We start from the raw sequence: 107,875 nt of genomic DNA, 5'->3' as shown, positions 1-107,875 counted from the left end.
CTAAATAATTTATGGAATTGAATTTCTTTTGACTGCTCAGTAAATTGTCTGCAACAGTGAATTTGTTATATTACCACCCCACTTTATTGCCCAAATTTGTCTTGAACAAAAGTTGGCAATAAATCAAGGGAGAACTTACAGCTAGTGCTCTTTGTATGTCCAACTTTAAAAATAAAGATTATTTTTGAAATTTATTTATTATGCACAAGTTGTTTACGGAGGAATAAAGAAATCTTGACAATTTCATGTACCTGCAGTGTTCGAAATTAACAAAAGATCAATTCTACGTCAAATAGCATTGATCTATAGCAGTTGTAATTGAGATAGACAAAGCATGCCCATGTTCATGCAGAAAAAAAATTAATAGATGTAAAAAAAAAAATATGACAAAATTTTGGGTGCATAGAATCACCGAAATTATTAAAGAAATGACCAAAATTACCTATTTTTGTTTAATCATGGTGTAAAAATTGCAGCATGCTCGGAGAAACCTGCCCAATGTTCCATGTTGTACTTTCCAAGTACTTTAGAAGTAAACACCATTGTGTTATTTTTGCAATTTGATGAGGTCTATGTAATATTGTTTTGGCATAGACCCGAGGTCTTTACCAAGTTTTCAGCCAATCTTGATCACTGTGTCTGGTCCTATTATCGCGATAAATCGCGCGATGTAAATTAAAAATGATTTAATAGGCCCAATTCGCTTGCTGTTGCTATGACGCGAAAATTAATGGGACGATAGTTATATTTTAGGGAGGTCATACTCGATATATCTTTTACTGTTAAGTTTGAGGTAGATCTAGGTCTATTTCTTATCCAGGTATCAAGTCGCTGCAATATATTCAGCAAATGTAACAACTCATTGATACATGCAATTCAAATGAAAAAAACAAAGATGGTAAATTTTACCGTATATGTTTTGAATCTCGCATCTCTCAAAGTTCGCTTTTATTTACCCGACTTCTCTTATTTTCGAATTCGCCGGCATTTACGTACAGCGCATGCGCTGGAAAACCGATTTAAAAACGGTCGTACGTGAATGAACTCGTTCACAGAAGATGAGGAGTAAATAAGAAATCTGACGACGGCCGAAGTGTCTACGTCTCTGCTAAATTTCAATATTTTGTATTAATGTATCTGACATGCCAGGTATACATTAATTACATAATATGAAGAAATATAATATGTTACAATATTGATAGAAATACTTTAAAACTGACCTTGGACCTGCTATATATTCACGGGCACTGGAAGTTAAAGTAAATATATAGTATGTGCATGTATATTTTCTATACATCAGGGCCGTAAATTACATGGAGGCGGAGGAGGCAGCTGCCTCCTCCAACTTTTGAGACAAAAAAAATTAAAATTTAAAGTTCATTAGAATTTATGTTGTTTCCAATAACTAAGAACATGATACCTCCCTTAAAAAGCATTCCAAATCTTTCTTTTAGAATGAGTTAGTCAAGTAACATCTTAGAAGGCCCTAGAATCAAGGATTTTGCACGAAACGTGTTCAGTGTGCACAAAATGTGCTCAGCGTCTGGGGGCCTGGGCGCCCAGGCCCCCCGCCTAATTTCCTGCCTCCTCCAAATTGAAGGTTAATTTACGGCCCTGTACATGCACATACTATATATTTACATTAACTTCCAGTGTCCGTGGCTATATTCGACAGTCTTCTGAATACATCACAAAATTATCGAACATACATCACAAGATATTGAACGTACATCACAAGATATTGAACATATATTACAAGATATTGAACATACATCACTTGTAAGATATTGAATATACATCATAAGATTATCGAATATAACAACGTTTTACACACCATTCCCGAGCTAGATCAGCGACATACATGTATATATCATATGTACATGTAACATCATTTTTGTGAAAGATGGGGGGGGGGGGGGGGGGGGGGGTCAAGCACTTGATCTTTTGGGTATTTTTCACAATCTCCACCCACCCCATTTACACCTTTTGCTTGAGTTTTTATACATGACAATGCTTATTATTTATTACTTGTCCCCGAAGTTCTAGTCATTGTTATCACTAGCTGCAGATCTGTAGCCCTCTAGAATATTTTGTTCAAAGAGCTACAGTTCTGCAGCTATGTTATCACTATATACTCAAATCTGATTTTAAATACTAAAAAAGTTGAGTTAAAGGTTTTTCCCAATAGGCCAGAAGCTCTGCGGTAAATGGTGCAAACTCCTGCATTCTGAGCATTTCCTAGCACTTATTTTTCACGTTTAAATTGTCTGCTTCTTAAACAAATCTTTCATGTTACTTAAACTTTTTAAGAATTCTAAGTCATACAATTTTGTGTCTGACGAAAGGATCGTAAATATATATCAGTGTTTCGTCTTATTTATCCTAGAATTAAATGATACTGGTGTTAATGAATTTGAATGATGCAATAAGATGTAAGTACCCAACTTTTATATCATTTTGACTCAAAGTATCCCTATTCATTAAAATTGATATCTTGATTTTTTTGTTCCGCAAAAAAATGGGGCGGGGGGGGGGGGGGCTGGACCCCCTGCCCCCTCTGGATCCGCTCTTGAACATATATATGTCTCTATCTAGATTCAGAACCCTGTGGTTGCAAATTCATAATTTTGATACATCCCTTTCTATCTTAATTTCAAGTTCTTGTTATAGTATCACCATGGCCAATGTGGCCACACCATGGTACCAAAATCCTTACCAAGACCTGAGATAAAATAATGACGACGAACGCAGAACAACAGTAACAGGGCACCTGCGTGATTCAGATGACCTAAAAGAAAAGGTTTTTTCTAGTACAGTAGATTTAAGTACTCTCTCGCTTCTAGGAGTATTCTAAGATAAGTATTTGTCTATACAGATCATTTCTGAACATTAAAAAATAATCATGTATATGATAAACCCACTTCCGCCAGAAACACCATAGAACGTCACCCTTGACTAGCGAAGATCCTTCCGTCCCAGCCCGAGGTTGAACTCACGACCTCTACAAACAATCCCCCAACTTAATCGTCATTAAAATTTGTTATGAATTGATTAGTAATTGAACTTTCGCATAAAGTAAACGGGAAAAAAATGTTTTCAGCAAATCTGAAAGCAGGGCTTAATTTTCTTCACGGAGGGAATCATTGCATTCACAAAAAGTTGTCAGTCTCTCCACAAATTTTCACAATATATATGTATATATTTGAATTCCATTTCACAACATTGAAATCATTATTCAGCATTCTAGCCGTACCACGGCCATTCCAAAGATCAAAGGAATGCCGCAGTCATTATTCTACGATATACCTCTTATTCTCAAAATGTTAAGTACATGCAAGAAAACTCTGGCTGATATTGTGCGCGCGCTCTACATTGAATATGTTTCTCCAAGCAATATTCACCATATGTTGACAAATTTTCAACATTATAATTTCTGAATTCGCCATTTATTTGTTGATTTTTTTGGTTGTTCATCACATTCCATGCAGAGATGATACGAGTTGTAAGTCAAGAGCTTCACGTTTTGTCGCTCAAAGACGTGACAGTGGGAGGTCCTTATCGCCTAACAAAACACGGGACGTCAATTTTTTAGCTCACCTGAGCTGAAAATTCAAGTGAGTTTTGTCGGTTGTCTGTCCGCCTGTTTGTGAACTTTTCATATCTTCATTTTCTTCGCCAGAACCACAGGGCCAGGCTCAGGTTGGGGATAGGGTTATAAATTTTAATCAAACTTAATACAAATCATCCTTGGGAGAAGGTTTTATTAAAAATTGTTGTTGGTTTTTTTTTTCAAATAAGGGGCCATGTACCCTTCATAAAGGAGATGATAACGAAAAGACAAAAGCATATTTTAACCGATGCAGGACACACAAAGATGTGGCCGTCGGATGACATGAGATCTTCGTTTTCAAGAGGTCTTGTCTAGGAATATGTTTCATTGCATTTACTAAAAGGAGGTTTGATCCTACGTCAAACATTTCATCTTTTATTTTAAAAATGCCTGATTTATCATTTATACATATCATATCATGCACACTGAAACCAAAATACTTATTTTTAACAAGACTGGTAGATTTATTCAGGAAAACGTTCTGTTCAATGTGTTCAACATTATGTACAAATGTTTGGGAATTCCTTTCACCGCTTCTAGTTCGACTGCACAAGATGAACAAACACTGTTTATTTCACAGAACTTCGAGCACACAATTAACCAGTCATTTTATATGGTAGTGGAACTTGGCGACATTTTAGTCCATTCTCATCAAAGTTTAGAAAAGAAAAGACTGTAATTGATATCCTGAAAATTTTGAAATGTGAAAAATTGCATACTAAGTTCTGAAGACAAGTATGAGATGTGGTGTTAATAAGAAGGCATCGACTTATACAGATTTTTTTTCAGATCTTGATAGGTTTTCTCTCCTACAACTTGTTAAACAGAATGCTGAATTACTGGTACCGATTAAAAAAAACATGGCACCTTTTAACAATATAATATCAATTGCTTAATACAACATCTGAGGAGGAACTTCACAAAAACAATATTCCTTCCTGGTTTAGTACTATAAATGCCATTCTTGCATATTTCCCGAATATAAATTCTACAAAAACAAAGACTGTATCTGCGAACACTTGTAAGAAACAAGTACATACTGCTCTCAGATCATTGTACTTGACTCACTGGATTGATACTAGACAGGAATATTCTAAATTCAAAGCTTAAAACATATACTAAGTTCAAGTGTTCTTTTTATCAAAAATTATGATTACAGAAGAAGTTTCAGCAAGTTTAAAATTTCATGTCATAAATCAATCACCAGAAACAGAAACACACTCGCACATCATTGAATATGCCCACATTATAATTCCGGTGCTTTGGGTGGTGGAATGCATTTTATATTAGGTTTTGAGAAGTTTGGTGTTGAAATATTAGAAATGTTAAAAGTAATATATGAAGAATTGTCTAATTTCATTTGCCTACTATAGACTTTGACAAATTTATATGGTTAATAAATAATGAAAATATAAGTATTCTAATGTCTGTTTCCAAATTCATAAACTTGTATTGTTCATGTATATGGAGGTTTACATGTTATGTGTAGGTGTATTTATTATAAAGGCTAAACATTAAGGTTTCCCTTTTTTTTTTTTTTTAAATTGGGTGATTATAATTGTATGAATATTCTTGAACTAATATTCTTCAGTCGTGTTTATTTTTGATATAGAAATAAATAATATAGACTATATGTTCCCTGGGTACCTTTAGTAATGCTGATCAACTATATGTTGAAATTTTTTTGCAATGTTTATACATGTATATGCCCCTAGGGATCCTTTATTTGGCAATAAACTATCTGTACATGCGAAATGACAGCATTGATATCTTCTCTGAAATGTATCGATTTATTTCCTATCCTGATTGTACCACAAAAGCTCATAGAAAAGGTTCCATTGAACAAGAAGCTGCAATCTATCTTTATTGAGCTCATTATCATTAAATATTTATTGGCTTGATGAAATTATGACGATTTTAATTGGTTATTTTTAAAAAAATTCGTTAGATAATAAAATTCTATATATAGTTACAGAGGACCAGTCACGCGATCACGTGTTATCACGTTTCGCTTTACCCAATTAAAAAGAACCTATAACATTTATTATTTAGGTGTGATTGAAGTTCTCGGGGAAGATGCATCATTTGTCACTAATTACACAAGTTTTTGTGCATAATGAATAAAAAATAAGCTTCATGATATATATTCACATTGCAAATATTCATGCAATTTATTTATTTTCATTGGAGTAAAATATGTCATCCATATTTCATACTCCTATTAGAATTGTTTACTTTCAGCATTCATGATAGTTTGATCCAACGAATTAATTTGTATACATGTGTTTAATGCGGGTTGGTTACGGTAAGTTTTACAACTAAGAACGCAGAGCTTAGTGATGTCAAATTATAGGAGCATGAAATATAAAAATAACCAAACATACAAACCAGAATCGTTTTAACGAGATAAATAGTCGTTATTACGATTTAAGAAGGTCATAATCTAGCGAGATAAAAAAAGAATCAGAGTCGTCATATGGAGATAAAACGCCGATATACGACTTAAAAGAAAGTTAAAAGCAGAATGTAAATAGTAAATATTAAAAAAGTTCTATATTAAGGGGGCATGGACACGATTTCATCTGAAAATTATCATATCTTTTTTAATTTTTAGCTCACCTGAGCTAAAAGCTCAAGTGAGCTTTTCTGATCACCTGTATTCCGGCGTCCGTCCGTCTGTAAACTTTTAACATTTTTTACTTCTTCTCAAAAACCACTGCTCCAATTTCAACCAAAGTTGGCACAAAGCATCCTTAGGTAAAGGGAATTCTAAATTGTTAAAATAAAGGGCCAGGCCACCTTCCAAGGGGAGATAATCAAGAAAAGGTAAAAATAGAGTAGGGTCATTAAAAAATCTTCTTCTCAAGAACCACTAAGCCAGAAAAGATAAAATTTATAGATAAACTTTATTAGGTAGTGCAGATTCTAAATTTTTAAAATCATGGCCCCCGGGGGTTGGATGGGGTCACAATAGGGGATCAAAGTTTTACATACAAATATATAGGAAAAATCTTTAAAAATCTTCTTCTCAAGAACCACTGAGCCAGAAAAGCTGATATTTATTTGAAAGCTTCCTGATATAGTGCAGATTCAAGTTTGTTAAAATCATGGCCCCCGAGGGTCGGATGGGGCCACAATAGGGGATCAAAGTTTTACATACAAATATATAAGGACAATCTTTAAAAATCTTCTTCTCAAGAATCACTGAGCCAGAAAAGCTGAGATTTACATGAAAGCTTTTTGACATTGTGCAGATTCAAGTTTGTTAAAATTCTGGACCCCGGGGATCGGATGGGGCCACAAGGGGGGATCAAAGTTTTACATACAAATATATAGGGAAAATCTTTAAAAATCTTCCTCTCAAGAACCACTGAGCCAGGAAAGCTTATATTTATATGAAAGCTTCCTGATATAATACAGATTCAAGTTTGTTAAAATCATGGCCCCCGGGGGTAGGATGGGGCCACAAAGGGGATCAAAGTTTTACATACAAATATATAGGATTTTTTAAAAAAAAAATCTTCTTCTCAAGAACCACTGAGCCAGAAAAACTGAGATTTATTTGAAAGCTTTCTGATATAGTGCAGATTCAGGTTTGTTAAAATCATGGTCCCCGGGGATCGGATGGGGCCACAAGGGGGGATCAAAGTTTTACATACAAATATATAGGGAAAATCTTTAAAAATCTTCTTCTCAAGAACCACTAAGCCAGAAAAGCTGATATTTACATGAAAGCTTTCTGATATAGTGCAGATTCAGGTTTGTTAAAATCATGGTCCCCGGGAGTCGGATGGGGCCACAATAGGGGATCAAAGTTTTACATACAAATATATAGAAAAAATCTTTAAAAATCTTCTTCTCAAGAACCACTGAGCCAGAAACGCTGATATTTACATGAAAGCTTTCTGACATAATGCAGATTCAAGTTTGTTAAAATCCTAGCCCCCGGGAGTCGGATGGGGCCACAATAGGGATCAAAGTTTTACATACAAATATATGGGGACAATCTTTAAAAATCTTCTCAAGAACCACTGAGCCAGAAAAGCTGATATTTACATGAAAGCTTCCTAACATAGTGCAGAGTTAAGTTTGTTCAAATCATGGCCCCCCTGGGGTAGGATGGGGCCACAATAGGGGATCAAAGTTTAACATACAAATATATAGGGACAATCTTTAAAAATCATCTTCTCAAGAACCAATAAGCCAGAAAAGTTGATATTTACATGAAAGCTTTCTGACATAGTGCAGATTCAAGTTTTTTCAAATCATGGCCTATGGGGGTAGGATGGGGCCACAATAGGGGATCAAATTTTTCATACAAATATATAGGAAAAATCTTTAAAAATCTTCTTCTCCAGAACCATTGGTCCAAAGAAGTTCACATTTACACGAAAGCTTTCTGACATAGTGTAGATTCTAGTTTGCAAAAACCATGGCCTCCAGGGGTAGGTGGGGCCTTAATAGGGACTACGCTTTTACATGCAAATATATATGTAAAGTCTTCTGATATGGACTAAGGTGACTCAAGTGAGCGATGTGGCCCATGGGCCTCTTGTTAATGTTTACAATGCTTAACTAAGGTACTTCTCATTGTCAGCAAAAAATTGTCGAGATACATGGGAGATACAGAACTCACACTTCTTTGTTACATAAATAAGGCTCGTGTCATGTTTTTGATTACATCGGTTAAGTATACTAATAAAGTTTCCTTTGAAACATTTTTTTTTCTTCAATTGACAAGTTAATTCTTAACATAATTAAACAGTTTCTAGTGTTTGACACATCTCATTTTGTTTTAAACATGCTTTATTGTATTAAGGCAATCTACATGTAAAGAGCCTTGTTTACATAACAAAGAATTGTGAGTGTTGTATTTCACTTGTAACTCAACAACTGATGTTCAAATTTTGGTTGACCATTAGAAGTACTTTAGCATTGTAAACATTAAAAATCGAAAAATAGAATTTGAAATTTTCACTTCAGACCTTGCCCATGCCCCTTTAATGCTTTACAAAGAGGGCGAAATATAGGGAATACCTGTTATCCAAACCTCATGAACCGTGTTGTTTACACGATAAGATATTTAAAAACTACTAAAATACCCCTTTTTAAAGAATTTCATGTTTGAACATTGTGCTTTCACTTTTACTAAGTCACGCATCCACACACGCAACTCATAATCTTAAACAAAACCATAAAGATAAAGTTATGGATCAGAAAATATGCGGACATGCTATTCGTAAGGGATCTTCTATTCGTAAGAGATCTTACTTGCAATACTGAGAAAACTAATGAATATCAAAGCATAAAAGCATTCCATCACATTTTAAATACTAATGAATTAAAAGGTTACGGGGATGGAAAACCGACACCCCAATGACGTGCAGGGACAGGGATGGTAGCTTAATGAACAGTAGAAAATAAGTGTGCATTTTGTATGCCAAATTAAAACTATAATTCTTCCAGAGACCCACAGCACACACCCAGAGAGAACGGAATGTCCAATTATGAATTTCTGAAAATTACCTGGATATTCAAATTAAAAAAACAAAACAATGTTTTTGTAATAGAATGAAAACAAATCATGATGAAAGATATTTGATTAAAAAAATTGGACGCTTTGAAAATTAAGATGAAAGAAATTCATTTGCAGAAAGCAACAAGATCGACAGATAGTGGAGAGTTAAGCTAACTAGAAAATTGAAATGCAAATGAGACACACAGACCTCATTATTTTTTATGGAATGAAATATTAATAATAAAAGGAATTCCGGTTTGGTATGAATGTCAACTGTGGTTCTTCTATTAAAGTGACTAAAATACAACCTCAACCATTTTTCTATTCTTATACACTGATACATAAAGACAGAAACTCGGAATAGCGATTTCTTATCTCGTTATTGCGAATAATCATCTTACAACTTTTTATAGTGTTATTACAATTTAAATCATCTTTAAGATTTTATTCACCCTCCTAATTTTACCTCAATAGATTTTCGTAGATAAATGAACTATGCTTAACAAATGACACAAGTCAAATTATTAGTATACCAATATTTTGAAAATGAAAACAAAAAATGAAATTTAAAAAAAAAAAATTGAAAAAAGGGAGAAAATTGTCATTTTCAGAAGTCATGAACGTAGTGTTGAATAGAAGAATATGAAAGTCCGGTACTTCTCCCATAGTGAAACTCCCTCTCCCCCCGGAACACTGGCCATATAGTATATAGTGAAACTCCCCCTTCCTCCGGAAGACTGGCCATATAGTATATAGTGAAACTCCCTCTCCCCCCGGAAGACTGGCCATATAGTATATAGTGAAACTCCCCCTCCCCCGGAAGATTGGTCATATAGTATATAGTGACCCCCCCCCCCCCCGGAGGACTGGCTATATAGTGAGATTTTCTACGGAAGACTGGCTATATAGTGAAACTCCCCCTCCCCTCCCGGAAGACTGGCTATATAGTGAGACTTCCCCCGGAAGACTGGCTATATAGTGAGACCCCCTCTCCCCGGAAGTCTGTCTATATAGTGAGATTTCTCCTGGAGGAAGTCTGGATTATTAAATGAGACTCCCCCCCCCCCCCCCCCCCCAACTATCAGTACTGAGGCTTCCTCCCTACGAACTTGGTCTAGATTTCCACCGAAAGACTGGCTATGGCATTTAGTGAGTCATTCCCCTTAAAAGGGTGGCTATATCCTCTAACCACTAGTAAAGAAACATCCTCACAATACACATAAGTAGTTAATTGCAATTTTATCAATGTCTTTGATATATTGATTGCACCGGTAACTTCTTTTACCAGTCATTCAACTACTGAGTTGAATGCTTATTGCGCATTTGTTCAAGGGATAAAATGCATCTTCAAAGGAATGTAAACAAATGTGAACTAATTATATCATCTATTATTCAAAATAAAGATTATTCCTCGCCATTAATGGAATAATTATACCATACACTGAATTGAAGATACTTTTTGAAATAATTCAGAGTTCTACTTGTGTTTTAAGTGATGTCATCATTGATTCAATAAATTCACGCTATATACTAGTATATGTAAACGTACAATCGAATGTAGGATATCTTTAAATCAGTTACTACATGTAATATCTTAATGTATGAAATAAATACGAAAGCCTATTGGTGTCATGTAAAAAAAAATCACATTCCATTATCTCGTAATTATGAGAAAAGATCTCGAAATTACGAGAAAAGATCTCGTAATTACGAGAAAATGTTCTCGCAATTATGAGAAAATATATGTATATAAAGCCGAGTTTAGAACTTATGGATTGTCTTGGAAGCGTTGGATTTGGTAAACGGGAAAATGTGCGATTTGAACATATGATTTTATCGAAACGTTATTTTGTCATACTGTACGAAAACTACGAAAGCCTATTAGTATCATGTAAAAAATAAATTCATATTCCTTTGTCTCGTAATTACCAGAAAAGATTTCGTTATTACGAGATTATCATTTCGAAATTACGAGAAAATATATGTATAAAAAGCCGAGTTGCACAACTTATGTATAGTCATGGAAGTGTTTGATATGGTAAACGGGAAAATGTGCGATGTGAATAATTCTATCGAAACGTTGTTTTGCCATCTTGAGATAATCTTTTAATGCTCAAATGTTGGAAATAAAAAAGATACTCAACAAGTTACTATTTCCCACTATGTTGCTTGGTTAGCAAATCGAAATGATCTTATTCAAAGTTTAGTTACGGATAGTTTAGCATTCCCGCAGGAACGCTAAACATCTATAGTTTTAGTTCAGGGTTAAAATTTACGTTCCGGTCCGCGTAAGTTTAGTTCCGGTCATAATTTTTGTTTCGGGAACACACTTTTAGAAATGTAAAATGCATATGTTTACTCACATTTCTTATGGGTTTTGGTTCTTTCATCGGGTTAATATACAATAATATCAAAGACTAATATCATCAGAGTCGGATTATTTAGTTTCGTTTATTTTTGTGTTTTCAAAAACCAAAAATTGTGAGATCACCAGGTGTCTAGTCTTGTTTTATTACGGATGTTTATCTCCAATTCAAAGGATTGTAAACTGGAGGTGTGAAACCTGTATGGATAGAGTTGTAATGTGACTCCTTCTGCAAAATGTACCGACACAAACCCTCACCATTATCAAATGTACACGTAGCATCAGATACTGATACTCATATCTCGCGTAGGAATGGGACTTATTGAAATAAGTTTGGATTTTTATTTATCTATTCATTTTTTTTTTAACAAACCTAGACTATATACACAAATGTATGCAATATTTTTGTTATGTTATTGATTAATGCTCTTTAATGATCATTTCATTTCATTTACATTCTATGATATTGCATCTACATGTAGATGTTTTTAAAGGGGGGAGGGTTACAAATAACGTTGTGCACAATAAGTTTTTTCTTTTGTTTTTTAATTGTTCTTTTTTCAAAAAGGCATTTTTCAATTAAATATATATCTAGCTAAACACATTATAATCTGAATCTGATCAATCTCATACTAGTAAATCCCATTAACAAATACAAACGTGAGAGTCAATCTAGTTAAATACGCTCACAATCGCTACAATAGAGTATACGGCGAGTATCTGATTTTGATTAGTCTAGTTTGTGTAAAATACAAAGGTTATCTTTTGATAGAACATTTTTTCCAATATCATTCCCAATTTTCTATGGACTGGCCGGTAAATAATTTCTAACTGAGATTCCTATATGAGATATTTGTCGAATACAGACATATTACAATCGGATGGTTTCGAAACGGGTGGAGGTACAAACATAAAGGTTGAATCCCTAAACTCAAGTGTATAGATCTACGGTATTTCACCGTCACTATCCACGGTGTTGCTAAACTGGCAATTTCTCACAGAAATTAAAACGATGATATACAGGCGTAAACAACTACAATGTACAATTGTCTCAGATGACGTCATAAGAAAGGGCGGCAATTCCTTCATTCGTTTCTATAAACAACGATTTTGGAATAGGTATTTTGCGCATTTACCTGGATTTAAAAAAAATATAAACACATCAATAAGCTTTTCAAAACGGGTTTTAATGAATTATAAACTTTATTTTCAAATTTATTTTTACTACACTGTAGTAACTTACTACAGTAATTAATTGGTTATACGTGTATTTGAATATTCTGTGGAACAAATTGTTATCTATGCATATTTTTGTATACATTATATTTTCCTGGTATTGTAAATAAAATCCATGAAGACTGATTGTGAGGTTCCTCAAATTATACAAAGTGCTACTCTCCCATTGCCTATTTTGAAATAAACATGGATTGAACTCATGAAGACTGCGTGACTTTCCGGTGCTTTGTGAGATAGGGGATATCCCGATGGTTTGCACTTGCTGAAAAGATTCTAAACGTCATTTTGTAAGGACGTTGTCATAGTCGTAATCTTATTATTAAACCATGTTATATACATATTACGGAAAGCTATTACTTTTGGTAGTTTGTAAGTACCTTAAAATGTTCAAATCGACATATTTGATGTTATCCGGAATAAGTTTTCAATCACTATTCTATTTTTACATTTTGATCAGGTTCACAAGGTGATGCGTTTATATTTGCAACACGTCCCGCACAGAGCATCACCACTCGTTTACCAAAGCACTGCAACATACGTGGTATTTATATTTAAAAATCCACCTATGACGTCATTCTTTTGTTCGAACACTCCATTATTTTTCAGGAATGGAGTGTTCGGAAAGTAGGTCAACCTTTATACAAGTAGATATAAATGCATGCAACAAAAGAATGAAAAACGTAAGACATGATTAAAATGCACAAAGTTTAGTTTTTATTAATGTTTACATTACATTACAGTAGCTGCAAAGGTGGATTTTAAGTGGGTCAATGTACTTGTATCACTCCATTCCTTAAAAGCAACAGACCTCGGCCACTTCGGGGCCTCGGTCCATTACTTTTAAGGAATGGAGCAATACTCGTACATTAACCCTTACATGATATGAAATATAACAAGTGATAGCACGTCATTGTATGTAATAGAGATAATGGAATGAATACTTCGTGGTGTTTAGTGCACTTTATATACTAGCGGAAAAAGAAACTGTGCATTATAAAATTTAGTATAGTTTTTCTATATTTATTGTTTATATTTATAAAATCTAAACAATCGATAAAGGTGATGTTTTTGAACAATATCGGATAGTACCCGACTCAGATGCACATACTTTTTCATGGTTACTGAACACGTTGTTTCTGGAAGTGTTCGTACGCACGAGTTTTACTGGCCAATACTGTTTGGAGTAAAAAGGTTTGTTTGGACACTATTCGTTAAGGAAAACACTTAAGTTTTGACCAAATTTACCCTTCTGTTACGCCACGACTCAGCGAAAACCAACGTAATCGTGCTGTTGGGATGCTTCAAGCTGGAATGGCATAAAATTAATCGTAGCAAGACACTTTGGAGTTAATCGGAATACCATCCAGTCATTATGGAGACGTTTCCAATAATCTGGTAACACTCAGGATCGACCACGTTCTGGGCGTTCTCGTGTGACGTCGCGTCGACAGGACAACCACATTAGACTTGTGCACATGAGAATCGTTTCCAGACAGCGAGTTTGACTGCTCGTATAATTCCTGGACTTCGACCAATCAGTCCAAGAACTGTGCATAAACGACTGCGCGAGCATAACATCAGACCAAGACGTCCAGCGGTGCGCCTAATACTGTTTCAACGTCATCGTATCGCTAGACTAGCGTGGTGCAATCTGATTAAAATTAGATCCTAGAATACGCTCACAATCGCTACACTAGGTAGTGTAGCGATCTAAGTGAGCGGATGTCAGGATCTGGTTTTAATCAGATTGGGCGTGGTGCAGACGACATCTGCGATTCAGAATACAGGACTGGGCCAATATTTTGTTCACTGATGATTTCACTTTAATAGAAATGACGGTCGTTGTAGAATGTATCGTCGCGTTGGGGAGCGGTACCAAGACGCTTGTGTTGTGCAACGTCGACAATTCGGTGGAGGTAGCGTTATGGTGTGGGGTGTAAAAACAGCACATGGAAGGACCCCTCTAAAAATTGTCAATGGAAATCTCACCGGCGTACGCTATCGAGACGAAATTATTCAGCGCCATGTGATACCTTTCATACAGAGACAGCAAAATCACACCACTCTGCAGCAAGACAACACAAGGCCACATGTTGCACGTGTAGTCAGGAACTTTTTTGTTCAACAGAATGTAGATGTCTTACCTTGGCCAGCTGTTTCCCCCGATTTATTGCCGATCGAGCACATCTGGGATGAAATGGAACGACGTCTACGCCGTTTACCAAATCAGCCAGTGACATTGGCTGATTTAGGCCAGGCTTTAACCAACTTCTGGAACAATATCCCTAAAGCATTTTTTAACACTTTAGTGGCATCAATGAGGTGCCGTTGTCAAGCATGCGTGAATGCAAATGGTGGTCACACACGTTATTAACTTTGTTAATTCAAGTTCGAATATCAGTGTCTTTCGAGTGTGCTGAAATTGACGTTATTCGACGTTAACATTAATGGATTATGAAATGTTGTAACGAATACATTTGTTAACAGTATTACAAAAGATAAAATTTGTTCATTGTTATTTTTTAAATTATTTTTTCATATATTAAATAATGCACAGTTTCTTTTTTCCACTAATAGTGGAGTTTTACGAAGAGGTTTACTTTTACAATCGACGGCTGACTTTTACAATTTAAAGGGATCAGCTCCAACTACAGAAATTGGACCGAAATGAATATACAGACTACCTCAGTAAAAACACCAAAACCGACAATTATGTTTATTACAAGAGTATTGTAAACTCTTTAGCAACTCATTCTTTCTACATTTGTTCGACACTCTCACAATGCACTACTCGTTTTAATATTTCATTAAGTGAAATTTATCGATATTCAAATGTATGTATGCGATTTATTAACTGCGAATGACGAGCTGAGAAATGCATGAAGAGATCCAGAAAATTGCCATAAAAAGTGTTTTTAAGCTTTTCTGTATATCATAAGTGTATCACAGCGCATTCATTGTAAGCAGACGACCTCAAGTTATCCTGCCATTTCTAAATAATGTGTCATCAGCCCTGAAAGCTTAAAAGTTCTCTATACTTCACATCTTTTGACACACTGTTTTTTCCTATAATAGCTCTAAAACTTCATTGTTATTTCGGATTTCAAACATTTCGGTTGAGCATCACTGAAGAGACATTATTTGTCGAAATGCGCATCTGGTGCATCAAAATTGGTACCGTATAAGTTTTACATTTTTATCTTATGATTCTAGCTTCCCAAGGAACAAAGCAACCCTTACCTACCCACCCACACAAATACTTTTGGACGGCAGCTCTATACTAGACCAGAAGTTGAGGGATAGGCTTGTTAAGAAGTATTTTTTCATAGCCCCTCCCCCTCAAATGCTACGTCTTTGTTTCCATCTCTTTCGTGTTGAATATCTAGGTTTAAATGTAAATACAACCAATAAGTGATGTGTAATTGTATACATGTATACGTATATATGTACATACATATATCAATATACATAGTAGAATCAACAATGTTTGTGGTAATGACTCATGAAAATTTGGTCCCCATGAAAATCGACTACACCCTAGTATACTTTATACATTATCGATATAAACATTTGACATCTTGTTTGTTCCTTAGAAATGCCGTACCTTGTGGATATCCGGGTTAGAATAGGTCCTCTGCAATACCCCTTGCTTGTCGTAAGAGGCGACTAAATAAGACGATCCTTCGGATAAGACAGGGAAACCCGAGGTCCCGTGTCACAACAGATGTGGCATAATAAAGATCCATCCCTGCTCAAAGGCCGTAAGCACCGAGCATATGCGTACATTTAGCAGCCCTTTGCCGGCGATAGTGGCGTCCCCATATGATTGATCGGTTGCTTTTACGTCTCTTCCTGGATTGTTTCACTCATATTGAGAGGTCACCGTCTGTAGGTGAAGTACCACAAATGTAGACCCGGCCTATGTTTAGCGCTCAGCGCAGTAGTAGAGTTCTTTATCGTGCCAACGCATGCCGCGGCACGGGACCTCCGTTTTTAAGGTCATACCTGAACGACCCGTGATTCTCACTTCTAAATGTCGAGCGTTTGGCGAAGGAGCAATTACTACTTATTCTAACGCCTTAGGTTTGCCATATGAGTGAAAAATTCTTGAGAGGGACGTTAAACAATGGCCATGGCACGAGCGGGGCTCGAACTCACGACCTCCTGGTTACGAAACGAACATTCTACTACTGAACTACCGCGACCCCATATGAGTGAAAAATTATCGAGTGGGACATTAAACAATATATACAACAACTGAATGTGGTAAAGTCTTTGAATTTTGCAAATACCACTTCCAATTTTTTCATATTTGGAGTTGGTCCCTTTAAACTGTAAAAGTCAGCCGTCAATTGTAAAAGTAAGCCTCTTCGTAAAACTCCAATATTTTTTTTTTTTTTTTTTTATATTTTTTTTTTAAACATACACACAGTATATATATACATACATTCTGCAAAGAAACTTGTACAAAATGTTTATAAGAACTATCAAAGGTATATGTATATATTATTTTCTGAGAGAGAGAGAGAGAGAGAGAGAGAGAGAGAGAGAGAGAGAGAGATGAGTTCAGTCATTATTTAATATATTTTAAAAGGGTACATATATATTGAAATTTATAAAAAAGATAATTTTTAAACAAACAAAAAAACAAAACAAAAAAAAAAACAAAAAAAATAAAAATAAACAACAACAGCAAACAAACACTCAATGAAATAATTGATTCCAGCGGTTCCAGCAGGTGTCAAACAAATCTTTTTCACCATTTTTATATGCAATATGTCTTTGAGTTTCATAAAATGTGTTCATTAGCGATATCGCAACATTTACATTCAGTGTCTTCCCTTTACACCTCATAGTATAGATATAATATTTCAGCCAAAGAACAAGATTATTTTGTATAGTTTTCTTTTCATCCAAAAATAAAATTATTTTTTGTTATTGATATTTGAAGATTGGTCTTATGTTCAAAACAAACTTCAAATTCTCTTAAGAATTGCTGAACACTATCACATTCCCAAAACAAATGTTCAATTGTTTCTTCTTCTATCTGACAGAATGTACAATTCTTATCATCTCTAATTTTGATTTTGAATAAGTATGAGTTTGAAGCTAAAATTTTGTTCAGAATTCTGTATTGAAACCACTGCAGTTTACAATTACTTGTATCTTTAAAGAGCAGTCTGAAGATCATTTTCCATTCTGTGTCATTTAATTCAAATATTTCATTCCACTTTCTTTTACCAGTAGGTTCTGTGCAGTTTTGATTGAGAAGAGTATAAAATTGTCTTGATTTTTTGCATCGTAGAAGAGTGTAAAACTCCAATATGAAAGGTGAAGATAACGAATCGTGCTTAGAGCTGCCATGGTCGTGTCCGCTATATTTTATTGTATATGTTTTTAGCGCTCATATAACTCTTCCCAAAGCACCAAACTGTATACAATATCATTACTATAACACATGTGCTACCTTTTATTTCATCTTTAGGAGTAGGGCTAACGGTACCCTATTTTGTTATTTATCATATATTGTGATCATCTGATCAGACACAAGCTGTTTATCTTACCGTTGCTTTCTGTATCATTATGCACTTTTTGAAAATTACTAGTATGTTGCATTTACTTTAGAAAATATTTTTTGTATTGAGTCAAATGCTGTCTGACGTTTTTCGTGTCGATTGTTAGGCCATTCTTCACACACTGATTTTGATTACGGATTACTCCGTTACATGATCAAGATATAGGGTTCAAGGTGGGTGTGACCGCTCCACAGGAGATGCTTACTCCTCCTAGGTATCTGATCACACCTCTGGTATAACCAGGGGTCTGTGTTTGCCCAACTCTCTATTTTGTATTACTTACAGGAGTTATGGGATTGATCACTGTTCTTTCATGCTTTCTTGTGAAATGAATAGCTATTCAGCGAGTGTTTTACATTGTGTAGAGGGAGTGAAAGGCATACGGGAGCTTATTCATATATAAGATTATCTCTATACAAGGATTTTTATTGAAGTATATGGAGCTAGTTGGTCGAGTAATCAATGCCCGTTTGATCACGTACGAACCAAACTCAAACTCCAGCAAACGTTTTACATTGTTCTCTGTTCCTTATATTCACACCGATATTTAAAAAAAAACAAAAAAACACCATCCACCATCCTTCAAAATTACAATTCTAAGTAATACACTGTGTGATTAGGTCATGGGTGACGTCTTGAAAAATTAGAAAGTTCACTCAGAAATGAATTAGTATGATATTTACGAAGTGCATCTTTGGAAATCATCGCAAATGTAATCAAATGGTAGAAATATATAATATATTCGCATTTACTTGCTTCGTTATAGCTTAATAAACAAATTTCGTGAAATTTTATGTTTACCTAAGATTTTACAACAAAGAAGTCAAATTCTATAGTATATCATGAGTACTGAACAGATTTACCTGTAAATGCCAATCTTGGACTATTTCGTCTGTAAAGAGATTTAAGATATTTGTAATGTGATAAGAAACATGCTTTTTTTTAATTTTATTTTTTTAATCTTTCCCTCTTTCGTCATGTTTATTTAGCCTTTGTGCGTCACATCACTGTCAGAATCGGGTGTGATGACTATTACATCGATCATATTCCCTTGTTCATTTTGGTTACATTGTTTCTATTCTATTACAAATCTGTTTGAATTTTAACAGGTTTTGGTTTTAAGATTTCACTTTTTCATGGTATTATTTTCATGTAAGGAGGAGGGTGGTGGTTTTAATCATTTCCAAATGATTTCCAAAGATGCACTTCGTAAATATCATACTAATTCATTTCTGAGTGAACATTCTACTTTTTCAAGACGTCACCCATGACCTGAACATCATCAGTGATATCATCCCTGTCATTAGTGACGTCATCCCTGTCATTCTTTCCTGAGGTGATTCCTATGGATTTGTTGTCCTTTTATGCTCTCGGTAGCAGTCACAATACATCTTGTATTTGGCACTAGTTCCGGATTTTTCACCGATATCTGATAAATTTCTTTATATGCATCCTCTTTCGAAAGGTCGTTGGTCTCTTCCCAGGTACATTGTATCTGGGTTCTCTCTTCCACCAATAAAAACTGGGCGCCACCAGATAACTAAGAAATTGTTGAGTGTGGCGGAAAACATCAATCAATCAACCTGTTGCTGGACTCTTTCCGTTTCTTATCATTATTTCATCAGAGGAAATTTCGTCCTATTAATTCGAAATTTTCACCGCCAGTCACTACATTACATGGTCTCTGCTTGTCATAAATCAAACCGTGAAGCATTTTAAAATCAGAACAAATCCTTTTCATTCAGGAATTGATGAAATGCAATTTAAAATTTCAGACTTTTCTTGTACTTTCTACGTAGACTATTTTCCAAAGCACAGTAATCCATTCTAGTAATTGCACCTCCAAATGCAGTCTGATTAAAACCACCCCCTCCTCCTTACACTACAAATGTAAGGAGGAGGGAGTTGTTTTAATCAGACTGTTCCAAATGTAAAAACAAAAATAATTAAAATAAGTAAGAAAAGGTTATCGGAATTAGTTTTTATTGTTATAAAATTTAGATGAATTTTTCATTAACCTACATTAGTTACTTTTATAAATGCAAAACTAGAACGTTCGGAAACTATCGGAATCGTACTTATCCTTAAGTAATGCTTCATTAATCCACGGTCGATGGATTCTTTCTTACTTTTCTGCAAAAACAAAAATCTCACTACGAACAATTGAAGCTTTACATGTATGCATAATATGAGAAATGATATTTTATTGCCAGAGTCGATATGCTTGAAATGTGAAAGACCCGGCTTCTATCCCTTGATGTACTGTAATGATATCATCAAGGGCGACTACTGCTACACAAGCATTATTCGTAATGCCTCGGGGATATTTACTGCAAAAGGGTATGTATAAACGTTGTCACTCTTAATGATAACAGGGACTGAATGACTTGTAACAGGATTGGGCAAGTTAACCCAGAAGCTCAACTGGTAGAACACCCGCACGATTAACCGGGGAGGGGGTGTTCCAGGGGTCAAGTGCCAACCCCTCCGATACTTTTTCCTTCCTGTTACAAACGATTTTTCACTCACATGAAGACGTCACCAGCTTTAAGAGAAGTGCCACATATTTGTTTACCTATACGGTGTGCTCAGGGTCATAGCATTGAGGGTTCTTTTACTTGCAAAACACCTACAACACAATATCTGTTTTCAAGGTCTTACAGAAAAACTTTTTTTTACTTATAATCGCTACCTATGTCAATACAGTCACTGTTTTTGTCGATACAATTACTACTTATGTCGATACAGTCACTACCTATGTCGATACAGTCTCTACCTATGTCGATACAATCTCTACCTGTCTGTACAATCACTAGCTTTATCGATATAGTCACTACCTATGTCGATACAATCACTATGTATGTCGATACAGCACTACTTATGTCGATACAGCACTACTTATGTCGATACAGTCACTACCTATGTCGATACAATCACTACCTATGTCGATACAATCACTATGTATGTCGATACAGCACTACTTATGTCGATACAGTCACTACCTATGTCGATACAGCACTACTTATGTCTATATAGTCACTAGTTATGTCGATACAGTCACTACCTATGTCGATACAGTCACTACCTATGTCGATACAGTCACTAGTTATGTCGATACAGTCACTAGTTATGTCGATACAGCACTACTTATGTCTATATAGTCACTACCTATGTCGATACAGTCACTACCTATGTCGATACAGTCACTACTTATGTCGATACAGTCACTAGTTATGTCGATACATTCACTACTTATGTCGATACAGTCACTAGTTATGTCGATACAGCACTATGTATGTCGCTACAGTCACTACTTATGTCGATACAGCACTACTTATGTCGATACATTCACTACTTATGTCGATACAGTCACTTCCTATGTCTATATAGTCACTACCTATGTCGATACATTCACTATGTATGTCGCTACAGTCACTACTTATGTCGATACAGCACTACTTATGTCGATACAGTCACTACTTATGTCGATACAGCACTACTTATGTCGATACAGTCACTAGTTATGTCAATACAGTCACTACTTATGTCGATACAGTCACTACTTATGTCGATACAGTCACTACTTATGTCGATACAGCACTACTTATGTCGATACATTCACTACTTATGTCGATACAGTCACTACCTATGTCGATACATTCACTATGTATGTCGCTACAGTCACTACTTATGTCGATACAGTCACTACTTATGTCGATACAGTCACTACCTATGTCAATATGCTTCCCAAAAGACTTTAATGATGGTCAATATCATTGGATTTTTCGTGAAAAATCAACTAAATTCATACAATTAAAATATCTGAAAAATAAAATACATTACAAGATATAGAATATGCTTCACAAGATTATCGAACATACATCACAAGATATAGAATATACATCATAAGATATTGAACATACATCATAAGATATTGAACATACATCACAAGATATTGAATATATATCACAAGATATTGAATATATATCACAAGATATTGAACATAAACACAAGATATTGAAATGCATCACAAGATATTGAATATGCATAACAAGATATTGAACATACATCACAATATATTGAACATATATCACAAGATATAGAACATATATCACAAGATATTGAACATATATCACAAGATATTGAACATACATCACAATATATTGAACATATATCACAAGATATAGAACATATATCACAAGATATTGAACATATATCACAAGATATTGAACATATATCACAAGATATTGAACATACATCACAAGATATAGAACATATATCACAAGATATTGAACATACATCACAAGATATTGAACATACATCACAATATATAGAACATATATCACAAGATATTGAACATACATCACAAGATATTGTACATACATCACAAGATATTGTACATACATCACAAGATATTGAACATACATCACAAGATATTGAACATACATCACAAGATATTGAATATGCATCACAATTATATAGAACATATATCACAAGATATAGAACATATATCACAAGATATAGAACATATATCACAAGATATTGTACATATATCACAAGATATAGAACATATATCACAAGATATTGAACATACATCACAAGGTATTGAATATGCATCACAAGATATTGAACATACATCACAAGATATTGAACATACATCACAAGATATTGAATATGCATCACAAGATATTGAACATACATCACAAGATATTAAACATACATCTCAAGATATTGAATATGCATCACAAGATATTGAATATACATCACAAGATATTGAACATACATCACAAGATATTGAACATACATCACAAGATTATCGAATATAACAACGTTTTACACGCCATAGTCCTTGATAACTTCGAAAAGTATTATGCGATTTTCCCTTTATTTCTGTTAGACCAGCCACGTCCTCGTTTTGCGATGCCAACAAGTACAAGAGCAGTCTTGCGAACCCCTCCTGCAGGACCGGGAACATACCGGAAGGGACAGAATGCATCGACTGTTGTAAACAGTACAACTGTGACCCTAATGACCTTTACTGCAACAAGCATATCATACAGAGCGTCCACATGCCGTGTAAGCTATCACAGCCCCATATGTACAAACTAAAATACAAGTTATATCAATAATAAAATGCTTTCTTTGTTGTTTCATCGGGTGATGAAGGTAGGTAGCATTGCAGAAAAATGCATAACCCGCGTAAGCGGGTCTTGCAATTTTTTTTTCACCCGATGAAACATCAAAGAAAGACATTTTATTGTTTATATTTATATTTTTATGCATTATTTAAAAAACATAAACTAGAATTAAGATCTTAAATATCATATGGTTGACCCATTTGTTACGTCAAATTGAACAGCCAATGCAATCTTTGACCTTGAGAACACTCCATATTTGGTAATGATTTTGCAGACAGGTGGTACTAGAAAACCGAATCGAACTAGTATGCAACAAACACGGATTTATTGCATGATGAAAGCAATGCAAATTTCAAAAGACATATAAAAGAAAAGATTCAGTGAATGTAAATATGATGCAGTGTAATTGTATTTCCAGGGGCTCAATTTTCATATTCCACGAATTTCAAACCACAATAATATGCACAATCTATGCAATTCGTTGATGTACAAAAATCATATCTACGAAATTACATCCCAAAGAATCAGTAAAATCTCCATAACCCACGAAAATTGGCCACGCCGAATGTTGATAGGGAAGTCGAAATTTAAAAATAAAATGATAGCGTGAATCCGATTTATTGGCAGGGATGGGGGTTACATGTTTTATTCTCTGTCGTAAATTGATTTATCTTAAAGTTTACTTTTAAACATAAGGAGTTTTATCCCCCATCTAGTTACCGTGACTACAGTAAAAACCACACCAACAGTTGCCACGACAACGGTCCCAACAACAACAACAACAACGACACAACCGACCCCTGCTCATGGTACGTATTCCGGAGATCTGTGTTCTCACCAACCTGGTTTTACAGTAAGCTCTGAATTTGTTCCTGTTTTAGTTGAAAGATTATTTTTACTGAATTTAGACACAAAAGAATAATTTTTCCTTCTTTTTCAATATGAATATATTCATGAATGGTACGTGTTTAGAGGGGAAGTGCCAAGTGTCGTCGAAATAATGTATCGCGAAATATAGCAATCTGCAGTACACTCATATATCTTAACTTCAATTTCTCGCGAAATATAACGGTCTACATTGCTTTGAGCAACGTAGCTACGATGTCTAATGAAATGTAGCGATCTGCAGAACAGTGCTACAAATTACCTAAAGTTGTTTAATTTATATTTCTTTTCTATAACTTTGCATAAATGGAGCAACACATTTGTGATTTATTTGGCTGTGATTAAAAAAAACCAAAGGTCTGGTGGTGTCTACCTTCCACATGCTTAGACACAAGTAAACATTTGTTTGAAATGGAAATGAACATTTTATGCACAGAGCTGGTCTAGTTCTTTGCTCGACAGCATTTTGAATTTGTTAATTGTTGAGGTAAATTCATTATTTATCAAATTACAATGCCCCGAATGTTAGGCCATATAGGATAAGCATGAGGAATGAATAGGAAACTGTTGGCCCCCTACCTCTACCCCACATGTGGTGTTTCCAGGGGTCGTGTTTGCCCTTTTCTCTGTATGGGATTTATAAGATTGACACTGTTCATTATTCTTAATCATCATTACTTACAGCACATTATTGATTGATTGATGTTTTCCGCCACACTCAAAATATTTTCAGTTATATGGTGGCGCCCAGTTTTTATTGGTGGAAGAGAGAACCCAGATACAATGTACCTGGGAAGAGACCACTGACCTTTCTCAAGTAAACTGGGAAACTTTCTCACTTACCGGCGCGAGCGGGATTCGAACCCTACAGACAGTGTTTGCATGTACGAAATATACCAATGTATTATTTGTTTGATTTCATATTCAATTTGAAAACAATAGCAGCTTTTTCTTGGATAAACTAATTTCAAAATTTACAAACGATAATGTTAAACATGTTAAATGCCAAAATTTGCCGTTTTGTTTGAAATGGTCCCATCTAAGTATTATAATGTTTGAAGAAATGGAGTTTAACTAGTAAAGAAACTTTAGCACTTGGTTTGGAAATGGCCTAAACTGTAACAAATATAAAACACGAATGATTAAGGTTCCCCAACGACGACCAGAACGACAACGACGACAACGACACACGGTCATGTGTACCACACACACAAACACACGCACTACGGGCATCACCATAGCGTGACTACAACAAGATCAACAACTGAAGCAACAACAACCCGAGCAGGAACGACAACCAAAACCACAAATCCAACCACAACATGGGGTCAAGTCATGTGTTCAGGTACGTATTGCAGAGAAAGTATATTGTTATTATTGAAGTCACACAATCTCACACATTTTGTGGCCATTTAGTTTTGACTGCCTCAAGTAGTACGAGTATGTACCTGGACTATGTAGTTTACAGGTGTTGTGATTCCTTACCTGCCCATAAGGCATAATAATGATAGTAAGTCTTCAGGCAGTGATATATTTACCACAGAATTAAAAAAAAATTGGAATGATCTCTAGGTTTATATTACTGGTGCTATTAATCAAATCTTTAAGCAAAATTATTTACCAGCCTCACAGAGACTTGGTATAATTTCTTGTTTACCAAAGGGTGATAAATCAAGGCAATTCCCTAAGAAGTGGCGGTCTATCGCTCTACGTAATGAGTTATATAAATTAATATCAGGCTGTATTAGTAAAAAATTAAAAGTACTTTAGATTATCTTATTTCTAATACACAAACTGGCTTCATAAATGGTAGATATATAGGTGAATATACCAGATATATACATGACCTATGTAGAAAAAACATAATTTACCAGGGTTGCTTATGCTTATAGATTTTGAGAAGGCATTTGACTCAATATCATGGTCGGTTACATATAAGGTCTTAAATTTTTTTTTGGTTTCGGTAACAATATAATTACTTGGGTTAAAATTCTAAATACCAATATGAAAGCTTCGGTTCAACAATGCGGAAAGCTTTCTGAACTATTTGACATTCAGAGAGAGTGCCGTCAGGGTGACCCTATTGCCCCATACTTATTTATTCTTTGTGCAGAAGTACTTGCTTTTTTATTAAACAAAATAAAAATATTAAAGATATAGTTATCAATGATAAAGAACATAAAATGTCTCAGTACGCGGATGATACATCTTTGACCCTTGGTGGCTCAGATAAATCACTTTTTAATGCTTTGGAAACGCAGAAATTCTTCTCAAAGCAATCAGGATTAAAACAAAGAGCTCAAAAACAAAAATTATATGGATTGGAGGAATTAAGTTTTCTGCTGATGTCTATCATCACCCAAGATGGAAACTAGACTGGATATCCACAAGTGTCTCCTAGGAAAATATTTTTCAGTTGATCTAAAAGGAATTATAGTCCTCAGATTCCTACTATTCATGCAATGATTAAGCAGTGGAGTAGAAGGATTTTAACACCTATAGGAAGAGTCACAGTCATTAAAACGCTTCTCCTCCCAAAACATAATCACTTATTTTCTGCACTACCAAATCCCAGTCAAGAAATCATAAACTCTTTAACACAGGAACTCTCAAGATTTATATGGAAAGCAAAATGTTATAGAGTTAAAAGAGTAACTGTTACTAAAAAATATACTGGTACGTTAGGCAGTCTTAACATGATCAATATAAATAATTTCATAATATCTTTAAAGTGCTCATGGATTCAAAAAGTAATAACATGCAATCAATCCTAGATAAACATTTTTGAAGCTTCTTATGGAAAAGGAGTGGTGAATAAAATCTTAGATTTTGGGGATGAATATATGTATTGTCTGCTAAAAATACTTTTACTCCATTTTGGACTGATGTTTTTACTTCATGGTTGAAGGTAATGAGTTCACACTTAACATCGAATTCTCGGACACAAACGAAATTTGTAAATGTTCCAATATGGTGCAATTCAAAAGTAAAAGTTGGCAAGTCATATGTGTTTGTGAAAAAGTGGTATGAGTAAGGTGTCAAGACAATCAATGATATTGGATCAATCATACTTGCTATACTAAGTCATCCGATGATACATTGCATATGGTGAATTGTTATTCTGCTACAAGTCAATTTATGTAAATATCATTTGATTGTTCTATAGGGAATATGTCCGTCGTGTGTGAGGACGACCCTAAAACTCACTGCGATTCTCTGAAACAGTACGGACTGTGTACTCATTTACAGTACAATCCAGATAGTGAGGACATCAAATTTTGTCCGCGAACATGCAACTTGTGTAACCAATGTAAGTAATGGAAACTTCTAATAATGACGTCAAATCAAAATTTGCGGCCACAACAGAATGTTTCATGTGTATGTGTGGTAAATTGACACCAGACAGTAAATCGTATCTTGATTATGTCTGTTAACATGGCGCAATTGTGTTTGTTGAGCATTAAGTCATTTACTTTCAGATTGTGATTACGTTCTAAGAACTGTGCCTCCCCCAACAACGATCCCTCCTACCACACCCCCACCTCCGAAATATATCAATTTATTTCCTAGCCTGATTGTACCACATAAACTCAGAAAAAAGGTTCCAAGGAATTAGAAACTGTAATCTATCTTCCTTTAACTCATCAACATTTAATAGTTATTGGCTTGATGAAATTATGGCGTTTTTCATTGGGTGAAAAATTCGTTTGATTTATGCATCGAATAAAAACTACTAATCGCATTCCAACGTTCCCACTGTTCAACGTCTTCTCCAACACAATGCAGCATGAAAGGTGAAGATAACGAACAGTCATCAATCTCATAACTCCTATAAGGAATACAAAATAAATGGTTGGGTGAACACAGACCCTTGGACACATCAGAGGTGGGATCAGGTGTCTAGAAGGAGTAAGATCCCCTGTCGACCGGTCACACCCGCCGTAATCCCTATATCCTCATCAGGTAAACGGAGTTATCCATAGTCAAAATCAGTGTGCCCAGAACGGCATAACAATCGGTATGAAACACGTCGGACAGCATTTGACCCAACGATAGGTTGTATCGACGAACTAGATCTTTATAACGACCATAGAATTTGCGAAATGCTGACTTTAATTGATACTGTTGAAACCCTTGTACCATCAACTTGTTTGCCAGTAGCTTACCTCGATTTAAAGACTGACTATACGCAGAACAAGCTCTTGCGTATCGAATCAGTTGAGAGATGTAAACACTATATGCGGGTGATACTGGAATATTGCTACATTAATATAGGAAAATCACAATGTAGAAGTTGAAATCATCCCGTTTGTCATAAAGTCGAGTTGTTAGTTTGCCGTTGATAATATATCTAAGTATGAAGCAGAAGTTGACGACTCTGTGGTGTCTTTTATTTCGAGTTCACTGGGATATATTGAATCGACATATGAATGAAAATTATTATTGCTAATAGATAATACATTGTCAATATATCTAAATGTCGAATCAAAGGCCACAGCAAGGTATTTTTTCTTCTCACGTAGAAGTTTTTGAATAAATTCTGCTTCATAGGAATATGAAAACAGGTCAGCTAACAAAGGAGCACAATTCATGCCCATGGGGATCCCAACAGATTGTTGGAAGACTTGAACACTAAAGATATTGTCAAAGAGGAACTCCACCATATTTCTGTTATTTCAACTTCAGGGTACTTGTGCGTAAAATCAGAGTGGCGTTGAAAAAAGTAATTTTTTTGGATGACTGATCACTAAATTGGAATATTTGCTTTTTCCATTTTTGTTGAAGAAGCAACTGTCTATGATGTCAAAAAGTCTAGTCTTTAATTTATCGTGAGGAATGGTCGTGTAAAAAGTAAAAAAGTAATACGTTTTGATGTTGTTGGTTTGAGAAAAGTTTTGTGATTTCAAGTTTACTAAAAGTTCTTCAGAATGTTTTGGAATCCACATTTGATTTACACCACTTTTGGCATATGTAGTCGCACAGTACCTTTGAAGTCTCTCCTTCACAGCTGCTAATATTTTCATGAGGAGGAAAGATAGGTGCTTGGTAGAACATTTACTGAACACAGCAATGTATCTTTCTTTGTAAGGGTTTTTATGAAGTTTAGAAATCCAGTATATATATCTGTCATGTTAAACAAAGATTGAAAGACCAGTTTATTCAGGACTGGGTATCTAAATGTAACGAATCTTCTAAAGGTATATAACTTGCAGACTTTTTACAAATCTTACTTTTAAATGTCAAGAATATATATTGTCAACTAAACAACGTATATTAACCAGGTTTAGAACCACAGATCATAAATTACCTTTAGAAACGGGAAGGTGGCTAGTTATAGATGCAAAGTGAAGATAACGAACAGTGATCAATCTCATAACTCCTATAAACAATACAAAATAGATAGTTGGACAAACACGGACCCCTGGACACAGAAAATATAATATTTGCAGTTCTGATATTGGAGATGAGGTGCATTATTATACATTTTTGCATGATAGTGAGGGAGATATGAAGATTTATTCACCCAAGAAAAATCATATTCCCCGAGGGCAACGCCCGAGGAGAATATAGTCTTTCCTAGGTGAATAAATCTTCATATATCCCGAACATTTATGCAATAAATTGTTTATTATACCGGAACAAAGCAAGACTACAAAAATGCATTTGAAATTGGAGTCCGCTCATCTATACATCATATTCAGCTGAGATTGCCCTAACGGTAACACCGCGCCGTCAACGAATTAGACGGTACAAACAACGAAATACAGTGATATGATAACCAGTTTTTGTATTTCCATTCTCCTTGAATGTTGATTTACTTGCTTGTTTTGGTATTTACCAAAACCTGGCAATTTTTAGCTCTTCTGAGCTGAAGGCTCAAAGAGCTAATCATATGGCCATGTATCTGGCGTGCGGTGTGCGTCAACTTTTTGGAAAAGGGGCTGTATCTCAAGAACCCCTTGGTCAATTTTTGTCAAATTTGTCACAGGGTATCCTTGGCCCAAGGGCTTTCATTTGTAACAAAAGTAGTGGTTGCTAAAAAATCTTCCTCTCAAGAACCAAGAACCACTGGGCAAATTATCACCAAACTTATGCATAAGGATGAGGATAGGTTGCAGATAAAAAAAAATGTTCAAGGCATCGTCCTGGGGCAAAGGGTGTGACCTCAAGGTCACTTCAAAGTTGACCCTAAATTTTGTTTTGTTAAAACTTTGATATTTTGCTTAGTATAAGGACTAGGATCATCAAATTTTGTCAGTTGATGCATCTTAGGACCTGATATGTTGTCTCAAAAGTAGGTCATGGTGACCTACTTTTTGAATTTCGCAGGTAATTATTATTGAATAGATTTTGATGCATATCTTGGACACTTTTGAGCCTATGATCATCAAAAGTTGTCAATTGATGGATCATGGGACCTTGAACTGCATCATGTGAAAGTATGTCACCATGACCTACTTTCTGAATTTTATGGCTAATCATTTATGAATACATTTTAGGTTGTTATTTCAGATACCGAACGGTTTAGAATCATCAAACCTCGTAAGTTGATGCGTCTAGAGACCTCAAAACATATCTATAAAAAAGTAAGTCACAGTGACCTAGCTTTTAAATTTTGCAGACATTCAAATTTCACATTTTCAATTTTAGATGCATATTTTGGACACTATGAAAGCTAGGATCATCAAACTTTGTCAGTTGATGCATCTTGAGTCTTCATAGTTTGTTGACCAAAAAGTAGGTCACTGTGACCTACTTTTAGAATTTGACGGCTGTATTTTAATATTTCAGATACTATTTGACTTACAATTATCAAACTTTGTCAGTTGATGCATGTTGAGTCTTCAGAGTGTGTTGACTAAAAAGTAGGTCACTGTGACCTACTTTTGGAATTTGACGTTTATATCTGAATATTTCAGATACTATTTGACTTCAATTATCAAACTTTGTCAGTCGATTCATCTTGAGTCTTTGGAGTGTGTCGACCAAAAAGAAGGTCAATGTGGCCTTCTTTTGGAATTTGATGGTTATATTTGAATACTATTTGACTTGTCAGTTGATGCATCTTGAGTCTTCAGTGTGTCAACTAAAAGTAGGTCACCGTGACCTACTTTTGGACAGTTATATTTAAATTTTCAGGTACTATTTGACTTAACATCATCAAACTTTGTTAATGGATGAATCTTGGTTAGTGAGAATTTTTGCCTGTTCTGCAATGTATCAGAAGAGCGATTCTAGGCCCATGGGCCTCTTGTTAAAGTGTGTATCAGAGACCCACATATTTTGTGCCTTTCAAAATTATGAAAGTATAATGAAGCGAACTTATTGTGACGTCACAATAAACTTCGTCTACTTATGGAAAGTGTACGAGGCTGCCCAAGGGGTAAATATGATGGGGAGATATGATGTTTGAGAGGGAGATATGAAGTTTTGTCATCCCTGGCACGTGACTGTATAGACCAATCAGATTATGCATTGCATATAATTCTCATACCGAGGTATAATAAATATTTATGTGTCCTGCTTTAAATGATATTAGGTGACAATACATACCAGAAATATTTCACACTAGACCTAATGTTATAAAATTTCATAATCTATTTGCAACCAAAAATGAAAAATTACTTTTAAAATTGTGTAAATACATACAATTAATTACCGAGAGAGTAAACCCTCCCGGTTAACTGTAGATGTAGTCTATTATTGTATTTATTCATTATCAAGATTGTGATATATATTTATATGAATTACTTGTGCATGCATGATTATTGTTTTTGAATGCTTGTTTAGCGAATGAGAAAAATAAAACTTGGAAACTTGGTACGGTAATTCATATTCATCTGACCCATTGACTGGGATATTAAATGTGTCTACAACTGAAGCAAGGTTTTGAAGAATTTCGTCTTTTGAAAGGGCAGTTGGAGTATAGGTACGATTACCAAAAGTGGAATTAATACCAAGTTCGTTTAAAATACAATTGTAATAACGGGCCTTACAAACAAGGACAATGTTGTTACAAGCTTTGTCATCTGGAGCCAAAACATATTCCTCATGTAACCTATCTAATTCTTTTATCACTTCTGGTTTACTAACACAGAAGGATAGATGGTACGTATCTTTGTTTTCATATGTTTTATGTGGAATTTTGATATTCCTCTCATACTTTTAATCCATTCTGACAATGTATCAACTTCTTTTTCATATTTATCCCATCGTCTGGTATCATCCTCTGTCGCCAATATAAACTCTTCCTGTGTCTTTTAAATTTGTTTGAAATGATAGATTGTTGGATGTATTACTTTGTGACGACATGGTGAGTATGTACAAATCCTATACTTTTTTCATGAATAGGGTATAACAGATACCTCAGAGAGAGAGAGAGAGAGAGAGAGAGAGAGAGAGAGAGAGAGAGAGAGAGAGAGAGAGAGAGAGTCTTAAATAGAGCATATCCTATCTTTTGATACTCAATGCTACATACCAAGTCTGGTAACTGACACACCGCATTCAGAAGTTTAAAAAAAAATCCTTCCTTGATTGTTATCAATCATTGATAATTATTGGCTTGATGATTAGAAGTACAACGGCACGGTTACCCACCCATGAAGCTTGGACTTGGGGTGCACCAAGTTATTTGGTAAATGCAAAAATCTATTGTTCGAGGTGTGAAACATGTACGAAAGAGTCATTATTACGATTTAAGAGAGTCATAATCGAACGAGATAATTTTTGTTTCAGAAAGTCTTAATTTGGAGATGAAACGTCGGTAATACGACTTAAGAAAGTTAACGACTGGAAATGAAAGCAGAATGTAAATATTGGTAAATATAACAAACAAAAATGTTCTACATATAATGTATATTAATTAATGTTATACAAAGAGGGTTAAATATAGGCAATATCTGCCATCCAAGCCTCATCATCTACCGTGTTGTTACACGATAAGATATTGTTCAACCTATCAAAAATACCCATTTTAAGAATTTGATATTTGAAGATAGTGCTTTCACTTTTACTAAGACATGTACATTGTATCCACACACGCAACTCATAATCTTAAACAAAACCATAAAGGTAAACTTATGGATCAGAAAATATGCGGACATGCTATTCGTAAGAGATCTTCTATTCGTAAGAGATCTTACTTGCAATACTGAGAAAACTAATGAATATCAAAGCATAAAAGCATTCCATCACATTTTAAATACTAATGAATTAAAAGGTTACGGGGATGGAAAACCGACACCCAAATGACATGCAGGGACAGGGATGATAGCTTAATGAACAGTAGAAAATAGTGTGTATTTTGTATGCCAAATTAAAACTATAATTCTTCCAGAGACCCACAACACACACCCAGAGAGAACGGAATGTCCAATTATGAATTTCTGAAAATTACGTGGATATTCAAATTAAAAAAACCCAATGTTTTTGTAATAGAATGAAAACAAATCATGATGAAAGATATTTGATAAAAAAAATCAGACGCTTTGAAAATTAAGATGAAAGAAATTCATTTGCAGAAAGCAACAAGATCGACAGAGAGTGGAGAGTCAAGCTAACTAGAAAATTGAAATGCAAATGAGACACACAGATCTCATTATATTATGGAATGAAATATTACTTGACGGGTTGATTGATCTCATAAAGGAATTCCGGTTTGGTATGAAAGTCAACTGTGATTCTTCTATTAAAGTGACTAAAATGCAACCTCAACCATTTTTCTATTCTTATACACTGATAATAAAGACAGAAACTCGGAATGACGATTTCTTATCTCTCGGAATGACGATTTCTTATCTCGTTATTGCGAATAATCATGTAAAACTTATACGGTACCAATTTTGATGCACCAGATGCGCATTTCGACAAATAATGTTTCTTCAGTGATGCTCAACCGAAATGTTTGAAATCCGAAATAACTATGAAGTTTTAGAGCTAAATATAGCCAAAAACAGCGTGCCAAAAAAAGTGGAGCCAAATTCGTCCAAGGATAAGAGCTATGCATGAGGGAGATAATCCTCAATTTTGAAATGAATTTCTAAATTTTATAACAGCAATTAAATATACATCGTTTATAGTGTTATTACAATTTAAATCATCTTTAACATTTTGTACACCCTCCTAATTTTACCTCAATAGATAAATGAACTACACTTAACAAATGACATAATGTTTACATTTACACGAAAGCTTCCTGACATAGTACAGATTCAAGTTTTAAATTGTTAAAATAATGGCACCCGGGGTATGTTTTAGCCATAAAAGGGGGGTCAAATATATAGGGAAAATCTTTAAAAATCTTCTTCTCCAGAACCACTGGGCCAGAGAAGTTTAAAGCTTTCTGACATAGTGCATATTCAAGTTTGTTAAAATCATGGCCCCCAGGGGTAGGTTGTGGCCACTATAGGAGATCAAAATTTGCATACAAATATATAGATAAAATCTTTAGAAATCTTCTCCAGAACCACTGGGCCAGAAAAGTTTACATTTACTTGAAAGCTTCCTGACGTAGTACAGATGCAAGTTTGTAAACATCATGCACCCCCTCCCGAGGGTAAATTGAGGCCACAATAGGGATCAAAGTTTTACATGTGCATATATATTTATATGGAAAATCTTTGAATATGGGCCAATATGACTAAGGTGAGCGATGTGGCCTATGGGCCTCTTGTCTTAAAGATGGCTTCAAACACTTCAGGGTCTACAGTGATCACGAACACGGCTGACGACGGAGTCATAGATGTAGCCATATTCCCAGGTCCTGGTGGAGAAGAGTGCACACTTGGTATTGGACTGCGTGGACTTCACTGCCAGACAGCTGGGGTTTGCTTGACAGAGGCTGAAGCATTCATTACGATCAGCTACAGTATGTGACGAGATCATGTTGGGATCATCACCCTCTGTGTATGTTCCGATCTCACTCCAACAACCTGTAAATGTTAAGGGTTAATTCAAAGCATGAAACTACACACAGTTCCTTTAATTTGCCCCCCCCCCCTCAACCTCAAGGTCATGTTTAATCCTATTGATCGAAGGTCAGGAGCCCGTAATGTAAAGAGTACTTCAGTCTAGGACCGTTCTGAGGTAGGAGTAGAATTGTCAAACAATTCTTTACATATTATTTTTGACTACGGATTATTCCGTTTACCTGACCAAAACATTGCGGTCACGGCGGGTGTGACTGGTAAACAGCAATCGGCAATTCTCAGCTAACTCCGCTATGCTCCATACTGTTTAATAGTGTGCGAGGTACAAGTCACGCGAGGGGTTCCGAGTGAGTAAACAGGGGGTGCTTACTCATCCTGGGCATCTGATCCCACCACTTGTGTGTTTGTACTACTCTTAAATTGTATTCCTTATGGGAATTATGAAATTCATTACTGTTAGTTATTTTCACTTTTTCATTAGCAGTATACAATGTATATATAATTGTGCATCTAGTCTGGCTAATCTTTCGCCAGATATCGATTTATACATAACATTTACTAACCATTGTGGTACATTTTGACTTTTCATTAAAGCGATCAATAGAAATTATATAAATTCTTGACATTGGAAACTCATGCAGTCTTTTTACTGTTTTCTAAAAAAATATATCGTCACATTTATTTGTTTGATGCAGAAAATGAGCTTGAATTTCTTTCTCAGATTACTCAAGTAAAACTCGCTACCATGTTGAAATTGAAACAAAACCCTAAAACCCTGACGGTTGTTCTTATCCGGGAGTTCTGACCAAATCATTTCACAGCCAGGGGATCAGTTTCTACAAAGGAATGACATTTTCACAGTAGGTGCATTTGGCAAAGTATAAACAAGATTAAGTTATGTTTGGCCAAAGGGAAATGTTTTGTTTGTCGTAGAACGATTTAATCAGGAATACGCAAGACAAAATCCTGTACACGTCAATTTCATGTGACCACTGTACGGCCTGTCTCAGTCGTTGATTGATTATGTAATTCATTTCCTTTTTTTTTGTAAGTGCAGTGGGTGAAAACGGTTGTTACGCAGAACATAAAGATAATGGTAAATGATGTACGCCCCATTAAGTCGCCTTTTACAACAAACAAGGGGTACTGATGACCTATTCTAACCTGGATGCCTACGGGCTAATTACTAAATGAAACAGGAAATACACATACAATGTAATGTGAGCCGGGGGAAGCATGATCTAACATCCCGACCTGTGACACATCCAACAGCAATCCATATGAAACATTTTCTCACCATTTGATGTATGTGGCACATTTTAAACTCTTATAAATAATAATAAACATTATACTGGAGTTGTTGTCTTACATACTTTACAAAACACGGAGAGAGAAATCTGCAAATGTTCCGCCTTTATCCTGTCTTTGGTTCAAATGCTGTCTGACGTGTTTCATACCGATTGTTAGGTCGTTCTTGGCACCCTGATTTTGACTACGTATTACTCCGTTTACTTGATCAAGATATAGAGCTCATAGCAGGTGTGACCGGTCGACAGGGGATGTTTATGCCTCCGAGACACCTGATTCCACCTCTGGTATATTTAAGGGCCCGTGCTTCCCCAACTCTCTATTTTGTATTCCTTATAGGAGTTATGAGATTGATCACTGTTCGTTATATTCACCTTTATAGGAGTTATGAGATTTATCACTGTTCGTTATCTTCACCATTGAATAACAACACATGTCATGTACAGGGTGGGGTGATGTACTCAGAAAAGTCTACACCTTTGCACTTGATTACGAAAAAGTGTTGTCCATGTAGACAATTCAATACTGAAACGTCTGACGGATTTACATACATGTATCGGTTGTTGTGATCGCTACTACTAAAATTAAGTATGGAGATTTCTAAAAAAAATATTTCAAATGATTTTCTTATTGAGTTTTTGTCTGATTAAAACTGTTCGACAAATGAAGATATTTTATAACATCTTTTAATTCCATAGAACAGTTAATTTTGTTACACTATAAATATATATATCTGTAAGACCGGAATAAACTTTTTCCAGTATCTTGTAATTTCGGCAATGACTGGAGTTTTGGCGAGCAGCGACATCTATGGGTCGAATGGAAAGCACACACAATGTGTATATGCCTCCCGTTCTTTCGAAGCAAATCGTCTTTAAAACACACATTTATAAATTTATACATAATACAGTGCATACATGTATATGTACTTTCAACAGAGAGTGTGGTATGTGTTAAACTGCAATAATTCATGATCCTATCAAGTCAACAGGTTAAACATCTTGTGTTGATTTATTACGTTTTAACTAACACAGACTAAGTAACTGCAACACCCCAATTACATAATGTAATCCATAATAGGCGAGAATTTCTGGTAGTTTATATCTAATCTAACCAGTGATATTTTATTATTTAGATTCTCTGTTAGCCTTTTAGCTATTGTGTGAAAGACGAAGATAACGATATACTATAGTATTACGATGTAAATCTATTAATTCCCCTTGCTAGGGTTATAGACTTCACCTTCGTTTTCATTGGTTATAGACTTCACCTTCGTTTTCATTGGTTATAGACTTCACCTTCGTTTTCATTGGTTATAGACTTCACCTTCGTTTTCATTGTTTATAGACTTCACCTTCGTTTTTATTGGTTCTGTTTCAATTGGTTTTACACGCTGTATATTTTGTGGTTCAATACTAATCCGCGGGGATACCGGTACATGGACGAACTTTTACTTTATTTTTAAGTCATATCTAAATGTCATTCTCTTGAGGTTTCTTATCATTCTAGAACTTTATTTTATTTGTAATATAACAAGCATTATGAGAGTATTACATGGCAATACATAGTCCCCTATCGGTCGCAAAAATTACTGGACCCCAACAATATTCAAAGTTCATTATGGAGGTAATGGTAAAAGGGAAAATTGGGGAACCAAAATAGGAATGGTTGAAAGTCAACTACTATTCATGTACAAAGACTAGAGCAGGAAAAAAGACAAATTTATAATTGTATTGCTTATAGGAGTTATGAGATTGATCACTGTTCGTTATCTTCACCTTGCATTTAGGTCTTTAACCAAGTAGATGGACTGTGAAATGTAGGTGATCATGACTTATTTAGCTACCTTGTTGTATTGCTATGCTAGAAGTTTTAATGAGTGTAGTATTCTTTTCTATATAAATAAGAAACTTGGATGTAAACTTTAAGCTGGTGTGGATGTGATTCCACCAGTTCTTATCAACTTTGTAGAGGTGAATTAAGAATGTACCAATTATCAAATGAATATCTGCAAGCACAATAAAAAAATATCCAGAAAACTGACAATTCTGGCTATTTTTCAAAGTCCAAGAGCCATGACTTAGTGTAAAATCAACGGACCGAGACGAAATTCGAACTTGATCTGTAACATTATAGGGCAAAGCAATGTTCCAAATATGAAATACATATATACAAAAACAGAGAAAATAGTGCGTGGAAAACAAATTTACAAGACTAACGGACAGACAGACTGACGGACGAACGGAGTGCAAATCTAAAGTCCCCTTCGACTTTCTTCGACAGGGGACTAAAGTGACTGAAAAAGGTGACGATAACGAACAGTGATCAATTTCAGTAATCTATAAATCATACAGAATCGAGAACATTAAAACATGGACCCAATGAAGAGAGAGCAACAAAGTCTTAAACCATATTTAAAAAACATTTTGACTGAAGGTTCGTCAAACAGGAAATCAACAGTTTAAAATCCGTGATTCCTGTGAGTTTTTCAAGACTACATTTCTCATCGCCCTCAATACGTATTTCCTGGGGGATCTTAGTTTATGGAAATCGAATAAAACAATCTAAGGGAAATTTGTTACACTTCTTTATTAAAAATTTATTCAATACGTAAAACGAAAGGAAAATCTTCACCTTGACAGTTTGTCCTGTCCACCTTGGACATTTTCCACGTAGAGCCCTCTCCTACAGGACAAACGGAACACTTCAACTGACCACTCGCCGGTTGGTATTCACCTGTTGGGCAAAGGTGACAGCCGGTGCCATTAAAGAAATTTCCTTTAGGACAACCTGTAAATTAAAAATACCTAGAGAACAGAACTAATCGTTTTAAATCTATCGGAGGTGAAATATTGTACTTCAAGCTTACCCTGTGGGAAGTTAAATATACAATTCAAAGTTACCTGTGGGAAGTTAAATATACAATTCAAAGTTACATGTGGGAAGTTAAATATACAATTCAAAGTTACCTGTGGGAAGTTAAATATACAATTCAAAGTTACCTGTGGGAAGTTAAATATACAATTCAAAGTTACCTGTGGGAAGTTAAATATACAATTCAAAGTTACCTGTGGGAAATTAAATATACAATTCAAAGTTACCTGTGGGATGTTATACATTGTAATTCAAGCTTACCTGTGGGGTCAAACTGACAGGATGTCTTCCCGGATGACAATTCTAAACACATTTTACCAACCCCACATGTTGTAGTTTTACAGCTAATCCCCAAATCCTATAATATACAAAAGAAACACAATCCCATAAATATACAAACGAAATATAATCCTATAAGTATGCAAAACAAACATTCCATTTTGACTCTGCTAAGGTATCATATGGCATTTTATTACATTTTCAACAGTGAAATGAAAAGTGAAGACAACGAACAGTGATCAATCTCATGACTCTTGTAAAGAATACACCATTTCAATCTCATAATTCTTACAAAGAATACAAAACTTTAAAGAGTTGGGAAAACACGGACCCCTGGATATACCAGAGGTGGGATCAGGTGCCATGAAGGGGTACACATCCCCTGTCGACCGGTCACACTCACCGTGAGCCCTATATCGTCATATTTAACTTTTTAAGCCTCGCTGCACTCGGAGATAATGTTATATGATACCCTCTTGAGTCTCAGGTTCATCACATAGAATGGACCTCATACTTAACATAAATGATGCTTGGAGTAATCTTATAAATATTTAAACTACTTGATATAATCTAATGATTATACACACCAAACCTAATCTTGTAATCACACAAAATGAACATTATCTTATAAACATACAAAACAAACACTGTCTTATGAATATATTAACCCAATGATAAAGTTACAATAGATGTGGATTTTAAAATTCCTAAACATCGCGCATAATATTTACAGATTGGAAACCTTTACAGGTACTTCATGTCTTAGGAATGAATCATTTACCTAAGTATATATACATTTCACACCCTGTGTCTATTACACCAGGTATGTTTTCTTCTGTTCGTGTGTCTAGTCTATTAAATATTTTGTATTTTAAATAAAACTGATATAGATTTGCTTATTCTTAGTTACTATGCTGACCTCAGTTTGATATCAGTTTGTGTCGTTTTCATGCATTTATTGTTTTTTGTTTCTCAGTTTGTCTATCCACCTCAATCTGTCTATTTAGGCTAGCTTACACTTCTGTCCACGTGTCTATTTAGGTTAGCTTACACTTACTTCTGTCCACGTGTCTATTTAGGTTAGCTTACACTTCTGTCCACGTGTCTATTTAGGTTAGCTTACATTTACTTCTGTCCACGTGTCTATTTAGGTTAGCTTACACTTCTGTCCACGTGTCTATTTAGGTTAGCTTACACTTACTTCTGTCCACGTGTCTATTTAGGTTAGCTTATACTTCTGTCCACGTGTCTATTTAAGTTAGCTTACACTTACTTCTGTCCACGTGTCTATTTAGGTTAGCTTACACTTCTGTCCACGTGTCTATTTAGGTTAACTTACACTTACTTCTGTCCACGTGTCTATTTAGGCTAGCTTACACTTACTTCTGTCCACGTGTCTATTTAGGCTAGCTTACACTTACTTCTGTCCACGTGTCTATATAGGTTAGGTTACACTTACTTCTATCCACGTGTCTATTTAGGTTAGGTTACACTTACTTCTGTCCACGTCTCTATTTAGGTTAGATTACACTTACTTCTGTCCACATGTCTATTTAGGTCAGCTTACACTTACTTCTGTCCACGTGTCTATTTAGGTTAGCTTACACTTCTGTCCACGTGTCTATTTAGGCTAGCTTACACTTACTTCTGTCCACGTGTCTATTTAGGTTAGGTTACACTTACTTCTGTCCACGTGTCTATTTAGGTCAGCTTACACTTACTTCTGTCCACGTATTTATTTAGGTTAGCTTACACTTACTTCTGTCCACGTGTCTATTTAGGTTAGCTTACACTTACTTCTGTCCACGTGTCTATTTAGGTTAGGTTACACTTACTTCTATCCACGTATTTATTTAGGTTAGCTTACACTTACTTCTGTCCACGTGTCTATTTAGGTTAGCTTACACTTACTTCTGTCCACGTGTCTATTTAGGTTAGCTTACACTTACTTCTGTCCACGTGTCTATTTAGGTTAGGTTACACTTACTTCTGTCCACGTATTTATTTAGGTTAGCTTACACTTACTTTTGTCCACGTGTCTATTTAGGTTAGCTTACACTTACTTCTGTCCACGTGTCTATTTAGGTTAGCTTACACTTCTGTCCACGTATTTATTTAGGTTAGCTTACACTTACTTCTGTCCACGTGTCTATTTAGGTTAGCTTACACCTACTTCTGTCCACGTGTCTATTTAGGTTAGCTTACACTTACTTCTGTCCACGTGTCTATTTAGGTTAGCTTACACTTACTTCTGTCCACGTGTCTATTTAGGTTAGCTTACACTTACTTCTGTCCACGTGTCTATTTAGGTTAGGTTACACTTACTTCTGTCCACGTGTCTATTTAGGTCAGCTTACACTTACTTCTGTCCACGTATTTATTTAGGTTAGCTTACACATCTGTCCACGTGTCTATTTAGGTTAGCTTACACTTCTGTCCACGTGTCTATTTAGGTTAGCTTACACTTCTGTCCACGTGTCTATTTAGGTTAGCTTACACTTACTTCTGTCCACGTGTCTATTTAGGTTAGCTTACACTTCTGTCCACGTGTCTATTTAGGTTAGCTTACACTTACTTCTGTCCACGTGTCTATTTAGGCTAGCTTACACTTCAGTCCACGTGTCTATATAGGTTAGCTTACACTTACTTCTGTCCACATGTCTATTTAGGTTAGTTTACACTTACTTCTGTCCACGTGTCTATTTAGGTCAGCTTACACTTACTTCTGTCCACGTGTCTATTTAGGTTAGCTTACACTTACTTCTGTCCACGTATTTATTTAGGTTAGCTAACACTTACTTCTGTCCACGTGTCTATTTAGGTTAGGTTACACTTACTTCTGTCCACGTATTTATTTAGGTTAGCTTACACTTACTTCTGTCCACGTGTCTATTTAGGTTAGGTTACACTTACTTCTGTCCACGTGTCTATTTAGGTTAGCTTACACTTACTTCTGTCCACGTGTCTATTTAGGTTAGCTTACACTTACTTCTGTCCACGTGTCTATTTAGGTTAGCTTACACTTACTTCTGTCCACGTGTCTATTTAGGTTAGCGTACACTTACTTCTGTCGACGTGTCTATTTAGGTCAGCTTACACTTACTTCTGTCCACGTGTCTATCTAGGTTAGCTTACACTTACTTCTGTTCATGTGTCTATTTAGGTTAGGTTACACTTACTTCTGTCCACGTGTCTATTTAGGTCAGCTTACACTTACTTCTGTCCACGTGTCTATTTAGGTTAGGTTACACTTACTTCTGTCCACGTGTCTATTTAGGTTAGCTTACACTTACTTCTGTCCACGTGTCTATTTAGGTCAGCTTACACTTACTTCTGTCCACGTGTCTATTTAGGTTAGCTTACACTTACTTCTGTCCACGTGTCTATTTCGCTGTAGGTATACCCCTCTTTGGTTTTCAGTTTGTCTGGAACAGCTTTGGAATCGGTGTCCAGTAGATGACATAACAGGTGCTTTTTCTGGTAATTAAAGGACACGCACTGTCCCTTGCGTTTTATACACAGTCTAGCACATCCTTTTAATCCGATAATATCATAAGTAGCCAGCGCAGAAATGTCTAAATACTGGTTACGTACAAGAATTCCAACTGCATTAACATCCCAAATAGATAAAAAGAGCATCATATAATTTTCAAACTTTCCCAACATTTTTCGCATGTGTTGAAAATCTCCGCCTTTCTTCGTGAGCAAGTTCCTGAAGAAAACTCGATATTAAATACGAATGCTTCATGAATATATCTATAGATCAACAAGAACAATAAGTGATATGGATTTTCACAGCGATACACATTGATGAAAAATAAAATTTTAGAGTTTCTAATTATATGAACTAGACATTGAAGAGAATTTACATAGTAAGACTGAGAGATCTCAAAAGTTTAGTAAACACTGTTCTATCGTTTTAATTTAAATGATCTTTTTATGATACTGTTGGAGAACTGTAAATCAAGGATTTATTGTGTTAAACTAGGTACATTCGAAGTAAGTACACAGAATATTTGAATAATCTTTTTGTACAATGTGTTTATACTTATAAAGAAAAATTTGCTTATGAGAGTAAGTATTCTATGCAATGATTGTTGGCAAACAGTTGTCATTGTTCAATACTTGTCTCTCTGTCCTTGTATGGTAGGTGTGATTAACATGATGAGCCAGTTGGCTTGGAGTATTTTAAAAAGAATCAAAATCGTTAAGTATTCGTTGAATTCTTTGAAAGGTGGTAACGCACCATGCTATTGACTATGCTCATTATTAGTTAAAATGACCAGGATATTTACCTGCATCAAGTGTTTAGATAGATGCGGTGTAACTATGAACTCCGAATACCGATATGCAAACACATTAACTTAATTTGAATATCAAATTCACACTTATTATATTTCGATAATTACTCCATACATGAGAGAGATTTATATTTCTATGCCACATTACATAATAGAGCTTAGTCCTACATTCAAAGAAGATGATATGTAGACATTTTAAAACGACTAGTGAGTAATGTATGTTTTTTGAAACTGTTAATCAGAACGACTTCCCTTTGAAGAAAAACCTGAGCAAGACGTGCCTATGTGGTGTATATTAGTTCGTATATGAAAGGTGAGGAACAGTAGCCAATCTCGTATAAACAATACAGATAGACAGCTGGGTAAACACGGACCCCTGGACATACCAGAGATGGGGTCAGGTGCTTAGGAGGAGTAAGTACCCCTAAATACCCCTATCAACAAGTCACACCCACCCTGAGCCACATATCTTGATGGGTAAATGGAGTACTCCATAGTCAAAATAGGAATGCAAAATACTGCCTCAATTGGCATGATACATTTTAGACAACAATTGGCCCAATAACAGATTTTTATTGGTAAATTAGATCGTTATAACGACCATAGATTTTGCGAAATGCTGACTTTAAATGGGACTGTTGAGACCCCTGTAACATCATCTTATTTGTCAGTAGCCTGCTTCCATTTAAAAATGATCATACGCAAGCACAAGCATAAACGACATATGTGATAATGGAATATTGCTACATAAATATGGGGAGTTGACAATGGAAAAGCTGAAATAATCCCGGATTTCGTAAAGTTGAGTTGTAAGTTTACTTTAGAAACACTTAAAGGGACTGGTTCACGATTTTTCCTTTTTTTTATGTTAAACATTAAAAATATAACTGATGTAATGTTGACAGCCACACTTTTGACCATCTGAACGCACGAATAAAAGCAATATTTTAGCCTTAAATCTGTGTGATGTAAACAGAGACTCGAGTCTATTGATGTAAACGAACAAACCAGTGAAACATTAATTTTGTAAATCAAAGCATCTTAAGTTTACAAAGTTACAAATTTTAACTTTTAAATGCCACAATTTACCCCAAAAATACTTGAAATGTGAAAGGTATAATAAACTTAGAATCCATCCTCGCGGTTAGAATAAGTCCTCAGTACCCAATCTCTACCCAGAGTTATCGTTCCTTACACTCACTTGCACCTCTGTTAACGTCTCAAAATAAGCAATGTTATTCCACATGTAAATCCACGTTTTTTACGGCTAATAAAACTAAGAACTATTTTATAAAATATCGGGAAAATGTAGAACAAGCAACTAGTTGTAGATTTTTTTCCATTACTATATATTCTTCATGTACCTATGTATAGGCCTGGTGCAATAGAACTACCCAATATCCACGTTTCAACCCAAATCAATGCTTCTTGTATCACAAAAAGACTTGACATCTGCTCAATATTTATTTATTTACGTATATTTTTGTAACTGAAGTCAAAACCATACTTTATTTGAGCATACGTGCCATTTTACAAAAATCTTGTAAAATCCTTGAGACGTTGACAGAGGTGTAAGTGAGAGCAAGGAACGACAACTCTGGGTAGAGATTGCCTCAGTACCCCTTGCTTGTTGTAAGAGACGACTAAATGGGGCGGTCCTTCGGATGAGACCGCAAAAACCGAGGCCCCGTGTCACAGCACGATGAAGATCCCTCCCTGCTCAAAGGCCGTAAGCGCCGAGCACATGCCCAAATTTTGTAGCCCTTCACCGGTAATGGTGACGTCTCCATATGAGTGAAAGATTCTCAAGCGGGTCGTTAAACGATGTTCAATCAATCAATAAACTTAGATCAATATACATTATATTTCTTTTGAAATTTCGTTAACAATAACATACCGCAATCTTTGTTTACAAAACAAATAATAAACTCTCTAAAATGAGCTTCTGTGATAATGTATAACCTTAATTTATATGTGAAATCTTGTAAACACATTAGACATTCATGGCACACTGATTTTGACTACGGATAACTCCGTTTACCTGATCAGGATATAGGGCTCACGGCAGGTGTGACCGGTCGACAGGGTATGTTTACTCCTCCTAGGCACCTGATCCCACCTCTGGTGTGTCCAGGGGTCCGTGTTTGCCCAACTATCCACTTTGTATTGCTTATAGGTGTTATGAGATTGATCACTGTTTGTTATTTTCACCTTTCACAATAGATTTTGAACAATAAAAGTGAAAAAAAAACCATCAAAATTTTGGGGGAAATCATGAATTAGTCCCTTTAATGTGGTGTAGTACTAGTACCCTTTCCTAGCAATTCTAAATGTGTAATCCATCACTAGTTCGATAAAAAGCAGAAACGGATACTAAATCAGTACGTTTACGCGAACACACAGTATTCTCAGAGTCCGCTCTCTTTAAGGCTAATGTCTGGTCAGTTCTACATAATGGCAATAGTTACAAGACTGAGTTGATGACAAATATATTAGATATCTTGCAATTACTACCGTCCCCGTAGGATATCAGGGTAGACTGGTCCCCTGACATCTCATGGGGAAGTAGCAGACAGGTAGGGTCAGCTCAGAGATGTTACGGTAGGTTTTCCAAAACGCGAAAATAAAAAGTACTAAAACTATGCTTAGTGCTTTCATAAACCTTAGACAATTATACTGTTTAGTCCTAGACCCTGTACAATTTCCACTCAACACTCTTCTGGTGAAACACCAGTAACGAATACGTACAATATGTTATCAATGGAGAATGGGAACTTTTACGGAGAACGCTCGAAATTGAACAATGCCAACATATCCCCACGTGTTGGTACCGAAGAGTACATCGATACTGCTAGCTTTTGAAAAAAAAAGAAACCTAATTATACTTTATTGTTAATAGTATAGGATGCTACTTGAACGCGGAATATCAATAAAGACTGGTTCAGTACCATGTAAGCAGAAACTAGAGAGACAATTTACTGAACAGGACCTTGTGAAGTACGCTTTCATAACAGAAAACAATGCATTTCTGATTGGTCCTCTGCGAAAGAAACAGCCCCTAAAAGAGTACATTTTATTACTAATTCACAAACTATAAACTCAACACGCATTAGACAAAAAAGACATAATGATATTCTATTGTAAAGGATGCTACTTGAACCCAAAATACCAACAAAAAGGACCTGTTGAAGTAATGTTTCATAAAAGAAGAGCTCAATGTATTTCTGATTGGTCTTCTGCGGGAGAAGCAAACCCCTATAAGAGTACATTTTACTACTACTCTATACAATATGGGCACAACACGCATTGTAAATGTTATCATGCGTCCATTTCAAATCTTAAATACCGTTTACGACTGCTTTGGGTGGATTCGCCACAATTTCTTTAAATATTATGCACTTATTTCTACATTAACTAAAATAAAAATAAATAATGTAATAAAGCAAACGTTCACGAATTCCTCCTTTCTTCCTTTATGATGTTGTTTATAAACACTTCAAGGTCTGCAGTGACCACGAACAAGGAGAACCACTGAGTCACGGACGTAACCATATTTCCAAGTCTTGGTGGAGAAGATTGCACACTTGGTATTGGACTGCGTGGACTTCACTGCCAGACAGCTGGGGTTTGCGTGACAGAGGCTGAAGCATTCATTACGATCAGCTACAGTATGTGACGAGATCTGGTTGGGATTATCCCCCTCTGTGTATGTTCCGATTCCATACCAACAACCTGCAAATGTTGAATTAAATTCAAAGCATGAAAATACACACAGTTCCTTTAATTAGCCTTCCACCTCAGGGCCAGGTTCAAACCCATTGATCGGAGACCAGGGGCTCCTAACACAAAGGGTACTTAAGCCTCAGACCGTGCTTGAGTTGGACATAAATCTTAAATTAACCAATTGTTTGGCCGTTCTTTAATACTAGTTTTGACTACAAATTACTCCGTTTACCGTATTGAAATATTGGGCCTACGGTGGGTGTAACCGATCAACAGGGGACGCATTCCCCTTCTGGGCACCTGGTCCCACTACAGGTGTGTTTGCCATACTCTTAAATTTTGTCTGTATAGGAATTATGAAATTGATTACTGTTCCTTTTCCCACCTTTTCATTATGTTATTTATATACTTACTAGTATTCTCAACATAATCTATTTCTAGCCTGACTGATATTTCTCTGAAATATTGATTTTCACAAATCATTGCTGTACAAGTGTACCATTCCTTAAAACGATAAATGAAAATTACATTGACACGAAGTCTTTTTGTTGAATTCAAGAAAATATATCGTCACATTTATTTCTTTTGTGCAGGAAATGAACTTGATTCTTTCGTCATATTTTTTCATAGATTACCCAAAGTAAAACTCGTTATTTTCAAACAATGCCCTAAAACCCTGACAGCTGTTCTTATCCGGGAGTTCTGATGTCGTGCTATAGAATGACCAACCACATTTCACAGCCAGGAAATCAACTTCTACATAGAAAATTGACCAAAGGAATATTTTTGTTTATAGGGGACAAATATGGCCCCAAAATACACAAGGTAGAATCCTATCAAAGTACACGCCAATTCTAAATGTGACCACGATAATGTACACCTGTCGAACTCTGCGATTAATTTTCAAGATTTGCCTATGTATTTACATGGATGAACAAAGTAGCGTTATATAGATCGTAAAGATAATGGTAAATAATGTTATGTATTTACATGGGTGAACAAAGTAGTGTTATATAGATCGTAAAGATAATGGTAAATAATGTTATGTATTTACATGGGTGATAATGGTAAATAATGTTAGGCATTTGTTGTCCTACATAACATAGAGATGCTTCATTCTTACAAATAAGAGTAAATGTATTTTCTTTAAATATGGACAGGAAATAATTGTGAAATTGTTAATTTTTACAGGATGTACATGACCAAATTATATTTTAGTGTTCATGTAAAATGTCCCAGAACTTACATGTACAGTGTATTCCCTGAACGAACCAGTACTTATACGTACAATGTATTCCCTGAATGAACCAGTACTTATACGTACAGTGCATTTGAAGCCATTCCCTGAATGAACAGTTTCTACACGTACAGTGCATTCCCTGAATGAACCAGTACTTACACGTACAGTGCATTCCATGAATGAACCAGTACTTATACGTAAAACGTATTCCGTGAATGAACCAGTATCTATACGTACAGTGCATTCCCTGAAGGAACTAGTAATTAATACAAGTACATTGTAATTCTTAAATGATCCTGAAGTGCATGATGAAAAGTGAATATAAAACAGAGATCAATCTCATACCTTATATAAGGAATACAAAACAGAGAGTTGGACAAAAGTGGACCCTTGGATATACCAGACGTAGGATCAGGAATAAGCATCCCCTGTCGACCGGTAACACCCTCCGTGATCCCTACATCTTAAGGTAAACGGAGAAGTCCGTAGTCAAAATCAGTGTGGCAAAAACGACCTAGCAATCGGTATGAAACAAGTCATATAGCATTTGACCCTATGATAGGTTGTATTTGCAAACTGGACGACCATATGATTTGCGAAATACTGACTTTAAACGAGACTGTTGGAATCCCTGTAACATCAACTTGTTTCTCAATAGCCTGCCTCAATTCAAAAACTTATCATACGCAGAACAAGATCTTCCGTATTGAATCAGTTGAGTTATAAACACCATATGCAGGTAATAATGGAATATTGCTACGTAACTATTTTAAGTTGACAATGGAGATGCTAAAATCATCCCGTTTATTATAAAATTGAGTTGATAGTCAATAATATATCTCAGTACGAAGCAGAAGTGGAGGACTCCGTGTTGTGTTTGATTTCGAGTTCACAGGAATATATATTTTTACTAGATAAAACGTCGATATATTTAAATGTCGAGATGAAGGCCACATTAAGATGTTTTTCTTTTCATGTAGAAGCTTTTGAACAAACTCTGCTTCATAATAATATAAAATAGGTCAGCTAACAAAGGAACACAATTTGTGCCCATGGGAATTCCAACAAGACCTGAACACGAAAGACTACGAAGATATTGTCAATGAGGAAGTCCAGTATATTTTTATTTCAAAGTACTAGTGCGTGCAATGAGAGTGGTGTTTAACAAAGGAATATTCGAATGACTGGTCAATAGGTATGAATATTTCCCTTTTCCATTTTTGTCAAAGAAGCAACTGTCTATGATATCGAAAAGTCTTGTCTTTAATCGACCTGTAACATATCGAAGATCAATCCATAGAAACCATTTTGTCACGTTTTGATGTGCTTGGTCGTTTGATGAATTCGCTGTGCTATCTTTATTACACTTTTTTGTTTGTTTTCTATAGATAGTAAAGATTAGATGTAGAATAATTTAAATACTACTTATCCTACAGACTTACTGAATTCCTAGGAAAATATGGGCGCACTTGATTTGCCTACACCGGTGTACAGCCGGTGCACGTGTAGTCGATGTACATCTTATACTTAGTAATTAAGTTCAATTCGGTGTAGTGTGGTATACTTAATGTGAATGTTGAAACTGCAACAGCAGTTGAGATCTTTTTAAATAAAATATTTTGTTTTATGCTGCCTTTAGGGACTCCATGGCCGAGAGGTTAGAGCATCGCGCTCAAAATCACACGGCCTCTCACCTCTGTCGGCGCGGGTTCGAATCCCGCTCGCGCTGGTAAGTGAGAAAGTTTCCCAGTTTACTTTCGGAAGGTCGGTGGTCTCTTCCCAGGTACATTGTATCTGGGTTCTCTAGCTCTTCCACCAATAAAAACTGGGCGCCACCAGATAACTGAAAAAATGTTGAGTGTGGCGGTAATCAATTTTTTTATGTTTGGGGTCGTTGCTACTAAAATTAAGTATAAAGATTTGTAAAATTGTTTGAAAATGATATCCTTATTGAGTTTGTCTGATCAAAACAGTTGGACAAATGAAGATATTATTTGAACAGCGTACTTTCTGTGTGTTTTCTTTCAGATAATAAGAGTTCACACGAACAGACATACAGTATCGACGTGTTTCACCAAAGAAGTTATCGTTGTTTCTATTCAACAAACACAATACAGCCTTACGAACGTATCAATATTGAATGAAGTTCAATGTTTGTTTAATGGGTCCATAAACTGAAATTGATTTAACAGTCGTGAGTGAATACCTTTCATTAGTACATGATTGATTGATTGAATATTGTTTAATGTCCCGCTCGAGAATATTTCACTCATATGGAGACCATTGCCGGTGAAGGGCTGCAAAATTTAGGCCTATGCTCGGCGCTTATGGCCTTTGAGCAGGGAGGGATCTTTATCGTGCCACACTTGCTGTTACACGGGACCTCGGTTTTACAGTCTCATCCTAAGGACCACCCCCATTCAGTCGCCTCTTACTACAAGCAAGGGGATACTGAGTACCTATTCTAACCTGGATCCCCACGGGATACATATATTTTCGTAATAACCTCTAAAAGTATCACTTAATAGGAATTCCTTATTTTTCGTATTTATATAGATGTTTGTCCGACGGGGACTTATCAGTTTCTAACTTTTGTTTCGAGATGTGGTCTGACTCAATATATTATTAATATAACGAAAGAAGATTTATTATATGCTAAAAAACAAACCCAGGACAGTTTCAGTAGATTTAACTTAATTGCCTTTCTTGTAAATAATCTCATTACCACATTAATGTTGAAATAGAAGTTACAAAAATTCACGATTTGCAAATATATTTCGAGATATTGTAAGCGGTCCCATCTCAAATATCTAAGGTTTTTATTAGTAGTGACTCTAGGGGAATTCCCTTCTCCCGTTTTATGTTTCACTCGTACATATAGATAACGCCATCCCTCGCATATCTCAATACAAATTCCAAGTCTCGTTTTCTTCACCATGTATTAAACGCCAATGAAAGGGCGCTTGCTTTTACTTGTAAATAAGATGCAAACCACAATTTGTTGAATTGATTCAGATAATGTCAATAGAATATGATAAGCACAGACACACTCCAGCCCCGGTTATCTACAGAAAAACTGAATCCAATGCCTATTAAGCGACCCACTGTCATATTTGACTGAATAAAGTCCCTGCAAGGCGTTACCCTATCTATATGGTACAGGTAAACAATTTCATTTATTTAAAATATTAGCTACGTAAATGCATCCAATGAAGTCGTATTCCCACATGACTGAAAGGTAATTGCTTTTTATGAAACCTTCGTTAAACTTCATTCAAAATTGAAAAGGCAAGTCGGCCGTGTTATAATTTGGTGTTTTAAGATTGAAGTACAACCGTACTTTGAATAAGACATGACTGAAAGGATCATATTGTAAATTTAAGAACTGAAGAATCTCTTGGGTACCTGAAATGATGGGTTTGTTTTGGCAATTATAATTTCAATAGAGGTTTCCGTCATGCAGTAAGTATTAAGAAAGTACTGTTTCGTGTAATCTTTCTCGGTTAATTGTGAGTGTTTTAAGTCACCTGAGTCACCTAGGTGACATATTGCTATAGGTCAGTGTTCTCCGCCGTGCGTTAAAATCTTTAACTTCTTGACAACCACCTTTCCAAATCTTTTCAAATTTAATATGAAGCATCTTTGGGACAATGAGGACATGTATTGTAAATTTCAGGACTTCTGTACTTTCGTGGCCTTACAGTTGGGGCAAAAACTGTCGAAAATTGATTAATTTTCAAGTTTTCTTCTCCACAACCGCACATCTGCAAGAAAAACTAAAAGTATGGTTTCTTGCAGATTACACAAATAAGCATCTCTCTGAAAAACTAAATCTAAAGAAATTGAAATGAATAAGAGTTTAGTTTGTGTTTTCACTATATTTAGATTGATCCCTTGACAAATTACGCCTTTCATTTTAAAGGTTAAAATATGTATAAAATCATTATTCTAAAACATTATTTTACATGTAATGTAATGTAAACGTAAACCCATAGATAATACCGAATTGAAAACAAGAGAAACCAATAAAGAAAGAGCAGCAAAGTCATTAACGCTTTGAAAAAGGAATTATGATTTTAAAGAAAGACATTTTGACTGAAGGTGTTTGAAATAACAAACCTCTTTGAACAGAGATATCAAAAATGATTATACATAGAAGCAAAAATGATTAATTAAGTAAACGAAAAGGTAAAAACCAGAAAAAGATTAACAAACGAAACAAAACCTTCTTTCTTATTGAAGATAGCAGTGAGCTATGTTCCCCTGTCCCGGTCCAGAACACCGAGATTACACTGGGTGCTAGATAATGGTGTACAGTTTAACAACATTTTTCTTCGCTTATATTTTCAATGATTTGCAGAAGGAAATAAAATGAACTACAAATTTTACAATCACACATGTTGAATTCGCAAGCGAAAAGGAGATGTATATGATGAATGGTTGAGATCTAATAGAATTTTTGAAAATTTTAGAAACTTTCGTCAAATCATCCTAGTTGAAGAGTTTAATGAGTGTGTTCATCAGGATTTGGGAACACATTTAGAAGATAATGATGTGAGAACTCTTGAGGAAGCCACAGTCATTAGAAATACTTACACTCTCATTCATAAGAAGTTTTGACAAAATCTCAAACTAGGTGTTTATCAAACCATTCAGACCTAGATAAAAAGAGTGCTTCAGAGTTTCAGTCCCTTTCCTCACGTCCCCCGTCTCCATCCCACAGTAGTTCTACGTCTGATCCGTCTCCATCCCACAGTAGTTCTACGTCTGATCCGTCTCCATCCCACAGTAGTTCTACATCTGATCCAAGGTTGGTGTACTCTGAAAGTCCCCATGGTGTAGGATCGCTTCCTACTTGTACTTATTGTAAGAAAACGTCATCGGATTAGTGAATATTTTAAGAGAAAAATTGACCTTGACAAACCACAGCCACAATCATGTGAAAGCCTTCGTTTTGGTTTTATTCTGACACTCTTGATGTTCAGGGTTCAATGTCCAGTTCTGTTATATGTACTTCTATTGAGGATTATGAAACATTTGTGTCTCAGGGATTTGTTTCACTCAATGGCTCTAGTGAAGTTAAACCTGTTCAGATTTTGAGATATAAAGGTGCCGCCTAGACTTGTTTGTCAGAGAATGGTTTACCTTTATCTGAGCTGACTTCCTCTAGTGGGTCAGGTCTGTTACAGGGTGTTGAACTAGGCGTCATTGGTGTTCCTTTACATAAAATATTCAATTACTGTACCAGTTATTGTTGGTGTTCGACCTGCTCTTCTTAATCAAAGCGTTTCCTTGTTGCTAGGCAATGATTTAACAGTGGCAAAGTTGTACCAGATCCCATAGTTTGTGAGAAAATCACTTCCAATGTCGCGTCCGATGATGAAGACGACGACTTACTTATCCAGCCTGTGCTGTCATCAGAGCAATGAACAGGAGAAAAGAATCGAGACTCATCAAGTTCAACCCTTAACATGGCTGGGTCATCTCATGAAATTGACCTCAGTAACGCTTTCTTGTTTGAACTTGTTGAGAGTTTAAATGAAAACAGAAAGTCATATAACAGTGAGTCGCCACTAAAAACCAGTGACGGTTATGGTCTCAATTCGCAATTAGAACAGAAAAAGGATTCCCTCAGTCGCGACCAGTTACTAACCGAGCAAAATGAGGACCCTTTTCCAACTTAACAAGATGGTACTCCCAGAAGAGGCCGCCAAAGTCGGCGAGTGCTTCTACACCTTATGTGAAAATGGCGACCACCTGACGCACCGCCGGGTGAAGTATGGCGGATCGTTCACCAGATAGTGGTCCCAGTGATATATCGTAGTTTAGCTCATGAAACACCCGTGGCAGGTCATTTAGGTGTCAATAAGACTTGTAACAGAATTTTGAGTAATGTGTATTGGCCTAAGCTAAGAGAGGATGTTTCTGAATTTTGTAAGTCGTGTCATGTACGCCAGATGATAGGTAAACCTAAACAGAAAATTCCATCAGCCCTTCTCCAATCTCTTCCAGATTTTGAAGAACCATTTAGTCAAGTGTTGATGGGTTTTGTAGGACCTTTGTCCAAGGCTAGGTTAGAGAACCAGTATTTACTTACTGTCATGTGTATAGGTTAGAGAACCAGTATTTACTTACTGTCATGTGTATGTCCACTATATTCCATGAAAATATACCTCTTAGGATTATAAAGGCGAAGACCATAGTCAAGGACCTTATCAAGTTTTTCAGTCTTGTAGGAGTGCCTAAGGCCATTCAGTCAGATCAAGGGTCGAATTTTATGTCAAGGCTGTTTCAAAATGTCAGATATGGGTTAGGTGTTAGACAATATAAGTCTACCCTTATCATCCCGAGTCTCGGGTGTGTTTGAGCGCTTTCGACAAACCTTTAAAACTATGATAAAGACATATTGTTATCAGTATGATAAAGAGTGGGATGAAGGGATTCACATTGTTTTATTTGCTACACGACTCTCAGGAGTCTCTGGGATTGATTTCTTTTGAATTAGTATTTAGCCATACAGTGAGAGGTCCTTTGAGACCGTTGAAAGAAAAGTGGCTGATGACTGAAACTAGTTTGGTGTTCTTAACCTTATACACTGTATCTGATAGCAACGAGGGACTTTACAACGCTTGCAAATTGGCACAAGTAAAATCTCAAAAGTTTCAGGCCAAAATTAAAGATTGGTATATCAAAGATGCCAGGAACAGAGTATTTTAATGATATGATTGCGCTTCACAACAGGTGGAATATGACATTGGTGGAATTGACAAAATTGTGTACAGAGAGTACATGATTTTCGAATTCAATATTCCTAAAATCCGTTTGCCGACAGGAGAATTCGCCCCCTGACCCTCCACCACCCTGAACCTGAACCCACTGGGATCTACCCCTTGCAGATATCGTTTGTTATCAAAGTTGTACTTGTAAGACAAATGGTTTCACCTTTAATGAATCCTTTAAAACCAGAAGGATTGTGAACACTCCTGAGATCGAAATATTGGAGCACGTTGGTTTAAGGAGGACTGCTACACCAGAGAAATTTGATGTTGATGAAAAATGGAGAATATGTACAACAATACTATCAAATTTACTTCATTTAGTCAAAAAATGCAGTTTCAGTAGAAAGTAATCTGACAAAATTAAAAACTCTACTGGATTTACACTTCAGCAGTCGACATGCTAACCTACTGAGTTACACCGCTATGCAACAAGTCTAAAGGTAATGGACAAATATTACTGATGATTGTATTTCCATTCATGTTTTAAAAAGATGTCAAACATTATGATATAGTATAATCCAGGATTTAATTTGTATCGAATCTATTACTTGTTTTGGTCTTATTTAATTAACTCACATTTCAGCTAACAATAGTAACGTTCTTGTTTTGCGAGTGCTTACAATGATGCAGAAGTTCTCATTTGGATTGGGACATGTAGCGCCGCTACACTAGGGAATTCAGTTTTGAATCCGAAATTCCTGTGAGCGTTGCGACATTTATCCTTGAATCTTAGTTTGTGGGAAATAAAAAAAACAATTTACGGGAAATTCATTAGTTACACTTTTTTTTATCAAAAGTTTATTCAATATGAAAAACGAAAGAAAATTATTCACCTTTACAGACCGTCCTGTCCGCACTTGACATTTTCCACGTGGACCCCTCTCCTACAGGACAAACAGAGCAGTTAAACTGACCACTCGCCGGTTGGTATTCACCTGTTGGGCAAAGTTGACAGCCTGTACTATTAAAGAACTTTCCTTTAGGACAACCTGTAAATTAAAAATGCCCAGAGAACAGAACTAATCGTTTTAAATCTATCGGAGGTGAAATATTGTACTTCAAGCTTACCCTGTGGGAAGTTAAATATACAATTCAAAGTTACCTGTGGGAAGTTAAATATACAATTCAAAGTTACCTGTGGGAAGTTAAATATACAATTCAAAGTTACCTATGGGAAGTTAAATATACAATTCAAAGTTACCTGTGGGAAGTTAAATATACAATTCAAAGTTACCTATGGGAAGTTAAATATACAATTCAAAGTTACCTATGGGAAGTTATACATTGCAATTCAAGCTTACCTGTGGGGTCAAACTGACAGGATGTCTTCCCGGATGACAATTCTAAACACATTTTAGCAACTGCACATGTTGTAGTTTTACAGATGTTCTCCAAATCCTTTAATATACAAATGAAAAACAGTCCCTTAACCATACAAACGAATTGTAATCCTATAAGCATTCAAAGCAAACATAATCGTATAAACATGTAAAGTAAATATACCCTTATGATTATGCATATAAACCCCAATCTTGTAATCACACAAAATAAACATAATCTTTTAAGTATAGAAAACTAACACAGTCTTAAGAATATATTAACCAAGAATTGAATGATTACAATAGATATGAATTGAAATCCTAAACATCGCATATAATCTGTACAGATTGAATGAAAAGGTTACAGTAGATGTGAATTGAATTCCTGGATATACCAGAGGTGGGATCAGGTACCTAAGCGGCGTAAGCATACCCTGGTGACCGGCCACACCCAACATGAGTCATATATCTTGTTCAAGTAAATGGAGTTATCTGTAGTCAAAATCAGTGTGCCACGAACGGTCTAACAATCGGGATGAAACACATCAGACAGCATCTGACCCAATGATAGGTTGTATTGGCAAACTAGATCGTTATAACGACCATAGAATTTGCGAAATACTGATTTTAAACAAGACTGTTCAAACCTTTATAACATCGTCAGTATCCTGCCTCGATTTAAAAACTTATTATACAGAGAACAAGCCAGGGGCGGATCCAGGAATTGCGGGGGCGCCACTTTATGAAACAGGGGGTCTGGGGGTGAAGCCTTTGTGGGGGCCAAGGGGCGAAGCCCCCGGAAGCTCCTGGATTTTATAGGGCTTGAAATATATCTCCTATTTAGTCTTTTGTACTATTTTCTATCATTTTTTATGAGGTGAAATTAATCAAATGACGCACATTTTAAGGGTTTTTGGAAAAAATTAAGTTCTCCCATTAAAGTAATTCAAGAAATCAATAGATTTTGTCATTTATTTCTCCGGGAGTGGAAGAAATTATTGCTTCTTACATTGTTTAGAACATTTTCCTGAACAAGATACCACGATTTACCTTAAGTTTGAAAATTTTAGGGGGGGGGGCGCCGGCTGCTCCCCCCCCCTAAATCCGCCACTGCAAGCTCTTGTTTATTGAATCAGTTGAGAGATATAAACACCATATGCAGGTAATAATGGAATATTGCTATATAAATGTGAAGTCGACGATGGAAAAGCTGAAATAATCCCGTTTGTCATAAACTTGAGTTGTTAGCTTGCCGTTAATATCTATTTTCAATACAATATCTAAGTTCGAAGCCTAAGACATTAAAATAGGTTGTGATTGCTCCTTCTCCAAACACTCGGCATTTAGAAGTTTTTGAATAAATTCTTTTTCATAATAATATAAAAACAGGTCATCTAACAAAGGAGCACAATTCGTATCCATGGGAATTTTAGTGCCTCTGTCTACCTCAATCTGTCTATTTAGGTTAGCTTACACTTACTTCTGTCCACATGTCTATTTAGGTTAGCTTACACTTCTTTCCACGTGTCTAATTAGGTTAGCTTACACTTACTTCTGTCCACGTCTCTATTTAGGTTAGATTACACTTACTTCTGTCCACGTGTCTATTTAGGTTAGCTTACACTTACTTCTGTCCACATGACTATTTAGGTTAGCTTACACTTCTGTCCACATGTCTATTTAGGTTAACTTACACTTACTTCTGTCCACGTGTCTATTTCGCTGTAGGTATATCCCTCTTTGGTTTTCAGTTTGTCTGGAACAGCTTTGGAATCGGTGTCCAGTAGATGACATAACAGGTGCTCTTTCTGGTAATTAAAGGACACGCACTGTCCCTTCCGTTTTATACACTGTCTAGCACATCCTTTTAATCCGATAATATCATAAGTAGCCAGCGCAGGAATGTCTAAATACTGGTTACGTACAAGAATTCCAACTGCATTAACATTCCAAATAGATATTAAAAATATCAAATAATTTTCTAACTTTCCCAACATTTTTCGTATGTGCTGAAAATCTCCGTCTTTCTAGCAACAACGATTTCAAAGAAATCGTGAACAGCTCACTGTGGAGAATTTGGTATTAAATATGAATGCTTCATGAATATGAATATGTAGTTAAGCGAGAGAAAAAACAACTGAATGATATTGATTTTTACAACATTGGTAATAATGATGACCATTGATTAAATGAAAATGAAATAAAGATTCAGCTTATCATTAAAACGTCTAACCACTTGCGTTCTCTAACTATTTTGTTCCATATGTCACTTTCTACATTCTCCTTGTGTGGTCGAGCTCGTATTTCGACAAAGGAAGAAGAAATCGACAGGGGTTAATGAGAGATATTACTTTATAATATGATGCATTTATTTTAAAATCGAACCGACGAGTGAACTTATCTATTTCTTTGCTATACGTTACAGAATTATTACAGATAGACCGTATGCAAGTCTAACAGAAACCGGCCAAACACTCACTCTCCAAGTTTGAGACTGTGATATATCTTAAACCAGGCAAAACATTAGTCATCATACAATGAAAGAAGGGAGGGGGGGGGGGGGGCCTCACGTACTGTTAAACATAATTTTGAAGCCCGTTACAGAAAAAAAATCACCCTGCATTAATGCTTTAATAAGTTCGGAAATGTTTTTTTTTCTCCGTGAAGAAGTTGTTGAACGCATTCATGATTACATTCAAACAGCTTTTCTGTTGAAGCTTCGCTTATTACTGTGATATGAATTAGTGATATTTCATTATGAAGCAAATGTCGCGGTAGCTCAAACGGTAAATTCTCGAATATCCTAACAGTTGGAAGTTTTGTTAAAATAGGGAAACTATTTGGACAACTAAACTAAAGTAATCTTACGGGTTGTCAATGTCCTTAAATATCTTTTCACGGTTTCTGTGAGCTCTTCGCTTCAATATTTTGGCTGTTACAGGCTGTAGCCATGTTTATACAAACTTAGGATGGTCTTAGGACAAGGATTATGCTGTCCTAAAGTTAGGATGAACTTAGAACGTGTCCTAATTAATACTAAGACGTGTCCGAAGACATACTTAGGACACGTCTTAGTCATAAGATATCTTAGAGAACATGCCTGCAGGTTTTTCAAACTCTAATTGCCCCCCCCCCCCCCCCCCCCCCCCCCCCGGGTGAAAATGAAGATTCTAAAACTTAATTTCACATCTATAGGATACCACCTATTACCTTCGAAGAATCTGATGTTTGCAGAATATGGTGTATTTTATGAGAAAATCGATCTCATACTCGGTGATACTGCGTTTTCTCCGCTTCGGAGCCAATCCTTCATAATCCACAGTGACGACTCCTCGAATGTGACGTTGTATACAGTGAATACGGGTTTTTTTTTAAATTTTGATTTCAAAATAAATTAGAAATGCATATCTCTATATCACACCTTTTAATGAATGTGAAAGAAAGGTTAAAATAATTGTATGCAAATTTATTATTTTTTTCAGAGGGTTAACTCCCCTTCCCCCAAGACTTGGAGGGGGTAACTTTAAATATTTGTTTTGTGTGAGTAGAAACAAAACTGGTGAATTAATTCTGAACATATGCTTTTACATGAAAAAGAGACAAATGAAAGACTTGTAAATTAATAATTTAATTGAGAAACAATTTTACAAAGAAACATGCAGACATCATTAAAGTGTGTGTTATAATTTGAAATAGAAGAGGATATTTATCATCCTGTATATCAAGATGAAATCAATTTATCATTCTTTCCATGCTCAAATACACACCGTAAAATTAAGATGAAACGACTTAGAAACACCGTTCATTTATTTCAAGCAAGTCTCGTCTTCTTTATCGATCACAGAATGACTAGATTATTAAATGCGAAACCGGATAAGTACTAAAACTCTTAAATGTTCCATTTAATGTGGCAAAATATCGGCATAAAAATAAATTACAAACAGTTTTACTTCAGAAATTATTTATCTGAAGTTTGGCTTAGCGTAGAAGGTTGCGTTGTTAGGCAACAGCCCACTGTTGCACGAGTCGGACGTGCAGCAGAAATGACAGGAGAACTTTCCGGAAACGGGGACGTTCGGATACCCGAGGCAGTAATCCTGGTCGGACGTCTGTGATAGCCATTCGTTTCTACACGTCTGCTCGTCAACACAACTAATAAAAAAATATACCAATCAGAAAAACAGGATTCAGAGTGTGCAATGGAAAATCTTATGACGTAATCAAATAATTCCTTATGAAAAGAATGCTACGACCGACATAATGTAACCAACTGAAAACACTTGACGATAACATAATCTCTAGAAGGCTTACTCAAAATGGGACAATTATGTCATTCCATAATTTCATCATGACTAGAAAATGACAAATTATATTCCAATTTCTTTGCTCCTAGTTCTAGTTCAATACGTATGACTTCGACCTCTCTGAAAAGATTTTGACAAAGGATCATGACAAACAAATCCTCTCGTTGAAACTGATATACGAGGGCGAGTCATTAAGTAACCAGCCTATCCCATTTCCGATTGACCGAGATGGTCACGATTTTCATGCCTTGTTTCGATACATGTTTTATACCTGGGTACAAAATTGCACGCATATCGAGTCATTATTGAATGTCAAACACGGCTAGTGATGGTAATGCATGGTTTTCATCTAAAGTTGAGTACCGTACTCTAATTCGGTACAAGTATTTAAAAGGTAAAACAGGCAAGGAAATACAAGGCGAGTTAGCCGATGTTTATGGGTCTTCTGCACCATCTTATGCTCAGGTTAAATTTTCGATAGGGGAATTCAAACGCGGTAGAACGTCTTTAGAAGGTGAAGCCAGGTATGGACGCCCACTGGATGTCACCGACGAAGAAATGCGCAAGGAAGTTCGGGATCTGGTATACTTTGATACGCGAATTCAGGTGGAAGAAATAGCGCAGGTATTAAACATTTCGCATGGTAGCGTTTCAACAGTCTTACATGATCGTTTAAGTATGCACAAGCTAACAGCCTGTTGGGTCCCCAAATCCCTTATAGCGATGAGCAAATGGCAACCAGAGCATTAGTATGCAGCGCCTTGTTGAAGCGTGTTAGGTCAAAAGATGATTTTCTTTTGTGTCTGGTGACTTGAGATGAGACTTGGGTTCATTATAATGAGCAAGAAAATAAAGCTCGGAGTCGTCAGTGGGTAGAGCCTGGGTTTCCGAGGCCAAATAATTCAAGACGCAACCATCTGCTGGCAATGTGATGGCCACAGTATTTTGGGACGCAAAAGGCGTTATTATGTTGGACGTTTTACCCAAGAGAAGTACAATGTAGAGTGTACTATGCAAACTTGACAAGAGTCCACGCTTGCAAAATTGCAATGGATGCTGTAGAGCAAAACGGGTATGAATTAATACCACATCCTGCCTATTCGCCTGACCTAGCTCCTAGCGACTTCTTTCTATTCCCAAACTTGAAAAAGGATATCCGTGGACGTCATTTCCGGTCTGACGAAGAAGTTGTGAAGGCAGTTGAGGAGTGGGTCAATGGACAGGACCCTGACCTTTTCAGTTCTGGGCTGATGGCACTTGAACACCGTTGGTCTAAGTGCATCACACTAGAGGGAAATTACCTTGAAACTCAACCGGAAATAAATTAGGCTGGTTACGTATTGACTCGCCCTCATATAATGTATATTTAAGGAGGAGTCATTGCACAAATAATGCAAATGAATGCCCTTTTCCAACTGACCTTGGTTCTCCTTCTGATCTGATCACTATTAACACTCTCTGTGCTAAGCATGAAGTTTAAATATCCCTTCAACATGATGTTGTGGAACAGAACAACATCGTATTCAACCAATACCTATGATTAACTTTTTTTCAGATGATAATTCAGAGTAATGACATTTTCTTATTAAAAGCAGCGATCACATCATGTATAAACTTCTAATGACGCGCCAGATGCGACAAGGTCACAGTTACGAACATATTGATTGATTTTATATTTAACGTCCCTCTCGAGAATTTTTCACTGATATGGAAACGTCACCATTGCCGGTGAAGGGCTGCAAAATTTAGGTCTATGCTCGGCGCTTACAGCCTTTAAGCAGGGAGGAATCTTTATCGTGCCATACCTGCTGTGACACGGGGTCTTGGTTTTTGCGGTTTTCCCGAAGGACCGCCCCACTTAGTCGCCTCTTACGACAAGCAAGGGGTTTTTGAGGACCTATTAGAAATACAGACATACGAATAATTCAGGGTATTTCCAATATGCACCATCCCCTAAGAATCCAAAGCCAAAACTCTTCAACTCTGTTACTTGACCACCGAAATACTTTACAACGAAGTTGTATTCTTAACTATCATATCTCAAAGCTAATTAAAACGTTACCGTTTGTAGATCATTTCGTTGTTGTATATATCATGTATGATGTCTGTCATACAGAAATCTTGACCCTGAGGACATGAAACTGAGGCACCCAGAAATATTGTCCGGGTATCACAGGGGATGTTGGAGTGACTGTCCCCACACACTTTACATTGTCTTCTCTCTACAAAACGTACAGTCATGAAACAGTTTAACCGCCACATACTTCAGTTAATATGCTTTCAGAAAAAAAAAAAATCAGAACTGTGGTATTCGATCATGTAACGCTAACACAGCACCTAGTGATAAAAAGATAATGACATGCACGTTTTTCATAATCCTTGATATTTCTGTATGTATATCCTTCGCGAATAAATTGCCAAACTGAAAAGCATCACGAATAAATCGGTTAACTTAACTATTAATAAAAAGTCTTCAATGTTCTACCAAGGGAAGTGACAACTGCAATTAAAATCAATAGCATTGCTGGTGTCACTATTCAAACATGAAATACAGAGCTACGTTTCTTAGTTTGGTTTATCTAAACAGCTATTAGAAAAGCAATTTGCTTTTTATCCATCCTAAGGGTTCCTGCATGTCTCGTGAAATAATACACAGTTGTTATCTCCGGAAACTTGTTCTCATTGTTAGAAAATATAATCATATATAATGTTACATATTCTCATTGTCAGTATATATATATATATATATATATATATATATATATATATATATAATACTACATGTTCTCATTGTCAGTAAATACAAGTATATATCATACTACATGTTGTCAGTAAATGCAAGTATATATAATACTACATGTTGTCAGTAAATATAAGTATATATAATACTACATGTTCACATTGTCAGTAAAAATAAGTATATATATGATACTACATGTTCTCATTGTTAGTAAATATAAGTGTTTATTATATACTTTCAATTTCATCTCTTCTTTTTTCTTTAAAAGTTTGCGGGCAAATATCACACGATATATGCCCGGAAACATTCCGGCCCGCAAACATTACGTCACAATCAATACACTACGCCGTTAATTTTCAAATTTTTCGTGTTTTTCATCTTTTACTCAGTTAAACCAATAAAGAAATTGTTAAAATAGAATTATTATTAGTTTCTAAATGAAATTGAAAGTATATAATAAAAAGGTTATAGACTTTGTATGGGAAAATATGACGACCTCGTTTTTTGTCGCGGACGGACCTCGCAAGCTCGGTCCGTCTACGCGCCAAAAAACTCGGTCGTCATATTTTCCCATACAAAGTCTATAACCTATAAATATAATACTACATGTCAGTAAATATCAGTATATATAATACTGCATGTTGTCAGGAAATGTAAGTGTATACTATTTTATTAACATTGTTAGTAAATATAAGTATATATAATACTGCATGTTGTCAGTAAATACAAGTAAAAAAAAATACTACATATTCACATTGTCAGTAAATATAAGTGTTTATAATACTACATGTTCATAGTTTCAGTAAATATAAGTATATGTAATACTATATTTTAACATTGTCCGTAAATATAAGTATATATAATACTACACGTTCTCATTGTTAGTAAATATAAGTATTTATTATATACTTTCAATTTCATCTCTTCTTTTTTCTTTAAATGTTTGCGGGCATATATCACACGATATATGCCCGGAGACATTCCGGCCCGCAAACATTACGTCACAATCAAATTTCTACGCCGTTAATTTTCAAATTTTTCGTGTTTTCCATCTTTTACTCAGTTAAACCGATAAAGCTATTGTTAAAAATAAAATTATTGTTAGTTTCTAAATAACTCGCAAGCTCGGTCCGTCAACGCGCCAAAAAACTCGGTCGTCATATTTTCCCATACAAAGTCTATAACCTATAAATATAATACTACATATTCTTATTGTCAGTAAATATAAGTGTATATGATACTACACGTTCTCATTGTTAGTAAATATATTAAGTATATGATACTACATGTTCATATTTTCAGTAAATATAAGTGTATATAATACTACATGTTGTCAGTAAATATAAGTGTATATAATGTTATGTATTCACATTGTCAGTAAATATAAGTATATATAATACTACAAGTTCTCACTATCAGTAAATATAAGTGTATATAATACTACATGTTGTCATTGTCAGTAAATATAAGTGTATATAATGCTACATGTTGTCATTGTCAGTAAATATAAGTATATATAATGCTACATGTTGTCATTGTCAGTAAATATAAGTGTATATAATGCTACATGTTGTCATTGTCAGTAAATATAAGTATATATAATACTACATGTTGTCATTGTCAGTAAATATAAGTGTATATAATGCTACATGTTGTCATTGTCAGTAAATATAAGTATATATAATGCTACATGTTGTCATTGTCAGTAAATATAAGTATATATAATGCTACATGTTGTCATTGTCAGTAAATATAAGTGTATATAATACTACATGTTCTCATTGTTAGTAAATATAAGTGTATATAATACTACATGTTCTCATTGTTAGTAAATATATTAAGTATATGATACTACATGTTCATATTTTCAGTAAATATAAGTGTATATAATACTACATGTTGTCAGTAAATATAAGTGTATATAATGTTATGTATTCACATTGTCAGTAAATATAAGTGTATATAATACTACAAGTTCTCACTATCAGTAAATATATAAGTGTATATAATACTACATGGCCACATTGTCAGTAAATATAAGTATATATAATACTACATGTTGTCATTGTCAGTAAATATATAAGTATATATAATACTACATGTTGTCATTGTCAGTAAATATATAAGTGTATATAATACTACATGGCCACATTGTCAGTAAATATATAAGTGTATATAATACTACATGTTGTCAGTAAATATAAGTATATATAATGCTACATGTTGTCATTGTCAGTAAATATAAGTATATATAATGCTACATGTTGTCATTGTCAGTAAATATAAGTGTATATAATACTACATGTTGTCATTGTCAGTAAATATATAAGTATATATAATACTACATGTTGTCATTGTCAGTAAATATATAAGTGTATATAATACTACATGGCCACATTGTCAGTAAATATAAGTATATATAATGCTACATGTTGTCAGTAATTTGAAGTATTTACAATGTGTAGGCAAAGTATGGATACATGTTTTGGAGAAAACGGTTGTAGTTACAAAGTGTTTCACTTTAAAATAAAGAAGAAGAATAAACTGATTAAAGCCTATTGAAGATTTATTAGAAATTAAAGTACTCCTACGTCATTTGAAACCTTACAATCACAGAATATTTCATTGTTAATCCGAATCTGTGTGCAATGTGAAACACGTCATTGGATGTAGAGATCACGAGGGACAAGGTCTTTGTTGCAAAGGGGCGTGGTGCAGCAGTAGGAACACGTGAACTGATGCAGAACTATTGCTGCGGGGTCATATCCCGCGCACTCTGAGCGACCAGACGATCCCACCCACCAGTTCTCTATGCATTCTGACTTAGAAGCACATCTACGGAAAAAATAGGAATCCATATTGACTCTGAATTCACGCTATTTCTTAAATTACACATACATGTATATTATTCGCCGAAAAAAAAATCAAGATTATCACTTTCAATTATTACATTTAAGCGGAATGTGAAGATTAATACAATCATTTTATATTTTTTACTTCCTATTCACAGTTCTGGTACCGTCTGCATTGTTTGTGACGTCATTCATGCAGTAAGGCTTATCCGGCAGACATCCCTGTGGACCATACAAATTTTCGCACAAAGAGACAGACCCAGAGCAGGTATAGCACTCCGCTGTAATTCATAGAAATAAATTCATGAAAATTTCTCTTGAGAATTTGTAAAGAACTTGAATTTGTAACATGAACATTATTTCCTGACAATACTTAATACATGTACGCTGAAACAAAACTACAACGTCTTATTCGGCATTTTATTTGGGATGAAACAGAGAATTAAGCGTGATATTTTGATAAGTGGTTTTATAAAAGGGGGATTATCAAACTGCTTAAAACAATAAATTTAGTGTTGAACGTGTAGAACGAAAACAGATTTACCAGTGAAAACTTTTAGATGTAACTAGGAGAGTTTTTGTTAAGCTTTTTGACAATGTTCTTTGTAAATCTCAATGAATGGGTCAGAGAAACACAGAATCATTGTAATAAATGTCTCATAAACGAACTTCAAAACATACCATCTTTCAATAGTATTCTATTTTGTGCTCTATGTTTTCAATAAAATGAAAGGTGAAGATAACGAACAGTGATCAATCTCATAATATAAGATGAAAACATGTCATTGGTTTCTTTCATGAGAAAGAGAATATCATTGAATTCAGTAAATGCTTATGCAGCCGACAGGATAGACCCGTATAAGATGTACTGAAGGTTAAGATTACATTCATTTTAATGAAACATGTTACAACATCCTTAATCATGTAAAAGTTTCATGCTTTTCGTATGAAAAATCTCAATTTACTTGCTGTTTAAAATGATTTGATTTTTGTTTATTTTCTATCTGAAGTCCACGATAAATATTTTGAATGAGTTATTGCTGTATATACATTATCATTTATGAATTGTAAAACATAATGAAAGATGAAGATAACGAACAGTGATCAATTTCATAATGTCTGTAAGCAATACAAATTAGAGAGATGGGCAAATAACGGACCCCTGGACACACCAGAGGTGGGATCAGGTGCCTAGGAGGAGAAAGCATCGCCTGTCGACAGGTCACCGTGAGCCCTATATTTTGATCAGGTAAACGGAGTTATCAGTAGTCAAGAATGGCCTAACAATGGGTACCTGTAAAGTGTTAAACGAAATCGAAACGAAACGAAATCTACCAAAACGAAACCCACAGAAACGAAATCTGCCGAAACGAAACCCACCGAAACAAAACGAAACCTACCGAAACGAAACGGAACAAATTCTATAACCGAACACTTTTAATTATGATAATTAAAAATGGTATATCATGCCCCTGTGAAAGTTACCACATATAAATAAAATTCGCCTCCCCTTTGATGGAGGCTTTCGTATTAACTGATACAAATTTTTTAAAAGTTGGAAAGAGGGACGAATAAGCACAAAGTACATGTCCGAAATTGATTAAATCATCAATACCATGTGCAAATAGTTTCGGATCCAGAAATTTCAAAACGGAGGGTTACAGTCTCACAGGTCGGAGGTCGGGGTAAATATACTAAACGAGGGGTGGTATCACCGACGTTGGATCCGCCTTTGGGCATAAATACGTTTCAGTGGGGTTTTTTTTTGTTGTTGTTTTTTTATCTAAACACGCCTGCTAATCGATCAATTGCATAACAAGAGGTTATGTATAGAAATCAAAAAGAGATCGATTTCCGGTTATGCAATCGATACCCAAATTTCACATGAATAGATGGTAAATTGTCTCGATTCAAGCAATTGTTGAGATTTTAATTAAAATGTAAGAATGTGATTCGATGAATAATTCTATTTTCTATTGTTTTACACTCTTATAAAATGCAAAGGTCATCGATTAGCAACGATTTTTGTTCTGAAGCGAGGGTCGGTGGAGCGAAAACGCTGTCAGATAATCGTATTTACCGACAGGAATTTGTGTTTATTTCATTTTAAACATAATTGTCAATTTTCACCATTACTTCACATTTGCGACCTTTGCAGCAAAATTTGGACTTTGATTTGTGTATTATTTCATAAATATACGAGGTAAATGACGTTGCCTATGCAAGTGATCCAAACGTTGTGAAGGAGAATTTAGGTTATACATGAGAGTAAGAAAAAAAGTTTTATTTCGGTTGAGCATCACTGAAGAGACATTATTTGTCGAAATGCACATCTGGTGCATCAAAATTGGTACCATATAAGTTTTACATTATACACCCTGTATTTCCTACGGCTATACTTCTACTATTGCATCCAAACTTTTTAATTATAAACAAACTTTGCAGTGCTTAGATATAGACCATCTTATACGTAATCCACCAACATGTTCTTGTTCTGCATCTTCTTTCAACTATAGTCCAGCTGGACATGTCATTACTGGTGATGTTGATATAGTTGAAAAATGAGGACCTCAAATCACTTATTCTTAAAGGTCCTAAATACAGAGAACCTCGGTCTTTTAATTGGCAACAGAACGTCATCTCTATTATGAGTTCTGTCGAAGATTATGCCAGACGATGGGCTAAATATTTTGCTGCAAAGGTCACAATATTGTGAACTAATGGTAAGTATTGACAATTATGTTTAAAATTCCTGTCGGTAAATACGATTTTCTGACAGCGTTTTCGCTCCACCGACCCTCGTTTCAGAACAAAAATCGTTGCTAATCGATGACCCTTGCATTTTATAAGAGTGTAAAACAATAGAAAATAGAATTACTCATCGAATCACATTCTTACATTTTAATTAAAATCTCAACAATTGCTTGCATCGAGACAATTTACCATCTATGCATGTGAAATTTGGGTATCGATTGCATAACTGGAAATCGATCTCTTTTGATTTCTATACATAACCTCTTGTTATGCAATTGATCGATTAGCAGGCGTGTCTAAAGACAAATCTATGTATACATGAGGAATTGTGTATTTGTATGTAGTATATCAAACAGTGGATTCTGGGTTTGTCTTCCCCGTTTTCTTTGTAATTTCTGCTTCCCTTTTGATTTTACAAAATGCTGACCTCCTCCTGATATCATTGCATTAAACATTTTCAGTTTTCCCTTCCGTTTTTAATTCCCCGTTTTAGCAACACCCCAAATATATAGAGTTATCTTTAAACTTACGGCATATCAATGATAATTTTTTAATAATATATATATATATATATATATATATATATATACATATATATATATATCTTGCCGAATTGCATAATTGTTTCCATTATCGAGAGTACTCGCACCTCAGCAGTTAGAGATTATATAAGAAGTTAAACGTCATTATATAAGAAGTTAAACGTCTTCCTGCTTTCAATTTTCTCAGACATCAGCTTCTTCAAACAATGTTTGATGCTAACCGATGGACCGCTTCAAATGTATCAGTCAACCCAAAAGACCACATCAACAGGGAGAAGAATTTCATTTATATGTGGTAACTTTCACAGTTCGGTTATACAATCTGTTTCGTTTCGGTAGGTTTCGTTTTGTTTTGGTAGATTTCGTTTCGGCAGATTTCGTTTCGTTTCGCATTTTACAGGTACCCCCTAACAATCAGTATGAAACACGTCAGACAGCATTTACCCAATGATAGGTTGTAATGGCAAACTGGATCAATATAACGACCACAGAATTTGCGCAATACTGACTTTTAACGGCACTGTTCAAACCACTGCACCATCAACTTGTTTTTCAGTAGCCTGCCTCGATTTTAAAACTGACCCTACGCAGAACAAGCTCTTGCGTATCGGATCAGTTTAGAGACATAAACACCATATGTAGGTGATAATGGAATATTACTACATAAAGATGGGAAGTTGACGATGGAAAAGCTGAAATAATCACGTTTGTTATGAAGTTGATTTGTTAGTTTGCCGTTAATATCTACTTTCAATAAAATATCGAAGTATGAAGCAGAAGTGAACGACTCTGTGGTGTCTTTTATTTCGAGTTCACTGGGATATATTGAATCGGTATATATGAGATTGATCACTGTTCGTTATCTTCGCCTTTCATGAATGAAAATTATTATTGTTAATAGATAAAACGTCGTCGATATATCTAAATGTCGAATTGAAGGCCACAACAAGAGATTTTTTCTAGAAGTTTTTTAAAATAAATTCTACTTAATAGGAATATAAAAACAGGTCAGCTAAATAAGTAGCACAATTCTGCCCATGGGAACTCCAACAGATTGTTGGAAGACCTGATCAACAAAGACCACGAAGATATTGTCAATGAGGAACTCCAGCATATTTTTTATTTCAACTTCAGAATACTCGTGCGTGGAATCAATGAACCGGAACAAAATTTGAACTTGATCTGTAGCAATGAACCAACTATCAAATTAATATCGACAGACACGACGAAACAAAATGTAGAAAATTGAGTATTTGCGTTTATTTTCTGAGTCCAGGGGCCATAATTCAGCAAAACATCAGTGGACCAGAACAAATTTCCAACCTGATCTCTAACTTTTCATGGTAACTCAATGTACAAAATATTGAATATATGTAAGCATGACAGAAAGTACGGAAAACTGATTTACCAGACTGACAGACGGACGGACGGAGTGCAAACATAAAAATGTTGTAGAAAAAATATTGAGAGATCAGTCACCAACGTTGATCTTTTAAATTCTTAATAGATAATCAATTACAAGAGAATCTACTGTACAGAAAATCAGTTGCAGTCTGATTTTTGCTGAAAAGGCGTGAAATTAACACAACAACTAATATAACTCACACATTCTTCATGGTATGGATTGAATATCCTAAAGTGAATTGAAAACCTCATGTTTATGGTGTAATATTCCTATTTATTTATCTATTCATTTCTTATTCGTGTAAAGCGATTTTAATAACATTCAGAAAAACTGGTTACAAGACTGGAATTTGAATATAAACCAATTTCTGTGAACAAGGAGGGTGAATACACAAGTCTTACAGTTTAAAGGTGCAGATGTCTTCAATTTGGTTGTAGTTGGCAATGTTGTTGCAGTTGTCATCGAAGGTATTGTTGCTGGCGTTGATTCTGTTGTGGGTTCTGTTACTTTTGTTGTTGATTTGTGAGATGTTACGGAAAATAGTCCATCCGTTTTAGGTGTTTGGCTTGTTGTCAATGTTGTTTCTGTTGTTTTTTGTTCTGTTGGTCTCGAGGGTGTATTTGGTTCCGTTGCTTTTGTTGTTGTCCTATTACCAGTCGTTTTTGCTGTTTGGCTTATTGTGAAATTAGAAATCCCTGTTTCTGTAATTGGAAATTGAGTAGAGTTGTGGATTGTTGATGAATATCCGCAAATTACATAAATTTTCGCTGACAATGGAAATCGTAATATTCTAATTCTGATTCCTTATATGGAATTTTATCAACAAATTCAACACTCTTATTCTATTCAATCAATATATACAAAACAGAAAGAAATCAACACATGCAAATATGAAATGATATTTTACCCCTTTACAAGCCGTCATACACGTGAGACACAGTCTAGTAACGATTCGGTTGTCTTTTCTTCCATTTTCCTCAGAGAAACGCGTTTAGTTTTTGCATCAAACACCGATCGAACATGATTTGTAACTTGCATCGCGTACAGGGTAAATACATTTCACCTCTTCTCTCTTGAGATTTAATTGTATTAATGTACACATTAAAATTGCTGTGTTCATTTCTACATACAAGTTGACACTTACAAAATCATTGAACACAACTCATGTTTTCATATTTAGGATGCAGGATTTAGGGGAAAGTTGATTAGTCATAAAGATGTGTATAAAATTCTTTTAAATATAATAAAATCTATTGATATACAAGTATTCATTGGATGTCTTACTTTAAGATGTGGTAAAATTCATAGGTATACAAGTAATAATTGGATGGCTCCCTTGGGTCAGGGTAAAATTCATTGATATACAAGTAATAATTGGATATCTTACTTGGAGGCGGGGGTGTGGTAGGAGGGATCGTTGTTGGTGGAGGCACAGTTCTTAGAACGTAATCACAATCTGAATCAAGATACGATTTACTGTCTGATGTCAATTTACCACACATACACATGAAACATTCTGTTGTGGCCGCAAATTTTGATTTGACGTCATTATTAGAAGTTTCCATTACTTACATTTGTTACACAAGTTGCAAGTTCGCGGACAAAATTTGATGTCCTCACTATCTGGATTGTACTGTAAATGATTACACAGTCCGTACTGTTTCAGGGAATCGCAGTGAGCTTTAGGGTCGTCCTCACACACGACGGACATATTCCCTATAGAACAATCAAACAGTATTTACATATATTGACTTGTAACAGAATAACAATTCACCACATGCAATGTATCATCGGATGACTTAGTATAGCAAGTATGATTAATCAAGTACCAATATCTAAAACGATTTGCCTTAATGGGCAGGTGAGGAATTACGACACCTGTAAACTACATAGTCCAGGTACAAACATACCACTTCAAGTAGTTAAATCTAAATGGCCATAAAACTTGTGAGATTGTGTGACTTAAATACTAACAATATATTTTCTTTAGAATGCGTACCGGAACACGTGACTGGAGCCGATGTTGTTGTAGTGGTTGGAGTCGTGGTAGTGGTTGGAGTCGTGGTAGTGGTTGGAGTTGTGGTAGTGGTTGAAGTTGTGGTAGTTGGTGGGGTTGTGGTTGGGGATGTGGTTATAGTTGTCGTTCCTGCTGGAGTTGTGGTTGTGGTTGCTTCAGTTGTTGGTCTTGCTGTAGTCACGCTATGGTGATGTCCGTGGTGCGTGTGTTTGTGTGTGTGATGTACATGACCGTGTGTCGTTGTCGTCGTTGTCGTTCTGGTCGTCGTTGGGGAACCTTAATCATTCGTGTTTTATGTTTGTTACAGTTTAGGCCATTTCCAAACCAAGTGTTAAAGTTTCTTTACTAGTTAAACTCCATTTCTTCAAACATTATAATACGTAGATGGGACCATTTCAAACAAAACGGCAATTTTTGACATTTAGCATGTTTAACATTATCATTTGTGAATTCTAAAGTTGATTTATCCGAGAAAAAGCTGCTATTGTTTTCAAATTTAATATGAAATGAAATAAATAATACATTGATATATTTAGAACAGGCAACACTAAGTATATTGTATAATGTGCTGTAGGTAATGGTAATTAAGATATGTTCAATGGCAGACTGGGTTCTAGTTACCAGTGGTGGTTACAGGTGTGAACATGGCGATCTGGTCCGGAACTGAAGCCCCATTACAAGCTTTGTCGTTTTCAGACACACAGCAAAACGTACAGACAATGTTGGTATCTGATATTTCCGTGAAGTTCTGGGTCAAACACTCTTGTCGTTTCCTAGTCTTCTCCCACCACAGTCCCTTACACTCGGCTTCAAACGCGCATCTGTCGATATGAAAGCGTTTACCGAGAGATTAAAAAAAATTGTACGTGTACATAAATCTTTGTTTTAAATTTAATGGTTATGACTTCGACTTACTTTTTAGTGACAAAGGCTTCTGGATGTTTGGCTGTTGTATCATATCTCACTTCATTCAGACAGTACGAGGACACGGAAGGACACTTTTCCTCACGAAATTGACCATTGGAATTCCCTGTTATACATTTCTTCTCTGAAAAATTAACCAATAGAAAGCTTTCTTGTTTCTGAAATATTATTTAATACGAGAACACAAACGTTGATAAAAGTGTTTACGATGAAAAGGTGAAGATGATTTATATAAAGAATCATATATATCCAATAACGAATTTGAGAGAAGGGCAAACACGGACCCCCTAGAAACACTACAGGTGGGATTATATGCCTAGACGGAGGGGATCAATTCACTCCTCATGCTTATCTTATATTGCTTTTCCTTTGGGGTATTATCATTTGACAAATAATGAATTTACCTCAACAATTAACAAATTCAAAATGCAGTCGAGCAAAGAACTAGGTCAACTTTGTACATTAAATATATATTTCCATTTCAGACAAATGTTTATTTATGTCTAAACATGATGGTAAAGTAGATATTACATACTTTTATAGGCTATGGAGTATTTAACAAAGTTCATTTATGGAAGGCTTGACAATCGAGACATGCTACTGGCAAACAAGTTGACTCCTATAAGGGATACAAAATAGAGAGTTGGGCAAACACGGAACCCTGGATATACCAGAGTGCCTAGGATGAGTAAGTATCCCCAGTCGACCGGTCACACCCGCTGTGAGCCCTATATCTTGATCAGATAAACGGAGTAATCCGTAGTCAAAATCGGTGTGCCAAGAACGGCCTAACAATCGCTATGAAACACGTCAGACATCATTTGATAGGTTGTATTGGCAAACTAGATCATTAAAATGACTAGAGAATATGCGAAATGTTGACTTAAAACGAGACGTTGATGCCCCTGTAACATCAACTTCTTTGTCAGTAGCTTTTCTCGATTTAAAAACTGATCATACGCAGAACAAGCTCTTTTGTATCGAATCAGCTAAGGGATATAAATAGCATATGCTGGTGATAGTGGAATAGTGCTACATAAATATGGGAAGTTGACGATGGAGAAGCTGAAATCATCCCATTTATCATAAAGTTGAGTTAGTTTGTCGTTAATATTTATTTTCAACAGAATATCTAAGTACGAAGCAGATGTGGAGGACTCCGTGGTGTCTTTTATTTCAAGTTCACAGGGATATATCGAATCGACATATAAATGAAAATTATTATTGTTAATAGATAAAACGTCGCTGATATATCTAAATGCCGAGTTGAAGGCTACAACAGATTCTTTTCTTTTCATGTAGAAGCTTTTGAAAAAACTCTGCTTCATACGAATATAAAAACAAGGGGCCGAGTGGTTAGAGCATCGCGCTCAAAATCACACGGCCTCCAACCTCTGTCGGCGCGGGTTCGAATCCCGTTCGCGCCGGTAAGTGAGAAAGTTTTCCAGTTTACTTTCGGAAGGTCGGTGGTCTCTTCCCAGGTACATTGTATCTGGGTTCTCTCTTCCACCAATAAAACCAGATAACTGAAAAATTGTTCAGTGTGGCGGAAAACATCAATAAACAAACAAACAAACAATATAAAAAAAACCAGGTCAGCTAATAAGCACAATTTGTGCCCATGGAAATTCCAACGATGTGCATGAGAAATTATTCCAATGTACTGCAGGTCGCTATATTTCGCCAAAAAAATATATAACTAATTTACATCAATGTGCTTGCATATCGCTATAGTTTCAACGAACATGCTCTTTCGTGTTTATCAGGGTTACATAATTTTGGTGAATGTTCAATCTATTCGTTGATACACAGATTCATTTACGAGAACATTATTTTCGTATCGAGGAAACCTCTTGCTATGTAGTCAACAATGAAACAGTGATTTAACGTATGAATGGTGAAGATAACGAACAGTGATCAATCTCATAACTCCCATAAGCAATACAAAATAGATAGCAAATAAGGACCCCTGGACATACCAGAGGTGGGATCAGGTGCCTAAGAGGACTAAGCACCCCCTGTCGACCGTGGCCACAGAAACAAGAGCTTACATTAAATGGCACCGAAACACAACTTTGATTTTTGATCCAATACACAAAAGCAAACCTGTTTCACGAATGGGCCTTTCGGTATAAAAACTTAAATGTACTATATGACACTATAATACGTACCTTCACGTGTATTTTGGAATGTTGACAGATATTTGGGTATAGGGTCCTGGTTGCATGGTGCGATTGTATTTGAATTATCACAACAATAGTTACAGGCATTGTCTGCCTGCGGCCCGGTGACATTGCTGCATTTAGGGTCACCCAAAGTATCAACCCAATAATTCCATTTGCACTCTACTTCGTCAGCGCACCTTATGACAGAAAGAGAAGATAAATGGCTATCATATTTTACTTACTTTGTTCCCTTGTTTATAAAGCACAACACATGTACACATTATGATGATTTTTCTACAGACTCCAGTCTTTTTGTAGTGTTAGCAATCATGTATCAGAGTCTCTTTGAAGTCCAGACTTTTTGTAAATGTACAATTTTCATTAGACACAAAGGGTTTATTTAAGGTTCTTTGCTACGAAATGCTGTTGCTAAAGTTACTACAACAGCACTAGATTACATAAAAACTATCACTGTCATATCAGACGTTATAAATTCTGCACTCTTTACATAAAAGTTCGTTTGGTGGTTGTTATTTTTTATTTTGGTGGTTTTTTTTAAAACAACATATTAGAAAACAAAGGTTGAAACATTACTGTATGAAAGTATATAATTAATTACATATTTTTCATAAAATTGGATTAAAGGTCGCACTTTTTCCAACTCTGAAATTTGTTTTGACAATTTCCAACATATTCAGATATTTCAACCGCGATGTGAATAAAAAAATTTAGTCCCTAACTGACGGTGAATGCCACTTTTCTAAATAATATAGCTTATGTAAAATAAAACCTACTTTTTGACAACGATCCTGCCAGCCTTAGGGTCTGCAATGACTGTGTTCATGCAGTATTTTTCTCCAGAATTACAGTAATGGGTGCTGGCCGTGCCACAATTCTGACCGTTTCCTTCCACACACACTTGGCACGTCCCCTCTAAACACGTACCATTTATGAATATATTCATATTGAAAAAGAAGGAAAATGATTTTTTTTCTTATCTAAATTCAGTAAAAATAATCTCTCAACTAAAACAGGAACAAATACAGAGCTTACTGTAAAACCAGGGTCGTGAGAGCACAGATCTCCGGAATACATACCATGAGCTGGAGTCGGTTTTGGCGTAGTGGGGCGTGTCGTTGTTGTTGTTGGGACCGTTGTCGTGGCAACTGTTGGCGTGGTTTTTACTGAAGTCACGGTAACTAGATGGGGATAAAACTCTTCACGTTTAAAGTAAACTTCAAGATAAATCAATTTACGACAGAGAATAAAACAAATGTAACATCCCCCAAATAAATCCGATTCATGCTATCAAATTTTTTGAATTTCGAATTCCCTATTAACATTCGGCATAGTGTGTACTGTGAATCATTTGAATTCGTGGTTTTGGGTTGTTTTTTTTCATGGGTTACGGAGATTTTACTGTTTCGTTGGATTGTAATTTCGTAGATATGATTTTTGTACATTGACGAATTGTATAAATTGTGTATATCATTGTGGTATGAAATTCGTCGGATGCGAGAACTCATGAAAATTGAGCCCCCACACACAGAGGATAAGCCCGTTTTTGGCCCGAACTTTGTGATACTATAAATATAGAAAGTCTATATTTATAGTACTAGTATTACAGAGTTCGGGCCAAAAACGGGCTTTCTATATAAATAGATTCACAAAGTTCGGTCCCAAAACGGGCTTAGTCCCTGTGCCCCCACGAAATATAATGATTCCACAATACTCTATTTACATTCACTGTTCAAATCTTTTCTCTTATATTTTTTTCATCATGCAATAAATGCATGTTTGTTGCAAACTAGTTCGATCCGTTCTCTAATACCACCTGTCTGCAAAATCATTAACAAATATGGAGTGTCATCTAGTTCAAAGGGCTGTTTTAACTTAACAAATGGGTCAACCATATGCTATTTTAGACCTTAATTCTAGTTCATATTTTTAAATAATACAAAAGCATATAGATATAAACAATAAAATGTCTTTCTTTGTTGTTTCATCGGGGGATGAAGGTAGCAATCATTGCAGAAAAAAATTGCATCACCCGCTTATGCGGGTCATGCATTTTTTTTTCTGCAATGCTAGCTATCTTCATCACCCGATGAAACAACAAAGAAAGCATTTTATTATTGATATAACTTGTATTTCAGTTTGTACATATGGGGCTGTGATAGCTTACACGGCATGTGGACGCTCTGTATGATATGCTTGTTGCAGTAAAGGTCATTGGGGTCACAGTTGTACTGTTTACAACAGTCGATGCATTCTGTCCCTTCCGGTATGTTCCCGGTCCTACAGGAGGGGTTCGCTAGACTGCTCTTGTACTTGTTGGCATCGCAAAACGAGGACGTGGCTGGTCTAACAGAAATAAATGAAAAATTGCATAATACTTTTCGAAGTTATCAAAGACAGTGCAGAATTTCACGTAACATTCGACAGGAAATTAGATAGCATTGAATCAGCCGATCAGTTGTAATATAACTCCCACATTACGACATGGTGTTCTTTACATACATTATTTATCATATCATAAGAGTTTGGGAAATCTTGATTAACTGCCGGTGGCCTATCACAGGTAAAATTGTATAGTGGTTGGGGAGTTGGCTTCACTGCTGGGATGTCTGGGGTTCGATTTCAAACCTAACACATTTAACATAGGTACCTGTAGTGATTGTATCGACATAGGTAGTGACTGTATCGACATAACTAGTGACTATATCGACATAAGTAGTGATGGTATCGACATAGGTAGATATTGTATCGACATAGGTAGTGACTGTATCGACATAACTAGTGACTGTATCGACATAAGTAGTGACTGTATCGACATAGGTAGTGACTGTTTCGACATACATAGTGAATGTATCGACATAGGTAGTGACTATATAGACATAGGTAGTGACTGTATCGACATAACTAGTGACTGTATCGACATAAGTAGTGACTGTATCGACATAGGTAGTGACTGTTTCGACATACATAGTGAATGTATCGACATAGGTAGTGACTATATAGACATAAGTAGTGCTGTATCGACATAACTAGTGACTGTATCGACATAACTAGTGACTGTATCGACATAGGTAGAGATTGTATCGACATAGGTAGTGACTGTATCGACATAAGTAGTAGTGACTGTATCGACATAAGTAGTAGTGACTGTATCGACATACATGGTGACTGTATCGACATAAGTAGTGCTGTATCGACATAGGTAGTGACTATATCGATAAAGCTAGAGATTGTACAGACAGGTAGAGACTGTATCGACATAAGTAGTGACTGTATCGACATAGGTAGTGACTATATCGACATAGGTAGTGACTATATCGACATAAGTAGTGCTGTATCGACATAGGTAGTGACTATAAGTGAAAATCATGAGTTTTCGATAATACCTTGAAAACAAAGGTCCCGTGTCGTTATAGGTGTTGGCAAATTAAAGAACCCTTAATGCTACGACCCTGAGCACAATGTAAAGGTAAAATTTGTGACACTTAAAGCTGGTGACGTCTTTAGATGATTGAAAAATCGTTTGTAACAGGAAGGAAAAAGTATCGGAGGGGTTGGCACTTAACCCCTGGACCCCCACCCCACCCCCGGCTAATCGTGCGGGTGTTCTACCAATTGCGCTTCTAGATCAACCTGCCCAATCCCTGTTACAAGTCATTCAGTCCCTGTTATCATTAAGAGTGACAACGTTTATACATACCCTTTTGCAGTAAATATCCCCGAGGCATTACGAATAATGCTTGTGTAGCAGTAGTCGCCCTTGATGATATCATTACAGTACATCAAGGGATAGAAGCCGGGTCTTTCACATTTCAAGCATATCGACTCTGGCAATAAAATATCATTTCTCATATTATGCATACATGTAAAGCTTCAAATGTTCGTAGTGAGATTTTTGTTTTTGGTTCCAGAAAAGTAAGAAAGAATCCATCGATCGTGGATTAATCAGCATTACTCAGGGATAAGTACGATTCCAATGGTTTCCGAACGTTCTGGGGTGCATTTTACAAAAGAACTTACGACTTACATATTGTACGACCAACTTTACATACTGGATTTCTCCCGTTTATTGTAAGATATATCACTCCAATGTAAAATAGTGAAAACATAATGTTTTTGAAAATTAAGTATCAGAAACGTTTTAATTCCCTCGTTTAAACTAATAAGTGTGTAATACAATTTAAGACTTGCGACTTTGTCGTACGGGTAAGTTGTTTTGTAAAACAGGCCCCTGGTTTTGCATTTATTAAAGTAACTAATGTAGGTTAATGAAAATTTTTATTTAATTTTTTTTTTTTTTTTTTTTTTTTTTACATTTGGAGGTGCAATTGATAAAATGGATTACTGTTTTAAATTTTAAATTGCATTTCATTAATTCCGGAATGAAAATGATTTGTTTTGATTAAAAGATGCTTCACGATTTGATTTATGACAAAATTCCCCATTCTATTTCACAGAAACCATGAAGTGTATAGAAGAGAACGTGTAGTATAGTGACTGGTGGTGAAAATTCCGAATTAATAGGACGAAATTTCCTCTAATGAAATAATGATAACGGAAAACCCCAGCAACAGAGAATGCATGTAAAGTAATTTATCAGATATTGGTGAAAAAAATCCGGAACTAGTGCCAGATACAAGATGTATTGTGACTGCTACAAAGAGCAAACAAAGGACAACAAATCCATAGGAATCACCTCAGGAAAGAATGACAGGGATGACGTCACTAATGACAGGGATGATATCACTGATGATGATGAAAAAGTGATATCTTAAAACTCAAACCTGTTAAAATTCAAACAGATTTATAATAGAATAGAAACAATGTAACCAAATGAACAAGGGAATATTATCTGTGTAATAGTTAACATTCATCACCCGATTCCGACAGTGATGTGAGACTGGGAGGCGATCTACACCCGATTGTGACAGTGATGTGAGACTGGGAGGCGATCTACACCCGATTGTGACAGTGATGTGAGACTGAGAGGCGATCTACACCCGATTGTGACAGTGATGTGAGACTGAGAGGCGATCTACACCCGATTGTGACAGTGATGTGACACTGGCGGGCGATCTACACCCGATTCTGACAATGATGTGAAACTGGGAGGCGATCTACATCCGATTCTGACAATAATATGACGCACAAAGGCTAAAAATCATGACAACAGGGAGAAAGATAAAAAAAAATTAAATTAAAAAAGCATGTTTCTGATCACATTACAGACAAATATCTTAAATCTCCTTACAGACGAAATAGTCCAAGAATGGCATTTACAGGAGAATCTGTTCAGAACTCATGATATACTATAGAATTTGACTTCTTTGCTGTAAAATCTTAAGTGCACATAAAATTTTCACAACATGATGTTTACTAAGCTATAACGAAGCAAGAGATTAAAGCGACTAAAACGTATTTTCCTAGCGTAAATAGAGAATATATTATATATTCCTACTATTTGATTACATTTGCAAATGATTTCCAAAGATGAATTCAGTAAATATTACATTAATTCATTTCTGAGTGAACTTTCTAATTTTTCAAGACGTCATCCATGACCTAATCATACAGTGTATTACTTAGAATTGTAATTTTGAATGATGGTGGTTGGTGGGTTTTTTTTCTTCAAATATCGGTATGAATATAAGAAATAGAGAGCACAGTAAAACGTTCACTGGAATTTGAACTTGGTTCGTACGTAATAAAACGGAATTTGATAACTTTACAAATTGACTTCATATATTTCTTCAATAACATTCCTTGTATAAAGACATTATTGTATATACGCATACGCTCCCATATGCCCTTCACTCCTTCTACACAACACAAAACATGGGCTGAATAGCTATTCATTCCACAAGATTTAACACAGCATGAAAGGTGAAGATAACGACCAATGATCAATTCCATAACTCCTATAAGGAATACAAAATAGAGAATTGGGAATACACGGTCCCCTGGATTTACCAGAGGTGGGATTAGGTGTCTAGGAGAAGTAGGTATCTCCTGTCGACCGGCCACACCCGTCTTGAGTCCTATAACTTGATCAGGTATACGGGGTAATCCGTAATCAAAATCAGTGTTTGAAGAATGGCCTAACAATCGACATGAAACACGTCAGACAGCATTTGATCCCATTGTAAAAAATATTATCCAAAGTAACTGCAACATACTAGTATTTTTTTTAAGATTCATAATGACACAGAAAGTGCTGGTAAGATAAACAGCTTGTGTCTGATCACATGATCACAACGGATCACATGACACAGCATTTACCATTATCTAACCAATGTTCCGTGCGAATGTGAAGCTTGTGTAACGCGCCCGCTAGTGAGAGAATGAGCATTTACGTAAACAGCAAAATTGGGTATCGTTACTCCTACTCCTAAAAGACGAAATAAAAAGTAGCACATGCGTTATAGTAATAATGGTACAGTTAGGTGCTTTGGGAAGAGTTATATTAGCGCTAAAAACATATACAATAAAATATAGCGGACACGACCATGGTAGCTCTAAGCACGATTCATGATATAAAGAGCACTAAACACCAGAAAGTATTCATTTAGTTAACTTGATTGCATACAATGACGCACTATCACTTGTTTAATATATGTCATATAATACATAAATACCATGTGTGTCGCAGTGCTTCGGTGAACGAGTGGTGCTGCTCTGCCCGGGACGTGTTGCAAATAAAAACGCATCGCCTTGTGAACCTGATCAAAATGTAAAAATAGAATAGTGATTGAAAACTTATTCCGGATAACATCAAAGATGCCGATTTGAACATTTTAAGGTACTTACAAACTACCAAAAGTAATAGCTTTCCGTAATATGTATATAACATGGTTTAATAATAAGATTACGACTATGACAACGTCCTTACAAAATGACGTTTAGAATCTTATCAGCAAGTGCAAACCATCGGGATTTCCCCTATCTCACAAAGCACCGGAAAGTCACGCAGTCTTCGTGAGTTCAATCTATGTTTATTTCAAAATAGGCAATGGGAGAGTAGCACTTTGTATAATTTGAGGAACCTCACAATCAGTCTTCATGGATTTTATTTACAATACCTGGCAATATATTTTATATGAAAATACGCATAGATAACAATTTGTTCCACAGAATTTCAAAATATAACCAATTAATCACTGTAGTATTACGAACTTCACGTGAGTAATAATTTACAACCCACGTGATTTAATGAAATGTGAGAAGGTTATCTACCTTTGAATGAAAGGTGAAGATAACGAACGGTGATCAATCTCACAACTCCTAGATAGTGAATACAAAATAAAGAGTTGGACAATTATGGCGTGTAAAACGTTGCTATATTCGATAATCTTGTGATGTATGTTCAATATCTTGTTATGTATGTTCAATATTATGTGATGTATATTCATTAATCTTGTAATGTATGTTCAATATCTTGTGATGTATATTTGATAATCTTGTGATGTATATTCGATAATCTTGTGATGTATGTTCAATATCTTGTGATAATCTTGTGGTGTATGTTCAATATCTTCTGATGTATGTTCAATATCTTGTGATGTATGTTCAATGTATTGTGATGTATGTGCAATAATTGCATTATGGGTAATATGATGCAACAGCGTACTATAAAGTAATACCGATTTTCATTGGTTGGAAATAACGAAAGTATCCGGTGATGTAAATTATGATACACTAGTATGTTGAAAATAACACTGTATGGCTTCTTAGGATCTGTCCTAGATACAGGCACCTGAACTATGGACACTGCTTACCCTCCCCCCTTTGATATTCTTTGCGACAATAATTTCTCCGAAACGTGTCGATTCCCTGCCTATCTCAACCCCCTTTCGATTTATATAATCGTTTCACGCTTTTTGTAAGCTATAGAGATTGGCCTTCTACCGGTATACACATTTCAGAGAAATTATCACAGCGAGAGAAGAAGAAAAAAGAAATTATAAAAAGGAGGGGGGGGGGTAGTATCCATTCTTCAGGTGTCTGTGGTCCTGTAACCCATGCCATATCATGTGAAACTTTTCGTAAATCCACTAACTTACTTACTTAGTCCTCTTCGTGCATGTCTGCACATAAGGCTGAAAAATCCACTAAGGCACGCCTGGAATGTGTTGAAGGTCTTGACTTTACTGAAGAACAAGCCAAATCTAAAAAAATCGGCAATGAATTATCTAGATTGTCCAAACTTTGTCAAAGTCTACAGAAACAATTGTCTAATATAAAGATGTCAAAGTCATATGCTGCTGTCGTTACCCCCACCGAGAGCCCCAGATAGTCGGTCTCAGATCAGTGAAAGCACTTCGCGGTCCAGTGTTCATTCACAAGACATGACAAGGCACGGCACCAGATAACGGTACAACAGAGAATTCCACGCGAAACACACAAGAATGTTCAGATAAATGCAAAGTACAGAAAGAAGTTACTGATGAAAATCATAATGCACCAAAACATCAGCCAAATGTAAAATCAAGTGATGCCAGTAGTTCCTGTCCAGCACTGACAGACAGTAGCCACCCTCAAAACAACATTCCCATCCCTGTGCATATTTCGCGGACTCCTAACTCGATTGTAACAAAAGAATCTGGTCTAAATCAAGCCCATGATCCAAATCAGAAACGAGACGTATTTCTCGGAATAACGCATCACAGACGGAGAAACACTCAATTTTACCTCACGGGCACAGACTGACACTACTCGGGATGGCATTATTAACTATGTACGAGACAGTAATATCCGTGTGACGTATCTATCCTTATTCCAGTCCAAATATAATCAGGACTGTTTGTCTGCGAAAATCCACGTTCCCGAAGAAAACCGTGAAACATTATGTGCGCGATCATTCTGGCCTCACGGAGTCAAATGCCGTCCATGGATCAATGCACATGAGAGACAACGAAGTCGCCAAAACGATTATAAAGATACTCTTCACAATGAACAATCTTAGGCAATACATAATGTTCTGTATCACTATAGTACATATATATATGTTACTTACAATTTTGAATTGGAATGTCAGAGGAATGATGTCCTCTAGTGTATGTTTGACAAATCTTTTACGTTTATCTGATTGTGATATTGCTGTAATCTCAGAACATAAGTTACCCGAATCATGTTCTAAATTCTTTGGTTGTATTGATAAGAATAAGAATTATATAAGTGTAGCATAATTTGAAAAATCAGACAAAAATGATGAAATAGGCAAAGGAGGTGTAGCAATATTATACAAAAATTCCTTAGAATTTTACACATCTTCAATTTACACTAACTCCAACAGAGTTGTTGGTATCTGTTGGTATTTGTTTAAAAACTCCAAATCATGTTCCAATATATGTTTTTGGTGTGCATTTACCTTCTGAAAACAACGTTGATCAATAAAGAGAAGTGTTGAATATACTTAACGGATTATTCACTAATTACTCAAATCATGGTCATGTAATTTTTGCTGGTGACATGAATGGAAGCATACTACAAAAAGATGCTGACAGGACAAATATTTATAAATCAGCTGAACTTACAAATTTTGTCACGAAAAACAACATGTATTGTGATGTTACTAGTAATAAGAAAATCCAATGTCAAGATGGTTATACAATTGTACCTTGTAAAACCATGTTAGATTATATATTTGTTAGTGAATCCTTACAAAATCGTATTTTAGATTATGCAATTATAGAAGAAGGTATGATATCTAGTACCTCAGACCACTTACCTATAATAGTTAAGGTTGAAGTTTTGGAAAACCCACACACATTATTACCAAACACATCTAAATGGCCTGCGTGGCACAGAATATGCACAGATACAAAGATCAAGTACTGTAACCAGCTGAAAATAGATTCAAACCATATTCTGCTCGATGAGAACAACATGTTGTCTGTAAATGATATAAATACATATTCAAAAGAAATTGTTAACGCTGTGATAAAAAGTGCCAAACTAACTATTCCCATGTGTTCATATAATCCTCATACCAAACCTTATTGGAATACCTCAGTAAATGAAGCTCATAAGAACGAAATGGAACTTAAGAGTCAGATGAATAAAAGAAGGAAAACCTCGGGGCATGCAGCACATATCATATGCTGAGTATAAACGTGCAAAACGCCATTTCCGACGATGTTAAGAAGCGCCTCCCAGGATTTTATTCGAAAAACGTACGAAGACATTGACAAAGCTGTTTTGGAAATTAATTCGTCGACAAAAACCACGCCAAACAAAGTTATATCCAGAAATACAATTTGCCGAAAGAGTAGGAAATACACCTGAAAGTGTCGCTTCAGTTTTTGCTGAATACTTTTCAACTGTGTACGAGCCCGGACAAAATGAAATGTATGACAATCAATTTTACAACAATACCATTCGACAATACAATCGTATCAAAATACAAGAAACTCAAAATTCTGTCGATCTTCCAGGTAGATATATTACAGAAAAGGAAGTTGTTGATTCTATAAAGACTAGACTTTTTGACATCATAGACAGTTGCTTCTTCAACAAAAACGGAAAACGGAAATATTCATATCTAGTGATCAGTCATTCAAAAATTTACTTTGTTAAACATCACTCCGATTCCACGCACAAGTACTCTGAAGTTGAAATAAAAATATGCTAGAGTTCCTCATTGACAATATCTTTGTGGTCTTTGGTGATCAGGTCTTCCAACAGTCTGTTGGAATTCCCATGGGCACGAATTGTGCTCCTTTGTTAGCTGACCTGTTTTTATATTCATATGAAGCAGAATTTATTCAAAAACTTCTACGTGAGAAGACAAAATCTCTCGCTGTGACCTTCAATTCGACTTTTAGATATATTGATGACGTTTTGTCTATTAACAATGATAGCTTTCATTCATATGTCGATTTGATATATCCCTGTGAGCTCGAAATAAAGGACACCACAGAGTCGTCCACTTCTGCTTCATACTTAGATATTTTATTGAAAGTAGACATTAACGGCAAACTGACAACTCAACTGTATGACAAACGGGATGATTTCAGCTTCTCCATCGTCAACTTCCCATATTTGTGTAGCAATATTCCATTATCACCTGCATATGGTGTTTATATATCTCAACTGATTCGATATGCAAGAGCTTGTTCTGGGTATAGTCAGTTTTTAAATCGAGGTAAGCTACTGACAAACAAGTTGATGGAACGGGGATTTCAACAGTCTCGATTGAAGTCAGCATTTCGCAAATTCTATGGTCGTTATAACGATCTAGTTCGTCAATACAACCTCGCATTGGGTCAAATGCTGTCTGATGTGTTTCATACCGATTCCGTTCTTGGCACACTGATTTTGACTGCGGATAACTCCGTTTACCTGATCAGGATATAGGGCTCACGGCGGGTGTGACCGGTCAACAGGGATGCTTAATCCTCCTAGGCACCTGATCCCACCTCTGGTGTGTCCAGGGGTCCGTGTTTGCCCAACTATGTATTTTGTATTGCTTGTAGGAATTATGAGATTGATCACTGTTCGTTATCTTCACCTTACTATTAAAGTTTAAAAAAAAAAAAAAAAAAGCCCCTGGGCCCGATAAAATTCAATCAGAACATTTGATTCATGGAAAAAGTGTATTATCAAAATATTTATGTGTATTATTCAACAGCATAATAAAACTAGGTAAAATTCCCTCTGGATGGAAACAAGGTTTTATAGTACCAATTTTCAAGGGTGGAAGCAAACAAAAAACTTCTCCTGACAGCTACCGATCCATTTCATTATTGTCTACTATATTCAAAGTTTTTGAAAAAATCATCTACACAAGGATTATGAACGTATCGTTCAAAGAGAAATAATCGAGTCCTCAACAAGGTTTTCATAAAGGTTTAAGTTCTATCACAGCTGCATTTAACCTTCAAGAAACAATCTTGCATCACATCGAAAACGGATCACGTGTATATGTATGTTTTCTAGACAGCCGAAAAGTCTTTGATACAGTATGGAGAAAAGGATTGCTTTGTAAAGTTAACGAAATAGGTATCGAGGGAAAATTATGGACATTGATAGACGACTGCCACATTGATACCAAAAGTGCTGTAATTTTAAATTACCAGCAATCAGACTGGTTCCCGGTTGAACAAGGAATACGGCAAGGCGGTATCTTATCTGGGTTTTTACACACAGTTTATATCAATGACTTACTTAACGAACTTGGTCACATCAATAAAAACTTCGGAATTCATAATATAGAGTCATCGACCCCTACTCTCGCAGATGATATTGCCTGTTTATCGTCAACTCCGCACTCACTCCAGAATATGTTGGATGTAGCATATAATTTTTCTTGTAGATGGAGATTCTCTTTCATCGCTAAAAAATCATGTATTATAGTACTAGGTAAATCTCACAATGTCGTCTCAAATCAATGGTTAGTGGGCGATGAAATCATTCCTGTAAAGAGTTACTATAATCACCTTAGGATCATTCAAAACTCTCATTTCAAATCTCTAACCAGGACAAAGAAGGCATGTGACAAAGGCAGACGATCTTATTACTCCATAAAACACTCATCCTCAGAAAATTCCAATCCAGTTACTCTTGTGAATCTTTATAAAAAGGTAGTCATACCTTCTACATTATATGGATGTGAAATTTGGAATGATCATAAAACCCAGGATCTTCAGATGTTACATCGACTTCAACATTTTATCGTTAATGATATTCAAAGCTTACATGTAAATCTATCAACGCGGTCCGATATGTGTGAAAGCTTATTAGGTCTCAGACCTATCATATCTGAAATTGATAAAAAGAAGCTATTGTTTTTAAGCAAACTGTGCAATTTCTCTCACAATGTGCTGGCGAAACAAATATTTCTCTTCAGACTCTTTACAGTTTTGTGTAACCCATGGGGAACCACGCATGGATTCATTAAAGACATTCTAGTCATTCTGGATAAATACTCCTTAACGCAATATCTTGCATCTTATTTGGAATCTGATGCCTTCCCAAACAAATATACCTGAAAAAAACCTGTAAAATCCTTTATTTCGCTTTACGAAGATTGTGAATGGAATAAACGAACACATCTTGACTCAGATTTTACGCGATTTATACAGTTAGATGATGGAAAGGGGTTGCCAAGAATTTGGAAAATCATATGGTCGACACAAGAAACCAAAATTATTAAAACCTTAGTTAAACTCTGGACAATACCTCCCATAGGAAACATATATACATTCCGAATATAATGATATGCTTAAACACATTGCCTGCAGTTGTCCCAACTTTTCCTCAAACAGAGAACAATTTTGGGACGATATTACAAACCTTGATCTGCATGTGTATCTGTGCAGAATTCTGTGCCCTTGATGAAGAAGATTTATATACATATATGTTAGGTAAAGCCCCAATTTATCCACTGTCAGAACAGAAGCAAAAACAGTTACTACTTATATGTGGGAATTATCTAATTAAAGTTTTTGCTATATACAAATGGTGCATATGAATTTAAACTAAAATTTAGTAATACACTGAGTTCCTTGTATATCACATTTCCTTCTTTTTTTAAAAATTCATTTACATGTAATTATGTAATGTTTTTTTGTTTTCTTCTTTGTTCTCACATTTTCATAGTTATACATATGTTGTATGATTCATCCTTAATGTAATATATATATATATATATATATTTCTAATATACTCTCTGCAAAGAGGAATAAAATATTGAATGAATGAACGTAGTCGCTTGGAGCTCCAAATTTAATGTTCCTTATGTAACATAAATGATCTCTTTCCATATTGAATATTAGATAATGATTTTACGAATGCATTTGTAATCCGTCATGCCGATAGCTGACTAAAGACAAAATAAACAGTCGTTCAAAACGCGCATAATTTCAAAATTTAAAACTCAGTATTGCGAATGTGTTTATAATGGTAGATTTTGTCCAGTGCGACAATTTAAGAGCAAAATTAAGAATACAAATCGTTTCTTCTTGTCAAACGCAATAATTGAACACATAATTACACTATATAAATGCAAGGGTGGATCCCCTGACCCCTCCTCTGGATCCGCCACTGGAATGACAAACAGAGATATTGCTATATTGTAAACAGTGGTCTGATTTCTTGGACATAGTCAGGTAAAGTATACAACTTAATTTCGGTAAATATTTTAACTTTAAAGTTATAAAGCGTGAACTTTCAAGAACAGTCCGGACCATTCGATATCTGACATATTGGACAGTTTCCGACGTATTACTTACTTTCAAGATGTGTGTCATCACAAAACATGGTCAACCAAAATAAAAACATTTTTGTGTTTGTACATATCAGGAACTGTTAATAAATTATTACAAAAAGCTATTCGTAACAGTCACTTCTATAATCACGAAAAAAATTAAGAGCATCGAAAACATCAGATGAATATCGTATTTATTTATTTTTTTTAAATTTCGATTTGTCAGATCGTTGGTCTCGGGATGGAGTGTCCTTCGTTGAATGAGATGTATATTAGTAATATAATTATAAATCTTCATAAAATGATAAATATGGGTCTAGTCAAAACTATTATAAGTATAACTAATACTGAACACCCAGACAATTTTATGCTGATCATGTTGTAAACCAATTGCAACTTCTCGGCTTTCTGGAAAGGCCCGAGAATGTGCATGTTGCCTCGCTTCGTTCTGGAAATTTACATAAGGCTGAATCACGAATTGAAGAAACGAATGGCATATTCTATTTATTCAACAATTATCGAAAATTTCTTCTATACGATCAAAATCAAGCATCTATAAACAACGGATTTACTTCATATTGTATTATCTCACGTTGTCGTTTAAAACAAAAAGACCGAGAAAAGAAAACTTGCTTAGATACGCCACTCCACTCTCATTTTTGCCATTTCAGGGTAGTTTATCAAAAACGAAAGTAGGTTTTTAATTAATTTTACGATATTTACTAATCAAGTAAGATTCTATCATATTTTTCAATAGTCAGAATAAAACTGCAAAAGTAATGAAAAAGCAATGCCTTTCTTTTTTCTATGGGTTCCTTTGTAAATTTTAAATTCTTATTGTGACCCCTCTCTGAGATTGTTCTTTGAAAGAACTTCCATCTTCACTATACATGTATAAGGAATCTTCTATACAATTTTTGTCTTTTCTGGTCCAGTGGTGCTTCAGAAATTTGTTTTTAAACACTTCATCCTATATTTGCTATTTCTTAATCATCGATATCTATGTGTCAAATAACATCTAGTACTTTCAATGCAAATTACTAAATGTCCTTGAATATTGCCCCACCTTTGATGCTTTTGCATGTAGATTAACTGAAGAGTCTTGCTGTTTTCCTGTACTAGCTACAAGATACAAATGACCTCAGATTCAACATATTGTTAATGGAGAAATGTATGTGATGTTAACGTGATTTCAAGATTTTCTGAGGTGTTGCTAAAACGCGGAACGAAAGACGGAACGGAACGGAACAGAATTTAAGAATAAGAATGATTATTGTAGCTAAGATAACACCAAAAAATCGGAAGAAAATGCTTTGTTATGATTAAAATCAAAATTTTGGGAATTTGTTTACAAGCGGTAAAACAAATTTAACTTAAAATTCTGCATCATAAATTGATTAAGCGAAGTTAAGGTGGATCGATCCTCATGTGACTTATCAATATTAATGGTTGAAAGTGGAAAAAATGTATTGATTTCCACTCAAAATAGTTTAATTTAATCAATAACCAAAGAAAAGGTGTACGTTGCCACCTTTTTAAAGATGTCAGACATACAAAAACAGAAGTATATATCAACATAAAAAAAATCGCACATTTTCGTTAAACAGAATAATGAAAATTGATTAAAACTTGTTGAAATTACTAATTTTAAATGTCAACAGTTCAAGAAAACTGCTAATTCATAGATATATCAAAATTAATTGTAGATATTAGGGAAACCATTGTGTCATAGACATGCAGTAGAGGAAATTCCAGCATAGGAGTTATTGCCCTTGACAACATTTTTAAAATTATAAATAATTGATTATGTATGGAAAAAAAAAAAACTTTTTCAGTATCAAAAGTTTACCAAATCTTTTATTTTATTCGGTGAACAAAATTCCTCTGAGAGATATATTTCTATCATGTGCAAAATTTAATTAAATAAAGGTTTTGCAAAAACCTATGACATCACATGAGGATCGATCGACCTTAAAGGTTTGTATAAGAATTTACAAAGCGTTACAAGAATTTTGAAATGTTGGCATGGACAGATATGTTAGCGAGCAGCGACACCTATGGGTAGAGAATGGAAAGAACACATGTACTTTATATGCACCCCCCCCCCCCCCCCCCGTTGGCAAAACGTCATTAACGCACATTTACATGTAAATTTACACATAATACCGTATATGTGTATACTTACAACAGGGAGTGTGGTATGTATATAACAACGACAATTCATGATCTTATTAAATCAGCAAGTTAAACATCTTGTGTTTGATATCTTATTTTTTAAGTATTACAGAGACTTTGTGACCGCAGCACTCCAATCCTAAATAGGGAAGACTTCTAGCAGTTTATTTCTAAACTAAATACTTGTATCTTAATATTCAGATTAATCAGTAATGAGCTGACCTTTTAATTCGATTCAAGCATACATTGTCTGTTAGTCTTTTGGCTATTTCATATCTGTTAATTTCTCATACTATGGATCGTAAAATTCACCTTAGTTTTCATTGGTTATGTTTAAATCTCTCTATCCTGCTGTATCTCTTCAGTTCCGCAGGATATCGGTAAATGTACGAACTTTCACATAGATTCATCCCAGATTAGACAAACCTTTTATAAATACACACCGGACTCGTTCGCTTTAAAATTTGATGTGATATACATGTATAAATACATACATGTATAAAACATTATTTTATCTTTTACAATGTTGTCTTTGTTGGGGGGGGGGGTATTCATTGGATATAAAATTTGAAAATTCAAGTCTTTTTCAGTATGATTACTATTTGGGGGGGGGGGGGTATGAATATTTTTCATGGTAAGATGGTAAGTGAATGATTTTAAAATATATATGCATTAGTATGAAGTATATGAAACGGTGGATTCTGTGGATGACTTCCCGCTCTCTCTGTAATTTCTGCTTCCCTTGTTCATGATAAACCTTTTATTTCGCAAAATGCTGACCTCATCATCACATTATTGCATGCAATATTTTCCGTTTTGTTTTCCGTTCCGCGTTTTAGCAACACCCGAATTTCTGAGTCAGTCCTAATACACGTGTTTTGGAATTAACAAGATAGCCCTAATACTCGTGTTTGGACTAGTCAAGAGGTATAGACCTGATGCACGTATTTTTGACATTGTCGGACAGCCTTGATACACGTGTTTTGGAATTGTGCAGACAGCCCTGATACACGAGTTTAACTTGTTGAGACAGCCCTGATACACGAGTTTAACTTGTTGAGACAGCCCTGATACACGAGTTTAACTTGTTGAGACAGTCCTGATACACGAGTTTAACTTGTTGAGACAGCCCTGATACACGAGTTTAACTTGTTGAGACAGCCCTGATACACGAGTTTAACTTGTTGAGACAGTCCTGATACACGAGTTTAACTTGTTGAGACAGTCCTGATACACGAGTTTAACTTGTTGAGACAGCCCTGATACACGAGTTTAACTTGTTGAGACAGCCCTGATACACGAGTTTAACTTGTTGAGACAGCCCTGATACATGAGTTTAACTTGTTGAGATAGCCATGATACACGTGTTTAGACCCGTTGAAACAACCCCGATACGTGTTTGGTCTTGTTGAGAACGTTGCATGGAGATACATGCATGACCCTCTCGTAATTTAGGCAAAAGTAAGAAACGTAATAACAAGCGAAGCTCACTCCAATGATTACACATTTGAATCACGTAGTTTGCTCTTCATCAGCTTAAAAAAATCAAACTTCCGCCAGAGATCGTTTGAAAACAAATAACTTCTATGGTTACATATGATGTCATTTCCTAAAATTATAGGCCTATACGATTTCATGATATGAGTACATACATGTAATCATATACATGTAATTCGCTCACACACTTCTAGATGCTAAGGATAACCATTCTATCATAAAGATAGAATCTTAAACCCTTAACTGTAAAAGCACATGTTCAAATGATGAACATTCTTAAGAATTCGAGTCTTTTAGCTCTTATAAGACCTAAATCGAAATTCTAGACTCCTACTGCACATCTTGCAAAAATATGCCCAAATATATGCAAAGATTTTTTTTCTGTTGTACCTCTTTTAATGTAAGAGATATTTCAATGGTCAGAGAGTATGACATTCGGAAGAACGGCCATACATAGCTGCAATAATGTAGCCCTATCCAATTTTTTTTAATTCTGACGTTTTCGGGATAGGGCTACAATTCCATAGGATCTCCGTAATAGTGCAAAATAATTTTAAGAATAACCGATAATAAACTCTGTGTATTCGTCCCAAATGTTGTTTACACCAAAAGGAGTACCAACTTTGTGCTCGGGCATGTCTAATAAAGGTGTTTTTCATTAAATATAATGTACAGCATGCAAAATTCTTCGTCTGCTCCGCCATGCTTGTTATCGCGAGATCTCGTAGGTGGATCTAATGAGAAACCTAAACATTGACTATCAGCACGAAAATGTAGTTACTCGAGCCACTTCGACAAAGAAAGGAAAATCATATTGTTGCAGAAAGAATCTACACTCTGCTGTTCGGTTTTTAACTTGATATTAAATTCAAACCTTTTCATTACCGACGAAATAGCTTTCGCCTCCATACTTGTCCATTGATGTAAATACTACCTTATATGGCATATGCAAATGAATTGACAATCGGAAGTTGAAACTTCAGTACATCAAACATGGCGCACAAATATGAATCGAGAAATTGGAATTTATCGAAATTGTTGAAAACGGTAGAATAGAGCCTCACAAATCTTAAGTTGCAGGTTGTAAATTTATATATTGACTAGGAAACATAGAATATCATTTTATTTACGTAAAGAAAGTCAGGAAATGTTTAGAATGAGCGCAAATGTTGCGGGAGTGAATCACTCCCGCATTTGCACCATTACGGAGATCCTAAGGAGTTGTAGCCCTCTCCCTAAAAAAAAAAAAAAAAAATCAGAGAGGGCTACATTATTGCAGCTAGGCCATACATTACAACGTATTCTAACTCTCTTTCGAAAGCGCGATTATAATGATCAAAATATACATTCAAGAGAAAAAAAAACATCAATCCTCATTCATATACTATTTTATTACATGTAGTATTTTATAAAATACTTTGTTTTGACCCAAGTGATTCTCAATGTAACAACAGTTGTATCATATATTTCATGCTACTTCATATTTTGTCAATAATCAGATGATGATAATGATGACTATGATTGGATCTCCACTATGAATATTCAGATGTGGTCATTTGACATTAGTTGCCACGGCTGAAGACACGCAATGGCGTCCTCCGTCCACGAACAGGATCTGTCCCGTAATAAACGACGCCTCCTCGGACGCTAAAAACGCCACCGCCTGAGCAATGTCCACTGGGAATCCGACCCGTCCCAAGGGGTGTTTAGATTTCTGAGTCTCTAAAAACTAAAAATATTTCCTAAATTGAAAAATCTTCAATGATTTGTGTTACCACATTAAATGTAAGAACAGAAATTCTTCGAAAGTTAATGTGTCATTACTTTATTATAGTGATTATACACTGTTCTCGTCGTATACTTACAAAGTGATTTATGTATAAACTCAGATAAAGTATAAAAATCTTGCCTTTTGTTGTTCTTCTACGTCTTGGTTACTAAGTGTTTTCTACATCGAAATCTTACCTTTTAGGACTTCTCTTGGTTTTAGCTATGAAGTGTCGTCTGCTTCAAGATCTTACCTTTTCGTACTTCTCTTTGTTTTAGTTATGAAGTGTCGTCTGCTTCAAGATCTTACATTTTGGTACTTCTCTTGGTTTTAGCTATGAAGTGTCGTCTGTATAAGATCTTACCTTTTCGTACTTCTCTTGGTTTTAGTTATGAAGTGTTGTCTATTTTAAGATCTTACCTTTTAGGACTTCTCTTGGTTTTAGCTATGAAGTGTCGTCTGTATAAGATCTTACCTTTTCGTACTTCTCTTGGTTTTAGCTATGAAGTGTCGTCTGTATAAGATCTTACCTTTTCGTACTTCTCTTGGTTTTAGTTATGAAGTGACGTCTGTTTCAAGATCTTACCTTTTGGTACTTCTCTTGGTTTTAGCTATGAAGTGTCGTCTGTATAAGATCTTACCTTTTCGTACTTCTCTTGGTTTTAGTTATGAAGTGACGTCTGTTTCAAGATCTTACCTTTTGGTACTTCTCTTGGTTTTAGCTATGAAGTGTCGTCTGTTTCAAGATCTTACATTTAGGTACTTCTCTTGGTTTTAGCTATGAAGTGTCGTCTGTATTAGATCTTACCTTTTCGTACTTCTCTTGGTTTTAGCTATGAAGTGTCATCTGTATTAGATCTTACCTTTTCGTACTTCTCTTGGTTTTAGCTATGAAGTGTCGTCCGTTTCAAGATCTTACCTTTTGGTACTTCTCTTGGTTTTAGCTATGAATTGTCGTCTGTATAAGATCTTACCTTTTCGTACTTCTCTTCGTCTTGATATGCCGAGTGTTCACGCCTAGCTATCTTACTCACAATGGTCCCGGGACTGTAAAAGTGGATCAGGTTCACAATAATTTCAAATGATGAACAACTCTTCCACACAGTTTAGATATATAATAGAATATTGAAAGTTACAATGGATATGTTAAACTAGCCAATACTTTTTTTTTTTTTTTTAAGATACAATGTGTATAAGATATGGTTATTATTTTACCATGAAATCAAAATAGATACAGTATATGTCAAACAATTTTAGTTATTAATTTACATCAACATAATTTCAAGTGACGGAATAATACTGCGTAAGAAACATATTTGGCAGTGTGTGTATAATAAAGATAAGTTTTTGGTTTGTTTTTTCAAAAACGCCACGCTGCCACAGTGAGTCCACACATATCACGACAGTTCATATCCGACTCATTGGGCAGATCTATTAGAGGACTGGACCCTCTGAATAGTGGCTTCAGATATAACACAAGTATATATAATACACAGATATACACATGTATACATACATATGCGTGCATAGATATAATAGCAGTAGTAACAATGTTTAACTTTTATATGTTAAAAATTTTTATATAAAGAATTTCATAGTATAACTATAGATTGGATACAAAATTTTGAAAAAGTTTCTGTTCTTTTGTTTTATATAAAAACCTGAGAACTTGACAGTGCGATCTCAAGTATTCCTTGATGGAACGAATAACAAAATCACTTGTCTCATCAACCTGTACAACTCCACAATACATCTTACATTTATAAATTCTAAATGCAATAAAAGAAAGAAAATAGTTATATATCTTTATCAATTCAGTATTATCTAAATAAAACCCAACAGCAATATGTTCCCAAGTAATTGAGAAATTAATACAGGTACTTGCGACCTTCCATATATGTCGTACATTAATACAATCAAAAATAAGGTGTTTTGTGTTTTCGATTTCATTTCTATACAGTTTACACTTATTTGTTACAGTGTTGTTCCATTTGCTAATAAGAAGATTATTACTCAATAAGTTGTGTATTAGTTTATAATTAAACTCTGCTAAAGATTTGTCTTCAATATATTTAACTTTCAATAAAAATATTGATTCCCATTCCTTTTTATCTGTTATTTGGAACTCTCTACTTAACTTTGTAAGCGAGGGTTTTTGGAATTTATGCTTTATCAAAGTAGAATAGAAAATTTTAGTTTTATGTTGTAAACATAAATTGTTATCAATATTTTTGGTTTTAATGTAGGGAATTTTAGAAAAATCATATCCAAGTTCAATTTTGTTTTTAAAAATATGTCTTATTATCTTATACTCGCATAGCCAGTTCGTTTTCTTAGTAAGACAATCATAAATTTGTTTACCTGATTTTAATAACCAACCTCATTAAAAATGTCTTTAACATATAAAATTCCACTTTTTATCCAATCATCAAAACATATTGATTTACCTTTGAAGAGAAAATTTGCATTTGACCATATTGGCCGTAGAAGGAATTTTTCAGTGGAGTTAAGAGTTTGGTTGGTGGTGTCTTGACAAAGGTTGAAGCAAGAAAACACCTGTTTATAAAATACTGGAAAATTTTAAAGAATGCCATAATTGTTAGTTGATGTTTCAGAAGTCTTAGCTAAATAATCAATGTCAAGATTTAAAGTTTTGCTGAAACTTTCTCCATATTTTTTAATGATATGATTACTTGTAATAAGGCGTGGAATCCACATGGCTTTTAGGGCTTTAAGTTTAGACTCTATATCGACTACACCTATCCCTTATCAATGTGTTCCTTTTGATTCTATCTTTTTTATTCCATAAAAAATTATATATCAACCTATTGATGTCTTTTATAAACTTAGGATCGGGTAATTCTAAAATGCTTGCAACATAAGTCAATTTTGATAAAGCCAATGAGTTAATGATTGTACATTTTCCAAATAATGATAGTTTTCTTCTTTTCCATGATTCAAATAACATTTTAATTTCGTGATATATTTTCATCCAATTTTTATTGTAAGACGAAATTCATTTTTTACTCTATTGTCCATTGTATTCTAAACTCAGAACAACTTTGTTTAAAAACACGGGATTTGATCAAATGTCAATGTCAGATGTAGAGGTTCTTCGAATGTTAATTACAAACTACCCAAGACAATTAGCAAAATACTTGTTCTCCTCCTTTTCTCTTAGACAATCTATTACATTTGAAAATATCAACAACTGAGCTATTTATACATTATATACTTATTATACATGTATACACATGTATGTGTATATAATTATAGAAAATGTTATTATGCGCAATTATTTGCATTATATATTATTATATCAACGTTTAAAGTGGCATATAGGCCCGACGGGCCGGGTGTTTATTGATTTGTATATTGTGATGAAATTGGATGTATGAATATATGTACACATGTCACTATAATAAATAAAATTACTTACTTACTGTAACATTCAATCTTATTTTGACCTATATAAATACCTAAACATTTTACGGCTTTCTTAGTTACCTTTATTCCCTCTTCTGTTTCAAGCTGGTTTCTCAGGTTTCCGAGTAAAATACATTCTGTTTTTGTGAAAATTATTTTTGACCCTGCTAATTCACAGAAACTTTTAATGGTGTTTATTGCATGTTTTAGAGAATCGGTATCACTTAAAGCCAGTGTCATGTCGTCTGCATGTTGAATATTTTTAATTTCATTTTCTAAGTTTTTATTTTGAAAACCGTGAATCGAATTATTTGATTTGATTTTATCTAATAGAATTTCTGCAACAAATAGGTATAAAATCGCGGAAATTGGACAGCCTTGCCTTATTCCCCTGTGCATCTGGCATGTTCTAGAGATCCAGCCATTATTTTTTAAACGGAAGATAGGATTTTTATAAAGTATTTCAATCCATTTAATAAAATTCATTCCAAAATTAAATGTTTCTAGAGTTTTGAACAGAAAAATTCCACTCAACTGAATCGAATGCTTTCTCAAAGTCGAGAAATAATAATAAGCCCCCTTGATTATTGTTTTCCCAGTAATCAAAAATATCTAATATTAATCGTGCGTTGCTTCCTATAAATCTTCCTTTTATATATGCTGTCTGTTCGTTACTTATGTAATCATCGATAACTTTTTGTAAACGACGAGCAAATATGAATGCAATTATCTTGTAGTCTGTTGCCAATACTTACTTCACTGCGTTCACACGAACACCAAACGGTGCCAACTCTGAAAACGTTTAAACAAAGTAATTATTCAGCGTACCTGTAGATAATGATAGTTGAACACCGTTTGCTATAAATTACGTCACTCTGATTGATGTGTGTTGTTCTATTCTATTATAAGATACATTCTTGGTGCTTTATTCTGTAAGTCATTCCTGTTAGTTAAAACACTGACCTAATGACAGACACTGTGTAAACATGTCTATGGCTGCTTTACTCATGCAATAAACTGCAACCTCCGCCATCTGAAAATAGTCCCCACAGTGAATAACTGTATGATAAATAATAAATATAAAACAATTCCCCTTCAGTACTTACTTACCGGCTTGGGGCCACAAATACTGGAAATATTTACTATGTTACCTGAAATTGAGAAAATATTAAATGAAGAAAACCTACAAAATGCTTTGAATGTAGAAGATTACATGGTTCATTAACTTTTCATATATGAAGGTATCGACATTTTGAGATATGCAATTTCTAGAATATGAACTAAATAAACCTTTGATTTTTTGGATATATGAAATGAAGCTTTCCTTTGATTCTTTGAGATACGGAATACACATGTTACTGTACAGTGTATTTGAATCTCTGAGATATGGGAATATAGCTTACCAGTTGTTTTGGAGAGAGGGATGTGGCGCCGGGTTTTTTTGGGGGGGTGGGTGGGGGGTATTTGGAGATATAGAATATACCCCAGTCTTCTTCTGGATACTGAATAAAGCCATTTATTCATTCTATAAGACATTGACCTAACTTCGATTCTTTGAGATATGGTAAATATATAACTCGACTTTTCTTTTTGGTTGGGTTTTTTTTTTGGGGGGGGGGGGGGGGGCATTTTGAGATATCAGAGACATGAAACATAGAATATTTCCTATTTTTTCTCAGATTTAGAATATAATCTTCTGATTAATTCATAAATTCATATTCTAAACATTGCCACCTTCTGGTTGAGATATGGAAGAGAACCACCTTTAAAATGAGATACGAAAGAAAGCCACCTTTCGATTGTAATATGGATAGAGCTACCTTTCGATTGAGATATGGAACATAATCACCTTTTAATTTGATTAAGATGTGAAAGAAGTTCACGTTTTTTAAATTAAGAACGAAATTTTTTAATTGATATATGGAGTATAATCACCTTTTGATTGAGATGTGAAATATACACCGTACATATTGACACCCTTTCATTATTTGATAAATGTACATATACCCCCCCCCCCCCCCCCCCCCTTGCCCCCGGTAACATACTTACCTTTCGATTCTTTCAGATATGGAATGGCATCTTTGGATAAAAAGAAGTGACATTTCGTGTTTGTGTCCATCATGGTGTCGTAAGTGGCCTCTGTTGTTTCAGAAGTCTTAGCATAGATAATCATCCCTGCATTGTTTACCTAAATATATACCCTAAGTATGAATAGGTTAAATAAAGTCAGTTCATGTATAAATTTTCAATCAATAACTGCAGGGATAGCCCCAAATCAAAGTCCGGAATATTGTCGATGTCCGGATACCCGGACAGACACTTAGGCTGGTCACTATATCGCTACCGCCTATAGTGGGAGTCATACGCCTATAGGGGGAGTCATATGCCTATAGACGGGGTCCTAATAACGTCTTCCTGTCTATTCAGTAGGGTCGAACCTGCAACACCGAAGTATCAAGAGATTTTTTTTTATATCTAGTAAACTTGATGAAGCTGTAATTTTTCTTTTTATCGCATATAGATAACTCTGTTTAATGGTTGGTTGTGTATTGTTTAAAGTCCCGCTCGAGAATTTTTCACTCATATGGGGACATCCTCATTGCTGGGGGAGGGCTGCAAAATTTGGGCCTATGCTCGGCGCTTACGGCCATTGAGCAGGAGGGATCTTTATCGTGCCACACTTGCTGTGACACAAGGTCTCGGTTTTTGCGAAAGACCGCCCCATTTAATGGCCTCTTACGACAAGAAAGGGGTACTGAGGACCTACTATAAAACCCGGACCCCACGGGAACAACTCTGTTTGAAATCTAGATATCCATTTATCATTAATCTAAAAAGAATTTAATACAATTATACACAGCAGTTGACCTTGAGATTATATAGAGTAGGTTATTTGTTTGTTTCACGCCCGCGTCCAAACTTTTTTCCCTAATATTGAGACCTCACTATACGTAAGAACAGAACTTACACTGCACTCGCTCTCATAACTTACCAGTACATCTAACCGTTTAAACTTCTCAATAGTACTCTTCAACAGATTGCCTCTGAATTCCCCAGAGGTCAGGTCGCCATCTTGAATTAAAATCTGCGTATAATCAAATAAACAATTTAAATCATTTCATCTGATGTAAACTCCAGAAAGTAACGAAAATCATCGAAAATGCGTTTAATTCAGAAATAATGTTCATTTCTGAAATTACATGAGGGTGTGAACTACGACTAGTACATGAACAATATGCTGGCGTGAAGCGTTGCTGACCTCGGGTGTGAACTACGACTAGTACATGAACAGTATGCTGGCGTGAAGCGTTGCTGACCTCGGGTGTGAACTACGACTAGTACATGAACAGTATGCTGGCGTGAAGCGTTGCTGACCTCGGATGTGAACTACGACTAGTACATGAACAGTAGGCTGGCGTGAAGCGTTGCTGACCTCGTACCTTCATGTATTTTCAAAACCGAAATTTGATTTTTATATTTGCATTCTACTTTCATTTCAGTCGGAATTTCTATTTGGTAAAATAGACGTCCATGTACTATACTTATTAAGATTCATACGCGACTTGTTCACAACTGCAGCGCCTTCATTAGGAAATGGCTATCAGATATCAACGGTAAAAACATCAGAATTGTAAATATTTAAACAATAAAATGCTTTCTTTGTTGTTTCATCAGGTGATGAAGGTAGCTAGCATTGTAGAAAAAAGCATAACCCGCGCAAGCAACAAAGAAAGGATTTTATTGTTTATATTTATATTTCATGTATTGTTTTACAATATGATCTAAATTTAAGTACTAAAATATCATATGGCCGACCCATTCGTTACGTTGATGACGCTCCATATGATATAAATTTGCAGGTAATGATTACACAGACAAGTGGTACTAGGATGAAAGCAATGTCAATTTCAATAGAAATAATTATAAGAGAATTACATTGAGTGAATGTAAATATAATGAAATAGACGTTAAACAACACCGATACCTGTTTGTCGTTCAGCCCATTTTCCCGACATTTTCCAGCTACTCGGGAGAGTTCCTCCTTGTTTCTTCCAGTAAGTGAAAGATTGGCGCCCAGTGAAGCGAAATGTAGAGCAATTCCTTCTCCAATACCCGCACTAGCACCTTAAACAGTACAATATGTATATATATTGTATTTTCCTGGGGAAGATCATAGGCGTAGCTTGGGTTCGAATATTACCGAGGCAGGGGGTCTGGGGGGCGCAAAATTAAGCTATCGACATTTTAACAACGTAAAAGGTGGGTTTTTTTTTACCGAGGCAGCTGCCTCGGTTGCCTCAATGGAAGCTACGCCACTGAAGATTCATGCTATTTTGCCAAGTGGATTTACCAGACAAGCACCCCACCCCCCACCCCCGATAAATTAACCCCGTAACAGGCCGTAAACAGTTATGTTGTGTTTACATAAGACTTTCTTCCTCAATATATGTAATTTGTAAAATTGTTAAGGGCGGATTACAGCCACACAACTACGTAGTATGAACATACATGTATTAGGATTTAAACTTTGAATTAAAGAATAAATGTCACATTTTGTGTATATTTCAGTGTAAAGGCGACGAAGTCTTGGTAACATGTGGTTCGGAGATTAACATACATTAAAGTTTTATTTTCAAAGGAATTTAGAAAACAGAGGATCCACCCACGCTTTCATCTCTCCTGCTTGATCCGCCCCCTGATATCCAACCTAGTGTGGCGGGCTGGCGGCCAGTGGAAGTAGTTTGAGAGCGTGTATATCCGTTATAACTGCCTTGTTAGAGAGTTAGTTTACATAAAGAGGATTGAATCATTTAGTCAGACCTATACGACACGTGACGGTGGTGGGGGAGGGTGCGGCCACTCACCTGTAATCAGAACGACTTTCTGTGCAAAATTAGGCATACTGATACGGTCTTAGTTTGTTGTCCAAAGGGAAGTAACTCTAACTTTTAGTTTAGAAATGCTGATAACGTACAATGTCTCAATCATGAAATTATCTCTCGTTCATAGTCAATAGACTTTCTATAACTAGAAATGGCTCTCACGACGAATGATAAAAGGCATACCTACCGTATCGCAATGTGTGAAATCTTAAACCACAGGTATCTGAATTTTAATTAGTAAATAGATATAAATAGAATTTAAACGGGGGAAAAAAATCAGCTCTACATGTATATGTATATATATATATATATATATATATAGATAGATAGATAGATAGATAAGATAAGATAAGTTTATTCCAATTTTGGGCCCAGAGGGCATAACAGTAAGACAGTTTATAAAGAAGGAAATTCAACAAGAGGTACTGTGAGCAATGCTCACTAAGAATACCCCCCGCTTACCCCAATCTCCCAAAGGGTGTTGGTAATAGGTATAAACTACCTCTTTTCTGAGTGTAAAAAACAAATGGCATGACAAACCGAACCATATTGCTACTTCGATGTCCAGTGCGCGTGACCTTTGACCTTTTGACCCCAAAATCGATAGGGAACATCTTCATCCCATGGGTAGTCCATATGTGTGATATGGTGACTGTAGGTGGAAAGGATAACGCTTTAGAGCCCGGAAACTACATTGCTACTTCGATGTCCAGTGCGCATGACCTTTGACCTTTTGACCCCAAAATCGATAGGGAACGTCTTCATCCCATGGGTAGTCCATATGTATGATATGGTGACTGTAGGTGGAAAGGATAACGCTTTAGAGCCCGGAAACCATATTGCTACTTCGATGTCCAGTGCGCTTGACCTTTGACCTTTTGACCCCAAAATCGATAGGGAACATCTTCATCCCATGGGTAGTCCATATGTATGATATGGTGACTGTAGGTGGAAAGGATAACGCTTTAGAGCCCGGAAACCATATTGCTACTTCGGTGTCCAGTGCGCTTGACCTTTGACCTTTTGACCCCAAAATCGATAGGGAACATCTTCATCCCATGGGTAGTCCATATGTATGATATGGTGACGGTAGGTGGAAAGGATAATGCTTTAGAGTCCGGAAACCATTGCGTCTACAGACGGACGGACGGACGGACGGACAGACAGACGGACAACCCGATTCCAGTATACCCCCCCCCCCCCCCACAACTTGTTGCGGGGGGTATAAAAAAGAAAGAAAGAATATTGATAAAGTTTTTATTATTTTTTTTCAATTTATATCTATTTATTTATTAAAATTCAGATACCTGTGCTTAAACCAAAAAATACCTAAAAGTTCCAGGATAGGAACTTGGTCGGTCACGTGATCAAAACCTGTGATGCCCGAAGAATTGATGCCATATTAACCAAGTTCATCTCTCGTGACCTTTTTAACAGTGTGGTGTTCTTTATTTCATGTATTTCCATTTGAGAAAAATGATCATAAATTTGAAATATTATCGTTATGGGATTTATGAAATTGATCAGTGCTCGTTGTCTTCACTTTTTCTTAAATTTAGGCTAATATTGAACTCCGTGAGTTCACACAGAAAGGCATAGGCGTAGCTTGGGTTCGAATATTACCGAGGCAGGGGGTCTAGGGGCGCAGCCCCCCAGAAGCTATCGACATTTTAACAACGTAAAAGGTGGGTTTTTTTTGTTTTTTTTTTTTTACCGAGGCAGCTGCCTCGGTTGCCTCAATGGAAGCTACGCCACTGAAAGGAATTGGTTTGGCATTTGGTAACTAAGGAACACTATTTGCAAATGTAAATACATCATACCAATTTTCACAATTCATCTACACATACACTATCGGTATACGTAATCATTGCAGCAGACATAATTATACGTACATGTATAAATACTTTTATATACAGTACTGAGTTACTTTTACGGTCCCCAGTCTTCACTGCACACTGAGATAGCTGTCCTTGCCGGAGGCGATGTACTGGAGAGTGCACGTGGTACACCTGTACAAGTAGGTATGATAAATAATCAGCACAAAAAACCCACGCCCGAAAAATGCCGCGGAATGTTCAGGTTTGTGATACTCTTCGTTTGTTTTTAAGAAGTCAGGTTTGTGAATCTGACGTTTTCCCGGGGAAACATGCTGATGGTGTTTTTTAATTAGATTGTAGTGGTATTTAAGATATGAAGACTTCTTTCTATACTGTAAGTATGGAATATAGTAAAACTACAAACACTGAGATTTTCTTTTCTTAGTTAACGGAAAAAAGATGCGCTGTGAAAAGAAGAAAACCTGTGATTTATATTACAATTCTTAATCACTGTTTTAATTCTAAAAATCGTTTACAGGGATGCTTGACTTGAGAGATGGGACATAAGCGTTTTCTCCAGGAGGACCTGGAAATACCCCCCTGGCTGTGGGACCCTAATTTTTCCGGATCAAGAAAGAAAAATGTCAAGAAGAAGGTTAGGGTTTCCTTTCATTTCTGAGTTTTACATCAATACAAGAAATATATACATGGATTCTCGGTGTAGTTGAACAAAAACATGGGTGTAAATAGGATTATGCTATTTATTATTCAGAGTAGATAGCTTGTATAGAAATTACTCTGTACAGTGATTGTTCTAGCAACAGAATATCAAAGTACCTTTTGCAAACGGCATTACGATAGTAAAGTCCGTAACAAAAACCTCATCTAGATTTACTATCGAATAACAGGATTTATTTTACTGACTGGTGCAGATTTTTGTGGCCCGTCCCCTTCCGTCGTTACTCGTACTGCCCCGTTCGTCGTCCATTATTTTTGATTTACAAAAAACCCTTTATCTCTAAGGCATCAGATTCAGAAATAATTGCCATCCCCTTTAGATATAACTTATCCTTGAGTGTAGTTGTAGAAAAATAGTGAATTTCAAGATATCTATCTCCGTGAGACCTCGGGGGTTGAGGCAAACTCTCCAAAATCAGAGCGACATCTGAGTACAAGGATGCAGGAAGCTAACTTCGTGGCCTGTATAGAGCAGGGGTTCAGACGCGAGAGTGGGACTGTATGGAGCATTTATCAAAAACTGATTAATCTTCAAATTTTCATAGATTTTCAAATGTTTTATCAC

The 107,875-nt window shown here is 35.5% G+C and overlaps 5 protein-coding genes and 1 long non-coding RNA gene across 8 annotated transcripts in view; 1 reads left to right on the top strand and 5 right to left on the bottom strand.

The window, feature by feature from the left end:
• The window catches only part of LOC125678541 (uncharacterized), an 11,194-nt gene extending 10,170 nt beyond the window's left edge, over positions 1-1,024 (bottom strand). For both annotated transcript variants that reach the window (XR_008800214.1, XM_056155257.1), the window contains exon 1: positions 910-1,024. The gene's annotated coding sequence lies outside the window, so the exon portion shown is untranslated. The remainder of the gene's footprint in view (positions 1-909) is intronic.
• Positions 1,025-20,477: 19,453 nt separating this feature from the next.
• LOC130051934 (uncharacterized) lies at positions 20,478-24,227 on the top strand. The gene is made up of 3 exons (XR_008800210.1): positions 20,478-20,645; positions 23,203-23,381; positions 24,160-24,227. It is a non-coding gene; the product is annotated as an uncharacterized LOC130051934 (long non-coding RNA).
• A 10,166-nt stretch (positions 24,228-34,393) lies between these two features.
• Positions 34,394-46,081, bottom strand: LOC125678537 (uncharacterized). Its single transcript, XM_048917078.2, has 4 exons — positions 43,087-46,081; positions 39,700-39,796; positions 39,199-39,354; positions 34,394-35,259 (listed from the first exon to the last, which is right to left on the bottom strand). The coding sequence occupies exons 1-4, from the start codon at positions 43,390-43,392 to the stop codon at positions 35,024-35,026; spliced, it is 795 nt and encodes a 264-aa protein (XP_048773035.2). The 5' UTR covers positions 43,393-46,081; the 3' UTR covers positions 34,394-35,023.
• A 996-nt stretch (positions 46,082-47,077) lies between these two features.
• Positions 47,078-59,100, bottom strand: LOC125678543 (uncharacterized). Its single transcript, XM_048917088.2, has 4 exons — positions 58,780-59,100; positions 57,062-57,158; positions 56,594-56,749; positions 47,078-47,750 (listed from the first exon to the last, which is right to left on the bottom strand). Exons 1-4 carry the CDS (start codon positions 59,074-59,076, stop codon positions 47,515-47,517), a joined length of 786 nt encoding a protein of 261 aa, XP_048773045.1. The 5' UTR covers positions 59,077-59,100; the 3' UTR covers positions 47,078-47,514.
• Positions 59,101-60,691: 1,591 nt separating this feature from the next.
• Positions 60,692-83,726, bottom strand: LOC125678531 (mucin-2-like). 2 transcript variants are annotated; one of them, XM_048917066.2, is made up of 15 exons: positions 83,608-83,724; positions 83,436-83,519; positions 80,501-80,627; positions 78,968-79,146; positions 77,880-77,981; positions 77,577-77,715; positions 76,789-76,979; positions 74,609-74,741; positions 74,315-74,514; positions 73,676-73,969; positions 73,249-73,392; positions 73,064-73,132; positions 72,078-72,377; positions 67,121-67,256; positions 66,672-66,958 (listed from the first exon to the last, which is right to left on the bottom strand). In XM_048917066.2, the coding sequence occupies exons 1-15, from the start codon at positions 83,648-83,650 to the stop codon at positions 66,784-66,786; spliced, it is 2,316 nt and encodes a 771-aa protein (XP_048773023.2). In that variant the 5' UTR covers positions 83,651-83,724; the 3' UTR covers positions 66,672-66,783. The 2 variants fall into 2 exon arrangements, with proteins under 2 accessions (XP_048773024.2, XP_048773023.2); XM_048917067.2 differs by lacking the exons at positions 66,672-66,958; positions 67,121-67,256; positions 72,078-72,377 and adding exons at positions 60,692-61,231; positions 63,446-63,605 and having other exon boundaries at positions 83,608-83,726.
• A 12,324-nt stretch (positions 83,727-96,050) lies between these two features.
• LOC125678536 (uncharacterized oxidoreductase TM_0325-like) lies at positions 96,051-104,817 on the bottom strand. Its single transcript, XM_048917076.2, has 9 exons — positions 104,738-104,817; positions 103,858-103,997; positions 102,865-102,957; positions 101,922-102,060; positions 100,983-101,023; positions 100,836-100,905; positions 100,628-100,664; positions 97,421-97,493; positions 96,051-96,407 (listed from the first exon to the last, which is right to left on the bottom strand). The coding sequence occupies exons 1-9, from the start codon at positions 104,772-104,774 to the stop codon at positions 96,231-96,233; spliced, it is 807 nt and encodes a 268-aa protein (XP_048773033.1). The 5' UTR covers positions 104,775-104,817; the 3' UTR covers positions 96,051-96,230.
• Positions 104,818-107,875: the final 3,058 nt, after the last annotated feature.

The sequence above is a fragment of the Ostrea edulis genome, chromosome 2 (assembly GCF_947568905.1).
Source record: "Ostrea edulis chromosome 2, xbOstEdul1.1, whole genome shotgun sequence".
Taxonomy (NCBI): domain Eukaryota; kingdom Metazoa; phylum Mollusca; class Bivalvia; order Ostreida; family Ostreidae; genus Ostrea; species Ostrea edulis.
Note: the sequence above shows the minus strand (reverse complement) of the source record. Positions and strands in the feature narration are given on the sequence as shown.

Coding starts and splice junctions, on each gene's coding strand:
- LOC125678537 (XM_048917078.2), bottom strand. CDS start 43,392: ATGCGAAAAATGTTGGGAAAGTTTGAAAATTATATGATGCTCTTTTTA. Junction 39,797..43,086: donor AAATAGACACGTGGACAGAA/GTAAGTGTAAGC, acceptor TGTATATTATAG/GATTTGGGGATTAGCTGTAA. Junction 39,355..39,699: donor CTGTCAGTTTGACCCCACAG/GTAAGCTTGAAT, acceptor TTTAATTTACAG/GTTGTCCTAAAGGAAATTTC.
- LOC125678543 (XM_048917088.2), bottom strand. CDS start 59,076: ATGTTGGGAAAGTTAGAAAATTATTTGATATTTTTAATATCTATTTGG. Junction 56,750..57,061: donor CTGTCAGTTTGACCCCACAG/GTAAGCTTGAAT, acceptor TTTAATTTACAG/GTTGTCCTAAAGGAAAGTTC. Junction 47,751..56,593: donor GGACAGGACGGTCTGTAAAG/GTGAATAATTTT, acceptor CAACATTTGCAG/GTTGTTGGTATGGAATCGGA.
- LOC125678531 (XM_048917066.2), bottom strand. CDS start 83,650: ATGTTATATACATATTACGGAAAGCTATTACTTTTGGTAGTTT. Junction 74,742..76,788: donor ATTCCAAAATACACGTGAAG/GTACGTATTATA, acceptor TTAATTTTTCAG/AGAAGAAATGTATAACAGGG. Junction 74,515..74,608: donor GAAGCCTTTGTCACTAAAAA/GTAAGTCGAAGT, acceptor TCATATCGACAG/ATGCGCGTTTGAAGCCGAGT.
- LOC125678536 (XM_048917076.2), bottom strand. CDS start 104,774: ATGCCTAATTTTGCACAGAAAGTCGTTCTGATTACAG. Junction 101,024..101,921: donor ATATCTGAAAGAATCGAAAG/GTAAGTATGTTA, acceptor TCTCAATTTCAG/GTAACATAGTAAATATTTCC. Junction 100,906..100,982: donor GTATTTGTGGCCCCAAGCCG/GTAAGTAAGTAC, acceptor GACTATTTTCAG/ATGGCGGAGGTTGCAGTTTA.